Source organism: Sparus aurata, chromosome 21 (assembly GCF_900880675.1).
Source record: "Sparus aurata chromosome 21, fSpaAur1.1, whole genome shotgun sequence".
In the NCBI taxonomy this organism is placed as follows: domain Eukaryota; kingdom Metazoa; phylum Chordata; class Actinopteri; order Spariformes; family Sparidae; genus Sparus; species Sparus aurata.
This window is the reverse complement of record NC_044207.1, coordinates 33,160,535-33,300,889: the sequence shown is the minus strand read 5'-3', so window position 1 is coordinate 33,300,889 and position 140,355 is coordinate 33,160,535. Positions and strand designations below refer to the sequence as shown.

The window sequence follows — 140,355 nt, the reverse complement described above, 5'->3', positions numbered from 1 at the left end:
ATACAGGAAATGAGAGCGGCGATGAGTCAGTGAGGCAGACAGACGGCAGTTTAATTCATTAGAGCGATGATTAAAAGCTGCATTAGGACTCAGTCGCTCCACTTCACCCTCAGTCAGCAGCACCTGTCTGATCGCACATAGTCGGTTTGATATCTTTCCACCTCAAAGTTTTCACCACCTTTATTCAACACGCTGTAGTTTCCCTCCAGCATCATTTATAAAAGCCTGCTTTAAAGAGTCCGAGTCAGAGTCCAGCTGGAGCACGGCGTCCGTGTCGTGGTTTGATTATTCCCTCTTTTATTTTGTAGTTTACTTCCTGTCGTGTGATGTTCCAGTTTCCACTCTTTGTCTGTTTCCTCGCTCTTCTTCTGCGACACCTGCGTCTCATTAGTCAGTCGCTCCCCGTGTTTTTAACTGTCTTCTTCCTGTTTTCGTCTTGAGTCACACCTGTTCCCCGGTCCTGTGTTCTCCCTCCTGCCTCACCTGTGTGGCTGCCTGTTCCCTCGGGTCTCCTCATGTTTGCACTGGGATTACTGCCTACGCTCAAGGATTCATGTTGGCCAGAGTTTTAAAGATCTTCTCCTTCATCTCGTCTGTCCACAAAGATGTCCAAAGGTCATCAAAGGTCGTCATATATTACCTGTTTTATTTCGAAAGTCTTAACTGGATCACAGTGTGTCCTCACAGTGTCTCCTCACAGTGTCTCCTCACAGTGTCTCCTCAGTGTGTCCTCACAGTGTCTCCTCACAGTGTGTCCTCACAGTGTCTCCTCACAGTGTGTCCTCACAGTGTGTCCTCACAGTGTCTCCTCACAGTGTCTCCTCACAGTGTCTCCTAACAGTGTCTCCTCACAGTGTGTCCTCACAGTGTCTCCTCACAGTGTCTCCTCAGTGTGTCCTCACAGTGTCTCCTCACAGTGTGTCCTCACAGTGTCTCCTAACAGTGTCTCCTCGCAGTGTCTCCTAACAGTGTCTCCTCACAGTGTGTCCTCACAGTGTCTCCTCACAGTGTCTCCTCACAGTGTCTCCTCACTGTGTCTCCTCACAGTGTCTCCTCACTGTCTCCTCACAGTGTCTCCTCACTGTGTCTCCTCTTAGTGTCTCCTCTCAGTGTCTCCTCACAGTGTCTCCTCACAGTGTCTCCTCTCAGTGTCTCCTCACAGTGTCTCCTCACAGTGTCTCCTCACTGTCTCCTCACAGTGTCTCCTCACAGTGTCTCCTCACAGTGCGTCCTCACAGTGTCTCCTCACAGTGCGTCCTCACTGTGTCTCCTCACAGTGTCTCCTCACAGTGTCTCCTCACAGTGTGTCCTCACTGTCTCCTCACAGTGCGTCCTCACAGTGTCTCCTCACAGTGTCTCCTCACAGTGTCTCCTCAGTGTCTCCTCACAGTGCATCCTCACAGTGTCTCCTCACAGTGTCTCCTCACTGTCTCCTCACAGTGTCTCCTCACAGTGTCTCCTCACAGTGCGTCCTCACAGTGTCTCCTCACAGTGCGTCCTCACAGTGTCTCCTCACAGTGTCTCCTCACAGTGCGTCCTCACAGTGTCTCCTCACAGTGCGTCCTCACAGTGTCTCCTCACAGTGTGTCCTCACTGTCTCCTCACAGTGTCTCCTCACAGTGTCTCCTCACAGTGCGTCCTCACTGTCTCCTCACAGTGTCTCCTCAGTGTCTCCTCACAGTGTCTCCTCACAGTGTCTCCTCAGTGTCTCCTCACAGTGCGTCCTCACAGTGTCTCCTCAGTGTCTCCTCGCAGTGTCTCCTCACAGTGTCTCCTCAGTGTCTCCTCACAGTGTCTCCTCACAGTGTCTCCTCAGTGTCTCCTCGCAGTGTCTCCTCACAGTGTCTCCTCGCAGTGTCTCCTCACAGTGTCTCCTCACAGTGTGTCCTCACTGTGTCTCCCCACTGTGCGTCCTCACAGTGTCTCCTCAGTGTCTCCTCGCAGTGTCTCCTCGCAGTGTCTCCTTGCAGTGTCTCCTCGCAGTGTCTCCTCACAGTGTCTCCTCACAGTGCGTCCTCACAGTGTCTCCTCACAGTGTCTCCTCACAGTGCGTCCTCACAGTGTCTCCTCACAGTGTGTCCTCACTGTGTCTCCCCACTGTGCGTCCTCGCAGTGTCTCCTCGCAGTGTCTCCTCACAGTGCGTCCTCACAGTGTCTCCTCACAGTGTCTCCTCACAGTGCGTCCTCACAGTGTCTCCTCACAGTGTCTCCTCACAGTGCGTCCTCACAGTGTCTCCTCACAGTGTCTCCTCACAGTGCGTCCTCACTGTGTCTCCTCACAGTGTGTCCTCACAGTGTTTCCTCACAGTGTCCTCTAAGACGTCAGGCAGCTGACCGTGTGTCTGGTTGCCTCTCAGCTGCTCTGGCACGTCGCTCGTCGTGCAGCCGAAGCCGTTAATTATTGCAGCCAGTTCACAGTTTTGATAGCAGTGCTTTGGCGCTCTGCGACATCCCAACTGTCAGTTTAATCATAGAGCCGGGTCGATGGCGCCGACCGCGCCGGGTCGGGCTCTGCCTCGCCTCATCCCCACGCTGCAAGAAATGTCTGCGACTGCACCAGCTGAGGCTCAAACCTGAGACATTAACACGAGTCACGTTTGTTTATGACATGATGTCGTCGTCTTTATTTGTGCTTCTGTCTGAATCTTTGCTCTGAAGTTTTATTTTGTCCAAATCCAAGAATCAAGAACACTGAACAGTCATGGCAACAATTTAAATATTTTAACAGCTTTGATTGTTTTAGGTGAATCAAACTTGTGCAGAACAAGAGAGACTCGGTGACACTTCCTGTCTTTTCTCTATTTACCCTCAGATGTGCTCGGTGGAGTAAAGATGGTGTTAGGATCCCTGACTGTTTCTTGCAGCGTGGAGGAGGTCTGGGCCTCGGGAGCCGACAAGTCGTTTCATCCGGTGGCGTTCAACCTTTGTGCTTCGTGGTTTCCAAAAACAAACCCGGCGCTGTGCAGCACGACACAACGAGCAGCGTGACTCATTACCAACAGGGAACAGCTGAGATGATTGTGTTTGTCTGAAACAAAGCACATCGTTACAGCTGCTGCAGGATGTGTGCACCCCACAAAATGTCATTCATGTTTAGTTTAATGTCATCTTATGAAAGAAGTCACGGATCCAGTGATTTGGATGTTTGCACGGGTCGATTAGCAGCCAGCTAAAACTTAATTGTACATTTATTTAATTGGTTTTCAATTCAGTGGGACGTAGAGAGCGGCTCTGTTTGACTCCAGTCATCAGAAAATTAAAAATTCTGTTTAGTAATTCTTAGTTTTCTGGTGACATACAAGCTAAACTCAGTTGTACTTTGTGTTCAGTGCTAATTGGCAGATTTAAGCATGCTAACACATTAATTAAGATGTCGCTGTAGACTCTCAGGGGGCAACGAAGGACGGCAGCGTCAAGAGACAGAAATACATGCAGTCCTATTCCCCAGCTGACGGCTCGGCTCTCCTGCAGAAAGAAGCATCTTCCTGCACGATGATCACCTCTGTAACACTGCAGGAATATCAGGACTCGACAAAGACTGGACTTAAATACAAACCGAGCTAACGAGGGGGAGGCGGAGAAACACAGGGAAGGAGCTGATAGGCTGGAAAACACAGGGACCAGGTCTGAGGCTCATTAGGTTAGAAACAGGACAGGTGTGGAGGGAAACTCAAGCTGGTGAGGAGCCGGAGAAAAGGACCAGAACCAGAGCAAAGACACAGAAAACACAAATAAAAGGAAACTGAAATGATGCTCTGGAAAGCTTTGTGATCCTTTCTAGCAACGAGCTGCCTGATCTTGTTGGAAAATATGTGGGAAAGTGAATTTATAGCTTGTTTCTTCATGAAAATGACGTCATACGTTTAAGATTAAACAATAATGGCTCCACTCAGCCATGAGGGGGAGCAGATAATAATGGGATTTTTTGTGGTGAACTGTTCCTTTAAGTCTTTGCTTTAAGGGAGATTCTGGTTACTTCTTCCAACCACATTGATCTCCTACAGGTTGGTCCAAAACAAGGCGCTGTAATCATTAATCAGCCATTTCCTGCTGCTGCGTCCCTGATTTCAGGTGGTCTCACGTTCAGTTTCACAGTTGGTGATCATCTGGATTAACAGCAGGTGATCCAGGGGGTTTTACGTGTATTTTGCGAGCAGCTGACCGTACAGTATGTCGTTAAGTGTTTCTTCTTCTCCTGCAGCTGCCGCTCGAGGTCAACGTGAAAGTAAAGACACTAAAATAAGCTCAGAACATCGAGTGAGGAATCAGGCGGCGGCTCTTGATTTGCAGCGAATCCTGTTTGCTTTTGTAAATTACTGTTGGCGTTCAAAGAGTGCTCGCTGAAGGGTTTTACACCAACACACACACACACACACACACACAATGAACAGGCCCGGTGACACATCAGAAGTGCTGTCTGGATTTCGAAGGCTCATTAATGGTCCATTTCTGTCTGTGCTGATTTGATGTGTGCCACCCGCCGCCGTGTAGTCACAGCAAATACGACATCCTGTCCTGGAGAGGGTCGAAAATAGAGGCTCATTAACTGGCTTCTCACACACACACACACACACACACACACACACACACACACAACACACACACACACACACACACACACACACACACACACACACACACACACACAGACACACACACACACACACACAGGCTCACATGGTTATTTTAAGACGTTTCTCAGATCTTTAACACTCTCATGCTCACGGGCACACATGTGTTCATGAACACACCCCAGCGATCCGTCTCCACACAGCTGTGACTCATCGTTCAGAGGAACCTTGACTTGTCAGTAACCTGACTGTAAACACACACGCACACACACACACACACACACACACACACCTGTGTTGACTGAAGAGGCTGTGCTGCTCAACATTTAGGTACGTTTGGTGAACGCTGGTTGAATCATTTGGATCTTTACTGGTTTGTTTGTTTTACGTTGTGTTAAGTCGTACTTGAGTAAAAGTGAAGATATCTTAAAAGTGGAAATCACCCAGACAAACAGCACTTGTGTGAAAGTCTTAAAGATGTGATATTAAGACGGAGCCACAAACTTTTGTAGGACCGGTCACGGCCAGGAACACCGCGGAGGAACTGCGCCTGCACAGCCAGCGGCCGTCACTGACGTCAAACGAAGAAGATTCCTCTCATTGGTATCAGTGAAGAGAGTTCCTCGTCCACACGTCGTGATGATTCATAATGTTTGATGATGTTTAATGATCTTACAGAAGACGCACGAGATCCTTCTGTGACAGGAAGCTGCAGCTTTTTGATCTCCGACACAGAAACGACCGCGACACTCGTCAGAACCAGAACTGTCGAGCATCTCCAACGCTGCTGACGACTTCCTGAATCATGTCATAACAAACCATACAGCTGCATCCAGCGAACACGACTGCCGACAGCTCGCAAACTTAAACATTTTTCATGTTCATGTATAAATCTGTACCTACAGATGTGTTCTACAGTAGTCGAGTCTTTAATTCTGGACTAAATCATCTGTTGGGCAGCAGGAAGCTGCAGACGTCGCTCCGGGAGGCGACATGTTCTGTCAGCTGCGGGGTTCTGAAGGAAGGAGCTGCAGCGGAGTCAGTGTTTGGGCGAAGCTCCAAAACACACGACATGTGACACAGTGTGTGAACACTCAGCGACACCATACATCAACCTGACAGCATCCAGCCTGGGACCTGACATCTGCTGCTGCTGCCGAGCTCTCAGAGCAGACTGCAGCAGAGAAAAGAGACGGAGCACGAGTGTTGGATCATTTAACGCCTTATAAAATGTTGAAATACGCAACAAGGAAATAGAAAGGAAAGAAATGATCCAGCTTTGTCTTCCACCATCTTCATTTGATTTAAACTGAACCAATCAGAGCTCAATCAGACAGAACGACTACATGTGGGCCGTCCTGCTGTTAAACAGCGACCTGCAGGAAACAGGAGGAGAAGGTGGTGCTGATGGACATCGTTAAACAGTTTTAATAAATCACTCAGGAGCTCGACTCCTCTGGACGTCTCATCCATCCTGAGCGGCCCGCTGTGAAGCCTCTGAGGCGTCTGCGACACGCCTGCGTGAACAATCCATCAGACAAAAGAGAGACTTCAGGTGTACAGCGAGTCGAGCCGCTGACATCCGGCCTACTTTCTGCACTTCAGACTTTTATTGGCACCAAAGAGAAAACTTGAATCCAGGTGAGACGCTGAACACACACAGAATTAAACATGAGATGCTTCAAACAGCAGATGAACACAGTCTCACAGCCGACGCCAAGAAACACAGCAGCTTCCTCCTCTGTGTTACCTGCCGTGTGCGACGCCGAGTCGTCCTCGTGGCTTCACGTCTCTGAGGAGCGTTTCAGAAGAGGATGACGATGTCGACTCGCTCAGATTGTGTTGATTAAATCATTTCTTCTCGATCCTCGTGGTTGAGTAAACTGCGTCTGGTAATCACTTAGTTGTTTGTCTGTTTCAAGTGTTTGTTGTTCATAATTCTGTCTGCACGGGGTGTTTTATTTTGAAAATTGACAGATGTACTACGCCGTTCTGCTGTCTGACTTCCTGTCTGGAAGTCAGGGGAACAGCTGGACGGGTCATACAGTAAGTTAATGTACGTCTACAGATGACATCATCATAATCCAGGACGTATAAAAAGATGGGAGTGAGTTAATATGAAATTTAACGGTGAGTTTTGACGAGGACGAACGTGTTTGCTGCCGCGAATCAAACTCAGGATCCTCAGCAGTGAGTGTGTCGGTCAAACCTCACACAGAAAGTGTCTTTGACAGGAACATCGTCAGAGTAAAGAAACGGGAGACTGCAGGGAAGGATCTGCTCCTCAAGATAAACTGACTCATCTCTACGACTGAAAAATCTAATTATGAGTTTCAAGCGAGCGATTTGATCGTCAGCAAACAGCGACGAGAAACCAAATAAAGCTCGGAAACACAATCACGACAAATTAAACTCCGCGTTGAGACTCTGAGCGACGAGATGACGCAAATGAGTTTGTCAGACGCGAATTAAAAGTTTCCTCGTGCATCTTGACTGTCTTCAAGCTCAAGTGGACAATCAGGGGGAACGTTTCTGTCCTGATCAGATTCCAGCTTTCTCTGATTACCAGCGTGATTACAGATGATTAATGCCGCCAAACAAACCAGAGGCCAGCAGCCAAACCGACGACGAGCTGAGCGCAGCAGATTACAGGCAGAGGGGGTGACTGGAGGAAGAGGAGGAGGAAAAGGAGGAGGAGGAGGAGGAGGAGGAAAAAAAGAGAAAGAAAGTCCTCTGGATGACTCATCCCCTCGGGCTGCCTCTCAGATATGATGCCAGCACAGTTGGTTATTTGCAGCAGGCTCACACCGCCGCGTTACCCTCAAACATGATCATTTCCAGAGCCCGGCCTCAGCCTCCGTGACGGCCGACGCCACCCGAGCGCAGCTACATCTCCGCCATGTCTTTAATCTCGTACAGAGGATTAAAAACTTATATCGCTGTGAACACACGAGGCTGATTTCTGCGTGTTTTCGCTGCAGAGCCGCTTGTTTTTGATTTGGTTATGTAATTTTTTCCGGCTAGAACGAGTACAGGACATAATTTATGCTGCTTGGCAAAGAAACAGATACACGGTTCTGACGATGGCGTAAAAAAGACGGTTATTTCTGCTGGAATTGATTCTTAATTTGGTGGTTTTACAGTAAAGGAGCAGTCCGGAGGTTTGCAGCGAACACGAGGGACACGCGGGTCATTCGGCTGAGGTTTGCTGGTTTGAGCATTAAGGACAAACTTTCACTTGGAGGCCGACACGCTGAATAAATTATAAATGTTTAAATGTTTTTTTTTAATCCACCATCTCTTCACAGGAAATGTAGTCGTGACGGCGTGACGAGGCTTTGAAACTGTAATCAAACCATGATTGTTTGCTAAAAGAACATTTTTTTTTCTAGGAAGCCTCGTGGAAATAAGAACAGAGACGTTTGTTTGTGTTCTCGTTCCGCTGGTTCTGTTGAATCAGCTGATGGTCTGTGATGATCTGCCACATCATGATGGAACTTAATATCATCCGACAGCCAATGAAAGAACATTAATAATCCTCTGTGAGACTTTGTGTTCAGTGCAGACAGACGTCTGAACCCTCGACTGCTATGATCCGTACAGGACAACATTTACTGCGTGTTAAATAAACGTTATATCTGGTTTGGGTTCATTCAGACCACCAACATTATTTCTTCTTCTCTTCTTTGCTTTACGCTCCTCACTTGTGTGGCTCTGCATGATCTGAACCCTGATCCCTGCAGTCAAAGTCCTGTGACTCATTAATATGTTGGAATTACTCCCTCTAAGTCAGGGGTCTCAAACTCCAATTAGCTCCGGGCCACTGCTGGTGTTGTTGTCTCAAAGTGACGATCACAAACGGCTGGAGGCGTCTGCTCGGGACGTTTGAGACTCAGTAAACTCACCTTCTGTCGTCGAGACCGTCGAGTGTTTGTGGTCAGGGTTTGAGTTAAAATCCCAGCTGTGTGGCGGGTCTCTAAAATATCTAACCCTCGGTAACGTTAGGGCGGAGATAGATATATAATTAACAGGACGGATAGGACATACAGTTTATGACATCGTCACTCAGAGACAGTGATGTGCACAAGGGGGGCCCAATTGTTGAAAAATGCGCGCTAAAGTGCCCTCCTGGGAGCCAAACGTGTGCTAAAGTGCCTTCTTGGGAGCCAAAAAAGCGTGCCAAAGTGCCCTCTTGGTTGGCAAAACACAGTAAACTGCCCCGTAGGCTGGTTAAAACATGATAAACTGCCCTCTTCAGAGCCAAAACACACGCTAAATTGCCTTCTTAGGAGCTGGAGAACATCGTATAGATAATACAGATGTAGAGGGCCCGGGGTTAAAACAACACCAGAACCACACTGTAACATAGTTCTGCCTGACGGGCTCTGCGGTGTGAACGATCCGTATTCTGATTTCTCTGAGTGACATGGTGTTTGTTCCTTCACATAATGATCCTTCTGTCTCGGGAGCGATGGGACGGATTCTCCCTGCTGCAGGCGCATCATGTGTGGCCTCATCTTTACAGCCCGGTTCCCACGCTGAGACGTCTGCTGCAAGTCATATGCAGCCAGCATGTGTACGTGTTCACATATATAAAGTGCAGATACACACACACACACACACACTTGAACACATGCACACAAACACCACTGAGCTCACACACATGTTGAGACGTGTAACACACCACCTGCATGCTGATGGTGGTGCAGCTCATCGATGGTGGCATGTGAAGTGCAGGTAAGCGTGGCAGGAGGCTGTGTGTGTGTGTGTGTGCGTCTGTGTGTGTGTGTGTGTGTGTGTGTGTGTGTGTGTAATAAGGCTCCTGCAGCCTCCCTCATTTCCCAGCCTGCCTCTGATCTGTCAGATAAACCGCTGTCCGGTTTAAACCTGCTCAACGTCAAGAGAACCTGCGTCCTGTCATCACACAGAGACCCGAAGACGCAGAGCCGAGGTCCGAGTGACGTCCAGGACACACGACCGCCGTCTGATTGAGCCCGGGTCGTGTAGAGATCGTCTTCATGTTCTGAACTCTCCAGAAATAAGCTGCTGCAAATTAGTGGAAGTCAAAACGCAGCATGTTTAAACCTCTTCTCAGGAGCTTCTCTCCTGCTGCTCCGTGAAGTGAAGTACTTTATTTATAGAGATCTAAATGATGCCACGAATGGGATTGTAAAAGACAGTGTAATAAAGTTACTGTACGTGCAAAACTGTGATTGGTGCGTGGACGTGTATGACATCAGAATCTGTCATGTGAGAACATAAAAATCAATCCGCAGAATAGATGTTGCAAATCTGGTACAGTGTGTCGACTGTGAGAGCAGCTTATTACGACCGTTATTTAGGTTTCTTGTTCGGCGGCGCCCTCTAGCGGCCATATTAATTATGACTGCAGCAAAGGAGGACGTCAGGTGAGGTGGTACAGAGAGCGAGTCCACACAGGGAGGAGGTCAGGGATAGATGAAGTCAACAACCACTGGACTTGTTCTCACCTCTGTGGTTACATTAGGGTTAGGGTGTTTCCTACATTACAGTTATTTTAAACCAAACCGAGATGTCTTCCTGAACTTAAAGAAGTAATTTTCTTGCCTAAACATAAGCAATTTGATACGCTGTGATGTCCGTGTTGTTTTTGGCGTCGCTGACAGTGGCCCCCTAACCCTCGTTAAAACTATCCAGCGGTTTCATGTTTACAGATGTAGAAATGGAGGCGACGGTGTCTCCAGCAGCAAACTAACCAGAACCCCTCCGTCTTCTGACAGGATATCAGTCCAAAAGAATGTCATCTGTATTTCATATTGTATAAATGTTAATATAAGATGTATGAAATTTGTATTTCTTGTTCGCAGAAACAAAAAGATGCCGACATTTTATTCTGCCACCCGGCCTGGAGAGAACAAGTTCTCCGGGTCTTTGAGAACTCCTGATCGATGTGATGTCAACGCAACTTGATATCGTCAAAGCCAGAAATCCTCTCGTTAGCTTAGTTTGAGGTCTGGAAGCAGGATAACAACGTTACGAACAGGAATTAAATTCAGGTTCCTCGCGCTGCATCCATCTGTTGATCCTCTGTCAGATACAATCAGCTGAAGTTCGTCTGGATGAGGAACTGTTTCTCTAAATCTGGAGTTTCTTTATCGTCAGCTCTTCCCTACAAACCCAGTTCCCCCGTCAGAATAATGAGGAGGTTTTACTCTGGGATCATGTTTGACCCAGATTCATCTCCGTCAACACTGAGACAAATAAAACCAGGCCTCTATTCTCTCTGCTCGTCTTTGTTCCACGTCCTGATGAGTGTTAATCCTGCGGGGGGATGAAGGCAGTCTGTCTGCACTTCCTCTGCCAGGCTGAGTTTCCACACACTTGATTATTTCCCCTCAGTCGGAGTCTGAGCGTCAGTTTCTAACCCCGACGGGTCGAGAACAGAAGCGACCGGAGGCAGAGAGGAGCTCGTATCTGTGTAATTATTAACCATTATTTAACTAGAGGAAGGTGACGGAGCTTTTTCCACTCGTTTTCCACCCACTCCCTCCTTCAGTCATACATTAACACTCGGCAGCAGGCCAGCACAATCAGTTTGCTCTCATTGGAGCTGAATTAGACTCAATGAGCAGGAGAGAGGCTGGAAAGACTCATTTAAAGGAGAAGTTCACCCAAATAATGTAAATCCAGTCGTCGTCTCCTCAACATCCACGCTGATGGAAAGTCAGGTGGAGTGTCGTCGTCCACAGAACAGTTCTGGAGCTTCAAAACGGCGTCGCAGCAATCTGATAAATAACTGAAGAAGCTGGAGATAAAACATCACCTACTGTAGTCTGACTTCACTCCACGTCCACTCTGAGAGACAAGCAGACAAGCAGTAGAATAATAAAATAAGGAAGGAATCACATCGTCAGACACACAACATGAATGAGGTTATAACTACAACACAGTCGGAACAACGAGGAATAACTCACGTGATGCACAAAGAAAACTGAGAGTGAAGTTTGAACCGCGTGAAGCTGCAGCTGCTGGACGACCTTCACAGCAGGCGGCTGAAGACGGGAGGAGGAAATGTTTCTGCACATCCGACGGAGGGGAGAAGAAGAAGAAGAAGAAGGAGAAGAAGAAGAAGAAGAAGAAGAAGAAGAACGGCAGGAGGTTCAAAACCCACGAGGACACTCGTACAGGAGGAGTGTGGACCGTAGTACCAGATAATGTTCAATAATTTTGCATATAGATGATGTTGAATTGTTTTATTGCTCAAGATTTAAAAGCCCAGTTCATCACGACTCTGGTTGGTGAACGATAATGACATTTTATTTCCGTTTCCGTCCATCCTAACGCTCAGAAGTATCTGCATCATCCGGCTGTGCTCCGGCGTCTCTCAGCGGACACGTTGGTTAATATTTCCGAGATGTTTTGCAGACATCTTGATGGTTTTACAGCAGATGTGATTCACGTTTGACGCTCATGACTTTTCGGCTGTGTGATAACTTTTTGCTGTTTCTAACCTTCGCTGTCAGTGAAACTACTCGACAAAGGAAACAGAACGTTATCGATGAAAACAGCCGAGTCACTTCCTGAAACAGCGGCTCAGACAGAAACATCCCGCGGTCTTTGGTAATGACACAGAGCCTTTTTTAAAACGGGGAATTAATTCCAGCTCAGTGGTTTTGAAGGTGAACGTCTCAGTGAAAGCAGAACATCAAGGCTTCAGCGTGTCAGCAGGTGATGTATCATTACTTCAATAATTCATCATTAACTGATCAATTAGTGACTGACTCATGCAGTTTCTGCTGGATGTCTCACATCCTAATGACTCTGATTTGACTGCAGAGCTTCAAGAAGTGAATCATCCCAGTAAAATCAACCGTGGCTGATCTCAGAGCAGTTCATTATTCACCGTCTGTTGGTTGCTCTGGATGACATCATCACCACAGTCTGCTGCTCAGTGGAGCGACGACCTCTGAAAAACACAGACATGTTGAAACTTATTGTTTCTTTACATTCAGTTTTCAGCGTGATGTGGCGACAACAAGGTGAAGGTGAGATATCTGGTGTCGTCTGCACAAACACGACTGGAGATATGTCAGGTTCCATCATGTGAAAAGGCTCAATGCATGGGTTAAATATAACTTTAAATACGGATCTCCATGTGAAAGAAAGGCATTTTAATTTAGCATAAATCCTACGATGTGTCACGTCCAAACTTCCTGTAAAAAGATGATTTTTTTCTTTCTCTCAAACTGCAGAAACGTGTCGATTTTGACTGCAGCACCGTCCACTCAACATCCAGACATGACAGTCAGGTCATTAACATATATTATATGTAATGTGCACATGATGTGACAGCGAGGTGCCTACGACACGTACAAAAGTGAACCAATCAGAGGTTTGCAGAACCGTTAAATGTTGACATTTTATCCTGCAGACTGTGCAGCTCTCGGACAATCTTTATCCCCAACCCTGCTGCACTGTGTGGCTCATAGATAGATAGATAGATAGATAGATAGATAGATAGATAGATGGATAGATGTGTGTGATTCATGACAGAAGAAGTTCAAACTGGACAAAAGACAAAAAGAAAGGGAGTCAAGCAGAGCCGACATCCTGCTCCTGGCAGGTCGTCACCTCCAGTGGGAACAAATGATGAGAATAAAAGCTCCTGCAGAGCTGAAAACCTTCCCGTGTCCCCCTCCATTATTCAAGGTAAGGCCTTTTTTAGCTCTGCAGCTAGCCGAGGGGCGAAGGCCCGCGAAGGGACGGCAGCCTTGACACACAGTCGGGTGACGGCTCGGGGAAAGGACACGTTCGTCCTTGGCGTGAGCGCTCGCTGTCTTGAAGCTCTGCGCATGTGATCGGAGGGCGAGCCGTCCCTCATTTCCTGTCATCTCGTCATTGAAACCTCAAATTACGGCACTGTGGAATTGATGAGCTGTCAGGCGCGACCCTGCAGAGCTGTCAGGGGCTGACACCCTGAAACGAACAGGTCCGGGCGAAATGGCAAACAGCTTAATTTCTGAGGGCACTGCGACATTTTGACGGCTGGCTGCAGATAATGTATGCAGCCTTTAATGTGACGGGGTGAAGTAAACCCAGAGTCTCACTCTGCATCAGTACATTTAACTGCTGAGGTGTTCATTGGCTTGAAGGAACATAAACTTCTGAGATATAAAATGTCTTTGTTCTCTCTGACTTGATGAAAGTCTCCGGCACAGTAACAGAAGTGCGTCAGCTCCTGGACGTGAATCACTGGCGTGGTGGGCTGAAGTGAGCATTAATCATGTTGAGATGTGCAGAGGCCACGCGTCACATATACAGAGGGGTTATTAAAACAACGTCCTTCTGGGCGCGTGATGATGTACTCTGTTACTCAGAATACAAACCTGCCGTGTTACCTGGTTAGTCAGGGTGTTAGTGTTACTTCAGTGTTGGAAAGGCAGCGTGAACTCTTTAACTTAACTGACCTTGGAGACAACAATGGCTGCTCTGGAGCTTTGGACCAGACGACGTGTTGTTCATGAGTAGATTTAGATTTTTAGTTCAACCACTTCAGCTGGACAGTTTTAGCAGAAAGGGTATTTTTATTCTCTTCCCAACTGGTTTATGTGTCTAAATCAATGTTCTCCTAAACCTAACCGACTGTTACTGCGATAACGTTATTAACACTCCAAAAGTCCTGATGTGTGAAATGCTAGTCAACAGGCTTTTACTTTGAAAATCTGACTGGACTGACTGGAGCTTCAGGCTGTCTCCAAGCTGTCGGGTTGCAGATTTTCAGAGTTATCTTGACTCTTTTGGTCACGTTGTCATCAGCAGCACTGTCTCTAAGATCACATCGTACTGAGGAGGAAACAGTCCTCACCTGATAACGAGGGTGTGTTGATCTTTAAGTTCCTGTCTCTGGTCCAACAGGAGGGTCGAAGAGTAACCAGGTAAAGATAACGTGCTGTGATTAAGCTTTTCTCCTCCCAGCACTGAGAGCGCTGTGGGATCATCGCTTTAATTTAAGTTAGACAAAGACAACAGTGGACTTTAGATCGATAGATTTATGGTTTTATAGATGGATAGATTTCTTCCCAAAGCGTCAGTTTTTGAAAAGTTGGGACTGAGGCTCAAAAATGTACTTTTCTTAAAGTGAAACTCTCGCCAAAATGCAACGTCGGCTGTGAATATATATGAGTCAAACCTTCGTGTAAAAGCATAATTACAATGAAAGAGGCACTTTTAAGATTTACTGTATTGTCGTTTTCAGGTCAAACTCATTTTCAATGGGAGTGCTACGGGCACTTTTACGATAGCATCAAAATCTCTCTGTTTAAAACAGTAAGAAGTCTCGACACAACATGAAACTTTGCTGGTAGTATCACCAGGGTCTCTACACATGAACACGAGCATTGAGAACATTGTTTGTGTACACAGAGTTTACTAAAAAGAAGCTTTTTGAACAACTCACGTTAGCAGTAGCTTGTTCCACTCGCCGCCGTCCTGCCAGTGGAGAAGTGTCGATCTCAGAATGTGACGTAACCTGGAGGACAGTTAAGGTGGAACGCTCCTAAAGCTTAGTTTCATATAAATGCAGGATAATTTGTTGTTTTGTTGTTAGCGTAAAACAATATTGACCTTGAAGTTGAAAAAGGAGCCTCATATAAGAAACGAAAATACAGTAAATCTTAAAAGTGCCTCTTTCGTCGTAATTATGTTTTTCACAAAAGTTTGATTCGTATACATTCACAAAAAAAGCCTCGGTTGCATTTTGGCGAGAGTTTCTCTTTTAGAACCTCTAGCCATAAAATTGTTTAATGAATCTGTTGGAGTGTTTTTACTGTCAGTCATATCTGAAGGTATTCATGTGCCACGTCAGGTGTTAAACACACACAGGTGTGTTTGGAGCATGACGACGGTTGCACAGCTCAAAAGTTACATCCTGCATCTACAACTGCAACAAGACGAACGAAGGATAAACTGAAGGTACGCTGCTCGGAAGTATATTCAATCGTTTGATTTACCAATTAGACACGACAGAATTATTTGTGTAACAGTGAATTGTTCTGGTGATGAGGAGCAGCGGATCAGAACTCATACAGATTGCTGTGTTTTATCCTTTATTTGACTTGTTCTGATGTTTCCTCTGGGCCTGTTTGGGTCTGTGTCTCTGCACATGACTGACTCGTGGGCTCACTGGTTTGGATTGAGATCGAGTTTCCTTCACGGTGACGTTTTTTTTTTTATGCATCAAGAATCACGAGGAAGAAGCATCCAGCGTTCCAGTGCACCGTGTCAATGTGATGAGTCGTGTCGGCTCAGAATCTTTTCAGGGAAAATCTCGTTCAGTTTTGCGGAGCGCTCTCGTTCTTCAGAGGTGGATATTGTTCCTCTCCCGAACACAAACGGCGCTCGTTTGTTAAAAAGACGGCGCTGCAGACTCGCGGCCGTCGGCTGCTGCTCGCTGACGTTCAGCCTCATCTGTACGCCGCTCCTTGTCTTCCTGGAGCTGCTCTCCTTCTGAAGCTCCGACTCCAGCTGGGAACTGCAGCTTTACAAATTTCAATTTCAATTCCCCCCCTCTATCAGTTGTGATGCCCTGCTTATAAGGACAAATAAAGGGCATGTTGAATAATAGCCGGCTCTCGCTCTCGCTGGTGTTTGATAGCGTTTCAGTGCGGTTCAGTTTTTGGGGGGGAAGGATTTCAGTAATTCTCCTTTCCTGGGAATCAGCAGGAAAAAAAAAAGGAAGCTCCAGTGGAGACACGGCAGACGAAAGGAGGGTAAAAATAGACTGAATAGCAATGAGGCAACTTTCCTCCAGCCTGGAGCCATGCGTGAGTCAAAGTGGGGGGTTGCTGCTCCTCATAAGGACCGCTCGCAGCTCCTCGAGGTTTAGGAGGGAATCATTTTACCAGATCTAATCCGAGTCCATCGAGGTCTGACAGGCCTCGGCCTCCGCTTCCCTCGGATAAGGAAAAAAGTGGGACAAGACGCTGGCTGTCAGCGGGGGATGGTGGAGCCTCCGCTGCACATTCCCCTTCTCCACTATTCCGTCTACATTTTGGGCATTTTGATGACACTCTGAATTAATCTGAATTAATCTCGCTTTAACCAGAGTCCCCCGGGCACGACAGCGCCAAGACGCGTGGAGGATGGTTGTACCAAACACTTCTCCGGGGAGGCTCTCCTTTCATGATTAATCTGAGGTTTACTGTTTGTGATTAACATTTGAAGGCCTGCGAGCCTCAGATTAGATTCACCATCCAGTTTGTATCAGACAGAATATCATTTACATTTCAGCTGGTGCGTCGACGTCCTTAACGAGGGCGACTTACACCGAGGGCGACGGCAGAGCCAACCCTCAGATACAGAGGAACATTTTAAATCAGAAGTCGTGCAGCTACTAAAACACATTTTACTGCATACAAAGTCCACTGATTGAAGAAAGGTGTGTATGTTTATCTAATCAATAGTGATTTATGGATATCTGTATTTAAAAACCCTCTGTTACTTAAACACGTCACGTCGCCTGTGACAACGTGCAAAAGTGAACGTGCCAACATTTCATCCTGGCTGCTAACACCGTGTGGAAAAAGGAAAATGTAATAATAACGTTCATACACCAGAACATATGATCCAGTCAGTAGAGAAGAGTCTGAACTCAGAAACTATCTGATCACAGAACAAGTTTACTGGATGATGAATGTGCTTCTCGTCACTCGGACACGTCGAGGTTGGCACCACAAAAAGTTCTGACGTTTGAAACCACGGACAAGAAGATGGATCTACGTGGTGCGGAGAGAGGAGACGGGCTTCAGCTTTTGTGATTTACAGAGTCAATAAATGTAAACGGACAAACAGAGAGAAGCTTGAAGGGGACAAAATAAGATCTGGAGTTCCTGATGTGTCACCGGTTAGCTAAAAGCTAAAGCTAATGTCAGCATACCAGGAGGATCGGCATCGACATGTTGGACAAACTGTGTGATAACAACCTCATACAAAACACATCTTGTATGTTTCGGGCCCTTTGGATGTGGAGCTGGACCGGTACCTCCTGGACCGGGGTAACAACACTCTGACATCAGAACTCACAGGAATATAGCGAGGAGAGGATGCATTTAGTCGGCGAGCCAAAGTCTCAAAAGCTCAATAAAACCACGCCAATATTCTCCAAATCGGCCAAGCAGTTGCTGAAATATTGCCTATATAGGCGATTTATGCTAATTTATGCTAATAATGCTAATTATGCAGATTGCCAAACATATGCAAGGTAGCATCCGGCAGTTTCTTCATGCTGGGGACCCATACTGTACATTTATAACATAAAACTTTGGTGTACTCAACATTTCTAGGTTCACAATGGGGCTCTACGGGCTGGCAAATAGACTAATATGTCTAAGATTCTATTGAGGTTCTGAGCCCGTCGGTCACCAACTGGCAGTGAAATCTCCACAGATCCATTGATTTTGGTTGGATTTTTATATTTTTTTCTGTGGAATGAGTATACTGTTTGGTGAAAAGAATGGGATATTGACTGATGTCATAACTTGGTGGAATAATTGATTGCCAATGAAGTAAAGAAAAAAGTGAGAAAACGCCAAATTTTTTTGCATTAAATTGATGCAAAATCATGTAGAAATGTGTTTTAAGAGTTATTTTTTCAGTGGATGTTGTCAGCACATGTGTTTTTGAGACTTTGGCTCCTCGACTAATTCAAATGTAGACACATCGCTTAAGTTCAACTGGTCACGTTGTGTGAAGAATCTCTGTAGCGTCAATGCTAACGGCTGCTACAAGAGAAGCTCGTCCTGCTTCTCCTGCATGTGTTTCTCCACCTGTCAACATAAAAACATTTAAGACGACAATCAAACAGCTTCTGAATTATCGGACGCTGCTTTTTGTTTTCAGCTTTAATAAAGCGTCGCTCCCGTTCGCCCTGCTGCAGGTTTCTGTGCCAGAATCTCACTGTCCTGAAACATCACCAGGAAAACTAATCATTTCTAGACTAACCAACATGAGTCAATGTGTGTGTTTGTGTGTGTGTGTGTGTGTGTGTGTGTGTGTGTTGCAGCTTTGCGGGACAATGAGTTGATGACTCATTTTGCTGCTGCACCAGCTGATGCCGGTTTGTTTGCCTGATGCAGTCGGTCCTGTTATAAAACATCAGCTCAGCCTCGCAGCTTCACACCTCACACATCATCTGATGGACGGCGAGGACGTCCGACATCTGTTCCACACAGAATCATTATTATTAGTTACGATGGGAGTAAATAATCTGAGTAATTGTCCAGTTTCACTTACGTGGAAGACAAATATTAGACTCTGTTCATTAAAGTCATTAAAGGTACTCGTGTGCTTCAAAAACTAGTTTTTGATTTATTACTTCAGCAAGTTATTTTTTATGTGCAGCCTCTAAAGTTCAGTTCAGTTTAATTCACTCTGACGACTCGTGTGAGGTCACAGAGATGAGGTCATCACTGAGGGACCGACTACATCCTGTGATCCACACAGTTGTTTATTTTTAAAGAAGAACCAAACTGGGGTTTCGTCATCAGAAAAACGACCTCGTAGATCGACTACAAAGCAGCTTTGTCATGTTTTAGTTTGTGATTTAGTGATTTCCTGTTTTATTTTGAAGTTTTACTGTTTATGTCCTCCTTTTTTTGTGATTTGCCGCCTCTTTTCCCCGCTCACTTGTGTGTGGTTAGTGAATTCACTCTTATTTAAACGTCGTCTGTTTCTTCCGTGTCTTCCTGCAGCTCCTCGTTACCGATCTGTGTTTTGTTCAGCTTTTGTTTCTGGTATTTTTGGACTTCTTGTGTTTTTCATTTGGGTCGTCACCGTTTTACCACAAGCTAATTATGACCCTTACTTATGTTTGTGGTTAGCTGGAAACAGCAGCAAAACAGGAAGTCAGGTGACATCGAACAGCCGAGTCTTCAGGATGTAACGTCATCAGTTAACTTCTCTGCTAACCACACACACACACACACACACACACACTCGTCTGAGGGAGGTGGAAGTGTTATTACAGCCAACAAGGCTGCGAAGCGGCCGACAGCAGTTCAAGTCGCACAGCTGGATATATTTATATTTACACATGGGGACATTTCCAACGAAGGTCACTGCAAATAAAGGGAAACCTGAAGGATTCTTATACCTCCACCTGTGGTTTGGCAGCCTGCGTTTGGGTTTTTAACACACCAGTGTTCTGCTGACCGGGCCTGAAGCAGACGATGAAGGTGTGCTCCACCTCTCACAGGTACGCTGCAGCAGCCATGTTGTTTCAGTGACGAGTGTCGTCAGAGATATCGTCCTCTGTTTCCCACACGTTCTTCTCTCTTGTCATAACCTGGTGCCGACATTACCCAGAATGCAACATTGCCATAGAAAGTTTTATCAGAAACGGCAAAGTTTTCCACAAACGTCCCAATATCGGGCGTTGGCTCGTCGCCCAACTGTTGCCACAAAGTTGGAAGGTGTCGGTCACAAGGATCATAGACCGGATCAGAACCAACACACCTTGTGTGTGTGTGTGTGTGTGTGTGTGTGTGTGTGTGTGTGTGTGTGTGCGCTTTAACATCATATGTTGGTGAAAAGTCATGATAGAAAAAGAGGAGAGCAACGTGAAATGAAGGAGGAGGGAAACAATCTCAAGGAGGGGAGAAATGTTTGGGGCCAGAAGAAGGAGGAGGAGGAGGAGGAGGAGAGCTGGGACGATAAAGAGGGAGAGAGGGAGCACACACGCACGCACACGCACGCACTACAGAGGTGACTGTGACGTCAGACCGGAGCCCAGCTCACTCGCTCGCGCCGCCGTGCCTCTCGCTGACCAGCCTCGCGCTCTCTGCACATCCTCTCCACGCGGCTGCTGCTGCTGCTGCTGCACGCCCTTTTAAACACCGAGGAGGAGGAGGAGGAGGAGAGGGGGGAACCGGGAGGACTCACGCGGAGAGAGGGGCTCACCGGAGGAGGAGGAGGAGCTGGAGGAGGAGGAGGAGGAGGAGGAGGAAGGAGGCTGCGCTCTGATCCTCGCGCGCTGCACGGGGACACACGGGACATCATTTTTTGGACACTCTCCATGGAGACGGGTCGCTCTCTCCCCGCGCGGTCTCCTCCGCACAGACGAGGATTGTGACGGAGGACGGTTGTGTGTCTTGGCATCGCCCCCCCTCCACCCTACCTCCACCCACTCACCAGCCAGGTGTTGCATTCAAGCGCGAGCCCCTCGTGTGGATGGAGAGGCGCGAGAAGGAGGGCTGAGCTCGAGCACTCCACACTGATCCTGTCTGCGGAGCCTCTTGAGCAACAACAAGTTGACGGCCGTGCGCGTCCTCTGGTTCCGGAGCTCTGCGGGTCTCACACACGGATTGTACTGACGGATTCTTTGTTTCCTGACCTCACTGGATCACCGGATCACCGGATCACTGGATTTGTCTTTTTTTTTGGCACGTTTTTTTTTTTTTTTTTTTTTTTACGAACGAAACAGAAAACACGTTTTTGTTTCTTCTCTCTCCTGCAGCGCGCGTGAATAAGAAGAAGAATGGCAAAGTGAGCGGAACCAGCGGTGCCACCGACGCATGATCCATTTGTTGGGTTCCGTCCTCAGATCTCCTCCACGGCTGCTGTCTGACACCGTCTGTCTGCTGGGTTTTCCACCGACCCCGGCTCTCCGTGACGCCGCGGCACCCTGATGGTGCGGACGGTCGGCGCACGGTGGCTGGAACACGCCGCCCGGTGCTCGGTGACGATGGTGATGATGAAGACGAAGGCGCGCGGTTAATCCAGAAGATGCTTTTCCACTCGAGTCGGATTTATGTGCTGTTTCTTCAGTGGGATCGTTCGCGTGACGATGACCTCCAACCGCGCTTTACCCCGTGCCGTGCTCGCCGCGCCCCCGGTTCGATGCGCACGAGAGGACGTCGTCTCCCCCAAATCGCTGAGCTAACTCACAACCGGGCAGACAGCGACCACTAACCGAACCGACCGATAGGAGGAGAGAACAGTAGCGACCGCAGCAGCAGCGGCAACAAGCGGCAGCAAGTGATGGAGCTGTCCGAGGTCCGGTGCTCCAGCGCGAGCGAGGAGCTGTACACCATCAACAAGACCCCGAGCAGCAACAACAGCAACAGCAGCGGCAGCGGCAGCGGCAGCGCGCGACCCAAGCGGCTGCTGTGGCAGAACGCGGTGCGGCACATCACCGAGCAGCGGTTCATCCACGAGCAGGGCGGGGGAGGCGGAGGAGGGGTGAAGGGCATCGGGCCGGACGAGCCCTACGACCCGAGCCAGGGCGCGCGGAAGCAGTCGGCGGGGCGGACGTCGGTGGGAGACCGGCACAACAACGGCGGGACCAAAGTGTTCCCGGAGCGCGCCAGCAGCGACCTGGGCTTCCTGCAGATCGACTGCGCGCCCAGCAACTCCGACTTCTTCCTGAACTGGGGCTACACGTACCGGGGCGTCATCTTCCCCACGCTGCGCAACGCCTTCAAGTCCCGCGACCTCGAGCGGCTCTACCAGCGGTACTTTCTGGGCCAGAGGCGCAAGTCGGTGGTGGTGATGAACATCCTGGACGTGGTGACCAAGCTCACCCTGCTGGTGCTGCACCTCACCCTGGCCTCCTCCCCGATGGACCCGATCAAAGGGACGCTGCTGGGCTTCTTCACGGGCATCGAGGTCGTCATTTGTGCCTTAGTGGTGGTGCGGAAGGACACCACGTCGCACAGCTACCTGCAGTACAGCGGCGTGGTCACCTGGGTGGCCATGGCCACGCAGATCCTGGCGGCCGGGCTGGGCTACGGGCTGCTGGGGGACGGGGTGGGATACGTGCTCTTCACCCTGTTCGCCACCTACAGCATGCTGCCGCTGCCGCTCACCTGGGCCATCCTGGCCGGCCTGTTCACCTCGGGGCTCCACATCCTGGTCCAGCTGCTCATCTCCCAGAATGCACAGCTCTCTACCAACCAGGTAAGATCTCCCCTGGCCTCCTCATCCCCTCCAGCTTCCTCCTCCTCCTCCCCCTCTTTTACCTTTCCTTCCCCCTGCACCATCCCCTAATCCTTCCTCTTGATTCACCTCCTCCTCTTCCTCCTTCATCTCCCTCCTCCTCCTCCCACTAATCCTAATCCACTTCTCCTCACCTCCTTTTGTCCATTTCCAATCCTCTTTCCATTTCTCCTCTTATTTCCTCCATCACCCTTCCTTCCTTCCTTCCTTCCTAAGCCTCCTCTTCCTCCTCCTCCTTCCCCTCTTCCTCCTCTTCCTCCTCCTCCTTCCCCTCTTCCTCCTCTTCCTCCTCCTCCTTCCCCTCTTCCTCCTCTTCCTCCTCCTCCTTCCCCTCTTCCTCCTCTCCTCCTTCTCTTCAGCTCCTCCTTTCATAAACTTCCAGACTTGTTGAAGATGTCTGACGAGCTGTTGGTGTTTCTGCCTCGTCTCTGCTGGTTCTGATCCTAAACACTCAGTCTGTTCAGCAGTGATTCTGCAGCTGACATCATGCTTCCTGTCAGTGTGTCGGGTCGTGTTGTTGTTGTTGTTGTTGTGTTGTTGTTGTTGTTGTTGTTGTGTTGGTGTGTGTTAGAGCCGTGTGTGTCTCTGAGTCGTCGGGTCTTGGTTGTGTTGTCACGAGAGGTTTCAGGTTTCAGAGTGCAGCGAGGCGGTTTGTCTGCGACACCGGCCTGATCCGACTGCTGCTGAGGTTTCAGCACCAGGAGCTGTCCAACACACACACACACACACACACACACACACACACACACACACACACACCCCAACAGAGGAATGTACTGCATCTCCAAACAGGTCCAGCTCCCCCTACTGGTCGTTATTATAATCATCCATCAGATTTCTTCCTTCCGTTCTTCTTCAGTGACTTGTGTTATTCATAACGTTCAAATTAAACCTCCCAGGAGATTTTTTATCAGCACAAGTGGACTTTTCCTCCAGTCGGTCTCATGACGTCAGTCCAAATGATGGCTGAGGACAAAGAGGCGCGTCGTTAAAGTCTTTATCTCCTGAACTTTGTGGTTAAAATGAGCTCGACCTGTCCGTCTGATACAGATGTGAACGTCTTTAAAGATGACCGTCGCAGAGTTTAGATGCTTCTGTGGATATCTGACAGTTAGACAAACAAAATAAATCAGGTTATATATCAGACAACATGTGGATACTGAACAGTATATCAGTCAGACTCTGTCAGTGTTTTACAGACTCGTCACTGAGCAGCTGATCAGGACGAGACGAGTCACAAGATCGATTATTATTTAGATCACTACACTTTCAGATCTTATGTAATTCAACACAGGAGCTTTGTGATCAGAGCCTGGAGGATGAAATGTTCTGATGTGATGACAGAACCAACCAGTGTTCTGTCCAAGTTCATAGCACAATTATTCATCAGGCAGGTTTTTATCATCTTGTAACTTTGACTCGTTCCCAGTTGGTTTTATGTCTCTTGTTGGTTTGAAACGAGTGTTTTCCTGAGAGGAAGGAGGTCAAACTGCTGCAGGTGAAGAGAACTGAGGTGGATTATTCAATATGTGACATCCAGAAGGTGTTTATTCTTCTTCTGTGTCTCGCTGCAGAGTGAAGGTCATCACGCCGGCAGTCAGATGTGAATTATATTCTCCCGTCAGCTTCGTCTCTCGCTCTGTTTCCGGTGTTTTCCAGAGAGCAGTTAACGTCGCGAGAGGAGCAGCGACGACAAGCTGTCAGGGGTCCGCGGGATAATTTATACTCGGCTGGTGTCATAACACAGAGGGCAGTCGGGTGATTAATGGGGTGTAAATCTAGACGGTACAGACACGTGAAATGTAAGAGAACAAAAGGAACACAAGCTGCACGAAAACAAACAGCGCAGCAACAAATCACAGTGTGAACACGTCACATCAAACCTTCACGTGACATCATCGTGGAGTTGTTCAACACTCTCATTCACAGAGTATCAGTATGTTTATTTATACACCGATCATCTCAAAATGCTGCGTTCAATGTTCCATTAAAGGGATATTCCAGTGTAAGTTTAATCCATGGTCTAAATCACCGTGAAACTGTGTTAGACTCCCTCTCGAGAGATCAAGTTAGCAGACCGCTAATTTACGGAGTTTTATCAACCTCAGAAACGACCGCACGACAACAATACACTGCAGTAAATGGATCCAAATATAAACCGCCACCAAAAAGCCACAAATAATGCTCAGAACAGCACCAAACTTCAGCAACAGTACAAACAGGGTCTCAGCACATAGTCCGGGGCATCTAACCTCCGCTAGCTTAGCTAGCCGTGAGGTGATCTGTCATACGGCCAGCATATAGAGGCAGCAGGTCACCAGAGTAACTGCTAACGGCTGCTAACGCTAGTCTTTTTAATCATCCTGGATACTGTTTGCTCGTTAGCTCAGTTAGCCGTGCAGTTAGCTGGGAGAAAGAGGCTAGCTGGTTAGCATGCTAACTTCACTAACATCGATGTATCAGACATCAGCAGTCATACAGTTCATGTTCAGACGAGAAGGAAACTCCTAAAATACTCTGAACACAAACACACTGAGTGCGCTCGGCCGACTCGTGCTCCCTGATCTAACGTGGGCTGGATGAACAGAACCTCGCCCCGCTGTCAGTCTGAATCCCGTCTCCGGCTCAGCTGACGCTGCGTGGCCGTGTGGATGACTGTAGATGTGATGCAGCTGACTGGACGCTGCTGCACTGTGTGTCTCTTGTTGTGTAGCTCAGGGGGGATTTCCCAGCTCCCCCTCTGTCGCGTGGTTCAGCCGTGTCAGTCCGCTGGGAGCCGGCGACCCGGCGAGCCTCTCAGAGGAGAGGTCGCGGGTCGGCACCGTTGTTAGCTGGATTGGAGAGCCTGACGCTTTCTGCTTTGTGGCGGATGATTGCAGTGCTTTATGATTTGAGCAGATCAATAAAACATCTGCTCTCTGATGGATGAAACACGAGAGCGCTTCAGACGGTTTCCCGTCCATAAAAGCTTTTTTTTTTCCATTGGCTCCTAAAATGTTTAAAAATGACAGTGAGCTTTGGTCTGGAGTCGTTGTGGCTTGGTGATGGGTGACTCACGGGAGTGAGTGAGAGGACAAACATGAAGACAACACGCTCTTTAAACATGACCTCGTGTGTGTTCGCTGCCTGTGTGCTGATTTCTTTGCAGATTGGATGGTTTTGTAATCTGAATCCAAATCCGCTCTGCCTCCACCAGCTTCAAACCGTGACTTTGCTCCCAGTTGTTGAACAGAGACGAACAGAAGAAACCAACAAAAACAAATTTCTCTCTTTTGTTGTTTTATTGTTTGAACGTGCCGAACTGGAAACCTGTGCAAAGCCTCCAGGATGAATTAAAAACTGGAGATCGTGTTCGAGGGGATCAAACCAGGTCACTGTTCAACATGAGGACTCAGACTCAGACATCTTTGCGGTCCTGTTGGTCCAGACTTCTAAATAAAAGCCACTCTAGTCCAAAAATACATTTCCTGACCTCTAAATCACCAAATATAAGACCAGCCTGGAGAGATGTGACTGTTCATCCTGCACGTTCTTACCAACATGTTCATCTGGAGGATTTCGGTGTTTACACACTGATGGATCTGAGGATTTATGTTGTGATAATTAAAATACGATTTCTCTTAAGTCTCTGATATGCGGCAGCGTCGAGAGTCTGTTAATTAGCTGCGATAAGTCTGACTTTGTGTCATTACTGTAAGTGTGAGCTCTCTGTAACTCTGTGGGCGGGTGGGATTATTTTAGCATCGCGTGTTTATATTTGTCGACTGGAAAAAACTCGGAGATCAGCGACTTACATGTTCCGTGTTAATGCGGCTGCGGCGACACGCGAGCTGCGGCGCGTTCGGCCGGACGACGAGGATTAGGACGGCTCATTCTTCACTCCTGAGGTTAGAGAGACCGCGCTCGCTGTGAAATTACACATCCTCGAGTCAAGCGGCGCTAATCTGCTCTTATTAATTGTGTTTGCTTAAGGACGCGGTGAACATATAATATACATATTAACTGCAGAGAGGAGAGACGGCGACTGTCAGTTTAATTAAAGAGGGATTTATCAAACGTCTCACAATCACAAAGTCAAACAGAGGCTGGAGATGTTCCTGCCGCCGAGCAGAACCAAGACTGTTCCTGAACGTTACGTACGTGTTCATGTCAACACAAAGAGACTCACAAACATCACATTACAACAACACCTGAGTTTCTGCAGGGAGACAGACTGATACGAGACAAACATCACATGAGGTACGAAAACTCAACCACCTTTTCCTCGACAGTGCATACCTCCGCTAGGACCCGACAGACCTCGTAGCCATCCATGAATCCATGATTTATGTTGAACTTGTGGGTCTCATTCTGGGTCGAGACCCGTCCTCCATTGTGGAAATCTGTCATATGGTTTTTGTGTAATCCTGCTGACAGACGGACCAACAAATGGACACAGGCCAGAACAGAACCTCTTCAGGGGAGGTAATAATAATCCCTGTGATTGATTGACGTGTCCTGATCCCACACAGAGTCGGTGACATCAATACGGCTTCAAGGTTAAAAGGTTTCGGTCGGAAAGAAAAGATCTACGGACAGATTTTATAATCAGCCAAAAGGAAAACAGTGAGCGGGAGTGAAGGCAGACGGAGAGACGACCTGCAGCTTCACGTTATCTGACATTCTGTCGACTAAAGTGGGATAAAGCTAAAAATGCCTGAGATGTTCCTGAAACATTTCACTGCTTCAGTTGAGAGCACGAGTCAAACATCAGCTGTCAGATCTGTCTGTGAGTGAACTGCTTCCACGATAAAAGTGAAGATGGTTTATTTTATTTTAAACAAGCGTCATTTCCCTTCAGAAGCTGGAGATTTTCTCCCCTCACCGCTGCAGAGACGCTGCACGCTGTGTTTCGTCCCTCTCGTCTCTGAGCCTGATTGTTGCTGTCAGACTCAGAATAGCCTCCATCGATCCGGCTCCGTCTCTTTAGAGCCTCCCGTGCCCCCGCTGGCCCCGCATCCTTTGTCTCCGGCCCGTCGAACGTCTTCGGTATTGGCCGTCGCACCGGTCCGATCAGGTCCCATCCTCTCGCTCTCTGAACAATAAGCTCATATTGACCCGCTGTTTTTTTCCTCCTCCTCCTGTGAAGACTCAGATTGGACCTGGTTCTTGTCCTCCAGTCGCGGCCGTATTGACGGCTGCCTTTGTGCAGGAGCCATTTAGCCTTTTATACTTGCTGTTAAATGAACAGCGACGTCAGTAAATAACAGATCAGGCTGCGGGGGGAGTGTGTGTGTGTGTGTGTGTGTGATAATGTGTGTGTTTTGGTGTTAGGGGAGTGTTCTCGTGTAGCTAAGAGCGTTATAAAAACCATCAATAGCACTGTATCTCCTTCCCTCTGTCACACACACACACACACACAGCAGGAGCTTCACGCTCGCCGATCAGCCGTTCTTCAGGCTCACCGCTGTTTCCTCTTTCAAGGTCAAACTCGGCTTACCTGGAGCGCCGGCTGCAGCGAGGAGATAGAGGAGGAAGGAAGCTATTAAAAGACCAAATGTGTACATCATGAGCAGAATGCAGGCGCGCAGGTTCAATCCCTCGCCTGTAGCACAGCCTGGATATACGCTTTGTGTGTCTCAATGTTCAAAAGGATCACAATCAAACCATTGTTGCTCGTGTGCGGAGACGTCGGCTTCGTCCGCGTGCTTCCATTTAGACTCTACAATCCAGGCGTTCACGTCAGAAAGAACGGATCATCACCAATCTGTCACCATTTCTATTCTGTATCGAGATTCTGCCAGTTTTTTCTCCTCTCTTCTTCTTCTGCACGACTGAAACAAACAAAAAACACAGCTAGCTTAGCATTAGCCTGCAGCGGGACTCCCACGCACTCTGTGTGTGTTTGAACACGATCGGCTGACTGGTACATTTTCTTTTTTGTCAGAGATCCTTTATCGATTTGTTTGTGAAGAGGGTTCACTCAAGGACAGATCTGAAAAACCGAACCTCTTAAGAAATACTGAATTTCTCTCTTGTGTTGTTTATTGTTCTGAGGCTGGTTCTGAACGTGCTGAGCCCAAACCTGCAAAAACTCACCGGGAAGAAAAAGAAAATGTATATGATCATTTTCAGGCCATGAAAGATCTGCTGGTCTTTACAAATCCAGAGGTGATCAGAGCCGTCAGTGGTGCCTCCAATAAGGAATGTAGCCGACTTCTTCTGGACCATCAGAAACATTTCTTGCTTTTTGGGTTTTTTTCCAGCACAAGCTCCGCCATATTCCTAATTTTCTGCCTCCTACTCTGTCACTAATTGACGTAAAACTCTAAAAACTGAAAATACAAGTTGATTTATCTGGCGGTCGGAGGCTTAATCAGCATCGTGTGAACAAAAAATCATATTTCTGATTCACAGCTGCGTCTGCATGTGTAAATAAATCACAGGTTTCATTCACACGCAGTAATTGTATGTTTCCGTGTGCTGGCTGGCTCATGGGAAGGTTTCCTCTGGCCTCCGTCCAGCTGATCTGATCCACACCAGGAAACTGTCATCATTAATCACTTGTTCAAACACTTAATATGACCTCTGCTGCCGTTAGTGCTCATGCAACGAGGCATGTGACTGAAACAGCTGAGTGCGTTTACATCCCGCCTCCAACCAAAGGTCACATGGAGTTTCCTCGCTCGTAACCACGTTTCTCTCCTGAATGGATCCGTTGTGGCTGATCAGACAATCAGACAAAACTAACAAACAGTCTCACGCTGAGCTTCATTTCAGACTTTTCTACAGTATTCAATCGTATCATGATCCTGGACAGGAAGTGCTCAAAGTGCTGAGAAAAATGTAGAACATTTTAATATCTACAATTCAACTAAATCTATTTATGAAGCCCAGTTCTGTTCTCTTGGATGTGTTTGATTATCCTGATTAAACCTTAAAAAAGAGCATTCTAATTGTCTGTAGGCTTCATATCATACAGGCTCACAACCATGTGATTGACATGTGCTATCCTCTGCAGTGGTGTGCACAAGGGGGGGCAGGGGGAGCGGTCGCCCCCCCTCGTGGCCCAATTGTTGAAAAACGCATGCTAAAATGCCCTCTTGGGAGCCAAAATGCACTCTAAAGTGCCCTCTTGGTTGGCAAAACACACTTAACTGCCCCCTTGGCTGGTTAAAACATGATAAACTGTCCTCTTGGGTTGCAAAAACACATGCTAAAGTGCCCTCTTTGGTGGCAAAAATGCGCGCTAAAGTGCCCTCTTGGTTGGCAAAACACACTTAACTGCCCCCTTGGCTGGTTAAAACATGATAAACTGTCCTCTTGGGTTGCAAAAACACATGCTAAAGTGTCCTCTTTGGTGGCAAAAATGCGCGCTAAAGTGCCCTCTTGGGAGCCAAAACGTGTGCTAAAGTGCCCTTATTTTCGCCCCTGCCCTTCAAAAAGTCTGTGCATGCCACTGATCCTCTGTAAGAAAATGCCAGAACCTTTGTTAAAAACATTTTAAAAATTCCAAATGAAACTGTTAGCATGCTAACCCGCTAGCCCCGGCCCGTTCTGTCTCCTGACACCACTTTGTACCTCGAGGTGAAAGTCTGAGACCAACAGCGACACAGTAAACTCACAACATGTAAAAAAAAAAGACATTATTAGGAACGTTTGTCTGAGGAAAACTGCACAGAGGGAAGCAAATCTGGGTGGCACAACGAGTCGCCGCCCCTCCACAGTATGCAAACATTTACTGGACCTGCCTGAGCGCTGCCCATGTTTTTATTCAAATTGAAACCCAAATGAAACCCATAAAAACACAAAATATTCTACTGTATGAAGACATGATGAAGTCAAAATGTTTTTGATGCACTTTGATGTACTGTACGGTTACAGTACTGAGGAAATGTGTTGTCACCTCAATAAATTTAAGGTAATTTCTATTTAATTTGTGCACATTTGAGTCATTTACAATAAAGAAAAGCTGGTAAAATAAGAGTAGAAGGTAAAAAAAAACCTGGATTCCCAAAAATTATAACGGAAAAAACTGAATTTGTGAAAAAATAAAACAGATTTTATAGTGCTCTACATTGTTTTTCACCATCTTGTTTCTGTATTTGTCATTCAGACGAGCTGAAAGCGTCGATGACTCATAAAAACCAGGTCATTAAAACTCGCTGCAAACGGTGCTGGTTTGTCTCGACTGTCATTTCTGGTTCGACCCAAATAAATCCTCAGTTCGCAGTAACGTGAAAATATTCAGACTCTACATGCCGATGGCGTCCGACTCTCTCTGCCCTCCGCCGCTGTAAATCACCTCTGTAGTTTGTCCTCTGTCTTATAAGGCCATTTAGCTCCTCTGCTAACTGAGATACATGCTAAAGACTGAAAGATTTATTTAGTTTGATTGGAGGAAAACAAAACACAGAAAACAGGACTGGAACTGTTCAGGTCCTTGTTGGACTGTTGCCTTCAGCCTGTGATCACTTGTTACCAGGCAGATTTTGTGAACACTACAACACTGAAAGGCAGCCATGTTGATCCTGACCCACTTTCTAATCTGAAGTCGTCGTGACCTTAAAGTCCGGTTGTCATTCAGATGGCAGCCGAGCGTCTTCACACTGACTCAGCCTGATGAGGAGTCAGTCTGAGGGAGGAGGGAGACGGGACGGGGGAGGCGAAGAAGGAGTCCGACTCCCCTCCTCCCTCCACCCACAACCTCTTTCTCACCCTTCTCCTCTTCAGCCGTTATCTCGCCGGTTTCGTGCGATTGATCTTGGACAATCTTGCTGTTACCAGACACTGCACTCAGCCCCTCTTAATATTTAATGAAGGATCAGGGCCATCAGCGCCGGCTTTTTGAGCTTTTAATGGAGAGTTTTCCAGCCACATTTGTGCGCCGTGACCTCTGAGGCATTTCCCAAAAATTGCAGCAGACGTGAAAAAGCTTTTTACCGTCCTCCATTCTCCTTCTTCTGTCATGAATGCAACCCCATAATCAGGGCATAAATAGGACTCATCCGTTTAGAAAGCAGCAGGCTATCAGAGTTTAACCACCCGAACATGATTGATGCTTCCGAATGGTTAAAAGTGCGTTTTGAACATTTGGCGCTGTCGTAAAAGCTTCCTCCAAACGCAGATGATTAGTATGTGAGCATATCTGTGGTTTGCAGAGCGTGGAGAGGTAAAACCAGTATTTCTGTTGAGCATAATGTCGTCTCCGCTGTGGAAATATACATTATCATGACTGCTATTGTAGCAACGGCAATTTTATTTCCTGTAATTATCAGGTGAGCGACGTCTCCTGAAACGGGGGATCTCTCCTGCTGTTCTTCTTCCTGCAGGTGATAGATGGATAGAAAGATGTTACAGACGCCCATGATGTTCCCAGATGTTGTATCCGGATTACTTTGGTATCCCCCTCCCGACTCACAGTTCTGCAAATGAATATCTATCTCTGAGTTTTATGATGGTACAGGGGATGATATGGACGAAGCAGTTACAGAGAGTGAGGTTAATGTTTCGGTCCTTCAGGTTTGTTAAAAAGCACAAACAGTGACGGGCTTGATTCAGCGTCTGGCTCGGTGCCGCCGCTCTGAGAGGATTTTTGGCCTCGGCCGCCGTTTGTCACCGTGTTTATTCCTCCGGCCTCGTCCTCGGTGAGAGCAGATGAAACCGTGTGTCTGGGAGGATTACAGACGATAATAAAAGACTTCTGGTAGTGGTTCATTTCCTCCTCTCGCCGCTGTCCGCCTCGGGCTCTTAAACGTTTTGAGGAGTTTTCAGTTCCAGGAGAGTGTCCTGACCTGATGAATGAAATCTTGTGTAGTTTTACAGCACAATCAATCCTGCCGCTGCCTTCAGGGAATGTGGAAGCTATTTTCTTTTGTTGCTTCCATTGAAACGTCATGTCTCCAAGTCCACATTGTCTGAAATGTGTCAGTTTGGATCTGGTGCGTTCAGCAGATCGACCTCCAAAGTTACCTGCAAGTCATTTCGTTTTTTCTTGCCAAACGCTGACTCAACACTCCCCCTCCCTCCTCCTCCTCCTCCTCCTCCTCCTCCTCCTCCTCCTCCTCGTCCTCCATTATCGTCGGGCAGCCAGACATTCATCTTAATGAAAGCCTCGCTTTGTGTCCCGGCTACTGAACTGCTGACAGAACCTTATTACTGGTTATTGTAGTGCTGCTGGTAAATATAAGAAGGCTGAATGCTCTGACGTGAACTCTTGGCCATAAACTCCACAAAGTCCTTTTTTGTTTTTTTAGACTCCGGCTGCGTCACGTCGGTATAAATGTGCCTCGTCAGGATCCTCATGACTCATTTCTGCTGAGCGGTCAAAAGATTCTGATCGAGGATTTGATTCAGAACAAATAAAACCAGGTAGAAAGACGCTAATGAGTCTGTGTGGAGCGTGAAAGACATGAAGTCAGAGCTGCTCCGTCTCACAGTGTTGTGAAAGATATAATGAAATATTAACTGTACGTGCGTCTTGTTTCTGCTGCTGTAATCAATGATTATATTGATTTCATCTTCTGTGTTTTGAGGATTTGCTGCTTTTCTTTATCTGATATGATAATAAACAGAATATCTTCAGGTTTCTGGCTGCTGGTTGCACAAAACCAGACTGAGACAGATCGCAGCTCTGAGACTGGACTAATCTGAAGAGGTTTTGTGTAGAGAATGAAAGATGAGACACTGTGGAGAGATTTAAATCGTATTAACAGGATCTTAACATGACATTAAAGAACTCTCTGAGTGCAGAACTGTCGTCTGATTGTCTTCTGCTCCTCTGTGTTGTTGTCGTCTCCGTCCTGCTGCTTCATTAATCAGGAGCAGCTTTATTTGTCCTGAGGTCGAGTCAGGAGGTCAAAGGCCTCAGCAGCTCCGTCTTAATGGACAGAGTGATGAGCCGTCTGACCCTGAGGCCTCTGCCATCAGGTCTCCAGAGGTCCAACACCCAACAAACAGAATAATGAGCAGAAAACACGAACAGCTGACTGAGGGTGACACCTGATGGGGATCATGGCTGCAGAGAGTCATCCGTCTTCACTGTAAAACAACCATTGTTGATGCGCTCAGATAGATCATCTGTCTGTTGCCTGCAGTCGTGGTGTCACAGTGTCTGTGGTGTTGACCTGCAGATTTGTCAGCGCCGCCTTCAGAATCTCCCGGTCCAACTCGTCCTGAAGGAGTTCTGTTGGACGGAGTTCTGGTGACTGTGGAGTTCACTGAGCTCACCGACATGTTGGTGGGAGCAGCATGACGTGACGGGTTATTTGTCTTCTTCCCTCTTCTTCTTCTTCTTCTCCCTTCTGTTTTCATCTTCTTCTTCTGTTCAGTCTTCATCCTCCTCTTCTTCACCTTTTTTTCTTTCTTCTTCTTCTTCCTTGTTGTCGTTGTCTTCCTCCCCCTCTTACTTCCCTCTGTTTTCTTCTTCTTCCATCTGTCTTCATCCTCCTCATCTTCCTTCTTTCCTCTTCATCACCTTAGTTTCCTTCTTCTTCTTCTTCTTCTTCTTCTTCCTTGTTGTCGTTGCCTTCCTCCTTCTCTTACTTCCCTCTGTTTTCTTCTTCCTCTTCCTTCTGTCGTCTTTTCTGTCTTCTTGCATTTGTCATCATGCTCCTCGTCTTCCTTCTTTCCTCTTCATCACCTTCTTTTCTTTCTTCTTCTTCTTCTTCTTCCTTGTTGTCATTGTCTTCCTCCTCCTCTTACTTCCCTCTGTTTTCTTCTTCTTCTTCCATCTGTCTTTATCCTCCTTGTCTTCCTTCTTTCCTCTTCATTACCTTCTTTTCTTTCTTCTCTTTCTTCTTCTTCTTTCTTGTTATCGTTGTCTTCCTCCTCTCCTCTTACTCCCTCCTCTGTTTGAAGGAAGTAGTTAACCTGGATTTTATTCCTAAACCTCTGCAAGCAGTTGAGGGGCTTTTATTTTGAAAGTATGACAGGACGTAGCGTGTGAGAGCGATGATCTCAGGGAGGTCGAGGAGAGCGATGATCTGAAAACAGGATGTTTCTCCGTGAGCATCGTTTTCCAGGTGCTGGTCGCTGGACGTCCTCGTCTGGACCGCATCGACCAGATTAAAGCGCGTTTGATACGCAACAACATTTGTCCTGTTTGAGTCTGAGGACATATTGAGTGAGGCTTTAAGCTTAAAGTGCGGGTGATTTACGGCTTACTCTTCACATTGAGGATGATTTCAGACGGGATTACCTCCCAGCTGTAATCTATTCATAGCAGCGGACGCCAGCCAGCAGCGTTCACCGCTCTCCTCCGGGGGTCAGCATTTAAATGAGATTACTTTTGGATTACTGTTATCTGTTTGAAATGTGGAAAAACAGCAGGTACTCGGGAAAATGAACGAACTCCGTCTGCATTCGACCAGCGCAGTGGGAATGTTTGACCACGAGGACTTTATGGTGTGTCAGCGTCTTCTTTTTATTGTGTTTGCTAATATCGGTCCATTAAAACATGAGGGACCGTCTGCATTAAATTATTATCCTGACATTATTTCTATACATTTGCAATAAACTGGATCAAGTGGCAGCTTCCTGTAGGATCGCTGAATCCAGACAGAGCAGCGTGACTCTGGCCCGGCTCGGCGCTGAGTGCAGGTTGACACCCCGACATTACACAACAACGACTATCTGTCACGTCTGACGAGAGTCTGGCGGCAGGAAAACCATTAGCTTTTAGAGTGTTTTAGTACAAACACGGACATCGTGACAGCCAAATGTTTCATAACCAGGCAGGAAGACGAGCTGGTTGGGATGGATTATCATGAACCGCTCTTTAATGGATGTGTAATGTTGGATTTTAGTATTCTTAAAGGAAAATATAACAGATCAGCTTTGATTGTAGACATTTAGATATATCTGCAGGTTTGTGTGACTCGTTGGAGTTGTGTGTAACGAGTGTATACCTCTTCACCTGCTGAACGCTCCACCAAAACCAAAACAATCATCTAAACGAGGCTGAACAGCTCCAAAACCTGCAGACTTCATATCGCTCTCTGCTGCAGTCAGAACTCCTCGAGCCGTCTCAGGACAAACTGGACCGAACAGCACATGTTCTCCAGGCGGGTAGCTGTTTGTCGTGTGTGTGTATGTGTGTGTGTGATGTGTGTGTGTGTGATGTGTGTGTGTGTGATGTGTGTGTGTGTGATGTGTGTGTGTGTGATGTGTGTGTGTGTGTGTGTCTCCGGGGATGACGGGTCTTCAGCAGCTTCAGTATCTCAGCCCGTCTCTCCGCCGCCGCAGGCTGTTGTGCTCGCGCTGCTCCCTCCCTCAGGGATCCGTCACCGGACAGATCGGAGGAATAACATCAGCTCGCCTCCGAGAACAAACACGCCGTGACTCTGACAGAAGTCCTGCTGCTTTTAAAAAGTGTCTCTGAGTGCGCTCAGATTATGTGCTGATCGTTTACACGGTGACGATGATCTTTGGCAGAAAGTAAAAACTTAAAGAGATCTCTAAATTCCTCTCAGATTTTATGTGATCACTTTGTCTTTGCTGCTTTTCTTTGTCATTTGTGACAGTAAATATAGATGTTTGTTCACTTTGTTCTCTGGAAAACTGATCATTTTATTGATTAAATGATTAATTGTGAGAATAACTGTTGACTCAGCGCCTCTGAAACACTAATGAACTGTCATCTTTCTTCACTGGACTCCAGAGTGTTCTGAAGCAGTCGGGTCATGTTTTGTTCTGGTCAGATATTAAAACAAAGGTCTCTCTATCTGCCGTGAGGTGAACGCACCAACACTTTTTACTGAGACTAAGTTATAAATATAAATGAATCTCCTGCCCAGCACAGCTGGTGCACGCAGACATTAAATCTGGGCTAATTTCTGGATATTTGTCGGTGAAACAGAGTCAGCTAACAGCCACCGCCATCAAGTTATCAGTTTTAATGTCAGCACCTTTATTTTCCAGCTTTAGTCTTTAGAAAAGTGATTTATATCCACACAGGAAACAGTTTGACCCAAAGTGTGAATAAATGAAAAATGATGAATGGATTTGTTCTAAAATGTTCCACCAAAATCCTGAAACGTTAAATGTTCAGTTCTCTGTCATCGAGGAGGAAAAACACCTTAAATCAAATCACATTGGAGGAGCTGGAATCAGAGAATTTGGACTTTGTCCTGAAAGAATCATGCAAACTAATTAGTAGCTAATCAAAATAATATAATATCTCTGTTATATGTAAATTGTGGGGTTGCACTCTCTCAGAATGATGTTCTGAGGACTCTCTCTTCATTTAGCTGCGTTGAATTCTTCTCCAGTCACAACAACAAAATCAAACTGACGACTGACGAGTGAGATTTTGTATAAAAGCCGAGATGTCCTCGATCTAAAGAGTGAAAGCGGCTCATGTACGAGGATCTCATCAGTCGTATCAGTGAATCAGACGTCCAAGAATGTAAATAAAGTGTGAAACCTTCAGATATCAGCCAGCATCACATTCAGCCTGTTCACAGCCACACAGAGCTGATGGAGCTCAGCACAAAGCCTCTCTCTGCCTCCTCTCCTGCTGCTGCTGCTGCTGCTCGCCGCCAGGAGGAAACAAGACGTTACGTCCAGAAGGTGACATTAAAGAGACGAGCACGCCGCTGAGCTGCAGGCCGAGCTGCGGGGAAATGTCAGCAGAAGCTTCGCCGCCGGCCGCGACGGGGGGAAGTGCACGGATGGTGCGTCTTCAATTGGATGTAGAGAAGGTTTGAGGTCAGAGGTCGCCGTTATGAAACCACAGCTGGGAGCTCTCTGTTACTGATTCACTTAAAGCACAGACAGCGTGTGGAATTATTGATGACCAATTGATTGAATCACTGGTAGAGAACTGGCTGTAGATTTGAGCTGGGGGAAATCTGCAAAGGTGTTTCATTGTGTTGTCATATTCAGCCGGAGCTGGTGAGGTCAGTAGTCACGCGGTGCGTAGTTTAGCAGGATCAACATCACGACATTAGCGTGGACCAGCAGCGTGAACATCAGCAGGGACGGTGCCAGCTGTAGTTCTGGAGCTGCAGGGTTTATTCATGATCTGGACATCACATGGACCACAGCCGCACATCTCGGGGTCGTGTGAGGTCAGCAGACGGCTATCTCGTACAAAGCCTGGCACGCTGCACGCTGCACGCTGCCCGCTGCACGCTGCACGCTGCCCGCTGCCCGCTGCACGCTGCACGCTGCGTCTCCTGAGCTGACGGGTTAATTGCACGTCAGATGAGTTATTGTAAACAAACCTTGTGATCGGGTCCATTAAAGTAAGAATTCCTCGTCTGCAGCACACGCAGTGACCCGGATCGTACGCAGAGTGGATCCACAGCTTCGTCATCGGGCTGCTTCTGAACATATTGGTGAACGTCTCAGTTTTCATGGCTGCTTGTTTGAAATGAGCTGCTGTAAAACACACACACACACACACACACACACACACACACCCACACACACACACACACACACACACATCCTCCTGCAGACGTTGTTCCAATTTACACGTTCAGCCCGAGAAAACAGCCTGGCTGAGATTGTGGTGGTGAGAGGAGCTGTCTCCAGACTGGAAGTGTCTCTGATGTGTGGAATCAGCCTGTTACACCGCTGATGTCTTCATACTGCATCATCATCACGCTGTCACTGCAGACGAACACGGCCGTTATTTCGCTGTCTGTTCACTGTGCTTTACATTCTGTGGAGCACAGGATGGGAATTGTTTTTGCACGAAACAGGAAGAGGTTCCAGTTTCTGCTGATGAGAGAATACGTTCAGTTCAGGGTATCTTAACTTTTAAAGCTTCGACAAGTTTTAATGCAGATTTCAAAGATGTTGGACAAGAGCAGGAATTTCTCGCTTCTTTAAATAAATATTCCGACCTACATTTCAGCGTCCGACTGCTTCTGTAGCTTCATGTAACTCCTGAGGGAGGAAAATGACATGTGGCTGTTTGTGCATGAAATAACAAGAACCTCAGCACAATCGACTGTTTGTCTGTGATTGTGGTCATGAAAGATGCGCCTGCAGCATTTACAAACACTTCTACAGCTGGTTGAAACACTGAAACTCTGGACGGGTCAGAGGCGTCTCCTGATGGTCATGTGTCTTGACTTCCCCCTCCCTCCCTCCAAACACCAGTCGAACCGCGTTCCCCGTCCCGAGACGAGAGCTCCAAAACTGTCGCTGACAATCGTCTCTGCAGAGTGACATCAGACATTGTCATGGCAACGAGTTGCATATATGGGTCGCATGCCACGGGAATCACATTTGGAGCGGAGATCGGTGTGGTCCAAAGTGGAACTGAAAAGTCGGGAGCGCTTGAATGAAAATATCAGATCTGTGTCGCAGGAGGGAGGACAGACAGTCTGAAGTGGGACAGTCGAGGGAGAGCCGACAGCGTTTATCGTCATGTGGACGAAATGTTGGATGAATCCTGTCAGGATCGATGTGTTCCCGCCAAGCTGAGGTGTTCAAAACATTACAAGGACCACTTAAAACACTGACGTTCACAGTCCACAGTCTCAGCAGTGTTTTCTCTGATGTCCTGTGGCGGATGCAGACCTCTAATCAACCCGTCCAATCATCTCATCCCGTCTGATACACACCTGCCGACCTCTGCACACTCCACTGATGAACAGAGTCTTCCAACGAGACTTCGACGTGGTTATAATTGCTCAAGCAATTAGCGAGCTGGTCGCACAGGAGCGGCATTTACATCTGAGGTACGCTTGTGACAGCTAGTTATCTGTTTTTGTGTGACTGTGGATTAATTACACATCTCCCTGCCGGCCCGGCGAGAGCGTCGGGTCAGGCGGTGCCGGTGTGTCAGGTTTCAGAGGAGTGATTCAACTCGCTGTTGCTGGTTTCTGCAATCTCACTAACCCGGCTTCAGTCGTGACCCACATGGTTCTTACAGAGCTCTGCAGTGTCAGTCTGCTTCTCTTCATGCCCACATTAAAGGGATATTCCGGTGTAAGTTTAATCCATGTTCTAAATCACTGTGAAACTGTGTTAGACTCCCTCTCGAGAGATCAAGTTAGCAGACCGCTAATTTACGGAGTTTTATCAACCTCAGAAACGACCGCACGACAACAATACACTGCAGTAAATGGATCCAAATATAAACCGCCACCAAAAAGCCACAAATAATGCTCAGAACAGCACCAAACTTCAGCAACAGTACAAATAGGGTCTCAGCACATAGTCCGGGGCATCTAACCTCCGCTAGCTTAGCTGGATTTCTACTGAAAAGCTGACTAAATTTACCACTCTTCTGCAGCAGCTTCCTGTTGACGGGAAGTCCTGACGAGTCGATTACCGAGTGCAGTAGAGTTCCGCGGCTCATGGATGAAAATGTATGATTATGACTCCATGGAAAAGCAATCAAAGTTCATATGTGTCTTACCTGCCAGTTTATAACAGTTATTATCGAGAGCGGACAGGGAAAAGAACGGAATTGAGCATTTCTAACCGCACTCGGTAATCGTCGCGTCGGGACTTCCCCGACCCGGAGGCTGATGGAGGAGAGTTGAACTCTGTTTTTAGCTTCACAATAGAAATCCAGCTAAGCTAGCGGAGGTTAGATGCCCCGGACTATGTGTTGAGACCCTATTTGTACTGTTGCTGAAGTTTGGTGCTGTTCTGAGCATTATTTGTGGCTTTTTCGGTGGCGGTTTATATTTGGATCCATTTACTGCAGTGTATTGTTGTCGTGCGGTCGTTTCTGAGGTTGATAAAACTCCGTAAATTAGCGGTCTGCTAACTTGATCTCTGGAGAGGGAGTCTAACACAGTTTCATGGTGATTTAGACCATGGATTAAATTTACACCGGAATATCCCTTTAATGAACAACACTGACTGTATGTGTTGCAGCAGCTCTATAGACTTTTTTCCACCTGAGAAATGTAATAAATGTAAAAGCTGCTGGTATTTGAACGCTGTCACACCGTCGACTGTTCTGACCGTTTCATTGTTTCCTGCTCATTTAAAAAGACGGATTGGACCCGCTGGTGGTTCTGTAGTTTGACTTGGAAGAAAAAAAAACGTTAGACTCTGTTAATTACTGAAAGCTAATGCTGTGTAAAGCTTGTATTGGCAGAGTGTCAGTGTGCAGCCGGTCCGGTCCAGGTTATAAAGGAGATTTATGATGTTTGGATGAAGTTGAGAGAGAGCGAGCGAGCTGAACGCTGACAGTCTGTCTGCAGAGAGAAAACACACTTTGTTTTTCACAGTCTGTGTGCAAACATCACAGGGATATTGCACTCGGTTATGAATTATTAACCGAGGCCGTCTGTGTCATGTTAAATTTAAAGTATAATATCTTTGGACGGCCTGCGTCCACTGTGGAATATCTTCATCCAGTCGTCGGCAGATATTCGAGCGTGTGAAGCCGAGTTAATCACTCGCCGTCCTCGTCTTCTCCTCGGAGCCACGGGATAAATCCCTTCACTTGGCAGCGGCGTGTTTTCAGCAGAGACCAGCGCTGGCAGCGGGGAAGCTTCAGCTGTGCTGCTCCTCGCCAGCTGCTCCTCTAACATGTTTTCATACAGCTGTCATCAGACACCGAGAGCAGGTTCAGCTGAAGCGGCCCGGCAGCCTTCAGACCGCCGACTCCATCGTCTGCGGTACATATTGTGTAAAGTCTCCTCTGCGAGTGTTACATGAGTCCACACATCGTGCAGGAAGGTAACCGATAGCTCTGAAATATTGATGCTGGGTGGGTGTCTGGCAGTCTGCCCGCTCTGTCTGAATAATTTTGTTGTATTAAAGTGTGACACTCGCTCGTTCTCCTGCTGATGTGAAGTTCTCACGCTCGTCTCAACCTCCGTTCATCCTCCTGTGACCTCGTGACGTCACAGGAGGAAACATTCGTCTGAACATCCGTCTCGTCGGCTGCGAGCTCGATTTATTATCGTATCCTCACAGATACGCTCGCGCTTCCATCGTCTGCTGACAACATCCAGGACTAATACACAATACTCAGAGTCTGAGCGACGTCTTGAATTGTTTTGTTTCGTCACTCCAAAAAATTCTCAGTTTAATAAGATATAAAACAGAGACGATCTACATTTGAGAGGCTGAACGATATTTGTGCATTTCTGTGGGATGTTCACTGGAACGATTCATCACCAATCAAAATAAACAAAGACAAATCAATCAGACGATGAATCGCTGCAGCTCTGAACGCGAGGTTGTCGTTCAAGTGCAAGTAAAGGATCACAGTGGATTTAATTGTTATAGTAAAGAAAAGAGAACAACATGTTACAGTGCCGGAGAGATGAAGACGTGAAAATACAGTAAAAACACGTTAACATCGCGCGTGACCAACAACAAGTCATCAGGACGGTTTGAGTTGTTTGTTGGTATTTTAAGACAAAATATGATGTTTTTCTAATCGTAACCAGGTGATTTTTTCTCAGTGTTGCTGCAGAATAAAACCGAAAATCAAACCTAAAGAGACGTAAATGACACACAGGTCATCGTCATTGTTGATTGGGTCGTTGCAAACGGTTGTTAATTGATCACATGTTATTATAAAACTCTTGTATTCTTTCTTGTCTTCCAGGTTTTATTCATACTGAGATGTCGGTATGTTTCAGCTCTTATCTCTTCATACGTTGTGAAATCTTGACAACAGATTTGTGGCTGGCTACGACTGCGTCTGTGTCTCTGTCACGCTGTCACGCTGCACGCCACTCCTCAGCCCTGACTCAAACTGAAAACATTATGATAGTTATGACTATTATTAACCCTGCCTCGTTATTTTCCATGTCGCTGTTTGTAAGCCGTGCGTCCTCCCGGCCCGCCGCTCTTAATGAGACCTTGTTAAAAACATCCACATCACTGGCATTTTGCTTTAATGAGCGCACCAGCCGTCTCCACGCCGAAGCCCTTTGTAACGAGCCGGCGCTACTCTTTTTCCAAAACAACATGGACGCCGCCGCGGCTACCGCAGCTGCCGCGGCCGATGATGGGGTTTTAATTTTTTCGGTCTCTGTTGGGAGGCGGAGCCGAGGTGCCCGCAGGGAGCTCGACTTAGAAATTGAATCAGTGCTGATGGCGTCCTGGGAGAGATTCACCGCGAGACACAATAACACAGCGTAATGCACCGCGAGGCTCCTCAGCGCTGTGAGATACAGTGACGAGCCTCAGGGGAGAGTGTGTGTGTGTGTGTGTGTGTGTGTGTGTGTGTGTGTGTGTGTGTGTGTGTGTGTGTGTGAGTGTGTGTGTAGCTTAGATACTCCTACATATATTCAGCTTTGAGTTTGAAACACACACAAAGGTTTTTCTTCTTTATACCAACATGAAGCGTTTCACTTTTCCGCCTCCGCTGCATTAACAACCTCCTCCTCATCTTCCTTCTCTTCCTTCTCTTCCTCCTCCTCTTCCTTCTCTTCCTCCCCCTCCTTCTCCTCTTCCTCATCTTTCTCTTCTTCCTCCTCCTTCTCTTCCACCGCCACTGTTTCATTAAAGGGTAACGCTGCCAATTTTAAGTATAACAGTGTGTTTTGGGGAGTAGTTTCGATGCTGCGTGTAATCTGGTGGTTAATTGCCTCCAGTGATGTCACTCAGCGGCTGCGTGGGATCATGGGTAATGTAGGCACAATGACACCGGTTCAGATCAGGCAATCTCGACTCGCTCTCCACAAAGCGATGGAGCCGTCAGAGAATCTCCTCGTCGTGCTCTTGAGATGTGCAGCAGGTTTTACGGTCTGTGTGAGGTTTTTATCAGCTGTGACACGATTCTGCCTCCAGTACGAGAGCAATAACACTTTCTCCTCCTAAAAAAAAGAGAAAGAAAGAACGAGGAAGAGACTCAGTAGACGGGGAGCAATGAAACAGGCCTAAAGTTATTTAATCACCATCACTTTGAGTTACAGCGAGCCTCACGCTAATGAGCCTCCGACGACTGGAGGCCGAGCCGTAAAAGGAGCATTAACACTCACATCTCTGTGTTTAGATTCCACAGACCGCTTCTTCACTGAACCTGAGAGACAAACACGGAACAAAAGGTGATTAATTAAAGTGGAGGGAGCACGCCGACATACTAAATCCCGGAATAATAAACCCGCTTTGGCATTTATGTATTTTTGGAAAACGGGATGTTTTATAAGCACCCTGACGCTGAGATGAGTCACAGTGTGTTTGTCATCCCAACAGCTCGGTCTGCCTCAAAACTTCTTCCGGATAGATTATTTTTGTTTTGTGGATTCCTGTGAGACCGAAGAGACGTTACAGAGTCAATAACATGTTTAGAATCAGCAGCAGTTGTCTTTGATCGGGCAGCGTAGATCTGGGTTCTGGTCTGACGTTGGTGGTTGGTGTAATGTTTAATCACGACGCTGAAATGGTCGGAAGCCTGATTGTTTTTTCCGGGCACGTCCAACGTGGAGGAATCCCCGGGGTTGAGCCAGAACTCTCTGGAGGGATTACAGATCTCATCTGTCCGGGGGGGGGGGACGGGGGACGCCTCGGGATCCCCCAGGAGGAGCTGGAAAACATCGCTGGTTAGAGGCACATCTGGAAACTCCTGCTGACCCTCTCTGCTGCTGCTGAATGTTTACAGTGCACAGAACTGAGTGTGCTGGTTCGTATTGTCCACCAACCAAATATCAGTCCTTCCAGAAAAACACAGAGTTTTTTTGTGATTGTTGCGGGCAAAAATCCTTGATTATGCGGCACGTTTTCTTGAAAAGTGCAACGGAATATGCAGGATATTTATGCAATTTTATGCGATGAAATTGCGGGAACTTGCAAAAACTGCGACTTTTTTTGATGTAATAGAGAAAAAAAAGTGATTCCCCCAACACTCTTTTCTCACCAGGCTACTACCTTAATGTAAAGAGTCATTTCTTATTACTTCCTATGATAAGCAGCACACTACATCACAGAAAGTGCTGCGAATATTTAAGTTATTATTTTATTTCAGACCTTGATAAACACATGGCTCAAACTTACAAAACACTGATGAGTTAAACAAGTTCTGTAGCTTTACAAAAGGAATATGCTACAACTTCTGTAAAAATGAATAAATAAAATATAAGAAAATAAAATGTGTGTTTCCTGTTTTACAGAGGTAGCTGTACAAAACAGAGACCTTCTGTTAAAATAAGTGCTTCCAATGTACAAAGTGCATCTCTTACTGTACCGTACATTTACATACTACTAATATACTTAAAACTGTGAGGTTTTTGAAACTATTATGATTTTTGTTGGCAGATGAGACTGATTTGCGGGCTTCATCATGGCTTCATCGCGGGGTTTGCAGCTTTTTGATGATGTTCACGTCGCGTAATTACGTCACTTCATAGCGTTCCCATGGCAACAGGAGAAAATGGCTGCTCTTGTGTGAAGTAAACGCAACATTTTTCAACTTTCTGCTGAGATGTATGTGACGTTTTTACAACGAAAATGCAGGATTATGAAATCATGCAAGCCCCGAATATTTTGCGTGGAAATCGGCGGTTTATGCAGCGAAAGTGCGGCGTATTTTAAAAAAATGCAGCCCCACATAAATATGCGGACTTTGGCTGATTATGCATTGAATTATGCGATCGCATAATCGTGTTTTTCTGGAGGGACTGATATATTCAGGATAAATATGTTGATATCTTTGACTCTGAAACACGTTTTCATCTTCTATCACTGGCTGAGTGTCTGAGGACAGAGTGACGGAGGCGGTGGAGAGGTGAAGCAGCCGTCTGACCTGAAACCAGCCTGAATCTAACAGATGCTAGATGGTCTTTGAGCAGCATGTTGGTCATTTTATAGCTTTCTTTTTGTTCTTAGCTTCAGTGTTTTGGTCGCCTGTTGAACCCCTCGTTCACCTCAGTCCTCCCTCCTGCAGGTTTTCTGTGTCAGTACTCGGCTGCAGGTTCACTTCAGAGTAAAACACATGAAACACACAAATATATCAAACCACAACCTGAAATAATCAAAGTAAAAAACAGACTCTGTCACCTTGAGGCCTTTTATCATGTCACTTAATGCAGCCTGCTTATCAAACCTTGTGTCTACGGGTCAGAGGACACGCTTTAAAAGCCAGAAATCTCATCACCTGGTTCAGGTAATCATGACTTATTGATCGACGACCTTATCAGCCGGCTGCAGATACAGTACGGCTCGCTGTGTTTCTCTCTGTGTGCGGCAATAAAAACTGTCCTCAGTGACCTTTTACTGGAGACACTATGGAAGCAGATACTCAGGACGTGTCCAGACCTGTCTGTTACTGTAATTACTCCCTGTGTGTGTGTGTGTGTGTGTGTGTGTGTGTGAGTGTGTGTGTGTGTGTGAGTGTGTGTGCCTGTGTGTGTGTGTGTGTGTGTGTTTCAGGTAGCAGCTCAGGCTGTGTTGTTCATGTGTATGAACACTGCGGGGATCTTCATCAGTTACCTGTCGGACCGGGCTCAGCGCCAGGCCTTTCTGGAGACGCGGCGCTGCATCGAGGCTCGGCTGCGGCTCGAGACGGAAAACCAGAGACAGGTGAGTCCAGGACGTGCCGCGGCGACGCTGCTCATCACTTACCACATCGATCCAGACAGAAACTAGGTTAGATTTTCCAATAAGTCTGCAGGGAGGGAGAGTACCTACAGCTGCTCCTTTGACCACTAGTCCAGACGACTAGTGTAAGTCGACAGGTAAAACAAAGCAAAGTCCGTCTTGATTCTGTGTGACGGTGAGTTCTGGTGCTCAGTGAGAGACGATGAGTTACTGATAACGTACAACACCAAACTGAGCTTTAACCTGCACTGAGATCAGACAGTCACCTGTCCACGCCCCTCAGCAACATCTGCATCACCGCCGAAGCTCAAAACACAGCAGCTGATTACAGGACGACGTGTAGACGGTGTGTGTTCCCTCCTGTCGTTCAGTGAAGGAGCTCCGCGTGGACACAGTTAGTTTGATAAAAGAAGCAAAGCCATTGATGGATCTCAGCTGACAGGGCCGAATGTTAGCAGCTCGGCTAATGAGCCCGCTGAGAGGAGAATAACATGGATGCTGCATCGATCCACCGCTGTCACGCAAACTGTGCATCAGTGCAGTGGACACACACACACACAGTGACACACACACACAGTGACACACACACACACACACACAGGGACACACACTGAGTGTTGTTGACGCAGTGGAGTGGACGGTCGGTCTCTCAGAAGCCACTGAAAGCTTTTACGCTGTCGTGTTTCCTGGAAGGGTTCGGCTCTGATGAGCTCTGCGATGGTTGTAATGGAGCGAGGCGCGGCCGCGCCCCGAGCGGACCGCCTTAATGTGAACCAATCAGAGCCGGGTAGTTCTGTCAACATGCTGAAGGAACACAGAGACACGTTTCTGTCCACAACACAAGATGGACCCACGTCAGGGTGATACGAGGACAGGATGTGGATAACCACTGCAAGGAGAGACAAAAGGCTGCAGAATTAAAAGCCGCTCTGATCAATATTTTCATATTGGAATGGATAATGTGACTGTGTGTACTGTGAAAGTGTCTCAGCCTCTTTCAGCCCTTTGTTTTAGATTCAAATGTGCTTCCTCTTCAGAGCGTCGTCTAAATGCACTAAATGGGAATAAAACAGAACCATCCTCGGGGCAGTTATGATTCTTTATAGTCTTTAAAGAAACTGATCTTTACTGTGTTGCAGTAAAACCCGTTTGGTTCAGTGCAGAAGCAGATATCGCACCTAAAAACTCTTTCATTGCCGACTTTAAAGTGAAAACCCGCCAGAAAGGAGAGTAAAAACGGGACGAAGGAACCTTAAACACAAGATATGAAGATGGAGGTTGTCAGCGAGCTGCTGGAGGGCTTCAGCTCTCGGTTAAAATCAAGCTGCGCTAATGACTTTCAAAGCTAATGTGACACTGAGTCCGCTGGCTCTCAGCTGTCCAAACCAGAGACCATGTCCAGTGGAGCAAACGCTCACCACAGCCCTGCTCACTGTCCACACTGCAAGAAATGTCCAGCTGAGCAAGACGCTCACTGCTGCAGAGGAGGCAGTGAGATCATTTCAGGAGATCCGTGAGGAAGAAAACCTGTCTACTTTCTTTTTAAAAAAAAATAAAAGTAATCAGATGGAAACAAAACACAGAAACAAGTGATTCTGACAGGAGACGTTAGATGTTTCCAAAATACAATAAAACCAGAAGTGAAAGACATTTCCCTGACAGCTCATCCTCTCAGTGGGCTGTTAGAGGCTGCATGAATCACTTCTGTTCAAACACACATTTAAATATGATTATTAGAGGAATCAGAAGTTTCCAGAGAACACAGCTCCGGTTTGATCGACACGGGAACATCCCAGTCTGAGACGAGCGAGACTAAACAACCTGAACTCGTCAGAGGTTCAGACTCTCCGTCTGAAAAGAGGACGACTCTGTAAAAATCAACATTTCTTGCAGTGAGTCTCCAGCACCAAACCCCCCCGGAGCGCTCGGTTACGATGCAGCAGCTCAAGTATTAGCAACGCTCCACTGAAATATTTGTCCGTCTAGACCTTAATTTGTGGACGCGCTGCTCCGCTTTCCAGCGCAGATAGCAGGTCAGCGCCGCACAGAGCCGGGCCGAGCCGAGCTGAGCCGGGCCGAGTGCAGACGGACACCTGCTCTCCTGCTGCACACTGAGCGCGCTCAGAAGCACAACACCTGCACCTGCACAGTGTGTGTACAGCACAGAAGCAGACTGAATCATGGCCACAAATTATTGATTATTTATTCAATTAACGACTGTCCAACGTAAAGGTAGTAAAAGCTGCGATGAGGTGTGTTTAATCAGTGCAGTCACAGGTGTGTGTGTGTGTGTGTGTGTGTGTGTGTGTGTGTGTGTGATGTCAGAGCATCCTCTATTTATTCAGCGTGACAATAATGAAGGAGACGTGTGTTTGTTTTAGCAAAGAGTGAATGAAACAGGATGCTCCTTCTCTCTCTCTCTCTGCTGTCCTGTCAGTGTCTCTCGCCCCCTCACCCCTCCCTGCCTCACCCTCTCCCCTCTCCCCTCCCTCCCTCCCTCCCTCCTCCCTCTCTTCTTGCTGGAGGTCTGAAGAGGCTCTCCACGGCTCTCAGACAGCATCATGCAGCTTCACTGAGTTCACAGGAGGTTTATGAAACAGCACATTTAGTCACATGAAGCGTGATGTCTGTTGATGACAGGTGAGGATTTCTCACCCTCCTGTCACTCTGTGGACTCGTTTACAACCAATCACGTTTCAGGACTGTGTTTATCAGCGCCGTCTTCCTGACGCTCGGCTCGTGTCGAGCACCAGAGACCAGCTGGCTTTTTTTGAGCGTCGGCAGAATTTCATGCGCGGGGAAACTTGAGTTATGGTCGTATTGTGTTCGGTATCTGAAGGAGGCAGTTGCTTGGCACCGGCGCAGATCCCCGAGGCCAGAAAAATACTGAGGGACGCTGCGTGGCTCCCACTCCAAATCTGTTTCTGCTTTTGCCAAGTGGCACTGCGTCAGCACAGAGAAACCACGAGACAAACTGGGTTGTTTGTGTTGCTTCTGTGGGCCTGCAGGCTTTGTGGGATCCTGTTGAGGAGCTTAGGCTGGCCCAGTCACACTCATCTTTTAAATCATTTCTTACAGACAGAACTTTATGTAATTTGTTTGGACAAGATTATTTCCACTCGTGTTCGCCTGCTTAATACTCAGCTTGACTTGTGTCTCCGTTGGATTCCTCTTTGCTCTCAATCTGGATGTTTTCTTATTCCCTGTCAGACTTACTGTGTTCAAAAAGCAGCTCACGTTTCAAATCATTTGTTTCATTACTCACACTGTTTGCACATTTATCTCTATAAATCATTTAGACTGATGAGCTAGAAAACTTCTTGTTCAAGTCATTTATGATTTAATGTGAGACATGTTTCTCTCCCCCCACAGGAGCGGCTGGTGTTATCAGTCCTGCCACGTTTTGTAGTTTTGGAAATGATCAACGACATGACAAATGTAGAGGACGAACACCTCCAGCATCAGTTTCACAGAATCTACATCCACCGCTACGAGAATGTCAGGTGAGGCCACACGTCTGGTTGTAATGCAGTTATGTAGCGGTGACTTAACGGATGTTGGGCGGGTGGGGTCAGGGGTGGAGGCGTGTTTGTGAAGAGCTTTCCAAGGCCTCTGAGGACGCCGGATGTGTTGTGAGTCTGGAAAGATGAAATATGAGCTACAGTCAGTGCTGATCCTTACGGAAGAGGATTAGGGCCACATATGATTTTTTTTTGTTCTGACTTTAAAGTCAGAATTTTGACTTTATTCTCAGAAGTCTGAGAAAAAAGTCAGAATTCTGAGATTAAAGTCAGAATTCTGAGAAAAAGTCAGAATTCTGAGAATAAAGTCAGAATTCTGAGATTAAAGTCAGAATTCTGAGAATAAAGTCAGAATTCTGAGATTAAAGTCAGAATTCTGAGAATAAAGTCAGAATTCTGAGAATAAAGTCAGAATTCTGAGATTAAAGTCAGAATTCTGAGAAAAAAGTCAGAATTCTGAGATTAAAGTCAGAATTCTGAGAAAAAGTCAGAATTCTAAGAAAAAAGTCAGAATTCTGAGAATAAAGTCAGAATTCTGAGAATAAAGTCAGAATTCTGAGAAAAAAGTCAGAATTCTAAGAAAAAAGTCAGAATTCTGAGATTAAAGTCAGAATTCTGAGATTAAAGTCAGAATTCTGCACATGTAAATATTTTTGAGTTCTGACATTAATCTCAGAATTCTGACTTTAATCTCAGAACTAAAAAAAACATTTCCCATGTGGCTCTAATCCTCTTCCGTAGATCCTCCTGTCAGACTGTAACAGAGACAACTTCTTCTCTGGCTGTAAATGTGCAGATTATATCATCACATAAAGTGCATTTATTATTCTACGTGTTTGGATGGTGTGAATGAACATGACCTGGATATTAAAGTGACATTTCCGTATTTTATTCAGCATTCTTTTCGCAGATGTTAAAGGCTTCACCAACCTCTCCACGACGCTGTCGGCGCAGGAGCTGGTGCGAATGTTGAATGAACTCTTTGCACGCTTCGACCGCCTCGCACACGTAAGTGACTCGGCTTTCCACCTACGTGACGTACGTGTGTGTGGTGAACGCTCAGTTTAAAGTACTTTCCATCACCAAAAGATCACTCAGGCTCCACAGCTGTCTCCTGTGGTCAGCTCAGATTCATGCCGCTTTCAGTTGCCTCCACTTTTTTGTGGCTAAAACAATAAAAGAAATCATCTTCTTCAACCACTCCTGTTGCATAATCCTGCCAAGGCTTCACATCTCCACCATACGCTGTTTCTTTAGTCATATTGTTGTTGGATGAGCGTTGGGAACAGACTGAGCCCACTCTTTGTTTGTCAGTGTCTTCCAAAACCAACACGAGCAGTCCAAGAACGTGAGCTGTCAGTGAGCCGACTGTGCTCCGGCCAGGGTTCTGTTAAAGAGACAGCTCACCACAAAGTCCAACACGTATTTGTCCTTTTAGCTGCGGTGCTGTGCATCATCTAGATTTTGTTTTGTCTCTCCAGTATAATGAACCTCGACCTCTTCCAGATATCATGACACAGATACTCAGGATGACCCACTGACCTTGTTGGGAGCAGGTTCATGTAGGGACTATTTTCTTCTGTATCACTGCGTAGACAAAAACTTGTAACTGCATGTGGACGAGAGGCTAGCTAACCAAGCGAAGTCAAAATAGCTAATTTTACAAAACAGCTGATGACGATGACATTTGTGTTTCCATCGTGTGATGTCATGACCACAAGCCTCTCGTCCGGAGGAGACGCAGCTTGCTTCTGCACGGTGATACGTCACTGCTCACCACAAGATCTGTGGATTATCTGGACTAACGGGTCGGGTCATGGTCAGCAGAACGCCACTTCCATTATGCTGGAGAGAAGGCAGCATCTCTTCTGCTGATATCTTACAAACTTGGCAGCTCACACTTTAAACAGTGCGGATGGATGAACAGCGCTACAGGTGACAGGAACAATATGAAGTCTTTACATCAGAATCCATCCAGCAGAATCAGACGTCGCCTTTTTTATTCCACACGTTGTTTTGCAGTTTATCAGATTACATGCAGCTTCCTCCAGAGCCACAAAAGGCTTTTCAGTAGTTTTCCTCACATGCAGTCGGACTCCTCGACTCCTGTAAACACTTTAAAGTGCGTTAACGTTTGAATGTCTGGCTGCTGCAGACGCTGAAGGTTTCACTTCCGTCTGACATCTTCGATTCAAGTTTCAGTCTTCGTCTCCGTCACGGCTCATGATCAGATTCAGATAGAAGACTTCTCTTCCTTCTCCGTGTCTGATAGCAGAATAAATCTTCAGAACCAGACGGTGAACCCAGATGTGGCTCCGCCGATCTGGTTGATTGTGTCTTTTTTCTCCCCGACAAACCAGAAGAAGAAAAACTGGAGCAGCAGAGTAAATATTTTATTCAGAACAACAGAGTGAATAACAGATTCACTCTGTCGGACTGAATGTTTGTCTGGTATCAGATTCTCACGCCGTCACGCTCCTTCCAGTCAGAATTTCACAATCAGCTCGTCGGTGCAGAACCGACCTCGTGTGGAAATTGATTTTCTTGTTTTCATTCCCCGCTTATATTTCTCTTCATTCAGATCACATGAGCTTCACCGTGTTCAGCTGTTGTGAGGTTAATTAAATGAATGTTCCTTGTTGTTGTGCTCGCTGCTGTAAACCGATGTGATTGGTTGTTTTTCAGGAGCACCACTGTCTACGAATAAAGATCCTGGGAGACTGTTACTACTGCGTGTCCGGACTACCTGAGCCCAGACAGGACCACGCCCACTGCTGCGTGGAGATGGGCCTCAGCATGATCAAAACCATCAGGTACCGACTCCCTCCATGAAGGTCCAATGATCTGCTGGTCTGAAATATCACAAGGACTGCTGGATAGATTAAGTACTTCATGGAACGATTAGGATCAAAAGTGCGATAATTAAAATACTGGAAGGCAACAAAAGGAAGCACAAGATACATAACATGCTACATGTGTAGTTAGTTCTTCAGAACATCCGGTTCTGATTGATTTTGGTTTGATAACTTGAGTTTTTCTGCCCCTCAGTTGGGATAAAAACCACAAACTGTTTGAGTTTTGTCTTCTTGTGTTCCCTCACGGTTGTCTCCTCAGTTTAACACACTTTGTCTTAGTCACTAAATGTGTGTTTATTGGTGTTTTCAGCAGTAAGGTTTGTAGAAGGTTGTTTGTAGGACCGGAATTCGAACACCAACACAGGGAGACGGTTAAAGGAATGTATTATAATTGCTCTAGTAGCTGAGGCTCTGGTGAGGATCCACAGTGGACTGAAGGCTGGTGGCACACGGAGCTGGACCTCGAAGGTCGTTCAGTCACTGGAGAGGTCGAAGAGAAACACAAGAGGAAGAAGTCACAGAGAGCTGAGAGACCGTGAACCACATCAAGGAAGAAGAAGTAACCTGGCAGCTAGTGGAGCAAAGAGCAGAGTGTTTGAGCTGGTTCTGATGATCCGGTGAGCTGCAGGTCATCAGCTCATCGACCAGCTTCTGCAGAGCACTCCTGAAAACACCAAAACACAAATCATGAAGCTTTGTTTGAATGTGAGCACGCTCACATCAGAACTCTACAACAAAAGAACAAAAAATACTAAATCAGAGATGAAAATGTTCCCGTGCTCCTGCTGCTGCAGTACAAACAGGAAGTGTACGGTACTGTTGCTGAGTCTTTCTATGTAAGCTGTCACTTCCTGTTGGATGTCGAGGACAACAGCTGATACTGAAGAAGATGTCGCCGTGTGGATTTATTCATACCACCATCACTGGAGTGTGTTCAGGATGGACTGCAGTAAGTTAAGGGTCGAGTTTTCATGCAAATTGCTGTTTCAGAGGCTTAACACAGCTTTGAATACAGTTTTGGAGCACTTGCACTTGACCTGAGTTTGTTCTGTGGATGTATAAAGCTCACACAGTGTGACTTTACTTCTGCAGCAGATCTTTGCTGCACACACGTGTGATCAGATCAGCAGCACACCTGAGCTGATTCCTTCTCACTTTAAAGGAATCTTCCAGAGAAAACAAGCGTCTCTCCCCCCGAGGCGTCGGACAGCAGCGCCCTTATCTCTATATTTCTTGTATGTGGTTTGTGGCTGCGCTGTGTTCGCCTGCTCTGTGATCTGAGAGAAGCTTCCCTGCAATATTTGCATTTGTGAATATAACCCCCCGGCTGTGTTTCTACAGAACATCAGTAACATGCAATTACAAGGTCCGACCATATCACACATCCGTGCATGACTGACACGGGAGGAAAAATATTTTCTGTGATGATATCGGTTTTTTTGGAATTACACAACAGGGATTTGCAGATTTCATAAGCGCGTGAATCGCGACACATAACTGAGTGTGTAATCGTCAGCTTCTGTAAAAACGAGGTATGAAGCAGAAATAAAGTCGCTCTGCAGCGAGTTGTGAAGAGGCACGCGGAGGCTGCGGTTTGTGCTTTTAAAGCTCAGAGCGATTTCATTTTGATTATCTTCTTTGTGGCTGCAACACTTTGGCCTCGTCACATCACAGTCAGCGTGACTGAGAGGGAGGGGAGGGCACCGATGTTTGGAGGGGAAGGAGGGATTAGCGACGGATAAGCTGTGAGATTTGTGCTGTATACTATTAAGTCAATATGGTGAGCTGCCTACAGACGACCACTTTGTGCTGCAGAGTGCAGCTCGGTGCTCAAACGCCAATCAAAAGAGCTGAATATATAAAGGTGTCTGCAGGTGTTTTCAGCACGGTGTCACATGATTGATGGTGACCGTGTCGATGTCAGTGTCGTCTTACCGGTCAGACAATGAAACAATCCAGAACAGCTGCTTGGAGCAACAGATCCATCAGACGTCCGAACACCAAACACGCAATTTATAATAAAGCTGCAGTTCTATAAAAGTTGTGACGCTGTGTCAAACATAAAAAGAACACAATGTGGTAGTTTGCTCATCCTTTCTGACACAAACTCCACTGAAAACAGGACAAAGACAGCGTGTTTTTAATCTTTCACACTGTTAACTTCATTAATTTTTTGTAAATACCTGCTGATCCTGAATGTGATGCGTCATGCTTCAGACAAGCTGCAACACGAGCCACAGAAGACTGGAGAGATTCTGCAAAACCATGTGTTCAGACAGGCCAACAGGTTGGTTGGTAACAGGTGATCGTATCGTAGTAAAATGGGATCTGTATCAGGCTGTCGGGATAAAGAATGGTCTGATCTTGCAGCACCAGACTCCCTTAGAAATATCAGAGTTTTGTGAGTTTGTGATCTGGGGAGAACTTTCTGAACTTCACATGACGACAGTTAGGACAGATTATTTATCACTGGTCCTATTGTGTAAATTTGGCAGACGTAAAACACTGAGTTTTTCTTCTCTTTGTGAAAGAAATCCATGTGAATGTGTGCAGGTGTGCAGCAGCAGAGGTGTGGAGGCTCCTCGTGGATGAGATGAATGATGTGGTTGTTAACAGCAGATCGGTGAAGCGTCACACGTCGTGTTTTCACTGACCTGGTGTGCAGAGTCTCTGTTATGATCCCGTGAGGCTCATCACTTACACGTATTAGATCTTGTATTGACTCTGTTACGAGCTCTCGAGCAGATACTGACATCACAACCATGAGTCACCACTTTGAGCCGCTGCCCTCAGGACGGGGGTGAAAGAAAACCATCTACAGATAATCGTTCGTCCCCGGTGGCATAAAATATCTGTAGGAACGAGTCGTCTGCTGCAGCACACACACCTTCATATCTTCAGTTTCTCCTCCAGTTCGACTCATTTTATCATCGATAATTCTAAAGCGTTGTTTTTCTGTTCTGCGGTTGTATGTTCACACTTCCATGATAATCCACTCAATAGTTGTTGAGATGTTTCAGTCTGCAGCAAAGTGGTGGAACGACCACTTCTGATCCACTTAATCCACTTCATTGTCTCGGCTCGGCTTTGACATGAGGTGTTGGCGTGTAAATAAGGAAGGAAGGCATTTAGGATGCGGTCTCGTGTGGTTTATTGTTGTTTTTAAAGTACCACTTCGGTTAGAAATCAAAGAAGGACTGCTGGAAGTGTTAATGTGGTCAACAGGCACATTTTTAGCCGTCTGATGTGCGTTTAATAAACCTTTGTAGACTCGCTGATATTGACGGAAAGGCAGAAAAATTCTAAATGCAACATCGTGATGTGTTTTCCAGTGAAAGCCAGACTTGTACCTCATGAGTGTCTTTGTTGTATTTTCTGTAGACCTGCTGCGATCAGAATCAGCTTTGACCTCGAGGATTAATACACACACTTCACATTTTCACCTGAATTATTGGTGTTGATAAATGAGGCACTAGACCCCCCAGTCGTAATTAACCCGCCTCTTGTAAACACGAACATTATCATCCAAAGAATCAAAGAATCTGATGATGAATAAACAGAACATTGGGTTATTACACGGACACAAAGGAGGCTGTTAACCTGCGTGTGTGATGGTGGATGATTGTCGTGCTGGAGTAGAAATAATCTGATGCCATAATGAAGCTGTCCGTCTGAGCTCTGAGTCACTCGCACACCAAAGTGTTTGCTGAAGCAGACAAACCTTTGGAGCGAAAAGGAGAAATGTTCGCTGCTCCTGTTCTTTGATTCGGGCTGATTTTCCACAACGATGACAACAGACAGTCATCATGGATGTACGCTGGCGCAGAGACCGAGGGACCGCGTGGACGACGAACTCCGAGCGAAGGTCAAATCCAGTTTACAACTCTGATCTGATCTGTTGTAGCAGTCCAACCAGGATGAACTGCGACCAGGAGCCGAGAGACGAGGAAACTCACGCTGAGGTGTACGGAGACGAAACTAAACACTCTCTGAGAGTCAATGAAAGCAGAAACCTGAGTCATTTTAATGATTCAGTCCTGGAGCGCCGCGTTAGGAACACATTTGTGGTATTGAGTGATATTTTTCATCTAATATATCTGACGGATCGCCATGAATCTGGTGCAGACGTGCATGTTTCCCCACAGGATGAATTGTTTGGTGATTCTTTAATGTTAAAGGGATATTCCGGTGTAAATTTAATCCATGGTCTAAATCACCGTGAAACTGTGTTAGACTCCCTCTCCAGAGATCAAGTTAGCAGACCGCTAATTTACGGAGTTTTATCAACCTCAGAAACGACCGCACGACAACAATACACTGCAGTAAATGGATCCAAATATAAACCGCCACCAAAAAGCCACAAATAATGCTCAGAACAGCACCAAACTTCAGCAACAGTACAAATAGGGTCTCAGCACATAGTCCGGGGCATCTAACCTCCGCTAGCTTAGCTGGATTTCTACTGAAAAGCTGACTAAATTTACCACTCTTCTGCAGCAGCTTCCTGTTGACGGGAAGTCCCGACGAGTCGATTACCGAGTGCAGTAGAGTTCCGCGGCTCATGGATGAAAATGTATGATTATGACTCCATGGAAAAGCAATCAAAGTTCATATGTGTCTTACCTGCCAGTTTATAACAGTTATTATCGAGAGCGGACAGGGAAAAGAACAGAATTGAGCATTTCTAACCGCACTCGGTAATCGTCGCGTCGGGACTTCCCCGACCCGGAAGCTGATGGAGGAGAGTTGAAGTCTGTTTTTAGCTTACCAATAGAAATCCAGCTAAGCTAGCGGAGGTTAGATGCCCCGGACTATGTGCTGAGACCCTATTTGTACTGTTGCTGAAGTTTGGTGCTGTTCTGAGCATTATTTGTGGCTTTTTGGTGGCGGTTTATATTTGGATCCATTTACTGCATTGTATTGTTGTCGTGCTTTCCTCACTACCTGCAAGCTAATTTCCTGTTGGCTTTGATTAGCTTCATTACAGCTTCTTACTGCCATTTCTCCTTTGAATGTGTAATGTAATGTAACTGTGATGGTGTGTCTGATCCGGAGCGCGGCGCTGACCTGCACCGTCAGGTGATAAAACCTCCCTGCAGAGTCAATAAGGCATCACATCACCGTCATGACTATCTGCAGTTTGTCGGAGTTCATTTCCAGCCCCGGGTGTCGTTCAGCAGTCACCGACTCTATAAGCACCTGTCACAAACTCCCAGGATGCCTTTCACCTCACATTCATCACTGCCGTTACGAAGCATGAAATGAGTCCGGGAGGCAGGGACGGGCGTGACAGCGCCGTCTGCTCCTCACAGAGCTTTTATCAGCCCCAGTTTGTCCTGTGTTCATTGTGTTCTGGGATAACAAAGTATGAAATGAGAAGCAGGTTTTATTAACGGCGGTGAAAAAGTCTGCTGAAAATGTTTTTCCCCTTTGTGTCGGGCTCGCTGATATGCGTGAAGTGTATTGTTCCACTCATTCCTTGGTGGATTTGTGAACAATGTTCGTCCGTCAGTGTTATCTGTATATCTGCTCACCTGAAGGTCAGTTTCATGTATATTCATTGCTGTATTAATGTGCGCGGACACGGTTTTCTACACACTGACCCAAAATCACTCCAGGAGTAAATGTCCTCCTTTTAATTCAAGCACACAGAACCGTATTAAAGTGACGCGTGCCGTTTATATCTATAGATTTTTATGACTGCTTTCCAGCAGACTTGGTTTTCATTCTCCTGTTCAACATGTGATGAGAATCTTGCAGGCGGACCACTGAACTTTGACTCCTTGTGTTTTCTTCCAGATACGTGCGATCTCGTACGAAACACGACATCGACATGCGTATCGGGATTCACTCGGGCTCCGTGCTGTGCGGCGTGTTGGGACTCAGGAAGTGGCAGTTCGACGTCTGGTCCTGGGACGTGGACATCGCCAACAAGCTGGAGTCTGGAGGGATCCCAGGGTGAGTAATGCTGAACCATTTAAGGTCTGTTGGTTGTGGAGACAGACAGGAGACAGGATGCACAGCTGGGACTGAACTACAGATGTTGGTGAGTTGGGGACACTGGTGACGGTCGTTGCTTGATGTTTTTGTTTTGTCCATCCTGGTCACAGTCTTGTGATCGGAGGTTTCTCAAGAACGGCCTGAGGTGGTCAAAGGTCCAATGTTGAGGTCACTGTGACCAAACTTCTGTCCAAATCTCGTGAAAGTGATTTCTTTGGGACGCCTGGAGGGAGTTTCTTCAAATCTGGGACAAAGCACTTTGCTGATAAAAAGCTTCAGGTGACCTTCGTCACAACACGTGACAAAGCTCTTTATCAGTCCTCTATAAAGGTATTCTGTAAGTGTTTCTCACTGGAAATTACTCTCTGATTTAAGATATCCCTGACCTGTAGCTTTAACTGATGCAGACACAGACAGGAGATCTGTGATAAGTGCTGGAACATGTTGGACCTGCAGCCCGAGCTCACTGACCTGACACGCCAAGAACTTCATTCACACCTGAGCTGCACTGATCGGCTGGAGGCGTCTCTGAAATCAGCTGCTTCAAACTGACATGCGTGATGTTTATTATTAAAGGAGGGCTGTGTTAACTAAATCTGCTGCAAAAAGGTTTATGTCAGTTCATGGTCAAGAGTTTTAGCGATAGATTGTAGCGTGCGTCCATTCTTTGTCCTCGTCTGTACATCCTGCAGGAGAGGATTTGGATATTTAAGTGTCTCTAATTTAAATCTGTGTCACAAATTCAATCCTTTTTCTTAGTTTCTTTGCTTGTTTATGTGTTCCGATTCTTTCTTTCTCATTAAAGCTCCACTAATCTGTACCTTATAGATCCAGACTGAATGAAAAGACTGAGAAACACTCTGCAGGTCTATGAAGCTTGTTTAGTATTTACGGCGAGTTTCCTCTCTGGTTTAGTCTCGGTGTTTCCAGCAGCAGGCGGCTGTTTTCATCACCTTACGCTGTTTTCTCAGCAGCAAACAGCAGACAGACACAGTCAGACACTAGCTGCTGAAGGAAAAAGGAGCCTGTAGCAGCCAGAAATGAATATTGGATGTGCCTCCAGCAGCAGGACGGTAACACCTCTCCATTGTGCTGCTGGGTCTGCTGAATGTGTCAGTAGGCAGCTGGTCCCTCGCATCTTAACTTTAAAAGGTGGTGATGTGTCAGAAATCTGTGTCTTGTTTGCCTCCTAGTGGCCAAAACAGCTCCTCCTGCAGCTTCGACACTGACCGTACTCTCCCCGTCACATTCCAGGAGGATCCACATCTCCAAGGCGGCTCTGGACTGTTTGAACGGGGACTACGAGGTGGAGGAGGGCCACGGGAAGGACCGCAACGACTTCCTCCGCCGCCACAACATCGAGACGTACCTCATCAAGCAGCCGGAGGAGAGTCTGCTCACCCTGCCGGAGGACATCATGAAGGAGGCGGCCAGCTCGGCCGACCGGCGGGCCAGCAGCACCACCTTCAACGAGGCGTCCTGGAGCCCCGAGCTGCCGTTCGACAACATCGTGGGGAAGCAGAACGTAAGTCCCGCCGCTGCTCGAAGTTCGAGTCGTGTTGTATCACACTGTGGAAACACGTCTGTCTCCACAACTCGCTCTGCATCTGAGGGTTAAACTGCTGCTTTTATTCAAACATGGGCATTCAAACATTTGGTATGGGTGAGTAATTAAAGATGTTCTTCAGACCAAATAGAAAGCAAAGTAAAATAATCTTTAAATTTAAGAATACCACTGTAAGCCTCAGCGCGGGACGCAGTGGTTTCTGGAGATGGACGTGTTTGGCGGTGCATGGGAATCTTCTCGCCTGTTTGTTAGTCGTTCTGTCTTCTTTTGTTTTTCTGGGAATGAGTGGACGGCTTTCTGCGGAGAGATTGTGTTGCCGTGGTAACGCGCCACAGTGTGTCAGCCTGCCTGTTTGTGAGGATGACGAGCTTCTGACTGTGTGGCCCATTAAAACATCCCCTTCATCCCTCCTTCACTCGTGGGTGTCCTCCTCCTCCTCCTCCTCCTCCTCCTCCTCCTCCTCCTCGAGGCATCATGGTGACATTTTGGGTGTTTTGTCTGCGAGATTCTTGATTTTGGAAGCAGTGCAAGGATGCTTTTTTTTTTTTTTTTTTTTTAAAGGTCACTTCATCCGGAGCACCATTTTACCGTCTGTCGGACACAGATGCTGAAGTGCTCATACACAGCAGCATTCAGTGTGAGAAGAAATGATGAACAAATACAGCTTTTAATTGGATTATTGCACATTAAAGCTAATATGACACAGGTCTTATTATAAAGGTTAAACACACAAAGAGCAGAGTAAAAAGCAAAGAGGTGATGATTATGTGTCTGTGTCTTGTGGTGGACCCGATGATTCTGGTCTGGTTTCTGGATCCATGAGGTCCCTGGAGGAGATTTTAAGCTCTGCTATGCAGATGATACTGAACTCTTCTACTGCAGATTTTTAAATAGCCATGTTGTTTATAAACCATCAGAAATGAGTGAGAATTATTAATCATATTAACAGAAGAACTGTTAGCTGTGTACTTGCTACAAAAACACAGATTAGTTCAAACTAATCGATTTCTTTTGTTGCAACTTTACGTCTGTTTAGCGTTGATTTTAAACATCGTGGTTCGGCTTTAAACACCTGTTTTATCACCACGATCACAGGTGGAAGAAAACAAAGAGTTTTGGTGCAAACATCTGCAGCTCTGTTAAGAAACGCCTGCTTCTAATCTGATGAACAGGATGGAAATCCACTGGTGTGACTGGTGTTAACGGTCCCAGTCTCCTGTCCAGTCAGCTAATAAGGCCTGTAGCTCCACAGCCAGCTGAGCTACATGCTAACAGCATCTTGTGGCCTCAGACAAAGGTATCTACAGCAGGTGTGCAGTCAGCAGTCAGTAAGTAATGCTGGCTGCTACAGTTTGGGATCTACCGTCGTGCCTGGATGGTATTTCTGACGTAACGTGGTGAGAAGCGACATCTTGACAACATTTTACGTCTAACAATGTTCTTTACTGTGAAGAGCACCACAACAGTGAGCCGGGCTGGCAGAGATGAGACTGCATGAAGCAGGTGAGGCTCAGGGTCACTTTAAAAAGCCGGTCCGAGTCATTCACACACTCCTGCATGGAGGTGTGTGTTGTCCCCCACACTCACACTCACACTCAGATATGTCACCATGTGTAATAGCTCAGAGGGAAGGTGGTGCTGGTGGTGCTGGTGCTGATGGTGGTGAAGCTGCATATTCAGGCCTGCAGTTGCATCCCCAGATTGGTTTGAGAGGACGAGCTGTTCCGCCTGGCCGGGACTCCGTGTTCCTCCACCAGAACCAAGCGGTGACTTTGTGGAACCTGCTGTTTCTCCTCCAGGCCAAAGAACATTCAGAAACACGGGCAGAACCAGACGACAGTGTGAAGTAGATCAGAGCGGCAGCTCGTGAGATATGTGAAGGACACGCGGACAAGACGGACGGATGAAATGAATTTGGACTTTAAATTCTGTCTCATTAAAGATAAAAAGATAAAAACCCCTCACAATGAGACTTCTGTCACCTTCCATGATAACTCGTCCTCACTCACACAGTTTTTGGTCTCACCTCCTTCAGCCGTGAGCTAACGCTGAACTCTGCGTTACCTCTTGTGTATATCTGTGGATTTGTGCAGCTCCTCCTCCTCCTCCTCTGCTGCTGCTGTAGGCCTGTCAGCAGCTTATAGCGGTTGCTGTAAGTGTGCGTTTGCATGCAGAGGAATGTTATTTCTGAAATGTGCCACGTCTTTGTTTCTGGCACAATGAAAGCCTGTCAGGACAGTCGTTTCAAAGAGCGGCTCTTTGCATATCAAAGGCTTCTCGGAGGAGTTTTTAAGTGTCTTTCATGTCGTCGCTCGGCTCTGCCTGCAGCCCAGCTTCTCGCTCTCCGCTGGGTTTTCTGTCCTCCGGGTCCCCGTCCTTCCCTTCCTGTTGGTCTGATTTAGTTTCAGCGTCACTGGATCGAGGACAAGGTGGAATATGAGTGTGTGTGTGTGTGTGTGTCAGTCAGGCATAGGGGAAAATAGAGAGTGAGTGAAATATATGAAAAGAGAAAGAGCACGCAGTTTTGTTCAGTGATGTGTGTGCGAGAGTTTTCACTGCTGCCAAACAGTTTGACCTTTCACTCTGACATCCATACGTGTTGTAATGATTGAATCAGATCGACACAGACACTTTAAGTTAGCGTTCAGAGCTGTTGGGCCTGAACTTTTGTCTGATACTTGATCTTACTGACGGGACTCACAGGATATGTGAGGCAGCCGTCTTGCATTCGCCATCGTGTTGTTACGATCCTGTATGTGTTGGACCTTAAAACAGAGGAGAACAGTTATCCACACGTCCTGTGACATCTGAGACGTGGGTTTACTCTGTTCTCGACGCAGCTTCTTATCCCACAGAGTTTGTGTCAGAGGAGAAGCATCATGGCCGCCTGACATTGTTTACTTACTCAGATTTGGTTTTTAATATAATTTCTCCCTGACCTCTGTCACAGGGCGGAGGCTACGTGGTTGAATGGCTTCATTGTTTGTCTGTTTTAATTGTGTTCAGTGATGCGTCGTGCTGCAGCTTTATTTTGAAAGTGTTCCTGTGTCTGACCTCCTGCTCCACTCGATCTGCTCGGTGCACTTTGACGAGTCTGCCGCTGTCAGAAATAGATTCACACGTATTCTCCGGCGCGGCGCGTTGCAGCGGCGTCTCGTTGCAGGGAACTTGACATGGACGTGACCCGTGGAATCTGGGGCTGCGCTCACTAATGAACCCATCTGGTGCGTTAACAACATCTGAAGTGTTGGAACAACAAATCACGAGGGTTAATGTGCTGGACTGTGTCTTGGTCAAGAGCTGCTGGCTGGCTGAGTCCTTTTGCTCAGCCGGTACAGTGAGAGACATAAATACACAGCTACACACTGACATGCACAACCGGAGCCTCCATTAACTGTAAGTAGCTGTTTGACGACCTGCAATAAAGAGTAATGACGGATGATTCATCTTCTTTACATACGGCTGCTGGTGACAGCTCTGTGCAGACGTCTGTCCGCACGTTATCTCCACATCATCCTGTGTTTCATGGTGAAGCACGCTGATGACTGCTGAATAAACAGCATCACATCCCGTCCGTCGCTGCGTCTATGGGAACTATCAGGACCGACTGCGGTTATCAGACTCTCAGGATTCATCAGCTGGAAAGACTCGTCGTCCGGCCGGCCGGCGAGCTGCAGCCCTGAAATCAGACTCCCAGCTCCGTGAAGGCTCTCTCCACCGGCTGAGTGCCTCTGTCTTTACCTCTTTCATGCTTCGCTGTGTGCCTGCTGGCTCCCATGATGCACAGCACTGTCACACTGCTTTCACCTCAAAGGAGGTTGTGTGTTTCCTCAGAAGACCCACTTACTCCGTGTCGCTGCGCTGTGAAATCAGGGCCAAAAAGAAACGGCTCCATTGTCACGTTTCTCGTCCCGGTGTGGGTCTGTGTCGGTGCTGCTCCTCTGAGGTGTCGACTCTCCTGTCAGCTGAGGAAACTACGGGTTTAAAATGATGTAACATGGCTGCTGGTCTGAGGCGCAGCAGCTCCACCTCCATCTGAACGTTTGTCTTTGGTTTTGATTTGCAAATGTTTGGGGCGTAAATGTAGAAGAAAACCAGAATCGCTCTAAGAGGCTGTTCAGACCTGGTGTTGGCATCCAGCTTGAGCGAAGAAGAAGAAGAAGAAGAAGAAGAAGAAACATCAACAGAGTGGATTACACTCCACCTGACCTCCATGTTGTTCACTACCAGTGGATTTTATCTCTGCTTTCTCTAAACCTGCCGACGTTGTAGCAGCAGATGTGATCCAACCATTGAACCGCATCACCACCAGACTCCCTTTATAAATCACATGATTTTAAGAGTTGTTGAGCATCAAGGAACTCGAGCACCAACATTGATCAGCTGTTTGAACACACTGTTTACACTGATTTCACCATTTACACTCCATTTATGAAAGAAGAAACATGTTATTGATCTAAACATGTCACATGTTACAAAGATACTAAACAGTAACAATATAGGCTACTTCTTTGTCCCCGTGGAGAAAGTCCCCAGACTCTCTTAACAAATGTGTCAGTTTAGTGAGTTGTTGAGTTGGAGACACTTTATAAACTCTGTGACACTCTGTCTCTGACTCATTCTGCATTATTTGGACCTTCTTGTTAATTTGGCATTAAATTTGATACATGAAGCCGACTATTTACCACAGCATCACCAGACTCCATTAACAAATGTAGGGATTTTCAGAGTTGTTGAGTGAAAAAGAACTTTATAACGCAGTGAAACTGTGTGTGTGACAGATTGTAACTCATTGTGTCCTTGTTGTAAATTCAGCATTAAATCTTTCAGCTGAAGTTGTTTGTCTCCTTGTAAAAAGTGTCAGTTTGTGGCAGCATGTCTGTACCAGCCTGTCTGCTTCTGTGTCTAAAGTGCTAAAGTCTTACCTGCCAACATTGATCAGCTGTTTGAACACACTGTTTACACTGATTTCACCATTTACACTCCATTTATGAAAGAAGAAACATGTTATTGATCTAAACATGTCACATGTTACAAAGACACTAAACAGTAACAATATAGGCTACTTCTTTGTCCCCGTGGAGAAAGTCCCCAGACTCCCTTAACAAATGTGTCAGTTTAGTGAGTTGTTGAGTTGGAGACACTTTATAAACTCTGTGAAACTCTGTCTCTGACTCATTCTGCATTATTTGGACCTTCTTGTTAATTCAGCATTAAATTTAATACATGAAGCCGACTATTTACCACAGCATCACCAGACTCCATTAACAAATGTGGTGATTTTCAGAGTTGTTGAGTTAAAACAAACTTTATGAACATTCTGAAACTGTGTCTCTGACAGATTGTAACTCATTGTGTCCTTGTTGTAAATTCAGCATTAAATGTAATACATGAAGCCGACTATCAACCACAACATCACCAGACTCCATTAACAAATGTGTCAGTTTAGTGAGTTGTTGAGTTGGAGACACTTTATAAACTCTGTCTCTGACTCATTCTGCATTATTTGGACCTTCTTGTTATTTCGGCAAATGTTCTACATGAACTTCTGTCTGTCTTTGAGTAGAAACATGGAGTCTGTTTGCTCCAGTGCTGTTTGTGTCCATTTGCATATAGAGTGAGACGCATGTTAATCACTCAGGACGGATGTTGAGCTGCTGAACTGATTGCACGTTTTGTTAATGATGCTCACTGATGTCAGTAACGATCTCAGACGACCCGTTGAGGCTGAAGAGAGTACTCCATCATGGAGGTGCAGGACGGGTGTAGATGTCGAGGATGGACCCATGAATATGTATGTCCTTAACTTTCATGGCAATCTGTCGGCTAGTTATTCCAGTTTGTGCCACAGCGTCGCTCCAGATCCTCCGTTTGGCCCGCAGCGTGTTTGCGGTTTACATAACGGCCCGGCTGCAATCCTCTGAAGAACACCGGCTCCAAACAAGTCGTGTTGCTCTCTGGCTCTAAAGTTAATCTGCCGCCCGACCCGACATGTGAGACGTGCAGCACATGAACATCCTCTGATTCTACTACATGTTCACGTTGTGTGATCTGAGCGCCGCCCCACCCCCCGCCTCCACTTGACCTTTTCCCTGGCATCATGTGTTGGCATTTCCAAGACACAAACATGTCCCGTTATTAATATATATCACAACGTGTAACCCCATACGGCTCCACCATACAGCCAGCCACTGCTCTGGGCCACATCGCACCGGCTGGTTTAGAGGAGGGAAATGTCAGGGATGGAAGCGTGCGAGCCTCCAGGCTGCATGTGCGCTTCTTCAGGGACGCGTACGCTCAAAAACAATCATGGCAGCGCGGCTTATAACGACCTTCCTCTCCGAGCCGTCGTGTCAGGAGTGGACGGCTGAGGGCAGCGGTCCTGCTGACATTATGAGGTGGCCTCTGAAGAACTGGATCCACCTTTCAGATGTAGAGACGCGCTTCTATTCTCTCGTCCATTTTAAACCCTGCTGGTCCAGGCAACAGCCGAGGGGAGATCCCAGTTTCCTCCGATAGCTGATGTGTCTGTCCGTGAAACAAAGAGGGTGAAACATATATGTGAGTTTGTGTTACTTAATAACTGAGGAGACAAACAGGAGAACTGTAATCCTGACAGACGGCAACCAACAACCAACAACACACCAGGTGATCATTAAAGTTCTCCTGGACTTTTCATACGCTGTGTAGGCGACACAGGTAATGAAGTGAGTCTGTGACACGAGATCTCATTATCAGTCTGCACTCCACCTGGTGTCACATTTCTGTGTCGCAAAATGTCTTCAGAAACACATTTTGCAGAGTTACAGAAGAGAAAGTTTCCAAACGAGCCGCCATGTTGGTCCAGTTCAGGAGAGGCGTTCATCCAATCAGGCGCAGCCAGTTTACGATAACATTTCATCTTCAAGAGCAACATTTATGTATGTTATAGCGCCAGGCTCAGTTCATGTGATGTGTACGTGGTGACACTCACACATCACGACACTGTGGTCTCCACTGAGATGAGCTGAGATCCTCCCAGAACTGAGAACAGGGTCCACGTGTCATCAGCACCAATCTGCTCCGGAACACGACGGTCCTTATCTGAATCTGAACCCGTCTGATTGTCTTCGTTGTGATGAAGCTGGTGTGTTTTCTGCTCCGGGTGTGTTCAGGATGTGACCCACGTCTCTGTTCACATGCAGCACAGGTTCAGTCCAGTTCTGGTTCAGCTCTGGTGCTGCTCTCTCTCTCTCCTGGATCGTCTGATTCTTTACATCTCTTTGACTTTCATCTGCTGGATTAAAATGAAAGATTAACGTATGTTCATTCCCTCACTTTATAATATTTATTATAAATGTTCTGAATGTTTTGGTCGGGTGTCACGAAACAAATTGCTTTAAAATAATATTAAGTGTTTTGACTCGTCTGTGGGTTGAATATCCAACATCTCGAGCATCGCAGCACCTTCAGTGTGTGAGAATCCCTCCCTGATGTTGATAAATGCTGCAGTTTCCTGTAATTTGTGAGGCATTAAGCAATAAACCTCCAAAGTGCAGTAATTTATAATCTCCAGGTGGCTTAATTAGATGAAATCGCTCTGTAATGACGGCTGGCGACCGTCAGAACGGCTAAAAAAGAAAAAGAAATCCTTTAATCAAGATGAGCCTGGAAATGAACTTCTAACGATCTGTGTGATGGATTTCATTTGTTAAAGTTGTCGCATTCAGTGAGGCGAGGTGAGACGTCTGATTGGCCGGAACCGGCGAGAGACACTTTTGGAATTTCTCACACATTTCTCTCATAATCACTTCGGCGGCTGCCGGCTCTGCAGGGCTCAGAAGCTGAAAGGGTAATTTGTTGGAAGTTGCCACGCGGCTGCTTTAGCTCCCAGCTAATGGTGGAAGGCTAATGTCAGCGGCTCCGAGAAAATGACTCCTCACGTATGACCTTTATCACTTCCAGCTCAAGTGCTTCACTTGAACGAATGAATGCGACAGCAGCTCACCATGACGTGCTCCGAAGTGCAGCACGTCAGTGGACCGCAGGAAGCTTTCTGTATGTGCTTTAGCTCACTGACGAGGAACTGTGTGTGCTTTAGTTTTATATGAAGTAAAGCACAAAGATCTTTGTGTCGGGATCAGACGACACAAGTTCAGGCAGATTTCACACGGTTTGGTCGTGGCTGACAAAATTTCCAGTGTTGGGAAATGATGAGCGGACGTGCAGAGAAACACTGAAGAGCAGTGATGACGTACTGCTTGACGCTGACCAATAGGATGACAGCGTGGTGTGATGTGACCATGTGAACATGACGAGGAAGATGAAGAGATGCTTCGCTGAGCTGTGGAAGCAAAACGCCGGAGGGACGACCACGACAAAGTCAAAAAAGAAAAACGTTGCTGAGAGGTAGCGGAGGCGCTTCAGCTACCCAGTGAGTAACATGCTTGCTAACTATGCTAGCTGCGTTAGCCATGATTGACATATTCCCGTCCCGCCTCCCTGATGACGAATGAACCATGTAGTGTTGCCAGTCTCCCGACCAAGACACATCAAGGATTGCAGACTATCGTGAACGACATAAATATCATGTAGTCTGATGGAAGGTGATCATCCAGGTACTGATGAGTCCACCAACATCATCACGTCTCAGCTGTTGTGGACTAAATGTGACTGTGGTGTCTCTAAAGCGAGTCACCGTACGCTCATTTTCATTTAAATCATCTCATCGCAATTCCATCAAATTATAAAAGTCCAATTCAGAACCATCAGAGCGGATTAAAAGAGGAGCTTTACGGAAGGTTACGATCTGGAGTGTGTCTTTGTCTCGGGGAGCGAAGGAAGGCTGAGTGGAACAGGAAGTGATGGAGCGGTGAATTAAAACCTGAGGAGAACCATTTCATCTACAATTCACCATTGTTACACATGAATGTCGCGCCGGGTTGTTCTGGATGACGACACCAGGCTTTGTGAGAGTTTCCTTTAAAAAGGTTCAGATGGTTCTGTTCAAGTCGCTCTGTGAAGATGAATCCATTAAAATAAATGTTTCACGATCGATGTTGTGTTTTTATCCACCGTCTGTTCTCAGCTGTGTCTTTTTGTCCATTTCATGCTTTTATTCCCGCCCGTGTTCATCCTCCTCTCCCATCACAGTCGCCACAGCTTCGTCATAACGAGTGCTTGATTACAGGCTAACGTGGATGCAGAGTGCCCGAGTGTTTGAGCGATGCATGACTCTGCTCTGAGCCGTCCGTCTGACTGTGAACGTTGCATTTTGGATCTTTCCCCCTTTTTTTCTTCCTCCTCCTTTTAATTTTCTCTTCTTTTCTTTTTTTGGCGTATGTAAATGACCGTAACTGTCTGTCTGTTCTTTTCTTTTCTTTTCATTTGTAACTTGAATGAAACAAAAAAAAAAAAAGGGGGACAAGCAGGTTCATTCTATGTGCATGTGCTTTCCCCCTAGACTCTGGCTGCCCTAACGAGAAATTCGATAAATCTGCTTCCAAACCATCTCGCACAAGCTTTGCATGTCCACTCTGGTCCTGAGGAAATTAACAAGCGAATAGAGAGCGCCATCGACTTACGGAGTGGCGATAAGTTGAGAAGAGAGCATATCAAGCCTTTCTCACTGATGTTTAAAGACTCCAGCCTGGAACAGAAGGTAGCTGGGGTTTTAGACAGATAACTGTTTTTTTTTCTTTCTCTCTCCCTCCTCACATCTATTCTGAGACGAAGACTTTCAGAAGCAAAACAAGAACCAACTATTTTATTTTTTTTTTTGTTTCCCATCATGAGTAAGCTAAAGGCATCGTGGATACTGTCGTGGTATCGCAGAAAAGAAAAAGAAAGCATGGCTTATTTTTTATTTTGTTTTACTGTATTGACACGAGTCAAACTGTGGAGTCAAAGTGAAGGACGCAAAATAATCCAAACTTTATTACTGACGGAGTCTGAAGTGCCAGTAACAACTATTATACACGCCAAAGACAAAATATCAATAACATCGCCAATTTATAATTCAGTTCTCGTGCTTGAAATGATAAATTGTGATAACATTTTCTTGTTCCTTTTCACAGTATTCCCTCGTTTTTTAACTGTGACACAGATTTTCAATTTTGGAGTTTAATTGAATTTAAAGAAAGTCACATTTTAAAGATTAAAACTGAAATTGTAAGCATCACTGTCCTTGTTTATCTCTGGAATATCTGTTAAATCCTCACCTTCAGAAAACCAGACAGGCGAAACAAACAAACACACTAATAATAATAATAATATAATAATTACACCAGAAGGTATATTTAGTCTGTTTTATTTCAAGTTGTGTGAATATCGTCCACCGGAGTGAACAAATGCATTTTCAGTCACACTAACAATTATTACAATCTACATAATTACTTATTTATTTGGTTGAACGTCATATTTCATGTGTTTCTTTGTGTGTGGCTCTCTGAGAATAACAAGATTTAACAGATATTGGAGACAGTTGTGCATGAAAATGTGAATTTTACATTAAAGTGAAGAAGTCAAATGACGTTTTTTGTCAAAACATGAACTTAAACAGCCGACAGAAGTTATTACGCTTGTTTTTTTAACGTATTAATGTATTAATTGGTTATAATAAAAGGTTTGACACTTCAGACTCCATTAATGTTCATGAGTTAACACAGAGAAGCTGATCTGAGTAGATTCACTCAGAGATAACAGATCAAACATTAAACCAGCTGAACGGTGACTCATGTTTCTTTCTGAAATTCAGTAAAGTCAGCTTTGATTTTGGCGTCGGCGGTCGTAGAACAGTCGGCGGATGTTTGTGGAGACTTCAGAACCTCCTTCAGTTTACTCATGAGCCAAAGTCCACGTCCTGGACCTGTGACCCTGTTACAGTCTGCTGGAAAAAGTTGACTCGTTCAACTTTTTCTCTTTTTTTTCTTTTTGCAGGAGCGCGTTGCATTCACCAACGAAAGAGCCGAGACATGTTTCAAATGTTCGTCTTACATACCCCGAAATTATGAAGTACTTATCAGACATATTAGACTAAAGTCAGTGAAATATGTTCATGTAAAGTTACAGCAACAGATCAACATCAACAACAGTCTTCAGTTTATCCCTGCAGACCAACAATCAGGTCAGTCATCACAAACTCATCCTGTTCAAACCCAAAGAACTTCATTTTTTAATCTCTAAATCCTAAAGTTTCCCAAGACACCAGACACACGAGGCTGAACGAACCTCAGAACTCCAAAACCGGCACATCCACATCCTCGTACCTGAACGATTAGATAGGTTTATTATTCCCACAACACCTGTCCCCGGCCCTTCACCTGGTCGTAGGATAAAAAACGACGTGGTTAGGTTGAGAAAAACATCGCTGTTTGGGTTTAAATCACCACGTTCCTACTGTGAATCTGATCACAAATGTAAAAAATGACTTCAGCTGCTGGAGGAAACATAAATATTCATGTTTTAAGATCAGGCTCAGTTTACACCATCAGTCAGAACCAGAACATGTAAAAACAGATTTGTGACAGACCTCGTGCTACAACTGCAGAGTCAGGATAAATAACTCAACAAAACAAATCTTCTTCTTCTTCAGGGTGTTTAATCTACCTCACGTCTTCTTTGACACACGTAACTGATAGTTACAGATGATAATGAGGAGATGTGAGTCGTGGTGAGCAGAAGGTGTCTGCGGGTGTTTTCTCTGGTGAATGCGATGCTCTCCTGCAGCTTTTTGTTCAGTTGTTGTTCCATGAACACGCTCACCTTTAACCTTTCAGTTGACGTCCATGTCGGCCCCTCTCCCTCCTCCACATCTGTGTTTCCCCGTTTTAATCCCACTGCCATTTTCAAAACCTCTCCAGGAACCTTAATTTTTTTTGGGTTGACCTCTGAACCTCTTCAGTAAATGTGCAGTGATTTGCTGTTGACCTCCCTCCATTTTTCTTTTTTTGTTTTTGTTTGGTTTTTTTTGCCAAAGTTGTGACAAAACGTGACGCATCCTCTTGCTAATTTCCCAGCACCCTTTGAGAAAGAGACCGAGCGAGGACGGGGCAGCGGGGGTCACTGGGGAGAAAGTCTAGAGATCTGAGATGAGTCCGGCTGTCGGTCCAGATCGGTGACTCATGAGTCTCACATCAGCGCAGGGCTTCCTTCAGGAACGGCTTATATCCACGTTCAGAAACACCCGACAGGTTACAGTTTAGCTTTTTAACCAAAAAACGATTGTTCTGTATGTTTGGAGTGAATCTAAAAGGTTCAACAATTTGGAAATCCCCTAAAAAAACGTACTAAACGATGATTGGACTGGACAGAAGTTGAGTTGTTAGCGCCGGCTAACTCAAAAGCTCATCGACGATCCTCCCCCGCCTCAGTTTAGCTCCTCAGTTAGCTTTGTATTTCTTTGTATTTCTTGAGCTCTCTGTTTGTGTCTCTGACTCAGCTAACAGCTAAAAAGCTAACGGCTAACAGCTAGCATTGTGCTTGTCAGCTTTGCTCCCTCCCCAGGACCCCACGGCTAACCCGCCCGCTCCTGTCTCTCTCTAACGCTTGTGGTTGAAAAACATCTGCATGCATCTGTGTCGTGTCGTCGGCGTGTTTGCGGTGCAAGTTCAACGTGTCCGGTCTTCTTCGTCAGTCTGAACACCTGTCTCTCCATCTTCCCCTCGCCTCCTTCCTCCTCCTCCTCTCTCTCTGCTCTTCTTCCTCCCTCTGGCGGTGCAGTACTCCCAGATGAGGGACGAGGTGTTCAAGTCCAACCTGGTGTGCGCCTTCATCGTGCTCATCTTCATCACCACCATCCAAAGCCTGCTTCCCTCCGCCAGGTAACAGAGCAGACTGAGAGAAGTTTTATCTCTGTATTAATTATTTTTAATACATTTAGGAGTTTGAAAGCAAAATCTGGAGAAAAGGTTTGGGACCCGCTGATTTAAAGTTGTTTTTTTTATCTTTATCTTGTAGTTAGAGATTAATTTCTCTTAATAATGTTATGTTTAGATCTGTTTATTATGAGAATGCACATTAAAAAAGTTAAATCCTATATTATATACACATATACGGAAGAGGATGAGGGCCACATGTGAATTTTTTTGGGGGGTTCTGAGAAAAAAGTCAGAATTCCGAGATTAAAGTCAGAATTCTGAGAAAAAAGTCAGAACTCAAAAAAAGTTTACATGTGCAAACTTCTGACGTTTTTCTCAGAATTCCGACTTTTTTCTCAGAATTCTGACTTTAATCTCAGACTTCTGACTTTAATCTCAGACTTCTGACTTTAATCTCAGAATTCTGACTTTTTTCTCAGAATTCTGACTTTGATCTCAGGATTCTGACTTTTTTCTCAGAATTCTGACTTTAATCTCAGACTTCTGACTTTAATCTCAGGATTCTGACTTTTTTCTCAGAATTCTGACTTTAATCTCAGACTTCTGACTTTAATCTCAGGATTCTGACTTTTTTCTCAGAATTCTGACTTTGATCTCAGAATTCTGACTTTTTTCTCAGAATTCTGACTTTTATCTCAGAATTCTGACTTTGAAGTCAGAACCATAAAAAACAAAATTCGCATGTGGCCCTAATCCTCTTCCGTACACATAAAATGTTGACGATGCTCTGATGTGTTGGTAAAACCCAGTCGTTAAAGCCTCGCTGCACAGCTGATGGCAGTATTGTTGATGTCATCGCCTCCACAGGATGGTTACCATGGTGATCCAGTTCTCGGTCCTCATCGTCCTCCATTCCTGTCTGGTCCTGGTCACGACGGCGGAGGACTACAAGTGTCTGCCCCTGGTCCTCCGCAAAGCCTGCTGCTGGATCAACGAGACGTACGCGGCGCGCAACGTCATCATCTTCGTCTCGATCCTCATCAACTTCCTGGCGGCCATGATCAACATCGTGAGTGTTTCGTTTCTCTCCGATAGATATTTGTTGTCTTCGCTGTGAACCGGCCAACGAGGACGCAGATATAAACTTTGTAGGTTTGCTGATCTGAGTGTTCTGACTTTGTTCTGGTTCTGGTTTTTACTTTAATGTTTGATGTTTCTGGTTCTTTCTTGAGGAGCTGAGTGAACCTCTGACACAGACATCTTGAGATATTAAAGGCTTGATGATGTATAGGGAGGAAGTCTGGTTATTGTACACTGATTCTGGATACCAACAGTAATTGTCCCCGCTGGTCTCTCACAGCTGTGGTGTGACTTCGACAAGTCCACCACCTTCAGGAACCAGACGTACAACGAGTCGGCCTCCATCCCAGACATCTGCTTCTACCCAGAGGTACCGCCTAAATGAGTTGTCTGAATGTTTGCAGTCACTGTCCGTCTGTTTTTTTTGTTTTTTTCTACACTTCTGCGACAGCGCCAAAAAAAAGGAGATGAATTAAACATCCCCGACATCTGCTGGCGCCCACAGGGAGGCCTCTGCTCAGACAACGGCGACTGATGGAGCCATCAGAAACGTCACGGAAGAAAAACTTCCATCATGTTATTTTTTGCTCACACAGTATGCAGCTGATTGATGGACTCAATAAGGGAGAAACATGTTTATAGCTCCGAGCCGGGCCGAGGCTGGTACCGCTGGATGTATATGTAACAGCCTGGTTTCCTCCAGAGGGACGAAAGGCTCGTTTATAGATACGATAAGACTTATTGACTTTTCTATCTCGGACAAAACCAGACTGGAATTTTAGATTAGACGCACAAAATACTGCTCAGTTCAGGACTTTAGGCTCAATAGACACTCCACCAACTTACCACTAGTTATTGTTAAATGGATAATCCGGTGTAAATTTAATCCATGGTCTAAATCACCGTGAAACTGTGTTAGACTCCCTCTGGAGAGATCAAGTTAGCAGACCGCTAATTTACGGAGTTTTATCAACCTCAGAAACGACCGCACGACAACAATACACTGCAGTAAATGGATCCAAATATAAACCGCCACCAAAAAGCCACAAATAATGCTCAGAACAGCACCAAACTTCAGCAACAGTACAAATAGGGTCTCAGCACATAGTCCGGGGCATCTAACCTCCGCTAGCTTAGCTGGATTTCTACTGAAAAGCTGACTAAATTTACCACTCTTCTGCAGCAGCTTCCTGTTGACGGGAAGTCCCGACGAGTCGATTACCGAGTGCGGTTAGAAATGCTCAATTCCGTTCTTTTCCCTGTCCGCTCTCGATAATAACTGTTATAAACTGGCAGGTAAGACACATATGAACTTTGATTGCTTTTCCATGGAGTCATAATCACACATTTTCATCCATGAGCCGCGGAACTCTACTGCACTCGGTAATCGACTCGTCGGGACTTCCCGTCAACAGGAAGCTGCTGCAGAAGAGAGGTAAATTTAGTCAGCTTTTCAGTAGAAATCCAGCTAAGCTAGCGGAGGTTAGATGCCCCGGACTATGTGCTGAGACCCTATTTGTACTGTTGCTGAAGTTTGGTGCTGTTCTGAGCATTATTTGTGGCTTTTTGGTGGCGGTTTATATTTGGATCCATTTACTGCAGTGTATTGTTGTCGTGCGGTCGTTTCTGAGGTTGATAAAACTCCGTAAATTAGCGGTCTGCTAACTTGATCTCTGGAGAGGGAGTCTAACACAGTTTCACGGTGATTTAGACCATGGATTAAACTCACACCGGAATATCCCTTTAATACTGATCAACCAGAGGAATTAAATTAATATCTTGAAAACTAAAAAACTAGACTCGCAACACAAACATAGAAGAAACTGAGAATAAAACTGAACTTAAACACTGGACGGATCCGTTGATGTTAACCTCTCTTTGTTTTTTCTCCAGTATTTTGTGTTCACGGGCGTCCTGGCGATGGTGACGTGTGCCGTGTTCCTGCGGCTGAACTCGGTGCTGAAGCTGGCGGTGCTGCTGGTGATGATCGCCATCTACTCGCTGCTGACTGAAGCTTTCTACACCTCGCTGTTCGTTCGCTACGACACCGTGCACCACAACACAGAGTGAGTGCTTCTACAGACGCAGTCGGTTATGAGCGTAATGTTTGCGTGTCTTCGTAGTTTGTTTGGATGCTTAGATTTAATAATTATATAGTAGACTTTATGTGAATAACACCTGAAAAACGTATCGCGGTCGTCTTTACCACCGGTCTCAGAGAGAACCTGCCGGGCGGTCAGAGGATCATGTGAGTGATCAATACAATTTAAAAAATCAATACATAATGAAACAGACAGCCAGTGTAAGTCCGCTGACAGAAGAGTCGTGTGTTCATGTTTCTCTGAGCCTGTTAAAATTCAACATCCATGACCTTGGACGGTGAAGGACGCCTGACTGATGAAGTGCTTTTCGTTGATAAGATAAGACAAACGTTATTGATCCCACACCTGGTGAATCTGCGTGTGACTGTAGTTTATTGTATTTATTGTAAACGTCCAGGTAAATGTGGGCTGTATAACCTGTTTAAAATATCTGATTTCAGAGATTTTGGACTATAAAAAGCACAGATGCGTCAGATATATAGCTGAGTGTCGATCAGCCTTTGAGTAATGGAGACTTGGCACAGAAATATTCATATTAACAAAGAACACGCGTTAGTAAACTAAAGACATGTACCGTCTCAAAAGCACGTCCGAGAGTATCGTTGACCTTATTTCTGGACATAAATGTGGCAAATGTGAGAAAACTAATCACGCAGGTGTTGTCAGCGCCTGCACAGTGACCTTTACAGTGAGGATGTGTGAAGGCACCTTGAGAATATAACCGGGTAATAAGAAGAAGGAGCACTTTAAGCCCTGGAAGCAGAGGTTTCCATAGAGTCAGATCGATTTCTTTAAAGTCCTCTGGGACACGAGAGAGAAGGTCGAGATGGAAAGACCTCCGAGGGAGAGGAACACGGACCCGACCCAAGACGTTAATGAAACTGTTTGATTTGGTCCTGATTCCTGAGAGTTTGTGAAGCGATGTGTTTTGATACCAAAGACATGGAACTATATTTCTCTGTCATAACCGTGTGATCTGTGCTGAGGAGCTCTTAGTAGATCTGTCCCAGCTGTTAATCCTCAGATCCTGCAGAACTTCTGGTTCTGCTCCAGTCTGAGCTGGAAACAAAGAGTCGTGGAGGTTCTGCAGGAAGATTAGGCGAGAAGATGTCAGTGTCATCTGTAAAAAAAACTTTTTGATTTGATGATATGAAATATTTTATTGTAGTTTAATTTTAGTCTTTAATGCCAAATTCTTTTTTTAAAATCTTCTGCCAGATTCTATGTTTTGTGAAGCCATGTTTATGTGGTTAACATAAAATCAGGTCATTGGTCAGAACTCCAGAAAACATAAACCAACACAATTAAACATGTAATATGTACAGAACGGGGGTCACTATCGGGAAGATAAGTCCCGACGACCGCTGTTCTGTACATTATCCTGCTTATTACACAGTTACTTGCCAACACGAAAGAGAACTTGACACAGTGTGTCTTTTTACAGTTTATTTGTTACCGTTCAAAGTGTTTTTCAGCAGAGAAATATAGTTCACCAAACCGACGTCGTTTCTCTTCTCCCTCTTCGCTGCTTTCCTCTCTTTTTCTTTTCTTGACCGGTGACGACAACTCAGCCTTTAGCCAAGAGTTGAAATCACCGTGTTTTCCAAGAATATTAAAGTTAATGTGAAACTCATCCATACTAGTGGCCTAGGAGGACGTTTTCCGATATGAAGTAGACTACAGATCAGCTGACGTCGCTTAGCAACTGAAGACGCTGGAGTGAAAAGTGACCGGACTACTTACAGAGCAAAGATTTTAGAGCGTGGAGTGATACGAAATACGTGAATCAGAGGTGAAAAGGCCACTTTCCTTGACGACGGTCAAATATGCTTAGCAACGGTCAGTTATACGAAAGTAATTGATCGCCGAACGTTGGGAAGGTTCATTAAAGTGAATGTAGCATTCTACAGCATTAAGAAGAGCCGTGTGATAATAAAAAGTAAAGCGCTGCATGCACATTTAAAGCCCGAAAACAAAAAAAATATAACATGACTTTGACTTGTTATTGCTCAACAACCTCCAGTTTGCCTCAGTGTAACAACCAGAGATCATCATGTGAGTAACCTCCTTCAGTAACTTCTTCTCTGCTGCTCCCACAGAAACTTCCTGGGGACCAAAGAGACGTCTCTGCTCCTGATGGCCATGTTCCTCCTCGCTGTGTTTTATCACGGCCAGCAGGTAAGAAACACACAACGCCTCCAGAGTTATCTTGTTGTTACTGTGTGAAGAAATATTTCTCTTCACGTTAAGGAGCTCTGAGTCGTGTCAGATCTTGTGCAGTTTGAACTGTTTAATGAAATGTGAGAGATAAACTTTGACAGGATCTCACCAGCAGAGGTCGCTGTGTTGTCGATCTCTGCATAATTATAAACGATGTGAAGCTGTGGACGGAAAAAAAACAAGTCTTTCCTTTAATGTGTCAATGCTGCTGCAGCTTTACACTTCTGCAGGTCCAGTTTTATGTTGTGGTTTGGTTAGGGTTGGGAAAAGATCGTGTTTTTAGTTTAAAGCAGCTGGTTCTGTCACCACGAACTCGTCTGGAAAATATCCTGAAGTCTTGCTTAAAACAGTTCCCAGCTTAAAATGATAATTAATTGGTCATTTTGAGGTCATCAGTTTCCAGTTCTTTGTCTTGGTATTGAAGGCAGAAATCCCATCTGCCTTCAATACCATCCCCCGGGATGAACGTCTACAGTGACTTGAGATTCAGTAATAAGAAAGGAGAAGACGCTCTCTGCTTTAAGAGGCCACGAGCCAACAGAAAGTGTAATCAAGCTTTTATAAACACTCAGCAGAAGCATTTCATCCATAACGATCAGCAGGAAACCCTCCTGTCGGCTGCCGTGTCTGTGTAATATGGGACCTGAGTGACTCTTCTTCAGACAATGAAAAGCAGGAACACCACTCGGTTCACACATTATACGAGGCATTGTGGGAGTCAGCAGCCTGGAGGAAACTGGTATCAGCGCTGCTTTCATGCTCTCTCTATGGAAACCTTTGATCACGCAATTCAGCGGCGCCGCGGCGGTCAGAGATGGAGGACGCACGGCCGTAATTGAAGGTCCTTTGTAGCTTCATAAATGTAGAAAGCAGCCGCATTTGAAGTCATCCAGTGGCATATTGATTTTCCCGGGTCAGCTCCAGCTCTTGTTTGGCAGAACAGAGACAATGACGGCTCAGCGTGAGGCGAGCGACGCTCCCCGCCCTGAAAGCTGCTCGCGTGAGAGCGCATATAAAAACACTGTTTGCTGTTTGAAGGGAGGTCCAGCGTGCAGCATGTGACCCGGTTCTGTGTTGACTGTTAATGATCCGATGTGCCAGGTTTCAACACAGCGTGAGCTCGGTCAGGACATCGGCTCCGTCCGGGTCAGAACCAAACAAACAAACAAACAAACGCTTGTTGTTGTTGTTGTTTTTCAAGCTGTCGTCTGGTTTTCATGCTTCCAGATCATGAGTGTAATATTGAACTGTGTGTTTGGACCCATGATTGTTCTGTTGTCGATATAAAGACCTGAAGTTAATTTAACAGTCTGCATTTCAATTAAAGTTTGAGAGGAAAGACTGTAAGATTTTTAATTTAAGTTTTACAAGCTAAGATGGTTAGAATGTAAAACTATTTGTCTACTACTTGGTAATTTTAAGGAGTCTAAAATAAGATCACTTTGTCAGATTTGACATTTTAGACTAAATCTAAAGCTTTGTGTCACTGTGATGTTCGTCATATATGCAAAGGAACGATAGTGAAACTCTTTATGTTTCCTCCAGCCAGCGTCTCAGCTGCAGATAAGCTATAAACCAAGTTTCTGTCTCTTCACTGTTTCTCACCTGAAGCTACTTTATACCTCCGGATCCATGCAAAATTCGTCCGTCCATTCGTACCAAACGTTCTCTCCGCTGGCCTACATACCTCCGTCCGGTTTCAGCGTTTTTGTGGACGTAACGCAACTTATCCTCTAGAGGGCGGTGTCGTGTCATAAATGACTGAGCCGTTGACACGGTTGCTGTTTGTCACGATGACTCGGCACTGTGGCATCGTATAAATGTATCTACCTTCTCACCAACTCACATATCTTCTCCTCCAAATTTTGCGCCATTTTTAAATGTCCAATGTTGTTTGTCTTTTCTTCTTCTTCTTTGAATTTCCGGCAACTACTCTCTTCTTCGATTTTCGCAATGGAGTGACTTCTGACTCTATACTGCTGCTCCGATTTCCGGTGGTATTGCTCTCAGAGGCAACGGATCCACTGACGGATGAAACGACCTCCTGATACGGACGAAAGGGTCTTTAAGGGGCCTTAAAACCTTTTCAGAAACACATTTTTCGCGTCCTGTTCAGCTGTGATGTAAAAAATAAAAAGAGTCTTAGAAAATAAATGTTTAAGCGAACTGAGAATCTGTCCGTTCACAGACGAGGTCATATTTTAAAGTTTTATTGACATTTCGCCTTCCTTTGAAAAGACGACAGGAAACTAAATGAAACGTTGCCTTGAATAAACTTGTGGATTTCTCTACTGCAAGTAAACAACTCCACAAAATAATAACCAGCGTCGGATCATTTTTAGACGCTCTAATGCAGAAATTACATCTTCACTTGTATATCAATCCGTCTGATCAATACGATGTTTGGACACGATCGTCCTGCTGCTGCAGAGAACAACAGCATCGAGCAGCCATCACAGTTTTTTCAGGAGGAGATGATGTTTGACGCTCGGAGCAAAGATCCGACAGAAACACGCAGCGAAGGAGGAAAACATATCACCGAACTAAACGGCGGAATAATGAAGCAGCTCCATCATTTGGCTTGTGGAAGGAGAACAAGGTTGTTGGATCTTTTGTAGCTGAAAACTCAGCAGCGTCTCTTTTGTGGAGAAACACACAGAGGGAGTAAAAACATTAGTTAGAGCCGCTTTCAGACGAGACGTTTAAGTGATTTGATTGTGTCGCCGAGAAGAGCCAATTAGAGCGGCGAGGAGATGGAGGAGAATCTTTTCATTCTTCTCTCTTTCATTACGAGAAGCTCATTCGGGCTGTCGTGTGCTGAGCGTCACGTATGATGTCTGCACAATAACACACAAAACAACCTCAACAATTCCCTTTTAAATGACGTGTAAGTGTACGATGCATTATGTGAGCCTGGAGAAACCATCCGAGGGAACATTACGGGGACTCCTTAAGTGTGTGATCGTGCATTAACTATGAGTAATAACAGATGATTTATTGATTGAAGCGGTTTTTAGACGCAGCATTAGCTTCCTTCACAGGAAACTGAGCCGCGGTCGTTCAGATGATAAACTAATGACAGCAGAGCACTGAAGCCAGATGAGGTTGTCCTTCATGAGCACAGCTTCCTGTCAGAGCGCTAATTACATTATCAAGCAGCGTGAACATGAAGCTTTTCATTACAAGGCTGCAAACTAGACTCTTATTTTGAAATAACGTAATAACTGAACAACCAAACACTTTCTTCATGGTGTCCTGGTTGTGTTGAGGTAGAAGGGTGATGCTGTCATGTCCTGTTATCTCCCCCCAGAAGAATCCAGTGGTTTCATTCTTTCAAATGTTCACGCTCAGTCCTGAACAGTGGTCTCTGGCTTGGCAGCCTTCTCGCCTAGCTGTCACGCCCAAAACAACCTCCAGAATGAATGTTAGCTAAGTACGTTCCTGCAAACTGTGTTTCAACTTCACGTTTGTGTAGGACTTATCGTTTGTCACAGCGTTGTGTTTATGCTCTGGTGGCACAAATAAAACAGCTGGTAGTGTTCAAAAAACATCTTAGTTTGGATTAAAATGCACGTTTTGATCGCTACGATCTCGGATGAAGATGGTCCAACTTCTGTAGAAAAATAGTGACTAAGAGTCGCTGATAAAAAGCCTGGAAATGTCTGCAGGTGTTCTGAGAAATATCCAGTGGTGCGACTGGAACTGTGGTCAGCTGCTTCACAGACTTGGTGACTTTAATACGGTGATAATCTTAAAAAATGCATATTATGCAGCTTTTACACCAACATTAGCATTTCTTTTAAAGCAGATCAACCTCTTGACACCAATTCCCACTTCCTGCACGGAGGACAACCCTGTGATTTTTATCTGAAGCGTTACGTTGTCCGTCACCGACGTCACAAATGTACCGGAAACAGTTTTAACAGAAGAGAAAACAACCACTGCATCTTAAATTCCTTCCTTACGTACGTCATCACTTTAGCCAGGTCTTACATTCAGATCAATGCCGAGCCGGATGTCAGCGGGTTGAAGTGGGAAAAGAAGTGTTAGATAAAACATGTCCAAAGTAACCAGTAAGCTCAGCTGTCGGGAGGAAAACGTACAACGGAGAACTGGAAAAGTAGAAAGTCACTTCTTAGTTTCTCTCCACGTCTGCACTCGTAAGAACATTTCCTCCAGACTTTTGATTTTGTCTGAATCCTCTCTGTTTGATGTGCTCATATATTTTAACCCTGGTAGAGCCGAACATAAAGTGTCCATCAGGAAGGATTTTCTCTCTAAACGTCCTCTCTGAGGGTTAACAGGCCGGGGTTTTGAACCAGCGTATCACCCGGCTTCACTCCGCTGAGGTCACGTCGGTTAACGCCTGAGCGACTCGTTATTTCAGCGGCCACCATCTCATTACGCCGCCGCCTCACCATCCCCGCAGGCTGTGCCTTCTTAATTAGAAAAACAGAAATGAGATTGAAGTTTTGCACTCACTCATATGATTAAAGGACTAATTGATACCAGGATTAATCACAAAACTGTTTCCGCCAATCGCCAGAGAGAGACGCTTAAATCCTCCCAGGCTTATCTGCCTGCCCCCAAAATTAATTTTCAATATCAGGGATTTCCCCCCCAACCTTCAGCTACAAAACCAAACTGTACCGACTTTTGTTCGGCTCTAATGTATTCAAATGACTCTGCATTAATTGTGCATTCAGAAAAGCAATTTGCGTTGCCTGTTGAAATCCTTTTGCTGCTCTTCAGATTGATCGCACGCTCTTCTGTTCCATAATTGATCCAACCTATAACGGATTTTTTAATTAAACCCCGGCTCGGCCCTTCCATCACCTAAATGATGTAAACAACTACTCTCTCCCCTCTTTGGTTCACTTTATAAGCAATTAACAAAGTCTAAGTCCTTCCTGGAGAAGAGTGAGGCTGGAGGAGTCGCACCAGATGTTTGGAGAAAATGGAAAGTAATAGAGAATAGCAGCAGTTATTAGTTTCTGTGAAAGGTAATATCAGGCAGCACGATCGGGGTCAGGAGGAGAGTGTGTGAATAATGCAGACGAACAGGTTTGTTTTGAGAAGAAAAATATCTTCAAGTATTTCTCTGTGACATTAATTATTGCTGAGCATCGATCAAAGTTACAGTTCTGAGACTGGAACATCTCAGCTGAGGCGTTTCTGCTTCAGGACGTGTTTCCAGCAGGTTTGACTGACAGCTGCCCGGCCAGAAAAGCTGCAAAACACAAAATAATTAAAGCCACAAGAGTCGTTGAAATAAAGAACAGTTTACTGTGCGTACAGGTGGAACGTGACTGTCCGACATAATGAAACGTTGTCACTTCACGTCTCTGCAAACCAAAGAGACGCTCACAGTTTTACACGTTATACGAAGCAAATTTACATTTTTACGATCCGCTTCACATGTTTATGAGCAGACTGCTGAGTAAAGAGGTGGAGGTGATGGTGGTGGTGGAGTTAGAGCGCTGCCACGTGTGAAATCGATATTTTTAATGAGACATCAGGACATTTTGCAGCCATGTTCGTTGGCAGCAGGATCAGGTGTTTATAACAAGTCAGAGTGACAATAACTGAGTTGCAGGACATTTGGACGGTGCAGCTTTTCACAGCAATGATTGTAGCAACAAAACCAGGTCTTTCCCTAACCCTAACCCAAAGACAGGGGGACGTATCTGTTTGTGTTTGTGGAGACAGAACAGGGTGTTGTTGGGGAGATTCAGAAGTATTTGGAATAAATAACAGATATTTTTAACGAGGTGTCATTTTCCTTCTATGTTCTGGCAACGAACCCAAGATCTGAACCTTTCCAGCAATAACCAAGCCCAGGAAGGTCACATAAATGTAATTGATTAGGTTGAGGATGACCTTGAAAAAGACCGACTTTATCTGTTGTGTTTGTGTTCCTTCCGTCTTCAGCTGGAGTACACGGCCCGGCTCGACTTCCTGTGGCGCGTCCAGGCCAAAGAGGAGATCAACGAGATGAAGGAGCTGCGGGAACACAACGAGAACATGCTGAGGAACATCCTGCCCAGCCACGTGGCCCGACACTTCCTGGAGAAGGACCGGGACAACGAGGTCGGCACAAAAACCAACACACACACACACACACACATCTCTGAATACTCACAAACAGTGGCGTGCACAGACTTTTTGAAGGGCAGGGGCGAAAATACACACGTTCTGGCCACTGAAAGGGGCACTTTAGCACGCGTTTTGGCTCCCAAGAGGGCACTTTCGTGCGCATTTTGGCTCCCAGGAGGGCACTTTAGCATGCGTTTTGGCTCCAAAGAGGGCACTTTAGCATGCGTTTTGGCTCCCAAGAGGGCACTTTAGCATGCGTTTTGGCTCCAAAGAGGGCACTTTAGCATGCGTTTTGGCTCCAAAGAGGGCACTTTCGTGCACGTTTTGGCTCCCAAGAGGGCACTTTAGCATGCATTTTGGCTCCAAAGAGGGCACTTTAGCATGCGTTTTGGCTCCAAAGAGGGCACTTTAGCGCACGTTTTGGCTCCAAAGAGGGCACTTTCGTGCGCGTTTTGGCTCCCAAGAGGGCACTTTAGCATGCGTTTTGGCTCCAAAGAGGGCACTTTAGCATGCGTTTTGGCTCCAAAGAGGGCACTTTAGCATGCGTTTTGGCTCCCAAGAGGGCACTTTAGTGCGCGTTTTGGCTCCCAGGAGGGCACTTTAGCGCCCGCCCCCTCTGTCCCCCCCCCCGTGCACATCACTGCTCACAGCAGATATTCATGAAACAATCTGTGAGACACAAACATCATCAGAGTAAATATTCAGTTTGATTTATGGGAATTCTGACAGTCGAGTTCCTTCAAAATGCAAAAAAACACAAGATTCACATCGTCCCTTTTACTGTGTTTGGTTTTTAAAATGTTTATCTTCACATTTTGTGGATACAACTCCGTAGTTCTGTGTAGTGTTCTGTAGTTTGTGGTGGTGAGTCACATCTCAACCAATGCCTGAACCCAACGAAACGGACGTGTTCTGGTTTCTTTCCTCCTGTGTGACAGGACACTGAATATATTTGGGTCGTGGACAAAACCAGACACACAAGGACGTCATCTCGAGCTTTTTCGGAAAACACTGATTGACATTTAGAGCCCTAACTAATCGATTAATCAAGGAAATAATCAACAGTTTGATCAACGATGAAAACAATCGTTTGGTGCAGTTTATGCGGACGATGTGAAACACTTCATTCAGAGGTAAAGCTCACCTGAAATGTTCTTAATGATCCCGTGAAGCAGGAAGTGGTTCTGATAGTCAAAAGTGTCGCTGTAAAATGTTGTGATACTGACCGAAACGATGGTTAAGATCAGAACCGCTGATCCGAACAAAGACAGATATTTTCAGTGAACCGGTAACCGACAGGCTGAAGTCTCAACACAACAGTTGCTGAATTTCAGTGTTCAGCTGCACATTTTTCATCACAAACCTGCTCTGAAATTAGTCCTCTGCTTTCAGTATAATTTGCTCCCTCAGCCTCGGTGTTCCAGCCGGCGAAGAAAAGAAAAGGCTCGGTAATCGCTTTTCAAACAACTGTACAGAGAGAGGGAGGGAGGTTCATTCAGCTGTGCATTTGATTTGATTTTAATAACATGTTGTCAGTCAGCAGCAGAGAACACAGTGAGTTGTCTCTCCGTCGCAGCGATGACTCAGCTGCCCCGACTCTGCTCAGAGTCAAACTTTACAAAGTTTTCTCTCTTTGTTCACCTTATCGCTGCTGCCCTTTCTCTTTTGTGCCGTTAACGAGCAGAGCGGCTCTATTCAACGGACAAAACACACAAACCTGACAGCTCCGGTGTGTGTCGGACGATGTTTCAGCCTGTTAATGTTGAATTTCATGACCTGTTTTTCAGATCGTCACAGAATTGAACACGGAAAACATCATCTCGGATGTGTTTGTTTCAGTTTGTTGGATAAAGTTGCAGCAAACATAAATGTTGCTGATGTACGTTTGACAAATCCTCGGTTCTGTTCAGGGAAAGATGATGTTTAAACTGTCCTGACACCTCATCAAAAAGGTGGATGGAAATATTGAGCCCTCTCGTTAAAATCATCGGGTTTTGTTCCCACAAACCAGACTGGAAACTGTCCTGACACCTCGTTAAAAACACCAAAACATCGTCAAAAATATCTATAATCTATGAATATATAAACGCAGCTGGAAACATGTCGGGGTTTCATTAAAATTACTCTTGTTTTGTTGCAAACATGGCTGCAAAATGTCCTGACAACTGTTGTTGCTGATGGTCCAGTTGGGTTTAGGAAAAGTTTAGAATACCTGGTTTTGTTGTTGTAAAATATCAAGACGTCTGTAACGATCTGACAGAATCAACCTGAAAGACGACAGAACTTTGTGCTGAATCGAACGAAGACGAAAATCTAAATAAAATATTTTGCATTTTTTGTTTAATGTAGGAGAAAAAGGTGACGAGAAAACATAATTCTGCCGCCTTCTGCCGAACCAACCCGATAACGAGCGCTGGTTCTGGTCGGCAGAGCGGACAGTTATCGCTCGGCGGAGTCAAATCGCCGTATTGTCCTCGACGGTTCCGTCAGGATCCAATCTTCCGTTTCCTCCCGACAGAAGGCGAGCGGCCGATGAATTATGAATGTCAGGAGAGGAGAGCTGATATCATTCTGCTGCCGTGTCTGCTCCTAATTAAAAAGGACGTGATTAAAAATGCATCCATTAGGATAGGCTGGGTCCTAATCACTCGTTACATTATTAATCAGGCTGTTTATTGTTCCGCGATTTAGATCCTGGAGAACCGGGTCGTTAACGGGCCGACGAGGTGTTGATGATGCTCTGAATTAATCAGGCGTCAGAAAGCTGAGTGTCGTTTATATCAGCGTTTGCATTTAAAGCTTGATTAGTATTGGTTGTGATTGGGAGCAGTCGGCAGGTTTCAGAGCCTTGCTCGAGGACACTTGAGCAGCTGGAGGTTCTGATCGCTCACAGCAGAACAATCGGGTTGATTTGAAGTTGCAGCAGTTTTGTCAGTTTAGTTCTGACTTCTGACTGTTCACGTGTGTTTACCGTGCTAGACTTCCTGTTGAGGTGCGTTCTGACGTTCAGCCCAAAAGTCTCAAACAATGTTCAAACCAGAGAAATCCACAAGTTTACCAAAAGTTTCATCTGGTCGTCCGTCGCTGTGACTTCTGGGAGAATCAGAGAGCGAGGAAGAAAAACGACAAATTAGAAACGTAACACGGATCAAACTTTTTCTGGTATTTATAAATCGTTTTTTGGTCGTTCCTCGCTTTCCTCGCTAGTGATTGAATCCAGACGAGCCTCTGAGTGAAGTCAGCACTCAGCAGAGACTCTGGTTCTGGTTCTGGTTCTGTGTCTCCTCTCTGTAACGCTACGTTCATGAAGTAAAGTCCATCCCCCTCCAGCTCCAGTCAGCAGTCAGCAGAACAGAACCTGGAGGTCCGCTCTGGTTCAACAGGAGTGAAGAGAAATCACCTTTTTAATCCCACAAGTTAGAAAGTCGTCTCTGAGTTCTGCTCCCGCCGGATCAGAACAGAACCTGATGAGACTCCAGGTGTTTATTCCTCCTGAAGTTCTGTATCTGCACCAACTCCTCCTCTTCTATGAAACAAACCACAGCGATTCTAAAATGTTTTCCACAACCACATCTTAAAGACTTACTGAACAATGTATTAGTTATGACGAGGAGCTCTGACTAACACTCCTCTTTGTATTTATCTCGCTGTGCAGTGTAGAAACATTTCCTTTGGTTCATATTTAAGGCTTCATTTTGAGGATGAAACCTGCGTCGACTGACGCGCTCCTGAAGAGAAGAACCAACAAATTCAATTAGTGCGACTTTCACCAACTCTGACTTTGAAGCTGTGACATTTGACTGAGCTCATTAAGTGTGTGTGGTGTCAGCGAGGATGTCACTGTGGAGTCAAAGGGTTATTTTCACAAGAGCGTAATTACATTAAAAAGGCATAAAGCAGCATACAGAGAGAGCGAGGGAGGAGGAGGAGGAGAGGGAGGAGAGGAGGAAGGAGAGGAGGAGAGGAGGGAGGGAGGAGGAGGAGGAGGAGGAGGAGAGCGAGGAGAAGAGGAGGAGGAGGAGAGGCAGGGAGGAGAGGAGGAGGAGGAGGAGGAGAGGGAGGAGAGGAGGAGGAGGAGGAGGAGGAGGAGGAGAGGAGAGGGAGGAGGAGGAGGAGGGGAGGAGGAAGGAGGAGGAGGAGAGGAGGAGAGGGAGGAGGAGAGGGAGGAGAGGAGGCGGAGGAGGAGGAGAGGGAGGAGGAGGAGGAGGAGGAGGAGGAGGGAGAAGCCCGGCTGCTCCTTAATTATTAAAATGAAATGTTGAACTCTGGCTGGACACCATGTTTATCAGCCAATTATTCAAATATTTCCATAATGACGTGATGAATCGCTCCATGTGACATTAGTATGTGAGGACAAGCTGCTTCATGTCAACAGGCGGCTGCTGCTCGCTCATGTGTCCACAGCGCCCCCCGGTGGTCAGACGGCGTACTGCAGCTGCAGCTGCAGCGTCACAAACCTCTCAACAAGTCTGAACATCAAGAGTCACTTTAAGTCTTAATTATTGTTTTTTTCTTATTATTTTTTGTGATATAGATTATTATTTGACATTCCTGAGAAAAAGGAGCTGATCTGCTTCAGTGTGTGACACAATTCACCCGGATTAAAATCAAATGATCTGATTAAAGACTGAAAATCAAAAGTGCAATCAAAAAAAAAATCAATCAATATATGTTTTTTTTATTCACAAGTTTGCATCAACAGAATTCTAAAACTGAAAAACTCGACTCTTCCAACTATATTAACTTGATTTATTTAATTTATTTTGAACGTGTAGAAACAAAAGAAAAACAAAAAGTGAAATAAGAAGAATAAAACAATGAAAACACGTTTTTTTTTTGCATCTCCATCTCGTATTTCTGACAGTACACGTTTGATCCGTCCTCACAGGAGCTGTACTCGCAGTCCTACGACGCCGTGGGCGTGATGTTCGCATCCATCCCGGGCTTCGCCGACTTCTATTCCCAGACCGAGATGAACAACCAGGGAGTGGAGTGCCTGAGGCTGCTCAACGAAATCATCGCTGACTTTGACGAGGTGAGACTGCAGCGGAGGTGCGCCCGCTTTAACTTTCAGACGTCGTCTCAGACGTCCTCCGTTTTTAAATGAAAGCATCCATCTTCTCCCCCAGAACACTTCAGAACAGATTAATGCCAAGGCAGAGAACATCAGCTCACCTCTGCAGGTGATCAGGAGGCATTTATCTCAGACAGAGGACACCAAACACTCAGCATACAAATATTATGAGCACCTTCCTTCATGGTGAATCAGAGTTAGGAGTTACAGAAGCTGTGTGGTAGCAGGAGTGTGTCCACCGTCAGGATTCCTCTGAAAAGATCCGTCAAGTTCACTGCAGAACAAATATGATTTTTTTTTTGTTTGTTTCTTGCACAAGCTAGAAAAGCTGCACGTTTGATAGTTTCACGTTTGTGAAAGTTTGAAGTCTCATTCTTCAGTCGTACGTGAATAAAAATCACATATGGAAACTAAAGAAAAACATTTGTGGACCCAACAGAGAGTTTTTGTTTAGTTTCTTATTAAAGACTGAAACTGAATACTACAATAATAATATTGTAGTTTATCATCCACAGATGTTCTACACCGTGTGCCTCCTCAGAAATCATCTCGACTGCTGTTAAAACCCGACAGCAGGCTAACGTTTGCGGCTAACGTTAGCAGGTTCTGCTAACGTTAGCAGGTTCTGCTGACGCCACAGTGCTTCTGTAGCCACACGTTCAGTTTACTGTCGTCAGCTTCAGTTTCAGTCTTTAATAAGAAACTAAAAACATAAAGAATAGAAGCCGTGTGTCTCTGTCGGGTCCACAAATGTTTTTCTTTAGTTCCATTTTGGTGCAAGTTTCACTTTCACTTCCTGACCAGCTGGACTTCCTCTGACAAGTCAAGACTCGACACTCCTGCATTATGTAGGTCAGGAGTGAAGTTTTACATTCAGGATATCTTCAAATTAATTCACAATTTTTACTGGAAAACTATCTCTTACTCACACTGCTTAAACAGAAATGTTTCACTTTAAAATAAGCAGAAGAAAGAGCTTCAGGTTGAGCTGCAGCGAGCGCTCATGGCACATCATGGCTCCCTGTGGACGCACTGAAGTCTGGAGGAGCTCCTGTTCCTGACGGAGCCTCGACGTGAGAACATATCAAAGTCAGACAGACAGACAGACAGACAGACAGTCAGACAGTCAGACAGTCAGTCAGACAGACAGTCAGACAGACAGACAGACAGACAGACAGACAGTCAGACAGTCAGTCAGACAGACAGACAGATAGACAGTCAGTCAGACAGACAGTCAGACAGACAGACAGACAGACAGACAGTCAGACAGACAGACAGTCAGTCAGACAGACAGACAGACAGACAGACAGACAGTCAGTCAGACAGACAGACAGACAGTCAGACAGACAGACAGACAGACAGACAGACAGTCAGACAGACAGACAGACAGACAGACAGTCAGACAGACAGACAGTCAGTCAGACAGACAGTCAGACAGACAGTCAGACAGTCAGACAGTCAGTCAGACAGACAGTCAGATAGACAGTCAGTCAGACAGACAGTCAGACAGTCAGACAGACAGACAGACAGACAGTCAGACAGACAGACAGACAGTCAGACAGACAGACAGACAGTCAGTCAGACAGACAGACAGACAGACAGACAGACAGACAGACAGACAGACAGACAGACAGACAGTCAGACAGTCAGACAGTCAGTCAGACAGACAGACAGACAGACAGACAGTCAGTCAGACAGACAGTCAGACAGTCAGACAGACAGACAGACAGACAGACAGTCAGACAGACAGACAGACAGACAGTCAGACAGTCAGTCAGACAGACAGTCAGATAGACAGTCAGTCAGACAGACAGACAGACAGACAGACAGTCAGACAGACAGACAGACAGACAGACAGTCAGACAGTCAGACAGACAGACAGTCAGACAGACAGTCAGACAGTCAGACAGTCAGTCAGACAGACAGTCAGATAGACAGTCAGTCAGACAGACAGTCAGACAGTCAGACAGACAGACAGACAGACAGTCAGACAGACAGACAGACAGTCAGACAGACAGACAGACAGACAGACAGACAGACAGACAGTCAGACAGTCAGACAGTCAGTCAGACAGACAGACAGACAGACAGACAGTCAGTCAGACAGACAGTCAGACAGACAGACAGACAGACAGACAGACAGACAGTCAGACAGACAGACAGACAGACAGTCAGACAGACAGTCAGTCAGACAGTCAGACAGACAGTCAGCGTGTCAGACAGACTGGCTGGCTGCCTCGGGCCACTCTCCTCACTTGACACACTTTTTTCCTCACACATGAAGAAGTCAGTTGTTCGTCTCTCCGTCAGTGAGCAGGTCCTGAGAGAGACGCAGCGTCAGACGGCAGCGAGCAATGACGAGCAGAGGACGAGTTGAAGATTTTTATTTGTATTTGTGTCTCAGAACATTTGCAGGGACAGAAAAGTGACTCTCTCTCTCTGAATCTGTGTGTCACAGCTGCTCGGTGAGGATCGCTTCCAGGACATCGAGAAGATCAAGACGATCGGCAGCACCTACATGGCCGTCTCCGGTCTGTCCCCGGAGAAACAGGTGAGACCCTGCAGGTGTCGTTCAGACTTTAACACAGCTCGGTGACTCAGCGCTCTGTCTGCATGCTGACCTGCAGCACTGTGAGCACGATGAGGAGTTAATGTGGATCAAAAACACAAACAGAAAAGTCTTAGATTCAATCAGAGCTCGTTTATGGTCCTCTAAACATCTCAGGAGGCCTGACGATCAGCTGTTGTTTGGCTTTGACATTTGGGATTTCTACCTGCTGACTGGACTGATTGCAGTGGATTGTACCACCTGTTGAACAGTGTGTGGAGGCTGGCTCCTTATTAATGACTGAGAGCAGCTCGGGGCGTTCACCTCACAGCCAATCAGAGCGTGATGACGCCTTTTTGTGTAGGCTTAAAAGAGGAGGGGAACCACGTCAGTCTGGTTCTGTCCCGGTTCCACCGCAGACGTCATCCTCACAGACTGTCAGCCAGAATCCATCATCTGAACGTCTCTGCTTCCTCCAACCGAGCAGTCAGGAGTCCCAGTTCAACCTGCATCTCGGCTCAGCCTCTGACTGGCTGCTACGAGGAAGAAATGCATTTACGCTGCAGATCATGTGCTCACATCGTGGTTATGAATCAATCAATCAATCCTTTATTTTCAGGGAAGGCCAATTGAGAACAAGCTCTCTTTTCCAACGACGCCCTGAGTACAAAATACATGGAAACACAATATGATCATAAATCATGTTTACATTCAGACTGCAGAACATTGAACAACAGGCATTTGAAACTATCTAAAGAAATAAGATGATTCATTTACTGTTTAAAATCAAGGACTCTTGTCAACAAATGTGCAAATTACAAGTTCTAAATGAGATAAAACTTGAGAGATAATCAGGTAAAACATGCAGCAGGGCCTTGTAGATAAAACCATGCAGTGCTGTTCCCTCCTTACAGATCAAGATGGCATCAAACGTTGTGGTAAAGAACACAGTGATGAGTTCTAAACCCATCACCTGTAATAAAACAAAGTGCAGAATGATACTCTGCATCAATGCTGAGAGAGCAGCATGCATGTAGATGACATCAACATGATCTAGAACAGGTTAAAAAAGTGGCCTGAACAAGTTGTTTTCTACAATTTAAAATAAAACAATGATGATAATTTACTAGTTTTTTTATTAGTTTTTTTTTAGTGAGTTCAGAAATATGAATTTTAAAAGACAGCTTATCATCCATCCAGGTATTAGTAATTAGAAACCCTTTCAGTAGGAGTCCCATTCAATGTAGAGATACTACTGTTTATAAGAGAAGAAGGTGAAATAGAGATTTTGATGCTATCGTAAAAGTGTCCGTAGCACTCCCATTAATAATTAGATTAGTGAACGGGGTCCAGCAAAAAGGCGAAATTAACCACCTAAAACAAGACTCACGTAAACATTTTTACACCAGGTCAAGTGTATGTTGTATAGGTAAAATTCACACCGCTTTACATCGCTGTCAGACCGCGCTTTCTTTTGGCACTACATTTTCTCAACCGCAGAACCCCCGTATCCCGGCTGGACGAGAGGTTTACTTTCGATAAAAACGAAACTTAACTCTCCGTGTCCTTCCACATTAGCGCTCATGCGTAGGGATACGGGGGTTCTGCATTTGAGAAAATGTAGTGCCAAAAGAAAGCGCAGTCTGACAGCGATGTAAAGCGGTGTGAATTTTACCTATACAACGTACACTTGACCTGATATAGATTTTTTTACGTGAGCCTTGTTTTAGGTGGTTAAAAACACCAACTATCCCTTTAATACACTTAAAAAGTTTGACTGATAACCATCAGCGAGCACGGCTTGAAATCTGTCTGATAGATTCGTTTTTGAACCAGTTAAGGGATTTCCTATCAGAACCAATTAAATAAATGGTTTCAAGGCACTTTAGAACTAATGAGTGGTTCACTGGGTCAAATATCTCAGAGAGGTCAACAGAAACAGCAGCAGGCCGTGACGATATCGTTAACATCTTTAGTTGTTGCTGTAAGTGCTGTGTGCAGATCTGTAGCCAGACTGATGAAGATTTAAAATGTTAAAAGTAGATAAAACTTGTTCAGTTGACTGTTAACAAGCTGCTCTAATAAACAAGGCAGTTTAGAGATAATTGTTGAAGTCATCCACAGAACCACATTTGTGCAGTGGAGAAACAAGAGCAGTTTCCACACAGCTTGAATAATTCCAGTTATTAGAGTGAAATTAAAAGTATGCGTCAGAGCATGAGTTATATCAGGAGCAGCGAGCAGTAAAAGATTTGGATCCAACTGATCAGCGCCGCCAGACTTTTTAGGACCCAGACTAAAGAGGATGTGTTTAGTATTTTGTAGAGTTTGTACAGCGCGCCAGCAGCAAACCTTCCACAGCGTATTCATTAATATTAATCTAATCCAATTAATTCCTGCCTCTTGAGAGGTTAAATCTGATTCATATTCTTGTCCATATTAGTGGAGATGGACCGGGTCAAAGTGCCGCTCCTCCCACAGGTCCTCCCTGAGAGCAGGTGACGGGCTGAAGAGGTTCTGAAACACAGTGGACCGGTCTCCAGGGAACCCACGAGGGCCAGAGCTTAGATTATTTTTTACTTTGAAAGTTTTCACACTAATTGTCCGCAAACCTCATGAAACTGTCGTCAATACTTCTTTCTGTAGCTGAGATAATTATTTTTGCATGCTGGTTCTTCTTTCCACTTCAACACTTCAACCTTCTTCAAGAACAACACAGTGATTTACAACAAACAACAGACTGTCACTGAAGAGACAGAAAAACAGACAAAAACTGAGTTTTATATCCCAATCACCAAAATGAATGTTGTTGATGTTTGGGTTTGGTTTGGAGACGATCGAGTTCTTCTCTGGTTCTGTCGCCACAAACGCAGCTGGAAATACAAAATAAAAAACAAAATGAACCTGGACGTCAGACCTCATTGTATTCTGGTGAATCACAAAGCAGCTGTACAGTCGTTTCTCATGAAATTACGTTTCCAGAATTCAGAACCGGACAGTTTGACGCTCAGCGACGCTCAGAGGTGAAGAGGGTTTTACCCGGCCCTCCTGCTGAGCCTCGTTTAGCTCCGGAGCTGCTGCGCTCGACCTGTGTGATGCTCTGAGGAGGCGTAAATACCACAGGAAGCTCAAGTGTGGTGCCGTCACATCAGAGGTGACCTCACGGAGACAGCGAGTGAGAAGGACTCAGTAAATGTAGTGGCAGCACGAGACGCTGCAGTCAAAGAGTCAGCAAACCTGAAGATGCAGAATCCTCCGTCACGCAGCACTTGTGACCGCCGCGTCTCTGACACGTCGACACTCTGGGTGCTCTCGGCTCAGCTGACTCACTCTCTCCCTCTTCTTCTCTCCCTCTTCTTCTCTCCCTCTTCTTCTCTCCCTCTTCTTCTCTCCCTCTCTGCCTCCCACAGCAATGTGAAGATAAATGGGGTCACCTGTGTGCGTTGGCCGACTTCGCCATCGCCCTCAAAGAGAGCATCCAGGAGATCAACAAGCACTCGTTCAACAACTTTGAGCTGAGGATCGGTAAGAGCAGCGCGTCACTCCGAGAAAGATCCATTCTTTTCTTACCTCCTGTTTCTTTTTATTCATGTTTCTTTGGGTCACATCCCCCTCTTTATCTCTACCAGCTGTCTTCTGCTGCCAGTAACAGTTAGAGTGTCGTCATTACTGATCAATCCATCGTTTCCTTCATCACTTCAGTATCTGTGCAGCTGATATCCCACATAGTAAACAAACTGAAGGGAAATATTCTAACACCCATTTTGCTCATTTAACTGACTGACTTCTGACTCTGAAGTTTCTCTCTTTCACTGAACTGAGTCGACCTTAATCAGCTCGCTAACTCATCGTTAAACACACTTCATTCAAACATTATGAATAAACAAACTAAAACTCAGAGGTTTGGTCCAAATAATTCAGGGTAAGATGTGAAAATATGAAGCCCTCTGTGTGACTGATCACCTGTGTGTCTGCGGCAGGTATGGCCCACGGCTCGGTGGTGGCGGGGGTGATCGGCGCCAAGAAGCCTCAGTACGACATCTGGGGGAAGACGGTGAACCTGGCCAGCCGGATGGACAGCACGGGCGTCAGCGGCAAGATCCAGGTCCCCGAGGACACCTACCTGATCCTGAAGGAGCGCGGCTTCGCCTTCGAGTACCGCGGGGAGATCTACGTGAAGGGCATCAGCGAGCAGGAGGGCAAGATCCGAACGCACTTCCTGCTGGGCCGCGTGCAGCCCAACCCGCTCATCATGCAGCCGCGCAAAATCACCGGCCAGTACTCGCTGGCGGCGGTGGTGCTCGGCCTGGTGCAGTCGCTCAACAGGCAGAAGCAGAAGCAGATCCTCAACGAGAACAACAACTCGGGCATCATGAAGGGCCACCACCACTACAACCGGAGGACGTTGTTAGCGCCCGGGGGCTCCGAGGTGGGAGGGGGGCATCACACGGAGGTGGCTGATAAGACTGAGCTGTCCTGAAGAGCAGACCGGAGCTTCAGGTCCACACAGAACAGAACCGCCAGAGGCCGAGCTGCTCTGCAGGCTGAATGATCCCAGTGGTTGAGTTACAGTTCAGTGGGAGCAGCTGAGGAGCACCGAGCCACATCCAGCAGAGACGGAGGAGCGGGTGGAGGCTCGGCTTCAAGACGCCCGTCACTCTGATTCATGTATTCTTCTTTTAGGTTGTGATTACTGATGGCTGCTGGGAGAACAACAGACCAATCAGAGCGCTGTAGGCAGGACAGATAACAGAGACGCCATGTTTCTGCAGCACAGCCTCCAAACATGAATTAAATCCATTATTAGGTTTCATAAACAAGTTTAACCTTCTGATCTTGAGTTGTTCGTCGCTGCAGGTGTATGAACAGACAGGTGTGAGAGGTCATAGAGGCAGAACTCTCAGATCCAATCAGCTCGGGTCCATTTCATGACAGCCGTTTCTGTGAAAACACCTCCTGACAACAAGTCTCTCTTATATATTGTCCCAGAAATTAATCTGAACTATATTATTGTGTAGTGTCGTAGGTCAGGCGGTGGTGCCTCAGAGAAGAAGGTGCTGGGTTCGAGACCCGGCTGGGTTCTAGTCCCGGCTGGGTTCTGTGTGGGTTCTCTGCAGGGTCCTCCTACAGTCCAGTGATGCATGTGAGGTTAATCAGTGACTCTAAATTGCCCGTAAGTGAATGTCAGGTGAATTTGTCCCTATATGTCATACGCCCACCTGTCGCTGATGTACAGGTGTCAGCAGGAGACACAGCGAGCCAATCAGCATCCCCGGAGGTAGAGCAGGTGTGAGGCGTGGCCGAGGTGAGGGAGGAGCTTCAACAAGTTTGTTCGTGTTTTGGTGAGAAACACTGAATGTAAACAGAAACTTTGTTGTTCGTTTACAAGAAAACTCCCCGGGGCAGCTGCACGCCTCCGGCCGGCGACTGAGCAGCATGATCCTTTAAAGTGTCTCTGGCTCCTCCCACTCCGGTCTAACTCAACCAATGAGATCACGTCTGCCTCCTGAAACAGCTCAGCTTCTGATGAGTGTTTGCAGAACTGGAACTCCACTTGTTCCTGATGAGGAGGAGGAGGAGGAGGTGGAGGAGGTGTTGGGGTAGGGAGGGAGGGACTGGACCGGACCGGACCGGACCGGACCGCTGCGTCCTGTTTCCACCCACCCTCATCTGTTCGATGTCTGTTCGATCCCCTCGGACTGTCTGACGTTCCTCCTGTCGTTTCCACTTCCCCTTTTTATGTCGCCCGCCCGGCCACCGACCCGCCCCGAACCCAGAACCCCCGCCCCGCTCTGACCCTCGCCCGGTGTCGATGTTTCTTTTTTGTATTTCTTTTATATATGAGAACACAATAAAGGGGTCTAATTTTTTATACAAGCCACGTGTCTGGTTGCCTTTATTTGTCTAAAGATATCATATCTGACAATCATTCATTCCTTAATATTATGTTATTTTAGCATATTAGGATATTCTGGGATGATTTATCAGCCTGTACACATTCACACACAGTCAGTTATAACAGTTAAACAATAAACTTCAGTGGGAATTTGATAATTAAACATCTTTTTCTGCATCAGAAATACTTTATTGGTCCATCCCCCATTTATTGGTGTATATATTGATATATTGATAATATATTCATGCATGTTGGGGTTTGGACATCGTTACCTGTCCGAAACAACCAGACCTGAGTTCACTTCCATCAGAATCTGTCAATCTTTGTCATATTTCAGGACTTCTTCCAGTATTCCTGAGCGTCCTCACTCTTCTGTTTTAATACATTGAATAAAAACACTACAGTTAAAACAGGAAACTTCTCACGAGGCTGCTGAGCGTTCTGTTCTTTGCACTTTGCTGCAGAGAAAAACCTGCGTCTCTCTTTTCCTCACCGGAGAAAAGAACTCTGTCTTCTTGTAAAGAAGGTTTTTGATGAATCACATCGTCAGCTGAGCGAGGAGAGAAGGAGGTGCTGCAGATGAAACCCGACACCGGCTGGATGGTCCCGCACCATCTGGACTCTGGGTGACTGAGCTGAGGGTTGATGATCAGTGTCAGACCCGATCATCTGTACTGTTCACACACACACACACACACACAGGAAAATGTTTTTACGATCGTGTTTAATTGAGCTGTCCAACAGTTTGGATGGTCTCTCTTCATCTTACGGCCGTCTGCAGGTCTGCTAAAGGTTTTTACACTCTTCAGAGACTCAGCTGGTTCCAGTGAAAGAGGAGTGAGTGTTTGGGTCTGAGGAACACCGTCAGAACCACCTATAGATCATCTGGATCAGGTTTGTGTGGGTGTTTTAACCTCTGATGATCAGCAGGAACCAGAAACAGATGCAGCAGAAAGCATAAATCAACTAAAACATATACATTATTACAGATTCATCCACCCAGCAGTGCAGGGAACTGTTAATGATGGTTCAAACCTCCTGCAATGTGAACAAACCTCCACTAGATGTCAGAGGACGCTCAGTCAGAACCCGACGAGGTTCTTCTGTGACTGACGGAGGAAGATCTCATCCCATCTGTTGTCATGGTGCTGGACCGACGGATCGACCTGAGAGCAGCAGGAGGAAGAGTTCTGTGGCAGACGGATTCTGTCAAACAATAAATGATGATAAACAACATGATGTGATGAAGACAAAAACATGCATTTACAGTTTTAACTTTTATTAATCTCACATGTATGATGAGCACAAACACGACGTACCTGCTGCAGCGCGTCAACACTCAGGAAGGTTTCAGCTTCTGATGTCTCAGATAATTATTTAACTGAATTAAACCTCAGAAACATGTTTGTCTTGTTCAAAAAGACCAAAGAAAGAAATCTGAATCATAAACTGATCTGCATTTTTGGTCTTTTTATACATTATTACATGTTTGATCCGAGTAACTCCTCGTCACACTCGTACTCACAACTTCTGTTTCTTTGTGATGAATCAAAAACATGATTGTTATAATTTATTGTGATGTTTTGTGTGAAATCCATCAGTCAGTCTGAAGTTTGCGCCACAGATCTGATGAACCTGATGAACCTGATGAACTGTGGATTTGGGCGACGCGTCTGCACCTGAAGACTCGCAGACCGACAGGAAACAACACGAGCTGTCATCAAGTGACGCTCAAACATGGCGGACAAAGTTGGCGTCAGTGTTGCTCCGACATATAACCATGCTGTGTGCACGCCACGCTGGGCTGTAGATGCTCAAGTCTATTATTTTTTTGGCTATTAGTTCATTTTGGATTTCATGGTGCATTCAGCAGGTGAGACTGCTTCATGATGGAGGTCAGAGAGAGCAAACCAAGACTCCAGCTGAAGGTTCATCTTTGTGTCTTTTTCTACCTGTGTTCCTCCATGTTCTCCCCTCAGCAGAGACTACACACCCACGTTTAATATTTTAGAGTCGATTTCAGACCAACACAGAATTTCTACCATGCACTGAATTTGATGTATTGTCATTTTCACTGCGTGTGAAAGTTGCAGATGAGAGCTTTAAATGTCCCCCCATCCTCTCGTCTGCCTCACGTAGGCGTCTCTCCATAGAGACATCACGGATGAATAAACCAGTAAATCAAAGCAAACGACTCTGAGAGCGGCCACTCGCCACGACGGTGACGGACACAAGCGTTGTGCGCTCGGGAAGGATTGATTGCATTTCTCTCGTTCCCCTCCCTCGCATGGATTTTCTGTTAGACGCGAAGGAGGAAGAAGAAGAAGAGAGAGGAGGAGGAGGAAACAACGGGAGGAGAGGCAGGGATGTGGAGAATGGAGTTGCCATGGCGACCGTTGGCATGTTGGGGGTGCAGTGTGTGTGTGTGTGTGTGTGTGTGTGTGTGTGTTAGCAGATCGAGCTGCGAGCGAATCATTCTGCTGACACGTTTCCTCACGGTTCTTAAAAATCATTCCGAAGCATCAAAAACAACAACGAGAGCTCAGTGTTCGTCACAAAGCTGCTCAACAGGTGAAGAGTTTAATCCAGAACCAGATCAGATGTAGCTGCTGCCAGATAACAGGCCGCTCTGCTTCCTCCTGCTGCAGCCCCACAGGTGTTTCCTCTCACAGGTAATTAGATCTCAGCTCAGGTTGAAGCCGGCTGGAGCTGCGCTGCCGTTACGTGATGTCGCCAAACGGCTGCAGCTGATGTAAGAACGGGATCAGAAGCCACAGCCAGACATCAACAAAGAGCAACATGAAAGATGGAGCTGTGGTAGCTCCACCAACAGAACCGCGGCGCTGCCCCTCACCTGGACCAGAGTGCTTCTGATGCCTGACCCACATCAGGATGTGGACTGTGTTCAGCCCACCCTCCATCCTGACCAGCTGCCTCACACTGACACGTGATACTTAACTAGCTTCCTACACGCTGGACATTATCCTGCCAGCAATTACTGTACATGTCCCATCAAACTGTAATTACAACCACTAATTAGTAGTATAGAAATGTCATTTCTTGGAGATGTGGTGGGAGAGACGGTGGTGAGTTACGTACCACCACCTCTTTATTCTTCCAGTGTTACGGTCTGTAAGACGTCAGTGTTTCTTCTACCAGCGTCTCATCTGTTTCAGGTCGTCTGAAAGGCTGAACGTTTGAGATATTTTTGCTTTTTTATTGAGTTTCTGTCATTTTCCACAATGAGAAGATGTCAAGAATATTTCTGGCTTGTTAAACGATTATTACAAATATTCTTTGTCTGTTCTTTCATCTATATTTTAGGTTAAATGTTTAGTTTTCTCAAAAGGCACTTAAGGAATAAATTCAAGGGTGAGTAGGATAAAAAGCAGCAGTGATGAGAAATAAATCAAGACGGGTAAACTGTATTTAATTTTGTAAAGAAAATAGTTTTGAGATAATAATAAGTATTCTACAATAACAAACTTATATCAGAACTATCACTGGACGGGAGGACGACATACTACAGTCGGTCTGTAGCCGTGATTTTCTGCAGGCGTCCGGACCGTTTATCCTCGACGTCTCTGAGCATTACATTTAACAAGAAGCTGTCAGTCACGTTGCATCAGCAGCTCTGATGAAGCAGAATCAACGCGAGGCATGCAGGAGCAGACCGCAACAACCAGCCGGGCTCTAATGGGTTTTATTATCCGGGCAGCGCCGGCCTCAGGGGGTCGGAGGTCGAAGTCGAGGCCGAGCTCGCCTCATCTCCGCTCCCAGAGGACGCCGACCCGGCTGACCACAAACACAACTCTGCCAAATCCATTTTTATTTTTCGAATGACTGGTTAAAATACCCAACAGATCCTCAGAGAACTGTAGCAGAGAGAAGAACAACTAGACTTCAAACGATGCAAGGAATCATAACGATGAGCAGGATTTAATTTGCTGCTCTTCTTCTAAAAGGCATCAAAGAGCAGAGAGAGTTGAACAGGAGGTGCAGGAGTCAGTGTGGAGTGAAACTGATATGATTGATGATCTATGGATCCTTTCATCGTCAGCTGCTTCCCCTCAGATTATTAATGATTGATCAAAACAGAGGTACGGAACATTAAGTCTCTTTCCCGTTCTGTCAGTCCAGTCTGAAGGAGTTATTTGTCTTCTGGTTTCCATTAAATGAACCGAACATCTGGATTACAGAGAATCTAATCACGTACAACATGTTTATATGTATTTGTGAGAGATTAATCAGCTGATTGATCTGTGATGTCACCGCAGATCCTGTCAGTAACTCGCTATAGTACTCTGTTACTGTTTGAAGTAATATATTATACAGTCTTGAAATTAATAATACATTTCTACAAGATGCATTTAAGCACCTGAACAGTGGTTGGCAGTGTGTGTGTGTGTGACTGTGCTTTTTAAAATGGCCTCCATGAATAAAACCTTCTGAGCAGCGCGACCTTTCCTCAGGACAAACATATTTAGTCTTGGTGGTTTACAGTACGAGTCGGGCTGAGGATGACATCACGGCCAGAGTCCGTTCACAGATCCAACATTCCTGAAACAGCAGCCTCGCCGAGCTGCGACCAGACTCAGACACTCGTGCTGCTGGAACGCAAAACACTGTTTCAGTGACACACTCCCCCTGTTTCCTCCTCCCTGACTCACACACACACACACACACACACACACACACACACACACACAGCAGACAGCCTGTGGCATCACAGCTGAGCTCAGACTATTACCTCAGAGCTCTCGAGCCTTTTGTCTGGATCAAATGAAGCAACCAAGTTGAACCCAGAGACGAGCATTTATACACAGCTATTCAAAGTCTCCATTCATCTCCAGCAAAACCAAAAAGACAAGACAATGACGAGGAGGTCCGGTTCAGATGTGACGGGTCAGATCAGAGCTGCGTCCTGCATCTGGACATGAGAACACAGAAACATACTCCGGTAGAGAGAACACTTTTCTGAAGCTGTTTGAATGTGAATCAGACGTCCTCTTCACCATGGCAACCGCCTCCTTCCCGCCGGTGATGCTCCTGAGTTGACCACAAAGAGTCCATCGCCATCTGGACTAACAGGCGGAGGGAGAAGCAACACACACACACACACACACACACACACACACACGCATAACTAGACACACGCTGTCACAGATAAACACATGCATGCATAAAAAGGATGTCAATATGCCAACAAGCAAATACACAACTCATAAATGTGTGCAAAGAAACAGAAGTCGACTCACAAACCTCGACAACACAAAGCTACATGCAGCTCAACAGAAACAGTATTCAAGTCTGAAAGCTTTATTGTCGTCACGTGTCACACATACATCGACATTGTGATGATACGCGTCACGTCACGTCCTGATCCTGTTCTGAGTTGCGTCAGGAAGTGAAGACGGTGTTTGTGACCTGGCAGCCAGTGACCACTGTTCAAGACTGTCTCAACATCTGTCAGCCTGAAGCCGCTGGATAGTTTTACCTGGACAATGTCAACAACAACAACACAACTGGGTATTTTAAACCTAAAACATGATCATTTTCCTAAACCTGCACATCAGGAGTTAGAGGAAGGATGCTTAAATCATCTTAATGTGAAGAATATGAAAAATGAATCCACGTCACCTCAAATATTCAGAGAAAGAGAGCGAGATGGAGCTGTTATTCACGCTGGGTGCTCTTTCTGTTTACTGTCCATGCATGGAGAGGGTGGTGATGGAGGGGGGAGGAGAGGGGGGAGGAGGGGGGAGGAGGGAGGTGTGATGGAGGGGGAGGGGGGAGGAGAGGGTGGTGGTGAGGGGGGAGGTGATGGAGGGGGAGGGGGGAGGTGGAGGGGGGAGGTGAGGGGGGAGGAGAGGGTGGTGGTGATGGAGGGGGGAGGAGAGGGGGAGGTGAGGGTTGGGAGGGGGTCATGGTCGCTGACACAAGCGTCCCTCCACTCCCCCCCCCAGAGACTGAGCGCCCTACATTCAACCATCAAACCCACTGTTACATAAAACCACCAGCGCCACACAAGCCCGGCTTGCTGCCTGTTGCTAGGCAACAAGCCCCGGAGCCCCATCGTCGAGTCTCGCTGGGCCGCGGCTGTACCTGAAAGTGCTCAAATGGGTCAGCGAGGACAAAAGAGAAGAGACAAACCGGGCAAATAAAAAAAGAAAAAGAAGCGGCATTGAAGCACTTCGCTCGGCCTGCACTCAGGATGATGTGTGTGATGAGGCTCGTTTGTCAGCCAAGGAAGGAAGAACAACAGGCGGGGACCAGGTTCTGTCAGAACGGTCCAAACGGGAGGAGACGGCCTGTCTGAACACGCGTAAGAGAGGAGGAAACAGGCGACGGATGAAAAGATTTCTTCAGAGAGATAATCAAGTGTTGTGATGATGAAAAGGAGCGAACGCGTCGCTCCAGAACCTTCCGTAGGTGTTCAGCTGGCTCCGGATCAGATGACCGTGTTGCCATCCAGAGAAGTTTCCAACAGTTTCCAGAGGAACCGTTGGAAAAGAATGAAAAACAAACTGCAGAATACGTCCTTCACACTTCAGTTCACACTTCATGTCAAGACAAAACCTGCTGTTCTTTTGGTTCCAGCTGTGAAACAACCTTTGGTGGTAATTTGCTTCCATTTTTGTAGAAAAGTGGGCGAGATGATGCTTTTTCTTTGTTATAAAAGAGCGATATACAAGTAAACATCTGAAGTAGCTGCTGCAGAGGAGAAGATCTGGTCAGATCTCAATTTAACAAACTAGTTTTGTGATTCAACTCTTCTGAAACAACAAGATCTGCGTTTAATTGCAGATTGAACTCAGGTGGATTCAAACAGATTCTGGACCACAGAAAACAAACGCTGTGTGTCAGTTCAGGGTCTGCGTCCTCTGAAGGACTCGGCCTTTGTGGTCTTTGAAGGCGAGTCCTTCAGAGAGACCTTGTTAACCGTGTCAGCCATTGTTAAATGTGACGGTCTAGCCTTTGGAGCATTTCCTGGTTGCGTCACCAGATGTTTTACCCTTACGTCACGATTTCTGCGAAAGTGACGATCTATGCCACGCGATGTCGCCATTTTCTCTCTTTCTTTCTTCTTTTTCGGGCGTGCAAAGAATCTTGGGATATGTGAGGCCATGAAGGATCGTAGCAGTGCATCCTCCAAAAACAGGGAAAAGAAGGAGGACATAATCTGCCTTCAAATGCTCCTCTAAAGGATGCAGACCTGAACTGAGACACAGCAGAACAGCTCCAACACCTCAACATTTCCTCATCTCTATATCAAACCGGTGACAGCAGACGACGCTCTAAACTCAGGTGGGTCAGCAGGTGAAGGAACTTTGGTAATCAACTGACCATTTACCAAACTCCTCCCCCACACAGCCGCTGTCCAATCAGCTAAGCCACCATAAGTAAGTAGAGCAGGTGTGTCAAGCTGTGATTCCTCCTCATGCTGAAGGTGTGCACATCAGACTTCCTCAAAAATATCCACATATGTTAAGACGAGAGCTTGTTGGACACACTGTGCTCAACATTTTAGCCTCTTTGGAGTTTTGGATCACCGACACTGAGACTTTTCAAAACCTCAAGTCACTGTTTCTCTGTGTAACGAGCGTTCAGTTAACCTGCTGCAGTCATTAAGAGCAGCATGACTTAGAAGAGAGTGGATTAAAAAATAAACCTTGTTGAGGATGAAAGCTGATCGGCTCAGAGTGTGATAGCAGGAGACGCTGCGCTGTGTTTACAGACGAGGTGCAGCCTCACCAAATCATATTCCCTTTCCTCACTCTTTATCCCAGCTCAGTGTTGTATTTGAGAACATGTCCTTCATTTTTTCAAATCTCTCGCAGACAAAAAGTTTTTAACAGTTGAGTATCGACTCTGAGCGGTGACGTCGCTCCAGGTGGATGATGAGAGTCGATCGTTCACAGTTCACGTCCTCCCTCGCAGACGGAGGCCGTCCAGAGTTCACATTAATATTCTGTATCAGCCTGCAAACTCAATTATTCTGTATACGAGGTGGCAAATCCAGCATTAAATCCTGTAAAGGATCTGAATGGATAGTGCAGCCTCAGCTCCACACACACACACACACACCTCTGGTTATGATTCAGTCACGTCTCTTTTCATCTTAATCGCTGTAAATGATGCAGATGTTTGTGCATATTGTTATCATTCATCACACTGAGCTGATGTGAGGAAGTGTTGAGGTTACACTGAGTCTGGACGCAGCTAACGTTAGCTCGACGTCCTTCTCTGTGACGTCAGATTCATTCTATGAGTCGATCGTCTACTTTCTTCCCGACACTCATAAGTTTGAAATGTATCTGCACAAATACCAAAAACAGAGTCTGGTTCTGCTCCAGGTTTCTTCCTGTTATTAGGTTTTTATTCAGGTGTTTTTCTCGTTGCTCTGTGGGGGAAATGTTTGGACCTGCTCAGTTCTGAAAGTGTGGAGAGAGACTTCTGTTGTGAATCTGCTGTACAAATAAAGACAGATGGGAGCTGATGTGACAGATTAAAGGGATATTCCGGTGTAAATTTAATCCATGGTCTAAATCACCATGAAACTGTGTTAGACTCCCTCTCCAGAGATCAAGTTAGCAGACCGCTAATTTACGGAGTTTTATCAACCTCAGAAACGACCGCACGACAACAATACACTGCAGTAAATGGATCCAAATATAAACCGCCACCAAAAAGCCACAAATAATGCTCAGAACAGCACCAAACTTCAGCAACAGTACAAATAGGGTCTCAGCACATAGTCCGGGGCATCTAACCTCCGCTAGCTTAGCTGGATTTCTATTGTGAAGCTAAAAACAGAGTTCAACTCTCCTCCATCAGCTTCCGGGTCGGGGAAGTCCCGACGCGACGATTACCGAGTGCGGTTAGAAATGCTCAATTCCGTTCTTTTCCCTGTCCGCTCTCGATAATAACTGTTATAAACTGGCAGGTAAGACACATATGAACTTTGATTGCTTTTCCATGGAGTCATAATCATACATTTTCATCCATGAGCCGCAGAACTCTACTGCACTCGGTAATCGACTCGTCGGGACTTCCCGTCAACAGGAAGCTGCTGCAGAAGAGTGGTAAATTTAGTCAGCTTTTCAGTAGAAATCCAGCTAAGCTAGCGGAGGTTAGATGCCCCGGACTATGTGCTGAGACCCTATTTGTACTGTTGCTGAAGTTTGGTGCTGTTCTGAGCATTATTTGTGGCTTTTTGGTGGCGGTTTATATTTGGATCCATTTACTGCAGTGTATTGTTGTCGTGCGGTCGTTTCTGAGGTTGATAAAACTCCGTAAATTAGCGGTCTGCTAACTTGATCTCTCGAGAGGGAGTCTAATACAGTTTCATGGTGATTTAAACCAGGGATTAAACTAAATCCGGAATATCCCTTTAATGAACTGAAAACATCTTAACCACAGTATTTTTTTAGCCTTTACTCAATATTCCCTCTGAGCCGTTCACTTCTCACAGATGTAATATTACTGCTAACATGCAGTCGTGCATCAACACAATGACACACCTTCCAAACACTCAGTGATATCCAGCTCTGTCATGATGTGTAAAGCAGGTGTGTTTCTCCCGCTGACCTGATATCTGAGCGTCAGTTTAATGAGCTGTTGTCTGGTTTGTTCACGTCATAGTTAGTTTTCACCGTCTTTGTGTTTCCTGTGTTGTCGTGTTGTCTCTATCTTCTCACCAGCCTCATTCTTTCCCTCCTCACCTGCGCTGCGTCTCCATCGTTAGCTCTCTGCTCGCACTGATTCTCCACCTCGTTCACCTCACCTGTGTTTCTCCAGCTCAGCCCCTCGTTAGTTTAGATCGTATCGACTCCAGGCTTTGACTTCAGTCTCTATCTGTAGTGCTGCTGTTATCCTGGAATAAACTCCATCCACTGATCCTCCTGCCTGTCGTGGTCCACCTCACACACACACACACACACACACACACACACACACACACACACACACACACACACACACACACTTCCTGTCTAACAAACCCCTCATGTGTGATCTCTTTTAACTCCTGCTCTCCCACAGATCTCTACGCTGCCTCTGAATTATTAACGTGCTCCTTCATCAATGTTTGATTCCACATTTTAACGATTCACCGTCTCTCCTCGGCTCGTTCATGATACTCTCCCTCTGAATCGCACACAGCTCCGTCTCATCAGGGAGGAGCAGAGTGATGACACGAACCTGTGGGAGCGCTGCGTTCAGGTTCCGTTTGATGGACTCGGCCACATTTTTTATTTTTAACGAGTGATGTTGCTGCTTCTCTGCTGCCACACACCTGTGATGAATGAAGGGATGAGTGATACAAACACACCTGTAGGCCACCATCCACAGCCAGCAGGGAGTAGTTTTAAACTGGCAGTAAAACTTCAGATATGTACAATGAAGTTAAATAAGTAACGCAGACATCTTTGCACTTGGACACGAGGAGGATGCATGATTTAATTTTCCTCATCCATCAGTGACCTGCTGATTAATGACACGATAGACGTGCACAGACGAAATAAAACAATCAGTGTGAACAGAATATTCTCCAGGTTTGAGTTTCCGTTGTTTCATCCTGCAGGAAGATTTGAAACTTTCACTGTAAGAGGTTTTTTACCTGAAGCGACTTCTCTCTGTTCCTACTTCTCTCCGCCTCCGACTGACAAAAAAACAACGCAGCAGCCTCGTTAATTTCATGCCAAAAATAACCTCCACTTAAGATCTGGTGACAACAGTCCCACCTCAGTCTATCATCGCACCCGCCGACTTGAAAAGCGCCGGAAATAGTTTGACTCTCTATGAATTTCTGGCACTTCTCAGCCTATAAACCTCTTAAACGGAAGCAGTCGGAGGCGAGTAGCACCCTCCATCCCAGGAGAGACACTCGAGGGAGAGTTTTGAATCTAGGACAGTCGATGGCGCTCCGGTTGACTGACGCAGGCAATTGTACGGCAATCTGCTGTAATCACTGAGCTTAACTATCTATAATTCAGGAGAGTGAGGGCCGGATGATTCAAAGGACAGGCAGACTTTCTGTAAAGCAGGAAATAATTCATCAGATGCGTCCTGCTCGTCGGGGAGCAGCAGCATCTGAAAACAGTGTTCGGCAACAGAAGAGCCACATTAAGTGAGATCGGGAGGAAATGATGCATGATGGTTAGAAAAAACAGCATTATCATTGTTGTCGAGCCTCGTTTAGTGACACACTGAAGGCATCAAGCTGGAGAACGAGACTAAAACATTACCAACACAATCACAACAGTGGAGGTTGATTAATATTCACCACTAAACAGCCAGATTACTTCACTTCAGCCACAAGCTAACACGCAACACCACACCGAGGGTCAGAGGTCAGCCTCTGACTGAGGTCAGCACTCAGCAGAGACTCTGGTTCTGGTTCTCTCTCTCCTCTCTGTAATGTTACGTTCATGAAGTAAAGTCCATTTCCCCTCCAGCTCCAGTCAGCAGTCAGCAGAACAGAACCTGGAGGTCAGCTCTGGATCACGGCTGCAGTCAGGCTGATCAACAGGAGGGAAGAGAAATCACCTTTTTAATCTCTGAGATCTGCTCCCGTCGTCCGACCGTCTCCGATTAAGAACAGAATCTGATGAGACTTCAGGTGTTTATTCCTCCAGAAGGTCTGGATCTGCACCGACTCTCTCTTCCACAGCTGGCCAGCCCACTTTACCGGGCACATCCTCATCCTCAATGATCATTTCAGGATCAAGTATCTCTTTCATTTAAGCAAATATTGCGACGTCTGTTCCTTGATCTCGTTCTGCAGACGAGGAGGTTGTGTATTTACTGGGTCTGTTGGTTCATTTGTTGCTTTGTCAGCTGGATTACACACAAACTACTGAACAGATTTCCACAGATCTTGGATGGAGGAAGGTTCTCAGCTCAGAATAGATCATTTTTGGTTTGGATCCAGAAGTTTTTTCTCACTTTCTTATCTCTCTCAAAAATATCAGCTTCACTTGTTTTTGTGTTGCACGTTTCAGCCTCGAGCTGCTGCTGCACAGTGAAACACTGCAGCTGTGACAGTATGAAGAGAAACAGAGTCAGAAAAACACTCTGCTCAGCTGATATCAATGTGGACAAAAGATTAACCCTTTTAAAAGCATTTGAGGAAACAGGTTCTGCTCGTCTGAGCTGTCCAACACGTCTTTACAATACAAATCAGACTCCACTTAGCCGAACATCGATTCACTCCACTTAAACACACAGCACTCCCCGCACGGCTGATACTCTCTCAGATCTAAGATAAGATACAATAAAAGGAACTTTATTGATCTCAGAGGATGGAAGTGGGTCAGCGCAGCAGACAGCGAGCACAGAATATAAATACCAGTCCAACAGAACGTCTACAGCAGCTCGTGAGGCCGTGCGGTCGTTAAACACCAGGAAACCTACAGTGTTGGACAGATGATTGATTTTAACACCAACATTTAAAAAACATTTTAGGACTTTGACAGCTTGTCAGACGCAGAACATGACTCAACCACAGATTCATGTGAGAGTAGACTGACTTTAGACAACAGGCGGATTTTATTCTCCATCTTTTACAGCCCAGTGACTTAAAACGGTTCAATCTTTAATTCATACTGGACATTGATGTGTTGACTGGACCTGCACAGTCCAGCAGTTTAGTTCAACCCATGATGATGTTTCTCCTTGAGGATGTTTAGCGGACGTTGTAATTATAACAGCAGCAAAGGAGGAAGTCAGGTAAAGTGATGTGAAGAGTCGTCACAGGGAGGAGACGGGCCGGACACGGTTCATTTAAATATTTCCTGAACTAACCAAACAGAAACTTTAATAACAATCCAACAATGTGTGTTACAAGCTTCATGTTAAAGGTCGAAACTGTGTGAGAAGGTTTATAGATAACTTGACCTGATCGCTAAAACCGGAGCTGCAGGAGAAAGTAGAGCTGCTGTATTTGGGCGGTCCATCCATCCGGAAGTCCGATCACATATTTAAAGTTGGTACGATAAAAACAAGCTGTGACGGCCGAGAGGTTGAGGTGTTGGACTCAAAACCCAATGGAGTTCAAACCTGCACATAGGGTTTGTTAATTAATGCCACAAAAGGGCGCAAAAATTGAAGCTGAGACAATCTGAAAAATGCATTTAATAAAAAATCACCAACATGCAGATTTCTGAGTCTGCTGGTTGTTGTTTGTTATCAGAAGGTCGCTGGTTCGAGTCCCCTGGTCTGCATGTTGAAGTGTCCTTGTGCAAGATACTGAACACCAACCTGCTCCTGATGTTCTGGTCGGCGCCGTGCATGGCAGCCGCCACCATCAGTGTATGAATGTATGAATTACAGTGAGTCTCTTTGGATAAATGCTCTAAATGTAAATGTACAAATGTTCCTGTGGACTCGCTGGATATCAAGGCTGCTGCACAAAACAGTTTTCGTCTATAACTCAATAAATCATACGATGTGATTTGACATACGAATGTCTAGCAGGATAAAATGATGAAGTTATGATATTTGATCATAATTAAAAGCCACAGCTCTGCAACAAGAACAACAGGACTGATGCACGGAGGCAATCAGCCATGGAAGTGTTGGATTCACCCTGTGTTTGTTTGGCTCCAGAGGCGTCGGTGTCAGAGGGGGAGCGCACTCATTTATTTCCTGTAGACGAGGAAAATAACAGCAGAATTAGTTTGTGAAATGAAAGCTCGGTCTGTCAGCGCCGCTGTCGCTCCTCCAACACCAGCAGATTCTATTTTTAACTGAACTTTGAAGCAGCAGAAAAAAGTTCTCGTCCACTAATAAAAACCCATTTTACATACAAACTAAGAGTCCTGTGTTTTCGACGAGCGGCGCGAGAGAAGATCAAAGATTTATTCTTTTTTAATCAAAACCCACTCAGCCCGTCTGCAGTTTCTCTCAGACACAGAAGTACTGCTGTTGTTGCTTAGCAACCATTACACCCATGAAAGTATAATGAACAAAAGTGAGAAGATGCTGTAATCTTTGTGCCTCCTGCAACGAGGCCGGCTGAAAATAACTCTCACTTCACCGACTGAAGTTCAGGATTATGAGACTTCAGAAGTGGAAGCGTTGATGGATCGATAGAAGCAAAACGCAACAAAGTGCAATGGAAACGGACTCTGTGAATAAATCATGACTTACATGAATGTGACTAAACATTCAGTGAAGCTGCAGCAACACTAAAGAGATCTGATGCTTCAGTCTGCTGCTGCTCGTCTGCAGCGACGAGGCGACTGCAACTCCTTACAATAACACCTGAAACAGACAGACATGCTGTGTTGTGTTTATACTCGACTTTCACCTCGTGATGTTTGACTTGACGCTCATTTAATTAGTTGTATTAGTTAATAAGGTTAATTAGTCCAACCGTAGAACTAGGCTCCACCTACTTCTTGTTTATAAGAACCAACTCCTGCTTATGGATGAGCAGCAGTGAGTGGAAACAAGCATTCTTTAAATTTGACCGATTTGTCTTGAAATTCTGATAAAATTTCATTTGGATGGAAACCAAATTTAATAATATGAACAACAGTATATATAAATATTGGTACTGTTTATAAAAATGTCATCCAAGTTTGTTTTCTTTCACTGATGATAAAAGCTGCTTTTCTAACAATGTAATTTAATGCAATTAAAAATAATGTCTTTTTAAATATCTCCCCTAAATAAGAGTCTGACCCATGAAATCTGTTTTTATTCACTTCCTGGTGAACATCACTGTGTAATTTCTGCTGCTGGGTTCGGACTGAGCCGGACCGTCTGGAGGAGTAAACACCTGCAGTCAGATCAGATTCTGCTCTGAGATGAGGCAGTTTTATGATGGTTTACTTTTTAACTTTTGGGTTTAAAAAGTGGATTCATCTTCAGACTCGTCAGTCAGAGGTCGACCTGAATTTAAACTATATAATTGAGCAGTTTGGGACGAACAAATACGACATGACTGAGGCAGAGATGTTCACGGACGAGATCCTGTTTTAAAGTTTTCTTCTCGTCACGTTTCGTCCTTCCTCTCTCCCTGACGCTCTCCTGGAAGTTGTTACTTTGGTTAAACTAAGTTGGTTTTGGACATGTTGATGCAGAAATCTGTCGTATCTATAACTGATATAACTCACTGACCAAATTCTGGAACTATTTCCTGACAAACAACAGTTGGTGCAGTGACTGTGTGTGGGTCGTCACAGCGAGGTTGCCAGGTTTGGTGAAGTCGTGCCTAAACAGAGACCAAAACTCACTGACGATATCTGACAACCCGTCCTGGAGAAACGTGAGACTTCACATTTACTGTGCGAGGATTAAACAGCTGAGATATTTAGTAGGTTTGTGTGTTAATCACTCTGGACAGAACCAGACTAGCTGTTTCCTGCTGTTTTCACTCTTTAGGCTAAGCTAAGCTAACCGCGCCCAGCTCCTGATACACAGGTGACATCATCTCTCTGAAAGAAGGCAAACATCTCCCCGAAAATGAAAATGAGCTCTCCTGAGTGATAATCTGAACATGTGTGTGTGTGTGTGTGTGTGTGTGTGTGTGATCCAGTGTGTACCGACTCAGACTTGGATTGACGTGGCAGACACGAGGCCCTGGGGAAGGACAAGCTGCTAGACTAGGCTGTGGGTGGAGGGGCTGATGGTGGGATGATGGTGTTTGGCTTGTCGGGGATCAACCCACATCCAAGGAACAGCCTCACATCACCCCCTGCACACACACACACACACACACACACTGTCTCACACACACCTAACACAATGTGACAAGTGCGCCTCTGAACACCCCCCGCCGCCCCACAAACAGAGATTTTCTCAGTATCTGTCTTCTTGTGTGTTTGTAGCCGTGCTAGCAGAGCAGCTTCAGGGGTGACAACAGATATCTGAGGCTCGGAACCCTTTTCCAGCTCGCCTCCTCAAGTCAGACTGCATTTTCTGTCTAAAAGGCTAAAACCTGATACCAAGGGTCATTAAGAAAATTATTAAATAACAGGCAAATGTGTAATTAGACCGTAGTTACATCGTATAAACATGGACAGCATCCTACATCTTGTAGAAATACACACAGTACACATGTAGTTAGTGCAATATCAAGTAATATAATCAAATAATCCTACAGTATTCATTAGGGGTGTACCAAAATATCGATAGTACGATATATCGCGATATTTTGTCTTGTACGTTATCGATACACTGGCGCCAAATATCGATATCTAATAATATTTAAGTTGCGGTCAGTGTGTGTGTGTGTGTTAAGAAGAGCCACTGTGAAGTATAAATTCTGAATTTCTTCAGTGACACAGATATCGTGATGTATCGTGGATGACATTACTTGCAATATATCGATTATCGAAAGACTCGCTGTATCGTGATATTATCGTTATCGTGATAGTATCGTATCGCGAGGTACCTGGTGATACCCAGCCCCAGTATTCATATTAGACTCGATCTTTTTGTAATTTAAGTGTTATTAATTACAAAGCATGCCATGTTATTTGTACTCAGATTACATTACCCAGTAAAAGTTATGAGGTGCGTCTGTGCATGCAACACACCACCGCCAGTGTAGAGTTTCATGCATTTATGTGTGCCCAGAACTTTGTCAGGACCTGTTGACGTCGGGTCGACATAGTATCTTGTTCTGTTGACTGCTGTCACGAGTAAATACATCTTACAGGAGCAGTTATATTAAGTTTGATGTTGCAGCAGAGATGATAAGACAGCGTCCTCTGCTTTGTGAAGACGGTTCATGTTGGAACCAAGTGGAGCTCATGAGCGCAGAAACAATGTGCAGATGTGTTAATTCCTCCTCTCTTTAAGGAAAACACTGCTCCTGGCAGGTACACTCAGGGCAGTTGCTAGGAATTCTGGACCCCCTGAAAGAATATCGGTGTGGGCCCCTCTACCCCATTCATTGTCACCTTCAATGTTCTTGTTTTTCAGTATTCTTGACGGTGCCTGGTGTAATACAGCCAATTTGTTTCCTTTTTTTACGATTAACGACTTAACAAGTCAGAGTGTTATTATGTAAATGATGTATTATTAGTTGTCTTATTCTCATTTCACTGATTTGCAACACCTTATTACACCTCTGATTGCAATTACATTTTCAATTAACCACTCAACAAATAGGTAGTGGGTCACTAATAAACCAAAACAGCCAACCAGTGTGTACATCCCTCACTCACCATCAAAGGCATCATTGGACTGCTGGGCTGAGCGACTGCTGTGGGGTCAAACTCAGATGAAGCAGCCACTGCTGATTCTGGAGCAGCAGAGCATAAAGGTTTATTGTTCCATTATATATATTGTAAACATTATATGTTATGTTTCATGGAAAAACTGATGCAGAACTAACCTATTCTTGGACAAAATCTAAATGGGCTTCTTAGCACCATAGCTCTAGGTGGACAGCTTCACTTTACCAGGCAAAAAATATTTTTAGACCATTCAAAAGTCGGTGTAAACTGTCCACAACTCTAAATAGTCTTTTTTACTTTGTTGTTGTCAGCTATTATGGTGTCTTTTATTTTATACTGCTATGAAAACAAACAAATCTTTGAACATTTAACTTTTTTGTATTTAGGCTATTCAAATGTCCCACTAATAACACATTTTACAAGACCACATTGAACACATCATGATAACGTAACTGACCTTCGTCAGATGCTCATAATTACTGAGTAGAACTTGAATGTGTCATAATACAATTCAATGCAGCCTCTGAATGGGCGCATACTGGCGCACTGTCCGACAGTGATATGTGTGAAACACACAGTCACTGTAGTAGCCCCTAAATTAATCACGCTCAGTTATAGCTACTCTAGGAACCGTTGCTCTACAATGAACTGGCGACTTGTCCAGAGTGTAGCGCGGCCAGATGACAGCTAACGTAGGCTCCAGCCTGCGCCCCGTCAAAGGTAATGTTACAGACATTAAATTAATGAACAAGTAGGCTAATTGTTTCAGCCGCCCTCTGTAGTTTTACTCTCACCATTCTTAGAAACTACGTTGTAGATGTCCTGGGCCCCTGCTCTGCTGCTCCTACTCCTGGCCTCCTTCTCAACTCTCTTCTGGTGTCCGGACTTGTGCTTTTTGTGGGGCATCCAACCCTGCTGGAGATCGCTCGCGCTCACTTAATTCCGATGAGGAAGAACCATGGGAAGAACGAACCACGGTGTGGACCAAACCATTTTTTAAGAAGGGACCAAGGGGGTTATTGAAATAATTAAAATTAGAATATTATATGACTGTTTCTTTGTTTTAATTCATATTCATTCGTATGAATATATATTAGTTAGTGTATGCATAACCATTTTGTCATAGAGGCTACTGGGGGCTGTGTGTGGGCCCTATAGCGGGCTGTGGGCCCTTAGAATTGTCATCACCTTTCCCCCCTATACCACGGCGCTGGGTACACTACAATATTTCAGTGTGTGAAGAAGCTTTCTGTAAATCTTCTCCTCTTTAACAGACAGCCAGCTCCCTCTTTTTGTGCCAAATGTGTGTAAATCTAAACGCGAATCATCGTTAACCTCCTCGCATGAATTAACCCCACCGACCACATTACTGCTCGTGTTCCTGGAGCTGACGGTCATCCAGCCGAGGACCTCACACGCCGCCGAGCGCCGTTTAGCAGAACCCCATTTTCTAATACAAACAGCTCGCAGGTCTCAGGGGCGAAAGGCTGAGCGAGTCGATCGCTCTCTAAGTGGGAGACAAATTGAAGCTTGTTGAGGCGAACGAGCCAAAAATGAATGCTGTCTCTCCCTCGCTCGCTCGCTGGTTTCTAAAAATGTTGTGATGGCCGTCCTCAGCGGGGGGAGCGTGTGCAGAGCGCCAGCTGAAGCTGCCGGAGCAGAAAGAACAACTGCAATCTTAAACGTTCGCCTGTAAACTCCCGCCATGTGTAAGAGTACGCACATTTCCATAAACAGAACTTTAAACCTCACGGAGCCGTCGTTAAGGCAGTAATTGAGACTGATACATGGCCGCATTAACAGTGGGATCCCACTTTAGCTGTTTCCACACATGGAGCACAGTTGAAGGGATTTTCAGACAAAGTGTGGAATTGACATGCAGGATATTTGCACCTAACACAGCTGGTACTTATGTTCCTCTGTGCACAGCAAACACATGCTCGTACCTGTGAGTTGTGCCTTTGTTTCGTCCTCAAGTGTCCCGCAAATGTTTCAGTTACAAGCTGAGCGCATCATGACAACTGCAGCTGCCAGATTAATGACATCCAGTGAAACTCCTTCTTTGACACCTCGCCACGATTCTGTGAATTCAATACCGAGAAACATCAAAAGCAAAAAGATCCCTGGAGATAAGAGCTCTGGAAAATAAGAAAGAGAAACACAACACAGAGAAGTGCCAATTCTTCATCCCAGACTCTGTGTGTCTGTTTCTGATAACTATGTTCTCACATTGAAATGTGGGTCGAGACTCGTCTTTTTGTGTTGAGGAGGTGTGATCCACCTTTAGAGCCAGTACAGGTAGATGACAACGGCTGAAAGGTAAAAACACATTTCTGTCATGTTACACATGACTCAGTCAGGAGCTTAAAAAAAGAAGGCGGGTCCACATGGTGAATGTGTTCAGTCCGGTTATGTTTACAGACAAAAACCTCTAGGTTCGGGTTCAGACCAGATGTTGATTTGGCTTAAAGGGATATTCCGGTGTAAGTTTAATCCATGGTCTAACACACCGCGAAACTGTGTTAGACTCCCTCTCCAGAGATCAAGTTAGCAGACCGCTAATTTACGGAGTTTTATCAACCTCAGAAACGACCGCACGACAACAATACACTGCAGTAAATGGATCCAAATATAAACCCACCAAAAAGCCACAAATAATGCTCAGAACAGCACCAAACTTCAGCAACAGTACAAATAGGGTCTCAGCACATAGTCCGGGGCATCTAACCTCCGCTAGCTTAGCTGGATTTCTACTGAAAAGCTGACTAAATTTACCACTCTTCTGCAGCAGCTTCCTGTTGACGGGAAGTCCCGACGAGTCGATTACCGAGTGCAGTAGAGTTCCGCGGCTCATGGATGAAAATGTATGATTATGACTCCATGGAAAAGCAATCAAAGTTCATATGTGTCTTACCTGCCAGTTTATAACAGTTATTATCGAGAGTGGACAGGGAAAAGAACGGAATTGAGCATTTCTAACCGCACTCGGTAATCGTCGCGTCGGGACTTCCCCGACCCGGAAGCTGATGGAGGAGAGTTGAACTCTGTTTTTAGCTTCACAATAGAAATCCAGCTAAGCTAGCGGAGGTTAGATGCCTCGGACTATGTGCTGAGACCCTATTTGTACTGTTGCTGAAGTTTGGTGCTGTTCTGAGCATTATTTGTGGCTTTTTGGTGGCGGTTTATATTTGGATCCATTTACTGCAGTGTATTGTTGTCGTGCGGTCGTTTCTGAGGTTGATAAAACTCCGTAAATTAGCGGTCTGCTAACTTGATCTCTCGAGAGGGAGTCTAACACAGTTTCACGGTGATTTAGACCATGGATTAAACTTACACCGGAACATCCCTTTAAAAAAACCTGATTTTGTCACCACAGACTAAATGTTTCCGACATCTCTTTAAAACTATCTGTCTATATACACGCGGCACCACCAGCGTCCTCCACCCGCCCAACGTGAGAATCAGCTCGTACACATGAAACGTGACTCACATTGTTTAAACATCGACACGTATGTACAAAGTTGTGCAGCTAACAGAAATGTCCAGTGAGAAAATCACATAAGTTCTGACAGGAAGGGTCGGTTACTGCTGTTTATGTTCATATATATTTGGTTGATTCACGTCTCTGCATATGAACGTGAACACAACTGTCTCATCACCATGTGCAGGTTCAAAGTGTCTGTTTGTTCCTGCACATATATATTGAACAAGCATGACTCAGAGCCGCTGCTGCGTCGTCTCCTAGAGGTCCAAATTACCAAGTATATGGTTGCCATGGCGATCTATCTAGCCAATGAATGCCGTTGACTCCGCTGAGAGGCGAGCAGCATCGGCAGCTGTAACAAAAAAAAAAAGAAAGAAAGGCAGGTGGCCGCTGACGAGGGTGGAGGAGGGTGGAGGGGTTGAGATGAAAATTACAGCAATCACAAAGCTCCAGTCCTCTGTTTCCCACACAGCGCCTGACGGATGCACAGACCCCACACTGAGCAGGGTGGAGAGGGGGATAAAAAAAGACGGAGGGAGCTGGAGGAGGCTCAGCTGACGGAGGGAACGTGTCACATGTTGCACTCTGCGACTGAATGAACACACAGTCAGACTTTTCTTTATTCTCTGCAGGTTTACTAATACGTCGGTTTAAGATTCTCCAGCAGGTGTAGAATTAATCAGAGAGCCATGCAGCACTAGTAATACACACACAACATACAGAAGTGGCTTCAGGCTGCGAGGATATTGAGTTTGGGTCTCACTCTCTGAAGAGGGGTGATCATCTGCAAGTTAGAGGAAAATTAAAGATCAAAACAGGTAAATTAGAGTTAAAGGTGGAGCGAGCAGCACAACAGTCTCTCTCCAGAATCACTCACTGGACCATGACTGAGGTTCAGACTTGGCACGGTGATCCCAGGAGTCCAAACATGAAGAACATAAGGAACCAAACTAACACGGACTGAGAGAGACCCGATTTTATTTCTTCCAACAGGTACAGGTCCTGGAAAGGTGGGCGGAGCCTGCTCAGGCCTGTTACAGCTGACCAATGAGAACAGACTGAGAATCTTAATGAGACAGGCAGTGAAATAGAGTGGAATAATGCATTTTCAAAATAAAAGCACAAACCTGAAAGTTAGTACAATTAACAGGCAAAGAAAACAGCGTGTTTGTATGAGACTGGCTCGTGTTTCCGTGACCTGATAAATGAAAAAGATTGCAGATCAGATCACTCGTCTTATTGTTGTTGTCTTCGTTAGTGCTCCAGCCGGCTGAGCTGAACGCTGCTGGTGTACCGGAGGCGCTTAGCAAAGAAGGAATGAGTCGGCTGAGATGTTAAAGAGGTGAAGACTCTGAGCGCTCCGCCGTTCTCTCACCTCCCTCGAGGAAGAGCATCCCAGTGCAAATGGCGATGATGAATGAGATCTCACACTGGCTGCAGAAACAATATTATTACCATCGTTTACCGTCAGCCTGCAGCATCATTTGGACTGCACACAGTTATTTGTATGCAGGTACAGACACTGTGGATATATTGCTGTATTGGATTTGGTCCTGCTGTCCTGCGTGTATCGATGCTGTGTGAGCTTTTCTTTGTTTTTTTTTGCTTCATTGACCAGTCTGCAGCAACGCGACAAATCCCTGCACACTTGTTCTACCTCTGAAAATGAAATGGTTTTAATTATTCAGTTGAGAGTCTGAATATAGAGCAGACGTGTGTAGGGACGCTTCAGTCCAGCTTCAAGGCTTCTGGCTTCAAACGTGAAAATGGGCTCGTGGGTTCAGAGAGACTTGGACCGGTTCCCTGGACGTGTGACTGAAACAGAGTTCAGACACGGTTCTGTTTCCTCCTGAAGCCGTGACGGATCCTCACCTGTGGATGACAAGACGGTGATCGATTCTCTTCTTAGTGACAACAAAATAATGAATGCAGTGTTTCCATTAACCTGCAGCTTGTTGTGGTCGAATAAATCAGTGAAAAACCTGTAAAATCTCCCTGAAATGAGTTTGATTCTGCCAATGAGAATATTCAGCCTCTGAGAAATGTTTGTGGAACCAAAACCTGAACGGATCTGTGAGAAGTGAGAGGAATTTGGCACGGCGGTCCAGTAATGACCGGCTCCCTCCGTGTTCATTAACTCGACAGTACGGTTGTCAGCGTGCCTCCGGTTTGCTGCAGCCTCGCTGTGTTTCACAGAGTCACATACCTGTGTGTTTAAAACGATAATAAATGTCTTCACGCTCATCTGACTGCTGAATTGTACAGAACTCCCTCCTCTTCATCAGACCTGCCAGTCGTTGTAACTGTCTGCCAAACTTGTGATATCTAAATTTGGAAATGAGAGGACGACGGGTTCGTAGGCTGTGAAGAGAACGACAGCAGCAGTGAGTTCTCCAGCGCCATTTGATGAGCTGCTTTCAAATCTCTCCTCTGGAGGGATGAAAGAAAACGTGCAGAAGGATAACAGAACCAACAGAGATCAGACCGGTTCTACAGTTTCTTCTCTGTGGTCTTTTGCTCTTTCTAACCCTCAAGACTGAATGTAGTTATTAAAACACAAAGTATGATCGTTTACTAAGCCTAACCAAGTGTTTGTTGTAACTAAATCCAGCTAAATTACAGCTGTTTGAGCTAATAACAGTCCAAAGGTTGTAATATGTCAATATGTACCCAGATGTTGCATATTACTGAACCACAGAGCTCTTCTTGTGTCTGACGAGGTGGAAGTGAGAACATGTTGTCTGTGTCGACTGATAATTACAGTCTCCAGGATGTAATGTTAGCGGTTCACATTTCTGCAGACGGCAGATCCGTCCAGGGTTGATACTCGTGCCAAACGTGTCATGTCACGCTCATATTACATGCTTATTAGTTGACTTTTCCATCAGCAGGTGGGCTGGACGGGGGCGGATTATTACAGCCGGAGCAGTTTGAGTCACAACACTGGATATTTTCAGGAACACCTGCAAACACATCTGTTTTTTAAGAAGAGCTGCAGACATGTACAGCGGTTATGTGCTCGTGGCGACAAGAACAGGTATTTCAATCCAAACCATGATGTTTTCTAACCCTGAATAAGCAGTTTTTTCACAACAGCGCTGTGACAAGAGAGGAATAAAGTTGAAACATAAAGAAACGTCCATCCTGAACGTATCTGTGGTTTTGCAGAAACGTTCTGACTGTTGCTAACGTTTGTTCTTGAGATTGGGTTGTTGGCAGATTCACTTTGAGTGCTCCGGACTTCTTCTCTAACCTGAACAAAGCAAAACCATAACACACATTTATCATTCCTGAGTTTACATGAGCAGATATGTAAAACAAACACTGAATATTCTGACAGCGAACGTTCTGAACGTTCTGATTCGACAGACTCGACATCGATATGAACGTTTCCTCGTCGTGTTGATTCAGATCTGATGGGTGACATCTGAAAGTGTCGCTGCGACATAAACCGAGACGTACGTGAAGGTTTTTATCCAGGAGAGAAAAGTGTGGGTGAAGTGTTGTGTGTTTGATTTCCCTGCAGCTGCTCCTCCGGGCGACGCTGCCGATGGGAGCGTGGTTGTGTAAGGGTTAAACAACACAGTACAAGATGTGCTTACTGTATCTGTGTGTGTGTGTGTGAAGCTTCACACTGCATACATATTCAGCCTGTGATTATGTATCTCATGTACATATGCCCTCCTATGTTCCTGCCTCTCTCTCTCTCTCTGTGTCTCCATCTATCAGCTGCTCCCCCACACGGATGCAGGGGTGGGGTTGGGTGGAGGGTGGTGGGGTGCTCTGCAGTGGCTGCACTCGTGCCTGTTGCTAGGCGAGAGTCTGCACCGCGGCCGCCTCCACAGCCAATCACGACGATGCAGGAAGCTCCCGGGCCAATGAGGCGGCCGAGCGAGGCGGTGGGCCGACGCTCGGGTTCTTCATGGGAGTTTTCTCGACTGATTTCTCAATGGGGTTGTTGTGTGTCGGACATGAAAGCAGGTAGCTGGAGTTATTTGCAGCCCTCCTGCTCTTCGTCTCAGCCGCAGAGCGTCGGCTCTTTGTCGTGGGCAGTTAGCGGCGACTCCTCTTCACCGGGGAGCTCTCAGGAGTAATTAAAGGGATCATTAATTCTGCAGTTTAAACGCTTCTGTCGTCGTCCTCCTGCTGTCACCCGTCAGGTCTTTCAGTCCGTTTGATTTTCTGGTTCAAAATCATCTTCAGGTTGTTGTCAGCTGACCTGTGAAGAGCAAAAAGTGAATGTGATCCAAAAAAACATGAAAATATCTTAATTTTACAATTAATACTCGGTTTATTGACGTTAAACCAAAGGTAGTTAATTTGGCAGGGACCATTAGCATCTTATTATCCACCCTAATTAAGCAAATAAAGGAGGTTTGACATTATTTTCTGTGTTTATTACATTTCCACATATTAGAGAGTAATCAGCCAAAGAGGGATGTTACAGACATGCTGATAATGCTGTAGAACCTATTTTTCTTTCGACAACTTCATGGATATTTTAAGGAAAAGACACCCACAGATGACACCGGAGGAAACAATAGGTTGTTTTTTTACATCCAGGAAGAAATCTGTGCTTGAAAGAAGGAAAAAAAAGAGTCATATCTGCAGCAACAGCTCCAGAAATAGACCAGAGTCGAATGCAGAGCTGCTGTACGACAGACAGGCTGGAGTTTAATCAGGGTGACATCAGGCTGCATCCAGCCGCCACGCAGAGATTCTTGATTTATTGATGAATTTTTGGTACATAAAATGTCAGAAAATGGGTAATAATATGTGCCGAGCAGTGCCGAAATAAATATAATATCAAAAATGTTTGTAAAGGAACTGAAATAAATCAGAATAAAGTTAAAGTAACAATATCTCCGTTTGAAGTTGAAAGTGTTCATCACACATGATCAGAAAAGTAGAAACTCCAACAATGATTTCTATATTTACAGTTTCTGGCTGTGATCAATAGTGTCATTATTTAAAACCACCAGCGTTTACAGCTCAGATATTTTGGTGATATCATCGTAGAGCGATCCAGACTGTGACCGTGCGACGACCGTCTGCTCGCCTGTCGCTGGTTCTGTTGTTGTTCTGGGAGTCGGTGCCGATCATCCGTCTTCATTCATCTCATGATTTCTGTCCAAGAGCTGGATGGAACATGCAGGCCGTCCAAAGGGATTCTGGGAAATGTAGTAACAACAGAGATTGGTACACAGTGATCCACCTGATGATAAAATAACAGCTGTAATAAACCGAACATCATGATTGTACATGCGTGACTCTGCGTGGGTGGAGTTCACTTCATGTTCACACAACAAACATTTCAATTCCATTTCATCAGCAGCAGGTTTCAGGAGCGTTTGTGTTCTGCTGCTTCCTCAAAGACGGGAGGACGCATCCTTTAATTACGTCCGACAGCCGTCTCTCCTCGTGTGCTTCCATCGACCGTCCTCGTTCCGTCGGCGGTAAACAGCCACTTGAGCTAAACCCGCTTTAAATATTCAACATATTATGTAAGATTACGCAAGAACGAGGGAGACCGGGGAAACATGAGGGCGATCATGGGAAGCACTGAATATTTCAAGAATGCCCTCACGCTTCACTTGCTCCAAGAAGAAGCTGAAGATGATCGCAAATGCACATTTCCTCAACACAGTGTTCACGTCTGCACGGGAACACGTCTGACCTGCTGACTGAGCCGCTGTGTGTAGTGTGATGTGCAGCATGTAGACAGGAAGTCTGCTGTCATGTGACACAAAGACAAATCCACGTTTATGTCTCATATTTGGCACATAGACTGGAGTCTATTCAGTTAACTGGGAGCAGGAGGAACTCAAGCCACAATCAAATATTAAAACTTACTACACGGCTCTTCTTAATGCTGCAGAAGCTCCATTCACTTTAATGGGCCTTCACCAACGTTATACGTTATTTTCGTATAATTGACCGTTGCTAAGCGTATTTAACCGTTGTCAAGGAAAGTGGCCTTTTTGCCTCTGATTCACGTATTTCGTATCACTCCGCGCTCTAAAATCTTTGCTCCGCAAGTAGTCCGGTCACTTATCACCCCAGCGTCTTCGGTTGCTAAGCGACGTCAGCTGATCTGTAGTCTACTTCATATCTGAAAAAACTACTCCTAGTCCACTAGTATGGATGAGTTTCACATTAACTTTAATATTTTGGAAAATATGGTGATTTCAACTCATGTTGTCGTCACCGGTCAAGAAAAGAAAAAGAGAGGAAAGCAGCGAAGAAGGAGAAGAGAAACGGCGTCGGTTTGGTGAACTGTATTTCTCTGCTGAAAAACACTATGAACGGTAACAGATAAACTGTAAAAAGACACACTGTGTCAAGTTTTCTTTCGTGTTGGCAAGTAACCGTGTAATAAGCAGGATAATGTATAGAACAGCGGTCACTATCGGGAAAATAAGTCCTGACAGGATGAACCGGTCTATACATTATCCCTTACATATTACATGTGTATTATTATACTCTTATTGTGGTGGCACAGGAAGCTCAAGAAAATGTATCTTCACCACTTTGACATCATGAAGAGGGGATGAAGTCAACTCAAGCCGTCCTCGTCACAAAAACAACCACAGGTCGACTGTGAACGCAGCTGATTACGACCCATGTTTACGTTTCTTGTCAGACGGTGACCTCTAGTGGCCGGAGAGATTATTACAGCAGCAAAGGAGGAACTCAGGGGAAGTTGTTTAAAGAGTAACGAGGCTGCAGTGGCAGGAGGTCGAGGTCAGATTCAGACAGGAGAAACCTCTTTATGTCGCATATTAACTGATGTTTTAAAGTAAAGTAGTTATTTAAGCCAAACCAAGATGTTTCCTAAACATAACCAAGTATGTCTGTTAACTAAACTGCAGCAGTACAGTGAAGGTTTGGCTCACTGTTGCTAGGATGTAACAACATGTTTTTGGATATATGATATTTTTTGGACTTCATCAGGTTACATGTTTGTGTTGGTAAACTGTGTGAAGAAATCCTCAAACCTGCAGCTGAGTTTCACATTTTTAAATGTTACTACAATCGTGTAATTGATTATTACTAGTCCATCTTTACTTTACATACTGATGCATTTATAGATACGTATGTGTCTCTGGTATAATGTAACAGGAACCATTGTAGTGGCGACATCATCTCCGTGACATTACGTAGTGTACGGTCCACTTCCTGCTTCCACTCTGACGGACAGAACTGTACCTACAGTGATTTCATTCGAGTCGTCCATAAATGAGAGGACTCTCACTCTACAGCCCACAGATTGAAGCTCTCAGACATTAAACACTATCATTTATAAAGTGCCATAATTAGCTTTACATCCACGCTGTCAATCACTCTGTAATAAGTTGGTGTCACTCTCTCAGATGGTTGGCGGTCCCAACTCTTCATCTCTCACATTAATTCAGACTCTTTCATTACAGCTAAATGGCACTTTATGAAATTAAATCTTTCATTTCCATAATGCTATGTGATCATTTTAGGAGCGACTCCTGCGGTGGCTTTAATATAACGATGATCCGAGCTGCAGAGGGCCGTCGTTAACTCTTAAACACAGATACCTGTTGTTAACTCTGCTCGCCGCTCCATCTCCAGCAGCTGGCAACACCTCCGCCAACGACAGCCAGCATATACTCAATATGTATTAATGCACGGTTTGTACTTTTAAACTTTAGAGATTATGCCTGGTCACTCAAGGACAGCAGTTTCACAATAATTCATGGTACCCAGAGGACGAATCTTCTACCCAAGTTTTAAGAGAAAGATCCTGCTGCTCATTTTCTGAATCAACGACTGTGTGTGTGTTTTTATTCAGAGCTTCTTCAAACACTATATTTCTACATTTTAGTGAGACCCTCGCAGCTTTTTAACCTGACTTTCAATCAGTCAGTCTGTATTTAAAGTCAGTGAAAAATGGCAGCGAGCGGGCAGCTGCGTGTCCAGGAGATTTTCCATTTCAGTTCAGATTGTGTCGTGTTTTGTTCTGTACCTTTAGCACCTGTAATACACCAGAGCCCTCCACGATCAGCCCAACAGCAACACCACGGAAATAAATCAAGTTCTCATTTCTAAAGTGTTGCATTAAATCCCTCTCTGTGTCCCCTGAGCCTGAAACATGTCCGGCTGCCGTCGCACAAACGTCTGGTGACAAACATGCGAGCAGATCCTCCCTGACAGCCGCCGAGCAGAGATGCCGGCAGATTCTGCACATTTGGCCCGAAGGCCCCCCGATCGAGAGTATCCACGCGTCAGGAGGATCTGACTGATCTTCCGTAAAGCCTCGCCTCCGTCTAGCTCCCCCCTCCATCCTCCCTCTCTCTCTCTCTCTGATCCTCCCCCACAACGCCTGGCTTTGAAAGTGGAGAGAGATGGAGGCTGGGTAAGGACCTGCTCAAAGTCAGCAAGCTAAATGACACGGACGCTTTGAAAGCGTCGCTCGCACAGTTCCTCACTCCGGCTTCAAAGCACAGCCACATCGGAGGGGAAGAGAAAGAGGAAGCGAGTGAGAGACAGAGAGGGACGACAGCAGCGTCTCCACGTACGCTGTCCTCTGCTCAGGCCTGCTGGGAGATTCACACCTGCTGCAGTCTGCTGTCAGATCATTAAACACACGATGTCCTCCATCATCTCTAAACTGAGACACATACGGACTGGTTGGCATGTTTTAGGCGACACCCTCTCAATCACAACGCATCAGATTTGGACGCTTGCTCAGAGGCCTTCAGCTTCAGGATGTGACGCTCTACCTGCTTCTCTAGTTCATGTACAGCGAGCTATAGTTGATAAGAGAGTCTGAAAACACGGCTTGCTTACAGGCGGTTGACTGTTACAAACATTGTCAGATGCAGTTGGTTGGCTTTAAGCTGCGTTCAGACCAAACGCGACAGACGCGAATACAATCGCTTGAGACGCTTGTATCGCGCCGCTTGATCATTTTGGACTATTCGCGTCATTCGCGCTTGATGCTGAGGGGAAAAAAAGACGACGCGCTTGCCGGCTCATTTTTGAACCAGTATTTCTCAACCCGCTCTCTTTCCACGTCGATCATGGCTGATATCACCACCGTTGCTGCACTGTACCTGCTGTACAAGTCCCAGAAACGCAGGAAAACCATCCGCCGTCTTGTCTTCCGTGTTCCTGTCCGTCTTACACGGAGCATGGGGAATTTCACTGTCTCCTCCAGGAGCTCCGTCTGGATGACGACCGGTTCCAGCGGTACCTCAGGCTGACCGGAGCGCAGTTCCAGGACCTGTTAGCTCGGGTCGGTGCCCACACACAGCTACAATTAGCTTCTCCTCCATGTTGGTCTGAGTGTAAACAACCGTATGTGAGGGAAGTGACGTTGTCGGCTTGAACTCGTCGCTGCCGCCTGAAAAGTTTGATATTTTCAACTTTATTCGCGTCTCCCCAGACGCTCCTTTTGCGCCGCCGCTGCCTGAATCGCGTGTCATCACGCCATTTACCATGATTTTCAATGTAGAGTTGTCGCTCAATTCGCGTCTATCACGTTCGGTCTGAACGCCCCTTTAGAGTTCAGAGAGGATCGTGTCTTTTGTCTTCCTGTGATCCAGCAGTGTGACACATACAAATACCGCCGAACATGTGAAGATGATGTGACACAGATTGTTGAAATGTTGATATGACACACGTGATATGTATCAGTATATCACAGGTTTCATTCTGTGCTGTTTAACAAGCGTTTACCTGGATCTGTTCCTGGTTTTTCAGATTCATCTCATCACTGTGACATTTCAGCGTCATCCTGACAGAAGATGATAAGGCCTCAATCTGACAGCATTGTGTATCTATAATTACTGCGTGTCTGACTCTTTTATCTCACACGTTATCTTTGAAGGGGACTGATGGACCGGATTGTGAGAGAAAATAGCAGCTGAGACAAAAGTTTTATTTTCCTGCATTGTTCAGCACACAGACAGTTTTTCTGCCTCTGCATGACGCCTGCTGATGTCGAGCCTGTGTGTGTGTGTGTGTGTGTGTGTGCTGGGTGTGTGTGTGTGTGTGTGTGTGTGGGTGTGTGTGTGTGTGCGTGTGTGTGCTGGGTTCTGATTCGCTCCACGTACTAAAGGTCAGAGCTTCTGCTTCTGAGCACTTTAATATTCCTGACAGACGGAGAGACAGACCGAGCATTTTCAAATAAAAACAAACAAAAATAGAAATGTCAGACTGCATCAGCCGTGCCACCACAACTACAGCAGGACTGTGTGTGTGTGTGTGTGTGTGTGTGTGTGTGTGGTACATATCCAGCACATTACCTTTGTTGGTTGTCATGCTGCTCTGTATCTCCATAAATAGACAGGCAGTGTCAGTGTCTTTGAGATTTACCTGACACCGACTTGCTTGGTGCGACTTTCATTACTTGAACGTTGTTGTGTACGAACGTGCTTGTTTCTGTTGGAACAGTGAACCAAAATAATAATAATAAAACCTCCAACCAGCAACACAATAACCCGCTGTAAGTGCACACTTTGAAATTAATTGTTAACATGCACTCAGTTGCTCATGCCTGACTTCCACTGCCAACTAGCGGAGGCAACATGCTCCTCACGAGTCGTTTTACTCCCAAACAAAGAATGAGGCTGCTCAACGGGCGACTGTAGTCAAAGTATTCACTGCAGCGTTTGTAGGCGTGACACCGCCGCGTATATTTAAGGAGAGCTGAACATTTCCAGCTGTGTTTGTGGTGACAAAATCAGATATTTCCACAGGAAGTCAGGTCATCTCCAGCTGACTTCTTTGACAACAGAAACAAAAGATTTTACGTTGACGTCGGGACAAGTCCAGCCTTTTTTGTAGCAACCAAAAGCAGATATTTTCTCAGGAACATGGACCATCTCCAGCCATGTTAGTGGCTTTTGTGACAAGAAATAAATTGAAAATTGATCCAAAACGGTTCCAACAAACATACAGCTTGAACTTATCTGTGGTTATGCAGAAACATACTTAGCATAATACTTTACATGTATTTTGGAGATTGCATTGGGTTTGCATGTGGCGCAGCATGTTTACTATCGACTTTTTGAACCGTCTCTCTGGAGTTTCACATCATCAGGCAGCCTCATTTTTTCGCAGTCGTGGCGAACATCCATCCCGTTTCTATTTCTGTACATCGTCCCATCTTATCGAGCCTGGCTGTGGCCCGTGTGAAGGCGTGGGGAAGGTATTAGCGGGTGAGAAACAGCGTTTGAACAGGTGTAAATCACAGCAGTGAGATTAAGTCCTTGATTTACTGGCCACCAGCTCGCTGTGAGAGAGGGAGGGAGAGGAAGAGATAAAGACATCAATCATTACCTCTGTGCATGGCTTCGTTTCTCCTGGTATGTCGTCGCTCTGGTGTCCCCGTCGATATTTTTCTTTTTTATGAGATAAGGAGGAGTGAAATTATTGTTCAGCTGGAGCGCAGCGACCTCAGAGACGGTTTGTGGAGGCTTTTGGTCGCTGTGTGTGTTATCAGCGTGAACCCAGTGAGCTCAAACAAGTATCACAGCACATCGTGAACAGCATCAAGGGAGTCTGCGGTGTCGGACAAGTGGACAACGTTCTTTACACAAGAAAGAAAGAACTTGTGTATTTGCCGAATTAACAAGAAGGTCCAAATAATGCAGAATGAGTCAGAGACTGAGTTTCATAATGTTTATAAAGTTTGTTTTAACTCAACAACTCTTAAAATCACCACATTTGGTAAGGGAGTCTGGTGCTGCTGTGGTAAATAGTCGGCTTCATGTATCACATTTAATGCTGAATGAACAAGAAGGTCCAAATAATGCAGAATGAGTCAGAGACAGAGTTTCACAGAGTTTATAAAGTGTCTCCAACTCAACAACTCACTAAACTGACACATTTGTTAAGGGAGTCTGGGGACTTTCTCCACGGGGACAAAGAAGTAGCCTATATTGTTACTGTTTAGTGTCTTTGTAACATGTGACATGTTTAGATCAATAACATGTTTCTTCTTTCATAAATGGAGCGTAAATGGTGAAATCAGTGTAAACAGTGTGTTCAAACAGCTGATCAATGTTGGCAGGTAAGACTTTAGCACTTTAGACACAGAAGCAGACAGGCTGGTACAGACATGCTGCCACAAACTGACACTTTTTACAAGGAGACAAACAACTTCAGCTGAAAGATTTAATGCTGAATTTACAACAAGGACACAATGACTTACAATCTGTCACAGACACAGTTTCACTGCGTTATAAAGTTTGTTTTAAATCAACAACTCTGAAAATCACCACATTTCTTAAGGGAGTCTGGTGATGTTGTGGTTCACTGGTTCACTTCATGTTTTGATGTAATGCTGAATTTACAAGAAGGCACCAATAATTTAGAATTTGTCGTAGATAGAGTTTCATGATGTTTATAAAGTTTAACTCTACTCAACAACTCCTAAAATTAGCTGATTTGTAAAGGGAGTCTGGTGAAATTGTCTATGATAGTTGGCTTCATGTATTACATTTAATGCTGAATGAAGGACACAATGAGTTAGAATTTATCATAGCTGTGTCACAAAGTTTGTTACGTTTCTCCTCATGAAACAACTCTTAAAATCAGACAATTTGTGAATGGAGTCTGGTGATGTAACCTGTAACTGACATGACTGTGAACCACCAGGAAATCAGACTGTTGTTGTGGCTTCTTCTTCTTCTTCTCCTGAATCAGATCACTGACTGATTCATACCAGAAATGTAGGACCAGTTTAGGACTAGTTCCACAATGTGAACAACCCACATCTACAAACCAACCAATCAGAAAGCACCTTAATATAACTACTGCATGGTTGAACATGGTCGTCACCTGATGTGGCTCACCTGTTGGTGTCCGTCTTCTTCTCTTCGTCTCAGCACCTCTGCAGCACAAATGTCATGAATCCACTCTCTCTTCTTATTTTACACAATCTTGATTATCTTTATTAATGATCAGCGCGATCAGGAGAGAGAGAAATCTTTAAATAACTGGTTCAGCTCCTAATGATATCAGACAGAGAGCTGCTGCTGATTGTGTTTCATCATTTCATCTTCACTTCAGCCTCTCTAACGTTAATGTTTGAAAAGAGAAGAAATTGGCTCTTATCGTCTTTCTTAAGTGAAAAGAAAAATGAAAACTTTCAGCTTGCTTCACAGACAGTCGTCTTCTAATAGTCCTCTAATAGTCTCTGCTCGTCAGATTACAGATTTCACAGTTCAGATCCATCCGTGGAGAGCAGATCCTGATCTAACCCATATTTCACACACGGATCGTTAAAATAAGTCCGTCCTCGTGTGAATGTCTGCCGCTCCGGAGACAGAGAGGCTGCTGAAACTGTGCCAGGTGCTTCAGGTGTTATAATGCTGTGAATCACTCCCAGCAGATGAGCCTGAATGGGTTTTACCCACAAGAGAGGTGACGGCAGGTCGGAGCACTTTATAAAAGGATGCTTTTACTACCAAGTGCATGTAGTGAGTGTAGGCAGCGAGCAGCAGCATGTGTGCCGTAAAAACTCACGTTGTGTCATTAATATTGAGACTGTAGTGAAATTGAACACCTGAGACGAACATCCGGCTGCTTCCTTCAAACACTGAGACGGTCTGTGTTCGTCTGCTGTTTAGTGCTGAGCAGGCAGAACCAGGTAGAACCAGGTAGAACCAAGGTCCATTTGGATTAGAGCTTGTTTCCTGGACAAAGTTTATCAGAGTTGCAGAATTGTCTATAACGACTGCGAGTGTCGTATCACTTCTACATTTCATGAGGTGCAGGAGTTCACTGCCACGCCACTGTTTCAACATTTATAAATCAGAAACCACTAAATATCTTTTAATTTTGGGCCAAAACATGTTTTCCTAACCCTGATCAACCGGTCCTTGTACTGAAACCTAACCAGAACATAAGCACAGTGTTGCCCCGACCCGAGAGTGAAAACAGGCCACATAAAGAAATGTGAAGTTTCATATTTGTGTTTTGGAGACATTGCCGACATTTATTCTCATTTATATGACGACCTATATTATAATCAGTGTTTTTCCCTCCTGTTCCTGAGGTGAAACTGACTGTGAATATAAATATATACATGAATTTACATCTAAGTAGTAAGAACTGTGTGTCAGAGCCTAAAATATCGTCTGTCTCTGCTGTGGAGCGAACCAGAAACACATTCCTGTTGCCTCGATCTCAAACACACAAGAACACCAGAGCAACACATATAAACAGTGCCCAGCAAAAGCAGTGTTTCCTCCTGTTCGTTGTGTTAAAAACTGTCATGAGAAGATGTTTTTTCAGTTACAGAATCTTATAAATTGAAATCAAAATTGTGTTTCACCTTCAGTAAGAAGCAGCAGACAGAGTGGAAGTCAAACGTACTGAAAGATGGAAAGACTAACTGTCTTTTTTTCAATCAGTCAACAATTAATAAAGAAATATAAAGTGACATCTAATTATCTAAATCATTAATATGTGTTTTGTTAACGTGTGAGTGCATGAAAAAAAACTTGACTTGCACAAAATCCTCAAGTTTCAGTCAATTTCTTACATTTTATTACTGTTGCACCATTTATACAAGTACATATAATTTTGAATGCATCAATTTTCCATATCATCTTTTTTTTTGTTCTGTTTTTGGGATGAACGTGTGGGGTGGAAGTAGCAGGTGGTGAGACATGGAATGAAAATATCAACTGTAGTTGCCATGGATGCAGACTGAGAAATCTTTTTTTTTGTTTTGTTTTTTTGTTTTTATTATTATTTTTTTTTCTCCACTTGACCAAAAAGACAGGACTACAGGTTCACCCAACCACGGACATGCAATTTACTGAGTCAAGAGAGGAAGAAAAACTGAACCGAGTGACACGCGGCGCTCCTCCACTGTTCGTTTCTGCTACGGTTTGACAAGTGCTGGGAGGAAAACAACGTCCTGTGTCAGTCGGATGGAACTGAAACGCTGGCCGATGGATGGATGATGGATGATGGATGATGGATGCATGGATGGTTGGGGTGAGTAAATATATACGTTAACACACCGACATGTATGCAGAGGTGGAGATGACCAAAGTACATTTCACTCCCGCGCTGCAGCTTGGCTCCAAGTTAAGGTGCTGGTATCTCACGCAACTGAATTTTGTAGTATTTACTCCCAAACACAGATTATGAAAGATCGCTGCTGGTATTTTTTGTCCTTCCATGTTTCCTTATTCCTTTCCTTCCCTTGTTTACGTCTTACCTTCCTTCCTTTGTTTCCACGTACAATCTCTCTTCACTATCAGTACTTTCACCTTGGATGACAATGCAGTACTTTTGCTGCTGTGGAGTATTTTTCCACCATCGTTATATAAATACTTTTATATAGAGTAAAAAGATGCAGGTCAGTACGTTCCCTCTGCTCTCGTTTCTACACCTTCACTCTCTCTTTACTTCTTTTCTTTCTTCAGCTCATATCAAAGCAGGAAACTCCCCACTAAGCTTCTTCTTCAGTTCCTTCCTTCCTTCCTTCCTTCTTTCCTTTCTGCCATGGAGTATTTTTCCAGAGTACCACTGATACTTCTACTACAGTATAAAAACACAGAGTGAGTACTCGTCTCCACCGCTGCACACACGTACCCACATGTCATATATATCTCTGAAAGTAGAGAGATGAGATGCAGAAATGATGCACGAGGAGTGAAAATGAGCAAATCAAAAGCTCCCTTTCCATGTGCGAGGCTTTTCCATCCCATCATGATAGCTATGGTGTGTGGTTGCCATAGAAACAAAGCCCCCCCCCCCCCCCCGCCGCCTCCTGTCCTCGATGGGATCAGACTGCTAGTGACCGACCTGGACCGAACAGCTCGTCTCAGGTGCTTCCACCTGCTTCGATACCAAACTGGTGAGGTTCTGCTCCACCGGGACGGACGTGATGTGGAGCTGTTAAACGGATCCACAAGTTCTGGAGTGTTTATTAGAATTTTTAGGGCAGGAAACATTATTTCCTTTTGTGCAAACGTGCAATAAAAGGTTGCGCTCTCACACTTTACTTTTACTTTGTATGTTTATGCTGCAGCTCCGCCTTGACTTCTGTAGATTGTAGGACTTTTAGAGAAATCACAGAAAGGATCCAGATTAATTCTTCTGTTTTGAGCGACACGTCTGAACTGATGATGCAGGTAACGTCACCACCTTGGTATTGTCAGCAGCACACCTCCAGCCTGTGACTGTAAAGCCTGCTCGCCCAGGTCAGCTGGAGATTTGTCTTTTAAAATTAAAAATCTGCTCAAATTAGTCATCAGATTGTGACGGAGGATCAGAGACTTCCTTCAGACTTTCTGTTAACACTGCGGAGGTCTTTGCAGCAAGGCTTTGCAGATTTTTTAAGCGTATTACAAATGTTAAAAAACCTCTTAGTTCACTTATAATATAGCTAAGGGTTTCAGTACAAAATCTAGAAGTCTATCTGAAAAAATTCCTACGACTGTTTTGTTACGTCTAAGAATGTGTTTCGCTCTGCAAAGTCAGACTTCTTCAACCTCCGAGATGTCCCAGAAAGCCTGAACATTCTCGGTCCTCACCGGAGATTTAAACTTTAAGAGTTGGTTGAGAGAGTGGCGAGCGACCCAGAGCGGAAACATGGATGGGAACACAACCCGACAGTACCAAAGAAGCGTTGGAGGACGCGTTAAAAAAAGGACAGAGCCACAATAGAGCCGAAGCTGAGAACACAGAGCTCTGAAGAGGAGGATGAGAGGAAGGTGAGAGCTGACGGGTGGACGGATCGATGGTCCAGCTGGTAAAGTGATTTCTGAACGCCCCTCCCCCACCTCCCCTCAGGCCACGCCCCTAAACGTTTGACCGGTGACGTCCACAGAGCGGAGGGTGAACGAGATGGGGTAGACCTCTTGATGTACGAGGGAGAGAGGGATGATGGAGGTGGAATGGCCGACACAGACTCGTATCAAAGTTCAAATACTACAGCAGAAAAAAAATAAAATCAAACATAACAATAATAATAGCAATAATCATCTGCAGCGGTGGGAAACTTCTCCAGGTGGTTGCTCCAGTCCTCCTCCTTCAACACATCATCATTATTACAATTATTATCATTATTGTTATCATCAGAATATGGGTGGGCTAGTTAATTTCATTTTCACTTTTTTTTAATCTTCATCGTCGTTGAGTTAGGTACTTTATTTTTTAATTTCCGAAAAGAAGCTGTCCATTAATCTTGAACTGCTACGGTTTGATCCTTGCTTGGTGCCTCTGTGGCGTTCGCCTCCTTGGCGGGAGGCTCGCTGGCTGGTGTTGAACTAGGGGCTGCGGCGGCGGCGGCGGCGGCGGCGGCCTCCTTTGCCGGCGCCTCTGTGGGCTTGGGGTCAGGGGAGGCAGCGGGGGCTGCCTCGGCTTTGGCTGCTGGTGCCGCGGGGGCCTCAGTCTTTTTGGCGTCGGCCTCATCTTTACTCTCAGCCGCCGGGGTCGGCGCCGCGGCCTTGGCCTCGGGCTCCTTGGCGGCGGGGGCCGCTTCCTTGGCCGGGGCGGGAGCAGCTGGTTTCTCCTCAGCCTTGGCGGGCTCGGCGCTCTTAGGTGCCTCTTTAGGCTCGGCGTTGGCGGCGGGTTTCTCGGGCTCCTTGGCGGCAGGAGCTGCGTTCTTCTCCTCCTCTTTAGGCGCTGCAGCGTCGGCTGCCGGAGCCTCCTTGGCCGCCGTGTCGTTCGCTACCTCCTTAGTGTCGGCAGCAGCCTCGTCTTTGTTGTCTTTCGGCGCCTCGCTCTCCTCAGCGGAGGCCCCCTCTGCCTTGGCATCCTTGTCTTTGGCCTTTTCATCGTTTACATTGTATCCCTTCTTCTTTTTGCTGAGCTTGCCTCCCATTTTGGATCTCTGGCCTCTGAAACAGAAGGAAACATACATGGATTTCAGTTAATTCATTCATCTTACGAAGAAAGCGCAATAAGAAGAAAGCACACCCTCAAACCAAGCATGAAACAAATATGAGCTAAAGTCTGAAATAAGAAAATATCGCCACGAACGAATGACTGATGTGATGTTCCTGCTCCTCTTCCTGAATAAGAGCAGCGTCTCTCTTTGTGATAGAAGTGACTCACTCTCCTGCACCAGCAGCGTCTCGGTGTGCAGACTCGTCCGTATGAGACGGCGAGTGCAACATCTTGACATGTCTGCAGGAGCTTTCATGAGAGCAGGAAGAGACGATGTGCAGTAGTTATGCATTTATGGAGAAACATCTCTCATGTTGCATTTTTGATGTGTTCTCTCAGCCTGAACCACAAAACCCTCAGAGAGCCGCTCAGCATGATCTCCTCTTCTTTCAGATCAGGCAAAGCTTATTTAACCATGATGAGAGGAAGCAGCAATGTAAAAGAAAAGAGTAACAGCAGTGAGATGCTGCAGAAAGAGACAAACTAAGTCTTATATTCCATCAGAGAGCCTCACGTCTCGTCCTCACCTCTCAGAACAACAACTTCCAATCAAGAACGCCAAAAGACGCTGAGAGGAAATTACAGTAAGTGTCACGGAGACAACACGGTAGTCAAAAAGGTTTAAAAGTTCCTCTAACTGAATTCACACCTTGAAAAGATGCTAGTAAAACATTAGACATCATCCTCAATGAACAATCAGCCGTGAGTCGATGAGACGCTTCCTTCTGCGCAGTGATACATAAAGAAAATAGTTCCGACATGAAACTGCTCATAGCAAATCTCTGTGAATCCTTTGGCATGATTTCTGGAAGGAGACATCTCTGCTGACTTTTCTAAATGTATTTCAAGCTGATGCCATCTTGTATTTGAGGGGAGGCAGACGTCTCTACAGTCGAGGATATCTCATAAATATGACAGCTCACACAAAACCAATTTGGATCAGAACTGGTAAAATATCATGTTTTGATCAAGTGCTTCTCAAACTTTCTGTGACTTCTATTTGAATCAGCTTGGATGTTGTCAGGTTTCATCCAGCCAACCATTTTTTCTCCCCATTTTGCACCATTTCTACGTCAACAACGATCAGCAACGGGCGGCGATATGAGACTGAAATCCTCTGGTTTGGAGCCAGACATTGCGTTATTGATTTCTCAGGTGTTAAAGATGCCAGCAGATTTAATAAGTGAGTAGACGAGACTTTAGTAAGACTGTCATGTGACTAACGAAGCTGTAATTTGTAATATATTGTTGGATCTGGATGATAAATAGCACTGCAGGTAGGAGGACAAATGTGTCCTTGATTTTTGGGTGAACTGTCCCTTTAACAGATTTAACAGAAACTTGAACAGCAAATAAAACCCCAAACAATCTGCCTCAGTTATTAACGCGGAAACAACGTAGAACATCGTGTCATCAGTGAAGAATTTTCTTCTGGAAAACTGAATCTGGAATCTGAAGATTTCTGTGTGACGGCGCTCAAAGATGGTTTTTATGTGATTACGAGCGCTAGGTAAACAGCCACTGAGCAGGTAGATAACACTGTGTGTAGGCAGGCTGCACACACACACACACACACACACACACACACACACACACCTGCAGATTCCTGGCTCACTCCCTCAGTCGAAGCCTTTTTTCATGGATCTCACCATCTGTCAGCTCGACAGGGAAGAGGACTTCAATAGCACAACAAATCAGGCTTATTAGGAGCAAAGACTCAAGAACGGCACGATTTGTTATTTGAAATATGAAGTCTGTATATTGATGCTTAAAACTGCCAGAAACAACTTGGCTTTCTGTCCCGCTCATTAAGCCAAGAGAACGTGCAGCTTCAGAATCTGCCTCGAAATCTCCAAACTGCTGCGTTCACCGACGAAAAATAAAAAGGTTTTCTTTCCAACCTTGACAATATTTTTACAAAAAAATACTCAAAGTATTTATTTCCTGTTCCTAACAAGGCAACAATCTAAATGTGATGCTAGAAAGCCCTGGGAGAGCACACACCTCCGCTGAAACACAACCCTCATCTTTAATCCATTTTCAGATCTGAAGCCGCATGTAAACACTCAGAAGTGACAGACAGTCGTAGAAAACATGAGTCCAAACTCTGCCAGGTATTCAACGATGTGCAGCACTTCATGACAAAACTGTGAAACCAAAATAAATTCACAATCTCACAATAAACCCCTGATTTCTTTACCAGAATAAAACATTGGCAGCAAATGAAAATGGCGTCAAATAAACATGTGAAAGTCTTAAAAAGTGGTGATTTTAAAGGACTAACTTTCACGATTATTCTTCACTTCTGTCTTTGACTCCAAACCATCTCTTTGTTCTGCCGTGTGTAAATGTGAAAATGTGTCAGGACGTCTCTGAGAGCAGACGTGACCTTTTCCACCCAAACAAACCCGAGCACAGAGACGCTCTGCTGGCTACTCACAGACTGGCCCTGTGAATGGGACAGAGCCGGCGGTGAATCCACTCAAAATGCTAATCACCTCGTCGCCACTGACTGAATTACTCCACTATTCATGCAGAACTCCCCTGAACGTCCAGCAGTCGGTATCTGCCAGGGCCGCCGCTCCTGCCGCAGCTTTATACGAGGCCACAATGGAGGTCTCTCTGCTGCATCACATCATTTGACTCCCGGCTTGCGCTGCCAGTACAATGACTCACAATCATCTGGGCGGACAAAGGCTTCGTTTCAACCACAGGCACGCTTCCTCGCTGCTGGGCGTGTGGTTGTAGTGTTTGAAGAGCCGGGGCAGGGCCGACACAACCTGGAGAAAATGCTCCGGCTCGCACAAAGGACTTGATTTAACCTGCGAGCTGCAGAACAAAAGGAAGTCTGATCTGCATGCTGAGAACTTCCAGCATCACTTCATGCAGACGGTGACATCAGGTGGACGTTCAGCAGAGCGTCACACCAACAGTGAGCAGAAGTCCGATGACTGAACAATACTCCAACTTGCTTTTACAGACATCTTTCCTATCACCTCATCTCTAAGTTCATTAAAGGGATATTCCGGTGTTAATTTAATCCATGGTCTAAATCACCGTGAAACTGTGTTAGACTCCCTCTCGAGAGATCAAGTTAGCAGACCGCTAATTTACGGAGTTTTATCAACCTCAGAAACGACCGCACGACAACAATACACTGCAGTAAATGGATCCAAATATAAACCGCCACCAAAAAGCCACAAATAATGCTCAGAACAGCACCAAACTTCAGCAACAGTACAAATAGGGTCTCAGCACATAGTCCGGGGCATCTAACCTCCGCTAGCTTAGCTGGATTTCTACTGAAAAGCTGACTAAATTTACCACTCTTCTGCAGCAGCTTCCTGTTGACGGGAAGTCCCGACGAGTCGATTACCGAGTGCAGTAGAGTTCCGCGGCTCATGGATGAAAATGTATGATTATGACTCCATGGAAAAGCAATCAAAGTTCATATGTGTCTTACCTGCCAGTTTATAACAGTTATTATCGAGAGCGGACAGGGAAAAGAACGGAATTGAGCATTTCTAACCGCACTCGGTAATCGTCGCGTCGGGACTTCCCCGACCCGGAAGCTGATGGAGGAGAGTTGAAATCTGTTTTTAGCTTCACAACAGAAATCCAGCTAAGCTAGCGGAGGTTAGATGCCCCGGACTATGTGCTGAGACCCTATTTGTACTGTTGCTGAAGTTTGGTGCTGTTCTGAGCATTATTTGTGGCTTTTTGGTGGCGGTTTATATTTGGATCCATTTACTGCAGTGTATTGTTGTCGTGCGGTCGTTTCTGAGGTTGATAAAACTCCGTAAATTAGCGGTCTGCTAACTTGATCTCTCGAGAGGGAGTCTAACACAGTTTCACGGTGATTTAGACCATGGATTAAACTTACACCGGAATATCCCTTTAATATAAATGGATTCTTTTGACCCTTCAGACGTCCCAGTAAAGACTTTAGAAAGCGTCTCAGTCGCTGCAAACACAGTTTCATTGTCTTATCTTCTCACTGTGTAAATCCCTGATCTCAATCTCTGAAATCACCT

General features: G+C 45.6%; 2 protein-coding genes across 4 annotated transcripts in view; one reads left to right on the top strand and one right to left on the bottom strand.

The window, feature by feature from the left end:
• Positions 1 to 20,287: 20,287 nt before the first annotated feature.
• On the top strand, positions 20,288 to 97,447 carry adcy8 (adenylate cyclase 8 (brain)). 2 transcript variants are annotated; one of them, XM_030403669.1, is made up of 18 exons: positions 20,288 to 22,502; positions 45,828 to 45,977; positions 49,368 to 49,498; positions 50,413 to 50,524; positions 52,202 to 52,329; positions 58,171 to 58,329; positions 59,626 to 59,896; positions 69,381 to 69,578; positions 72,638 to 72,738; positions 73,603 to 73,804; positions 74,096 to 74,185; positions 75,709 to 75,881; positions 78,017 to 78,095; positions 84,069 to 84,227; positions 89,122 to 89,268; positions 91,765 to 91,857; positions 95,265 to 95,379; positions 95,835 to 97,447. In XM_030403669.1, the coding sequence occupies exons 1-18, from the start codon at positions 21,585 to 21,587 to the stop codon at positions 96,332 to 96,334; spliced, it is 3,726 nt and encodes a 1,241-aa protein (XP_030259529.1). In that variant the 5' UTR covers positions 20,288 to 21,584; the 3' UTR covers positions 96,335 to 97,447. The 2 variants fall into 2 exon arrangements, with proteins under 2 accessions (XP_030259529.1, XP_030259530.1); XM_030403670.1 differs by lacking the exon at positions 69,381 to 69,578 and having other exon boundaries at positions 20,291 to 22,502.
• Positions 97,448 to 132,933: 35,486 nt separating this feature from the next.
• The window catches only part of basp1 (brain abundant, membrane attached signal protein 1), a 48,495-nt gene continuing 41,073 nt past the window's right edge, over positions 132,934 to 140,355 (bottom strand). The window contains exons 1-2 of one of the 2 annotated variants that reach the window (XM_030402370.1): positions 138,762 to 138,785; positions 132,934 to 136,272 (exon numbers count right to left, since the gene is read on the bottom strand). In XM_030402370.1, coding sequence (XP_030258230.1) covers positions 135,612 to 136,256 — 645 coding nt within the window. In that variant the 5' untranslated portion in view covers positions 136,257 to 136,272; positions 138,762 to 138,785 and the 3' untranslated portion in view covers positions 132,934 to 135,611. Of the gene's footprint in view, positions 136,273 to 138,761; positions 138,786 to 140,355 lie in introns of those variants that run through there. The other variant, XM_030402369.1, reaches the window with a different exon arrangement.

What these genes read in the sequence shown, in the direction of transcription:
- adcy8 (XM_030403669.1), top strand. Translation starts at nt 21,585, where the DNA reads ATGGAGCTGTCCGAGGTCCGGTGCTCCAGCGCGAGCGAGGAGCTGTAC. An exon ending in GAGTCTGGAGGGATCCCAGG is followed by an intron (nt 58,330 to 59,625) that starts GTGAGTAATGCT and finishes GTCACATTCCAG; the next exon opens with GAGGATCCACATCTCCAAGG. An exon ending in ACATCGTGGGGAAGCAGAAC is followed by an intron (nt 59,897 to 69,380) that starts GTAAGTCCCGCC and finishes CTTTCCCCCTAG; the next exon opens with ACTCTGGCTGCCCTAACGAG.